Raw genomic sequence first — 144179 nt, forward strand, 5'->3', positions numbered from 1 at the left:
CCACTGGTTGGTAAACGACAGCAAAATATATCTTCCATCAATACAGTAACAACAGTACTTTAATCCAACCAACACTAAGCCTTCAGAAATTTTAAATCATCTCTGGTCACAGCAAAGTTAAAAACACATAAGCAAATATTCTGATTTGATGTCAATTTCATTGATCCCAGAATCCCGTAGTGTGTTGTTCATATGAATTTGGTACAAATGACAATTACAATACGTATAAATATTGCAATACGCAAACCCATGGGGGGGGGGGGGGGGGGGGCAAATTACGCCCGTATAATCTAATAAATCAGCTAATAACTAATTGATTTAAGAAAACATTTACTGATCAATATTCTACAAAGCGAATAAGCGACAATATATAGACGTTCGGTATATTACCTGAACTGTTGATGTGTTTCCATTGTCAAGAGTGACGCACATGTAACCGGTAGATACATTGAATTTTCGACGAATTTTATTTAATCAAATAATAAATAAAAAAATTACGCACAATAACAACGTAGTTGTCATTACTGACAAGATTTGTCAGTTAATATGGACAATAATGATAATATAAACCGTTTTACATCTATCGATTAAAGATAAATCGGTACGTTTTTTGTTTATCGCTTTAAATTGTGCAAATGATTGCAACTCCCCGACATACTCACGGCAGCCAACGTTGTAGACACAATACACACCAAATTCAAGCCACTCATCGGTTGAAACAAAATACGGATGGTAACTTGTTGCAGACATTCTAATGAAATTGTCATGGCAACGGATGGGGTTAGTGCAGGACGGGGTGGCGTGGAGCTGGGATTAAGAGTAGTAAGATGCCGGTTAAAGTATATTTGTTTATGCATTTGTTGGTACTCCGACCACAACACAACGAAATGACAGAGTAGCAGAACGTGTTGTGACCTTCTTCGTATTGTATTGCTTGTAATTTGTGATGTGGCAACGTTTTTGTATACTTTTTCCCCAGTGCATTATGTGAAACCGTATGTGAGGCCGGCTGGTCATTGTAACTGTGATATTCCAAATAGAAGTTTGAATGAGAATTGTACACATAACCCCCAAGCTGTCAAAAATCTTGCTTGTGCGCATCTACGAGGAAGTTTATTGTTAAAGTTGTATTAAGTAGTTGTGGGATTCTCAAAAAGATATTAAAAATGACTTCCAGTATGGGCATAACGATGACGCTAGCCAACAGTATTATTGGCGTTAGTGTCCTAGCAATGCCTTTCTGTTTCAAACAGGTGAGACATTTAGTCAGTTTGTGGAAAACTATTACCGCCCAAAATGAAATAAAATGGCAATTCTTTTCTTTGCAGTGCGGAATAATTTTGTCAATAGTTATGCTCCTGCTAAGTAGTATGCTGTCACGTTACGCTTGTCACTACCTTCTTAAAGCAGCAATAATGGCCAGGAGGAGGAACTTCGAATTTTTAGGTAAGTAGGTCTACATGTTTCGCGCATACCTTAAATTAATATATCGTGTTGGTTGCTAGTTGACAGCTAGTTTCGTGCCTGCTAAGTGAAACACAGTAAATGTAATGATCTCATCATAGACTAGATTGTAAACTGTAATCTTCATCTCTTGCTGTGGCAGCACTTATTCCTCAAGTCATTCCATGTGATCTTATCCATTTGCTTATTTAAGTTTCATGAAATCTGAATTCATGCCTTCCAGAGCAGTGGATTACCCCTGTCAAGAATGGTGGATGCCCCAGTGCTGTTCTGACTTGTACCTTTATCTGATTGAACACCAAGCAATTTCTTTTTGTTAGGAGCTGTCAGTGATATTGTTTGTTTTGCCTTTACTACAAGATATAGATAAATTGAAAAATTGTTTCTCCTGCAAAATGGAGGAGATAACTGATGAAATTGTAAGCCCCATCCCAGAAATGACGTAGTCCTACTGTTTATCAAAAATTACGAGTCGGGTTATTTGTTGGTAGAGAGATCTTACATCCGTTATGGGTAATAATGTCTAACAAAGTATCATGTGCCATAGACAAACAGGATTATGCTTAAAACCCCAGAATAAAACATTGTACTGTATTACTAGAAGACTGTAATGAAAGAAAGCGTGTAAGCTGAATTTGGTTATTCCAGGTGTATTGTACAAAAAACAATTATACATTTTCCCAAAAATGTCACACACTTTGTTTTAAAATGACATCTCTGTCTTCCACATCAGTTTAATCCATTACTGGTAGTATGCAAATGTATCAGTGTAGCTGCTATTTCAGATTAATTGATATGAAATTTGTCATAGTCACAATGTTCTATGCGCAACAACCCGCTTTAATATCATTTGCTACATGTGTTTCAACAAAATGTTAAAATAATTCCAATAAAATGCATCTCCTTTATGCAGTTGCAATACTTTACACTTCACTGTATATTAGTAGGGAATTAAATCTTCACCAAAATGGAAATATTGTGTGACACTTGCTATTCTAGTGATACGAGTATCACATATCTAACACTATACGCACAGTGCTGACTCTCCTCTTACAATGCTGATATGTGCTGAACTCCAAAGCCTGTATTTTCATTCCACGAAACATCAATGTCTAAGACTCGCATCAGCTGAGCGGCTGCCCAAAATATGCTGCCATTGGAGAAAGAAAAGGTACATCACCCTCCTACAGTTAAGTGTGAGTGTATGTGGTGTGCTTACAGTGTGATGGGACACATCCAGTAAGAAGTAAATTACCATGCAGACATCTGCTGTGTGATCCTATGTGGCACCTCTATATCTGTTTGATTGTTCCATCAGTTATTGCACTTTATACATATGACACACTCATGGAGGTCTTCTATCAAGTACACTGTTTTAGGTCATGTACAAATTAAATGAACTTACTTTTGCACTGTCCTTTTTAATAACCCCATATATAAATGAACCAGAGTGAATATGATATGATATGTTCTGTTATCTGCGTTACTTTAATTTTTGCTTGGGGGGGGGAGTCATTGGTAGCTATGGTTTTATCAATCAATAATAAACTAGTTTTACGTATGTTATGACATTATGTTTCTTTGCTATTTTTTTTCAGTGTCACCAAGATATATCTGTTTTTTGGCTCGTTTTTCAGCATTCCACGCATATGGACCCACAGGAAAATTTTTGGTTGAGCTCTGCATTATAGGTTTTCTGATGGGCACATGTATTGCTTTCTTTGTGGTGGTTGGTGACTTGGGACCTGCAATTGTTGCAAAGACACTAGGAGTTGATGACTCATCCAGACTGAGGTCCTCTGTTCTTGTTGGTAAGTAATCACACCTCAAAAGATAAATTAACATTAATTACTTTGTGTGAAAGCATAGCTTACAGCCCACATATTCTGAACAATTCTGCATTATATACGAGAAAATTTCTTTTGTTTATCTGTTCAGATGTCATAACTTTTCTTCAGTGTGATAACTTGCTTCACTTTAAGCACTTAACAATTCTACATCTACGTAGTTACTCCGCAAGCCCCATATGGTGTGGCAGAAGATACTCAGTACCGCTACTTGTCATTTCCTTTCCTGTTCCACACGCAAATAGTTGTTGTTGTCATTGTGGTCTTCGGTCCAGAGACTGGTTTGATGCAGCTCTCCATGCTTCTGTATTCTGTGTAAGCTTCATCATCTCCCAGAACCCACCGCAACTCACATCCTTCTGAATCTGCTTAGTGTAGTCATCTCTTGGTCTCCCTCTACGATTCTTACTCTCTACGCTGCCCTCCAATACTAAATTGGTGATCCCTTGATGCCTCAGAACATGTCCTACCAACCGATCCCTTCTTCTGGTCAAGTTGTGCCACAAACTTCTCTTCTCCCCAATCCTATTCAATACTTCCTCATTGGTTATGTGATCTACCCATCTAATCTTCAGCATTCTTCTGTAGCACCACATTTCAAAAGCTTCTATTCTCTTCTTGTCGAAACTATTTATCATCCATGTTTCACTTCCATACATGGCTACTCTCCATACAAATACTTTCAGAAATGACTTCCTGACACCTATAATCGATGTTAACAAATTCCTCTTCTTCAGAAACGCTTTCCTTGCCATTGCCAGTCTACATTTTATATCCTCTCCACTTCGACCATCATCAGTTATTATGCTCCCCAAATAGCAAAACTCCTTTACTACTTTAAATGTCTCATTTTCTATTATAATTCCCTCAAATTTCTGTACAAATTGTAATTAGCCTTTCGCTCCCTGTGTTTCATCCCTGCCACCTTCAGAATTTGAAAGAGAGTATTCCAGTCAACATTGTCAAAAGCTTTCTATAAGTCTTCAAATGCTAGAAACGTAGGTTTGCCTTTCCTTAATCTTTCTTCTAAGATAAGTCGAAGGGTCAGTATTGCCTCACATGTTCCAACATTTCTGCGGAATGCAAGCTGATCTTCCCTGAAGTCGGCTTCCTACCAGTGTTTCCATTCGTCTGTAAAGAATTTGTGTTAGTATTTTGCAGCTGTGTCTTATTAAACTGATAATTCGGTAATTTTCACATCTGTCAATGCCTGCTTTCTTTGGGATTGGAATTATTATATTCTTCATGAAGTCTGAGGGAATTTTGCCTGTCTCATACATCTTGCTCACCAGATGGTAGAGTTTTGTCAGGACTGGCTCTCCCAAGGCTGTCAGCAGTTCTAATGGAATGTTGTCTACTCCCGGTACCTTGTTTCAACTTAGGTCTTTCAGTGCTTTGTCAAACTCTTCACACAGTATCATATCTCCCATTTCATCTTCATCTACCTCCTCTTCCATTTCCATAATATTGTCCTCAAGAACATCACCCCTTTATAGACGCTCTATATACTCCTTCTACCTTTCTGCTTTCCCTTCTTTGCTTAGAACTGGGTTTCCATCTGAGCTCTTGATATTCATGCAAGTGGTTCTCTTTTCTCCAAAGGTCTCTTTAATTTTCCTGCAGGCAGTATCTATCTTACCCCTCGTTAGATAAGCCTTTACATTTGTCTGCTACTGAAGGTGGCAATGCAAAAGCTGAAATGTTGAACTCTGTTTCAGTGTTCCTTTACGAAGCAAAAGGCAGGATAATTGCCCCAATTTAATCCCCTTACTGCTGAAAAGATGAATGAAATAAGTATTAGTGTCAGCGATGTTGAGAAACAGCTGAAATCATTGAAACTGATAAAAGTTTCAGACCTCAATGTAATCCCTGTTAGATTCTTTACTGAATTTGCAGCTGAGTTAGCCCCTCTTCTAACTATAATCTATCGTAGATCCCTCAAACAAAAAACGATGCCCAGTTCTTGGAAAAGGCACAGGTCACACCTGTCTACAAGAAGAGAGAGAATATATATATATCTATCAAACCGGAGACCTAGAAATGACAGAGAGGCTTCATCCTGCCGTAGCCCTCAGTGGTTCACAATCCCACAGCAGACCCACCCCGCCCCATCCCCACCCCACACAGCGAACCCAGTGTTATTGTGCGGTTCGGCTCCCAGTGGACCCCCGCTGGAATGTCTCATACAGACTAGTGGAACCCCAAATGTTTGCGTGGTAGAGTAATAATGGTGTATGCATATGTTAGACCGTGCGGCTAGCCAGGCGGGCATACAAATAGGGTAGTAGAAGTGATCCACAAAACATCAATTTGTTGTAGACTCTTACAGCATATTATGAGCTCAAACACAATGAGGTATCTTGAACAGAATCACCTCAATGCCGACCAGCTGGGATTTCGAAAACATTGATCATCTGAAACCAAACTCGCAGTTTTCTCTCATGACATTCTGAAAGCTTTGGATCAATGTAATCAGATAGATGCTGTATTCTTGATTTGCAAAAAGCATTTGAAACAGTACCACACCTATACATATTGTCAAAAGTATGATCATATTGGATATCTAGTGAAATTTGTAACTGGATTGAGGACTTTTTGGTAGGGAGGACACAACACATTATCTGGAATGGAGAATCGTCAGATGTAGAAGTAACCTCAGGTGTGCCCCAGGGAAGTGTGTTGGGACCCTTGCTGTTCATTTTGTATGTTAATGAGGTTACATACAATGCATTGTGCATGATGCAGTTATTATCTATAATGAAGTAATATCTGAAAGAAGCCACATAAATATTCAGTCAGATCTTCATAAGATTTCAAAGTGGTGTAAAGATTGGCAACTTGTTTAAATGTTCAGAAATATAACATTTTGCACTTCTCAAAACAAAAAAAATCCTAGTGTCCTATGACTGTAATATCAACGAGTCACTTTTGAAATCGTCCAATTCATACAAATACAAGGGTGTAACACTTTGTAGGGATATGAGATGGAATGTTCACATAGGTTCAGTTGTGGGTGAAGCAAGTGATAGACCTCGGGTTATTGGTAGAATACAGGGGAATTTTAGTCAATATACAAAGGAGATTCTTATAAATCAAGCATTCAACTGGTTCTAGGATATTGTTCAAATGTGTGGGATCCATATCAGATAGGACTAACAGAGATACTGGAGCAATTGAACTGGAAGACTCTTTAAGACAGACATAAACTATCCCAAGAAAGTCTGTTAACAAAGTTTTAAGAATTGGCTTCAAATGATTACTGTAGGAATACATACAACCTCCTTCGTATTGCTCACATAGCGATCGTGAAGGTAAGATTAGAATAATTACCGCGCGCACGCGCGCGCGCACACACACACACACACACACACACACACACACACACACACACACAATCATTCTTCCTGTGCTCCATATGTGAATGTAACAGGAAGAAATCCTAATAACTGGTACAAGGGGATGTACCTTCTGCCATGCCCCTCAAGGTGGTTTGTAGAGTATAGTTGTAGACGTCTCCTAAAATATGAGTATGTTCAATATGTTTCAAAGTCTTTGCATGAAACATCAAGGAGTGATAGATTATGTCATGGGGAACATCTTGTATTAGAGACAAAATATTTGCTGACGATTCCTGGTGAAACTTAGTAGCCCCTGACACAAAGAGATTTCACCAAACTGGCACTAACCAGATGTGCTGTATACTACCTACTCCAGTAAACTGATTGAGTGGTTTACGACAAGAGAACCGTAAGAATGAGTGGTTCCTAAGTGGAGAAATATGTCTTAGAATTGAAACAGGAACTTTAATTTTGGTCACTGCAGCGCCTTTCATGCAGAGCTCTCTCTCTCTCTCTCTCTCTCTCTCTCTCTCTCTCTCGCACACACACACACACACACACACACATTCTTTCTTCGAAATGACATTCATTTAATTCAGTGGATCTCCAAGTCCTGTTCCGTCTCTTGACAGAATTACAAATTTCGTGGCGAACCTTAGTATTTATTTTTTCTCCATGAACTTGAATTTGTTTTTGAAATTTGTTCTTTAATCCCTTTACTTCTTGCTCATGGTATATGTTAGATGGCATTGGTTTGGGCTAAAACTGTCACTCCATACTCAAGCACTACCACTTTTTCATGTCGCTTGACTCGTACAAATACAGTTTGATTTTTGTACAAATTGTAAATAATCTTTTGCTGCCTGTATTTTATCCTTGGTAATATTGTAACCCAAAGAGTGTATTCCAGTCAGCAATGCCAAAATCTTTAACATAATCTACAAATGCTATAATTGTGGGTTTAACTTTTCTCTGCCTATATTTCAATGTAAGTGATATTGCTTCATATATTCTTACAGTTCCCTGGAGCTGAAGCTGATCTTTCCTCATTGTTCTTCTGTAGATAATTCAGTTTACCATTTTACACCCATGAATTACTAAACTAAAAGTTTGTTAATATACCTGCTGTGCCTGTCTTTTTTGGTATTGGGGTTACAACATTCTTCTTGTAATTGGAGGATATTTTGCATTTCATTTCACATATAGCTTGCATACTGGGTGGAAGAGTTGTGCAGTGTTTGATTGTCCAAAGGATCATAATAATTCTGAAGGAATATTGTCTTCTCCAGGTTCAATTTACACCATTTATTGTTTTGGAAGTTCTCCCATCTGTTTCATTTTGTCTTTCCATAATGTTAGGCCTATCGTAAGTGTATTTCCTCTGTTTATCTGTCATATATATTCCCTCCAAGCTTCAGCCTTATCTTGCTTGCTTTGTACTGGCTGTGCTTTAATCTGGAACATGACTTCCATTGAGCCAAGCTTACCTCTTGCTTTGCAGAATGGTGCACTTGATGTACCAAATCTTATAGGAAATTCCAGCATATTGCTGGATCCAGAAGTGGAATGATTATAACATAGCAAAGCTTGAAAACTGTGATAAACTGTGATTGGGACTGTATCAGCACTCCATTTGAGATTATGCAACTCCTTTATAAGCACCAGCTTTGATTCTGTAAGCAGTGGTAATGCAGAGCAGTTTCCTCCATCTATTTGAGGTGTCTAGTAGGTGGCTGAGACTGACTGACAGTCTGACACTAGTTTCTTGAATTCTGCAAAGCCTTTGTCTCGGTTTCTTGTTGTTAACACAACTATTTAAATTTGTGAAGACAGGTGAGCTGACTGTCTTTAGGGAGGAAAAGGTGTCAACTAGGAGCTCAACTTGCAGTCACAGTGAAACAATTTGACTTGCAGTCATATTGAAACAACATGGATTGTGGCCTGCAGGTGTTCTTTTACAGAATAATAATGCATGGCCCCACATGGCTGGTGCAACACTTTCAGACCTGATGTTTGAGGGTCATATATACCCACCATACACACTTTATCTTTACCTTGAGCCGTTTCCATATGTTTGGAACACTCTGAGAAACGTTGAGTGATCAACAAGTTGCCATGTTTTTCATTGAGAAAGTGCATTACATTTGTAAATTAAATGACATGTTCCGCATCATAGCCAGAGGTCAGAGTTGTGGTCCATGAAACTCACAAATAATTATGGTATGCTATTGTAATCCAAGTCACTGGGAAACTATTTCTGGGAAATTACATACAGCTTGTCACTTCATGAATTCTAGAGTGTTTGTAGTATCTTCAGCATGCTTCGAAGCAGCCGTGGTGGTGGTGAGATGAATCAAGGCAAGGGGTTGTTGAAAAGATGCAAGAAGACAAATTAGCAAGAAAACAAACCAGAAACAGAGTCCTGAAATGATACTACCAAACTAACAGCAGTGACTAATTTTACTATATGTTCTTAAAATCTACAGTTTATTTATTGAACATGCTAGACATATTGTTTCGCCAAGTAGCTGTCCATGTTGTTGGTGGAAGCTTATTTGGGTATTAATGTGTTAGTTGGTTAGTTACGAATTATTTAAGACTAAAGAAGGCTTTTGGAATGAACTTCCTGTTTTCATACTTGTAGGAAAAGCATGCGCGCACACACACACACACACACACACACACCACACACACACACACACACACACACACACACTTTTTTGGGGGGGGGGGGGGCTGCGTGTTATCATAGGTTTAGGCCAGGGAGGTTATGGGAGTGAAGGCTGTGCTGTAAGGATAGCTCTCATCTGTGCAGCTCAGAAAAGCTGATGGTGGGGCAAGAAAGAGCTAGCAGTTGACTGAGCACAATGTAGGGAAACAAGTATGTGCATCTAAGTGTGTGCGTGTTTGTGTGCATGTTTTTCCCACAAGCTTGAAAAAGGAAGTTCATTCTGAAGGCTAGCAATTCTCTGTACTTTTTGTTTGTGTACACACTGATGATGCAGCACTAGTGCCTTTCTGTGAGGCGTCTCCTTTATTCTTAAATAATTCATAATTCTCAACCAGAACTTTCTGTACACTATTATACCACCTAATGGCTCACTTCCATCCAAACCCCATGTTGTCCATCCTTCGTTACTGTCCTCTCTATCTAGGTGCCCTCTATTGCCTGCCCATTTCTTTCTCTTACGTTTCTTCGCTCTTGTCATTATGGCACACTTTGTAACAGCCACAATACATGTGGTTGCACATGACTTTCATTACACTGTGCAGTTAAGGTTGCATCCATTATGACAGCCACACACACAACCCATTACGACAGCCATGCACACAACTCCATGTGCCATGTGACTCCCGAAAACAGCATCACACAGTTCTAGCAACACAAAGTCCTTCCCTCCCTCGCATATCGCTCCCAGTCTGCCTGTCCTTGTTTTCTTTTTATCTCTTATGCGTGACGATAAATCACGTACTGTTGAATTTATTTTGCGCACATGACAATATATCATGTGTGGTCAGATATATCTGTCACAGTACTGACCCGTGCCCCCAACATAATTTCTTTCACTCCTTACACACGTCAACGTTATTCAGCTCCCACTGCAATGGCTTAAAACCTTTATCCACCACTTCAGCACTATTTCCGTCCCCAGTGCCATCCCCCCCCTACCCCCACCCCTCTCCTCTCCCCCAACGCAATGGAGCCTTGCTCTATTTATTTCCATCAGCTCTGAAAAGTTTCCCTACCCCTAGACAAAACCCTGTCCCATATCCCGTTCCTTAAATTCTGCCTGAGCCATGCAATCTCCCCCCCCCCCCCCCCCCTGTCAATTGCCTAACCTATTTCTGGATTGCACCTCTCCTTCCACTATGACCTTCAGCTTTTCAGATTCCGCCAGTCCCCTCCCTCACAAACCTGATTCTACAAAAACACATCTCCATAGCACAGCCATCCCTGAACCACGTCCACTCCATCTGCAAAATACTGTTACCATGCAATCCCCTCTACCTATACCTCATCACCCAAATTGAAATCCTGACACTCCAACATCTAGAAGAACATATTAAACACCACCTCCACATATTATTCAGTCTGTTGAAATCGTACTTCCACCTTGGGACACCATCATCCAACCCCAGTCGTGTTCCTCCTCATCAACCCCTCATAGCACCCAGACCCTGCCTAGCTGACCTTTTCAACTTAACACATAATCCAAAACCATCTACCAACACTCCACAAAATCCAGAACCCAAACAATCCCAGAACATTGTTGTTAACCTCTCCACCAAAATCTTCAGCCCCACCATCTACCAACACTCCGCAAAATCCAGAACCCAAACAATCCCAGAATATTGTTGTTAACCTCTCCACCAAAATCTTCAGCCCCACCATCTACCAACATTCCGCAAAATCCAGAACCCAAACAATCCCAGAACATTGTTGTTAACCTCTTCACCAAAATCTTCAGCCCCACGACAGTTTCATTCCCATCCAAAAGCCCCACATTGAGCCTTACTCCCAGATTTAACCATGTTGGACGTAATGAAAGATCTACACCTCTTTGCCACCAACCCCTCCAATTAAAGCCAATCCAATCCTAACACTGAACTCTGCCTGTCCGAACTCTTACTACCATCCACCTGTGACCCTCCCATGATTCTTCAGAGCCACCCCCAGTCACCTTCCAGGAATTCCTGATTTCCAACTTGGCCTCACCATCCTTCACCAGGTCCCTCCCCAACAACAACCACCTTTCAGCAGAAGAAAGGACTGCCTCACACAACGTAAAAATGTATCCTGACCTGATCATCCTCCCGACAGACAAAGGTTCCACCACTCTTGTAATCAACTTGAGGGATTACCCGGCTGAGGGGTTGTTTGACACCTCCACCTACAAGCTCTGCCAAAGTGAATTCCTCCCAGGAGTCCAACATAACCTCCAATACCTGCTGAAATCGTTAGGTCCTTCCCAGAGCCTGAATCTATCTCCCTACTCACCCCAACAACAGCCCACACACCCACCTTCTACATGCTCCCCAAAATCCGCAAACCTAATGATCCTGGGTGCCCCATTGTGGCTGGTTACTGTACCCCCATTGAAAGAATTTCATCCCTTGTTGACCAACATCTGCAACCAATTGTCCAAACCTTGCCTCCGCCATTAAAGATACGAACCACCTCCTGCACTGGCTCCCCATCATCCCCACACTCTTACCTCCTGGGTTCCTACACATCACTCTTTATGCAACCTCCTTATACACCAACATCCCTCATGCCCATGACCTTGCTGTGATTGAACACTCTCCCAATGAATGCCCTGCAGATTCCAAACATACCACTTCATTCCTTGTGCACCTAACCAACTACATCCTAACCCAAAACTACTTCACCTTTGAAGGGAAGATATACAAACAAGTTTGTGGCACAGCCATGGCCACCCACATGGCTCCTTCCTACGCCAACCTCTTCATGGGCTATGTGGAGGAAACATTCCCAGCTTCCCAAAACTCCAAACCCCTAGTATGCTTCATGTTTATTGATGACAGCTTTATAAGCTGGACCCAAGGCCAGAACATCTTATCCTGATTCCTCCACAATGTCAACACTTTCTCTCCCATTCATTTCACCTGGTTCTCATCCACGCATCGTGCCACCTTCCTAGATGTCGATCTCCTCTCATATGGGTGCATCCACATTTCAGTCCACATCAAATCCACCAATCACCAAGAGTACCTGCAGTTTGATAGCTGCCACCACTTCAACACCAAAAAATCCCTCCTGTACAGCCTGGCCACTTGTGGAAGACGCATCTGCAGTGATGAGATCTCTCTCGGCCAGTATGCTGAATGCCTCACAAAGGCCTTTGCAGACAGGCAATACCCTCCAGACCTAATATACAAACAGATCTCCCATGCCATATACCCACACACCTGATCTTCACATCCATCCCAAGAACCAACCACAAAGAAGTGCCTCCCCCTTGTCACCCAATACAACCTGGAAGTGGACAGACTGCACCACATCCTTCATCAGGGTTTTGACTATCTATCACCATGCCCTGAAATGATAGACATCCTACCCAAGTTACTTCTAGCCCCTTGCAGAGTGGTGTTCCACCGCCCACACAATCCCCACAACATCCTAATCCACCCCTTTGCCATTCCCACTCCCAGTCCCATGCCACATAGATCATACCCTTCTGGAAGACCCAGATGCAAGACCTGTCCAATCCACCCATCCAGTACCACCTACTCCAGTTCTGTCACAACCCTATCCTACCCCATCAGACCCCAGGCCACCTGTGAAAGCAGCCATGTTATATACCAGCTCTGCTGCAACTACTGGACAGTGTTTTACATTGGTATGACAACCAACCAGCTGTCAACTAGAATGAATGGCCACTACTAAACTGTTGCCAAAAACTAGGTGGATCATCTGGTGGCCCAACATGCAGCAGAGCACAACATGTGCGATTTCAGTGGCTGCTTCACAACTCATGCCATCTGGATTCTCCCAACCACCACCAGCTTTTCTGGTCTGCGCAGATGGGTGCCATCATCACACCATATCTTTCGCTGCCGTAACCTCCCTAGCCTAAACCTAAGGTAACTTGATGTTCCCCCACCCCTCACCCAGTAATGTGTGTGTGTGTGTGTGTGTGTGTGTGTGTGTGTGTGTGTGTGTGTGTGTGTGTGTGTGTCTGTGTCTGTGTCTGTGTCCAAGAACCCCACCCATTTTGTGTCATCTAGTTGTGTGCTATCTCACATCCCAGTCCGGGAAATCGTGTGCCCAGCTGTCTGCCATCTACCCCCTCTACCTGCAACCCTAGCTAGTCCACAGACGGCTCCCCAATTCCCCCTAGCTGCTAGATACTCCCCCCACCCCCTCCCTGCCTCTCTCCATCCGACACCCCACCCTGATCCTCCACCTCATGCCAGTACACTCCCCATGGGCCACCAAAGAGTTGGCAGCCAACTGAGCACAATGTAGGGAGACAGGTGTGTGTGTGTGTGTGTGTGTGTGTGTGTGTGTGTGTGTGTGTGTGTGTGTGTGTTTTTTCCCTACAAGCTTGAAAAAGGAAGTTCATTCCAAAAGGTAGCAAAGCTCTGTACCTTTTGTTTGTGTACTTATCAACGACACAGCGCTTATACCTTTCGGTGAGTTTTCTCCTTTATTCTTCAATAATTCACAATTCTCAACCAGTACTTTCCATACATTATTAGTTAGTCAGTAATATATAGTATATTGGTGAATGTTATCATATTTATGATTCAGGTACTCCACTTTACAGTCAAGCATGCTGTCATCAGCTCAATCTACTGAAAATAGTTTGTATCTGTTCCCAGGTCTGGCTCTCTTTGTGGTACTGCCTCTTGGACTGCTAAGAAACGTTGACAGTCTTTCAGCTATTTCCATGGCAACAATTGGGTTTTATGTCTGTCTGGTTTTGAAGGTGAGTGCCATGCACAATAAGGTATGTTAATGTTAAAGCAATGATCAAATCACATATGTTTTGCAATCTTAAAATTTCATCCAACTAGTTTATCTTAATGTGTTAACTGAATAGCCTTATTTAATAAACAGTAATGTACATCCTCCTTTTACTATGCTTAATTCAGTAATCCAGGTTGTTGTTGTTGGTGGTGGTGGTGGTGGTGGTGTATTGGTGGCCTTCAGTCCAGACACTGGTTTGATGCAGTTCTCCATGCTACTCTATCCTGTGCAAGCCTCTTTGTCTCCAAGTAACTACTGCAACTTACATCCTTCTGTATTCATCTCTTGCTCTCCCTCTGCGGTTTTTACCCCCTACACGTCCCTCCAATACCAAGTTGGTGATCCCTTGATGCATCCTGTCAACCATCTTTCAGTCCAGTTGTGCCATAAATTTCTTTTCTCCCCAGTTCTCTTCAGTACCTTAACATTTATTGCACATGATCTTCCAATCTAATCTTCAGCATTCTTCTGTAGCACCACACATCAAAAACTTCTGTTCTCTTCTTGTCTAAATGGTTTATCATCCATGTTTCAGATTGCTACACTTCAGACAAATACCTGCAGAAAAAACTTCCTAACAATTAAATCTATACTTGTTAATAAATTTCTTATCTTAGGAAACACTCTTCTTGCCATTGTCAATCTCCAGTTTATATCATCTCTACTTTTTGTATCACCAGTTATTTTGCTGCCCAATAGTAAAACACATATACTACATTATGTGTCTCGTTTGCTAGTCAGAGGTCCTCAGCATCACCTGATTTAATTCAAATGCATTCCATTATCCTCGTTTTGCTTTTGTTGGTGTTCATCTTATATCGTTCTTTCAAGACGCTGCCCATTCCGTTCAGCTGCTCTTCAAAGCCCTTTGCTATTGTCTCTGACAGAATTACAATGTTATCAGCAAACCTCAAGGTTTTTATTCACTACTCCAAATTTTCTTTTATTACCTTCACTGCTTGCTCATTATACAGATTGAATAACAAGGGGGATAGGCTACAACCCTGTCTCAATCCCTTCTCAACTACTACTTCCCTTTCATGTCCATCTGATTTCTGTATAAATTGTAAATAGGCTTTCACTTTCTGTGTTTCGCACCTGCCACCTTCAGAATATGAAAGAAAGTATTCCTGTCAACATTGTCAAAAGACTTCTCTAAGTTAAGAACCCTCAACATCGCAGCGTGTCAGCTATTGTTGGTTACATGCAGACTTGGCCCATCCGTACGCCCATAAGGTGGCCTTTTTTCATTCTAATATTCATCGAGTTACAGCTATCCCTCTTGCACCAGATGCGGTAGAAACTGAACTGGCCACACTTGAGAATATTGTTATAAATAATTGCTATAGGCCTCAGTTGGTATGACAGTTGTATAACAAGAAAATAAATAAAAATAATATTACTTCTTCCACCCTAGGGGATGTGTTAAATGACAAACAGGTGGCAACAATATCTATCCCTTACATAGGCAATATAAGTTACAAATTGGGGCGTTTACTCGGAGCCCATAATTTCAGAGGCACCTATTCTACTAATAATAGTTTGCATAGGAATTTAATTCACTCCTTGCAGAGTAAGAGCGATAAACTTTCCCAATCAGGAGTATATAAAATTACATGCGGGGATTGTCCAAAATTTTACATTGGGCAAACAGGACAAGCTCTGGGTCTCAGGTATAAAGCGCATATTCCTACTAGAAGCGGTGACTGTACTAAGGGCTCTACTTATGCGGAACACCTTGTGCAAATGGCTCATGCGCCGAGCCCTCCAGTTAATATCCAGTAACTTCATGCCGAGGTTAAGGGCTTAAAACTGAAAGAAAGTATTCCTGTCAACATTGTCAAAAGACTTCTCTAAGTTAAGAACCCTCAACATCGCAGCGTGTCAGCTATTGTTGGTTACCTGCAGACTCGGCCCATCCGTAAATGGAAGAAATGCAGATCTTTAAGCATCTGCAACATGTTAAAGACAATATCCTCAATGACCAACTCCTACTAAGAAATAGAAAATTTTTTGAAGGTTTCGCGCCTTTACTTTGTTCTTCATACTTGTAAATCTGATGATCTGGGGATTATCACATGTGCGCGCTGATTAGCGAGCGCGGTTGGTCCAGCTGTTCATCTTCTTTCTTTTTATCCTCATTTTCCTTTTACGATGAAGGTGCTTTTAGCCTGTTGAACACCTCATGTTTTATCCCTATATCTTTACTATCATGATGTCTTTAGATTACGTCCCCTCAGCCCTCCCCCCCTCACATATAGAGCCTTCCTTCACGATTCTTAATCTAAGTGTTAGCTATGATAAAGTTATGCTGTGTGCAAAATACTACCAGGTGGCTCCCTCTTTCATTCCTTGCCTCCAGTCCATATTCAGCTACCTACTACTTTTCCTTCCCTTCCTTTTCCTGCAATTGAATTCCAGTCCCCCATTCCTGTTAAATTTTTGTCTGCCTTAACTAACAGAATAATTTCTTTTATCTCACCATACAGTTCTTCAGTCTCTTCATCATCTGCGGAGCTAAATGGAATACAAACTTGTACTACTGTGGTAGGCATCGGCTTTGTGTCTGCTTTGGCCACAGTAATGCGTTCACCATTCTGTTCGTAGTAGTTTATCTGTGTTCCTATTTTTTTATTCATTATTAAACCTATTCCTGAATTACCCTTATTTGATTTTGTATTTATAACCCTGTATTCATCTGACTGGAAGCCTTGTTCCTCCTGCCACCAACTTCACTAATTCCCACTATATCTAGCTTTCACCTATCCATTTCCCTTTTGAAATTTTCTATCTACATTCTTGATTAAGGGATCTGACATTCCACTCTCCGATCTGTAGAAAGCCAGTTTTGTATCTCCTGATAATGATGCCCTGCTGAGCAGTTGCCACCTGGAGATCCGATTGAGGGACTATTTTACCCAAGAGGATGCTATCATCATTTAACCATACAGTAAAGCTGCATGCCCTCAGGAGAAATTACGGCTGTAGTTTCCCCTTGCTTTGAGCCATTCGCATTTTGGTTGATGTTACAAGGCCAGTTCAATAAGTCATACAGACCGTTGCCCCTGCAACTACTGAAAAAACTGCTACCTCTCTTCAGGAACCACACATTTGTCTGGTCTCTCAACAGATACCTCTCAGTTATGATTGCACCTACAGTACAGCTATTTATATCGCTGAGGCACGCAAGCTTCCCCCACCAATGCCAAGGTCCATAGATCATGGAGTGAGGGTGGGGGCAGTTATCCATACAATGTTCTAATAAGATGCAGGCAGTAATCCTATGCTTTAACGAACCATGCTGTGGGCAGAGCAGCTTTATGTATTGATAGGTGGAGAGGAAAACAGGTTTGTATTGAAAATGACTTGGCATGTGATTTCAGGAAGACCCTTAAATGCTGAGATGAGTCTTGGTGAGCTTTTGAATTACTTGAGATTACAGCACTGTTTATACTATTGCTGCAGAGGATTTCAGCTGTGTGAAGGGAAAAAAAATTGCTTGGCTGTTGAAAGCTGAACTTAGTGTGCTTGTTTTCTGCCTGGAATGGGGTGGAGAGAGGCAACTGTACAGGAAGTCTAGACCACTGTCCATTGCCTGTATCGTATGCCTTGTGGTAGTGTAAACTAATAGTGTGGCAAAATAGAACTATTATTTCCATTATACTGAAGCTCTTCTGGTGAAGTAAGTGATGGATTTTGGATGTTGTATTGCTGCGTCCTTCATGAACCGTGGACGTTGCTGAGAGGTGGGACTTGTGTGCCTCATCTATACAGATAACTATATCGTAGGTGCATCCACAACAAAGGAGTACTTGTGGAGAGGCATGACTAATCCATTTTTCTTGTAGAGGGTCAGCGGCCTGTTCAGCAGTTCTAGAGGCAACAGACTAGACTGATGTGGTGTTGTAACATCAGCTAACAAGGCCTTGCTATGGTATTATGAAGGTCTGAAAGCAAGGGGAAACGGCAGATATTGTTTTTTTTCCTGAGGACATACTGCTGTACTGCATATTTAAAAGATGACGACATTCATGGCATTCGCTGTTGTCATCAGGAAAAACAAAAGTAGGCTTCTGTGTGTAATGGTAGATTTCTTAATTGGGTAGGCTAGCTTGAAGATTCAATAATAAGGGAAGTAGATAAATGGAAGTTAGGTATAGTGAGAATAGTGGTGGCATGGGGACAGTGCTTCTGCTGCTTGATTGCAGGGTTATAAATACAGTATCAAATAGAGGTAACACAGTAGCAGGTATAATAACGAATTAGAGAAAAGGAGTGCAAATAAGCTACTGTGAACAGCATAGTGAACACTTTATTGTAGCCAAGATAGACATGAAGCCAACACCAACCATAGTAGTGCAAGTTTATATGCCAACTAGGTGTGTGGGTGATGAAGAGATTGAAAGAATGTGTGACGAGATGAAGGAAATTATACAGATAGTTAAGGGAGACGAAAATTTAATCATGATGGGGGACTCGAATTCGATAGTAGGAAAAGGAAGAGAAGGAAAAACTTTAGGTGAATATGGACAGGGGAAAGGAATGAAAGTGGAACCCACGGGTTAGAATTTTGCACAGAACAGAATTTAATCATTGATAACACTGGTTTCAAGAATCATGTAAGAAGGTTACACATGCGGAAGAGACCTAAAGACACTGGAAGATTTCAGATTGATTTTACAATTGTAAGGCAGAGATTTTGAAACCAGATTTTAAACTGTAATACATTTCCAGGAACAGATGCGGACTCTGACCATAAATTATTGGTTTTGAAATATAAATTAAAACTTAAGAAATTGCAGAAAGGTAGGAAATTAATGAAATCAAACCTAGATCAGTTGAAAGAGCAGAGGTTATTTAGAGTTTCAGAGGGAGCACTAGGCAACATTTGACTGAAACAGAAGAAAATCTAGCAGAATATGAATGGTTAAAGTTGAGAAATGAAGTATGAAGGCAGCAGAGGATCAAATATGTAACAACACAAGACATAGTAGAAATCGTCGCATAACACAGGAGATAATGAATGTATTTGATGAAAGGAGATGGTATGAAAATGAAGCAAGTGGAGCAGGTGAAAGGGAATACAGATGTCTAAAAAAATGAGACTGATGAAAGAGCAAGGAGGCTAAGTGGGAATGGCTAGAGGAAAATCCAAGGCTGTAAAAGTATTCATAACTAGAGTAAAGGTAGACACCACTTATAGGAACACTGGAGAAGCCTCTGGAGAAAAGAGAAGCAGCTTAAGGAATATCAAGAGCTCAGATGGCAAACCAGTACTGAACAAAGAAGGGAAAGCTGAAATGTGGAAGGAATGTACAGAAGGGCAATACAAGGGAAATGAAGTTGAAGGCAGTATTATAGAATTGGAGAGGAAGTGGGTGAGGATGATATGGAAGATATGATACTGTGAACAGAATTTGATAAGCACTGAAAACTTTTGTCCCCGTGAGTTAAAAATGCCTGCAGGCTTCAGCACTGATGCCTCCCATTCTGTTTCTTAATGAATACTATGGAGGAATTTGTTTCATATGCAATGGAGAGATCCATGTTTCCTCATTTCCACAGAAAGTTTGCAGAGGATGAAAAACCACCAACAGCAGCCCATGAAGGGCACACCAAGTGTTATCTGCTAAGATGAATCACATTCCTGTCTGTATGTTAATGATTCAGGGGCTCACATTCATTGTAAATCTCGATAAAAGATAAACAGTGCAATAAATTTTCTGTTTGCGTAAAATGTCACACAGTGGAACCTTCTTACTACGTAATCATTACCTGAGTGCAGTATACAGATATTTTTCCCTTGCTAAAACTACATACAGGACAGAGCAGAGAATGGCTTCGGTATGATGTACCTTCGTCCATGCAGAGCACAGCAGCTTACTATATAAATCCCTCCCCACTAATGTCATGTATGAAGTTTTGTTTACAGATGCTCATTTTCCCAGGAGGCTTCATTCAAATCTATGTCTTCTGTTTGCTTTACCTACTACTGATTTTACATGTTCTTTCTGCTTCATGCCACTTCATTTAATCATTTCAAAATGTTTAAACAATGTGACAGATTCTTGAAATTTACCACTAATTTAGCAGTTGGTTACTATCAAGTTTGTTCTATTGTTTAAGGACCATAACATGCACTTTTCCACATTAAAAACAGCTGCTGTTTAATATGGAGTAAAAAAGCTGTTTATATTGTTCTGTATAATCATCCAGTGATGACACTCTCCAGTAGAAAGCAGCATCATTACTGAAAAATCTGTGAATACAACTGCCACTGTCTTATAAACCATGTGTGTAGATTCACTGCATTACTGGACTTTTTACATTTAAGTAGTTCTCACTCAGGTTACTGTTGGAGATGATGCAGTAACAACATATAGGACTTGTATTTGAGAGATGGCTGTTAAAATCCCCATCCAGCCAAACTGATTTGGTTTCCTCCAGTTTCCCTAGATTGCTTAAGGCAAATATCGAATGATTCCGTTAAAAGCGCATGGTCAGTTTCCTTTTCTAATCCAAGCTTGTACTTGAACTCAAAAAACGCAATTGTGAACACAATGTTAAATCCCATCCTTGCTTTTTAATTCTATTTTTAGTTCCTTTGATTGTTGGCCATCTACACTGCCTGGCAAAAAAGTGAAGCACCCAGAAACAAAACAAAAGGATAAAACAAAAGGAATTTCACAGTTTAAAAGATTATGTGATATTATTTCAGTGATTACTAAATCGGGTCAAATTAACAAAGAACTTGGCAGTATGAGCCCACTTACTAGTATGATGTTGCAACCCCTCTGGCCTGGATGCATCCACTGATTTGTTTGGGAAGCATGTCGTAAAGCTGTTGTTTCCTCTTCGGAGACATGCTGGACCACAACTGTAACTGGATGTTGACATCCTGGATACTGACGGTGCTGCAGAGTTATGCACAAGCTGGACCCACACATATTCTGATGGGGACAGATATGAGGATTGTGCTGGCCATGGGATTACCTCAACATCATGCAGACAGTTCAAAAAATGGCACCACGAAAGACATCATATTAAGATGTCCATTATTTGCCATTGTACCATCAGAGTTCCCTGTGTCACTACCAGCCATGAAGTTAAATCCAATGACTCCACATACCACGACACCAGGAGTAAAATTGTTGTGTCCCTCCTAAAAGTTGGAAGAGTGAGACATCTCCCCAGGTTGCTGCCACACCTGCTGACGATGGTCATCCAGGATAGTGCAGAACTTCAATTAATTGAAAACAGTGTGATGCCATTAATAAGCAGTCTGTGCTTTCTGGTCACAGCACTGCTCCAAATGCAGCTGGTGTGTTGCAGTGTTAATGGCAGCCTATGCGTGGGACAGTAATTTCTTAGTCCGACTGTTTCTTGTGTCCAACCAATGGTGCAGAATGACACAGAATGTATCAGGGAGTTCAATAGCAGGCACAAATGTGAAGTGGTTACGATGTGCTCAGTGCACAGTGTGGCTATTCTCCCTTTTGGTGGTCACTTGTGGTTGACCGGAACGTAGATGAGAAGTGTGCCTGCCCTCATGCTCCCATTAGCCACTGTTACCTCCAAACACCTTCCAAATCTGAATATTGAATATTGCATGATTCAACCAACTTGCCAAATGGAGACACACAATGAGGCCTCTTTCAAACTTGTGTCAATTGCTAAGAAGTGTTGTCTCACACGAGTATGTGGCATTTCCATATCCTTCACAGTGATCACTGAATATCTGATGCTGTTCGTGACACTTATAAACCCCTTCAGGCCCAGTAACAACACTAAACACAAATAACACTAATGAACTCTTGTGCTTGTCTGCCAGTCCTGGTGGACTGCAATTCATTTACTTACTGGCCGATGGTGCGTATGTGTACGAAGTTACAGTGACATCAGGTAATGTCTTCTCATTGCTTCACTTTCTTTGTCAGGCAGTGTAGCAGAAACCACTGCATTCAGTTAGTTTTAAGATTTTCAAGCTAAGTATGTATCTACTACGTTACTTTAGATGTTCACGGCTTTTTTATCAGCCAACAGAATGGTATTGTGTGAGAGGCCTTTCGGAATTCCCTCGAGGACTGAATAAAGGTGTACACCTAAGTCTGTTGTTTGCTAGATAGGATATGTAAAAGAAGTGGTGTTCAATGGTCTGCCAAATTTGCCCATTCATTATATTATGTATGCAATTACTGTAACTCATGTTCATTGTTTAATACCTGTAGTTACCTATTACTTAGCCACTTAATTGTTACTATAGGTTGTTGTTGAAGCACTGCCTCACTTGTTGGCTGGAGACTGGATGGAGAAAGTCCATCTCTGGCGGCCATCTGGGATCATGCAGTGCATTCCTATATTCTCCATGGCACTGTCCTGTCAAACGTGAGTGAGTTCACTTTGTATCCATATTTAAAAATCTTGCTGTGTTCTGTTTCTTAGATCATTTGCAGTCAAACAGTTATGCATATTTTGTTCTTATAAGTGCTTCGAAACTCTTGTATGAAAAACTTATAGAACTCTTGAAGTCCTGCATTAATTTTGAAATTCCTCAATTGATATTAATCTTTAGTGTTCTTTTGTGGCAAGGATGGAGTGGAGAGGTTGTATACAGTTAAGTTTATACCTCAGCTCTGGAGCATTTTCTGGGATTCCTATCAATATAATGTGCCTACCATTGTAACAGCCGCATCTGCAGTCTATTCTCACAAGGGAAACTCCCTGACGCACCTCCGTGGGATTTAGTGGCAAGAGAGCCCAGTGGACAGCCTGTCAAAAACTGAACTCGGATCAAACATGGAAACAGGAAGAAGGTGTACTGGACTGTGAACATAAAAGCAAAATAGAAACAGTGAACTGTCCAAGAACTAGAAGTGCACTGTAGACCAGCCTGAAACAGCAATGGTGTCTTGGTTAAGTGGTCACGGTGTTGGACTGCTAAGTGGCGATCCATGGTCAAATCTCAATCTTGCCAGTTCGTTCTTCTCCTTTTTTCTCCACTGTTTGCTGTATTCAGATTTTTGGTTAGCTGTGTTCAGACCTCCCTCATGCCAATTATTTTTATTTTTATTTTTTGTTGTATTCAAATTGGTGTCTGTGTCATGGTGCAACATCAGTTTGCAACAGTGAGGCATAAGGTAGGAACCTATAATGACAGTTGATTCCGCACAACTACCTTATCACAGCCGAAAGGAAGTGGCTTTCAAATGGGAACCACAAACGTTTGATGACACAAGGTGACAAGCCAACCAAACCCTTCTCTGGTGTGTCGTACGTGGCATTAGTGACAGTCTGTGTGTCATATGTTAAGTAATCTTGTATCACTGCATCTAATTTGTATGACTGGTAAGTGAGTGAGGTATGACTCCTTGCCTAATTTAGGTGTTCGTATGAATGTGATCACTCCCACATAAGCTGGAACAAATGAATACAACAGTTTCACAATCACACAGTTTCTCTGTCAAAACATATGTTTTTATTGTTTTTGAAGGTGCAGTCCATTTTGGAAGTTTTGACTCTTGATTTCCTTTCTTGTAATGGAGTTCACACCCATGCATTTGTTTTTTTCATTTCTGTGACATGTCTAGGTGGTATGTCACCTGCCCTCCCTATTTATCATATTTACTTGTTACGGTAATCTATTCTTACCATATGGATCATATATCAGTGTACAGTATAACACTGCCAAGACTACAGAAAGGGAACAAATGTTTCAGGGACCAGACAAACAGTTCGTAATGTTATGAGAAAAAAAATAAAATAAATAAATAAAAATTATGAATAAAAGCTACGAGTGAGTTTTGAAAAAAACTCGTCCAGTTTACAATCCAACATCATAACCACTTAAACAAGGCACAACTGATGTTCAATTTCTAAGTGTACAGAGCCATGTTACCACTAAATCTGAGGGGTGCAGTGGGGAGTTCCCCTTGTTAGTAAAACAGGCACAGCTGAAATGGTTAAGGAAATAGGATCTACATTTACATCTCTGTTACGTAGTTCTGTCATTTACTTCCTCTCGTGTTATGTTCACTAATTGTCTGCATGAAGAATAACCGTCAGATAAAAATCCATGTGAACTCAGGCATTTCTTATTGTACCCATCATGACAATATGTGTCTGTAGGGGAAAGTAGCATGTTGCTCGATACTTTTTGTGTGTACATTCTTCAACTTTTAACAATAAATCTATCACTGATGCACAACACCACAACACCAGTCTCATAGCATCTGTCACTAGAGTTTGATGAGCACCTTCTGCAGTGCTGAGACAGTGTAGCTATATCTTTGTTAGTTTTTTAGCTCTTAAGGATGACACTGTCCAAAAACTTAGTGACAATTTAAATCCCCCTGCGGGTTCGGGGGTTAGAATAGGCCCGCAGTATTCCTGCCTGTCGCAAGAGGCGACTAAAAGGAGTCTCAAACTTTTCGGCCTTATATGATGGTCCCCTGTTGGGTTTGACCTCCATCTCTCAAAATTTTCCGAAGAGTGAGCCGATTGGGGAAGGGCGCCTTACTTGGTGCATTGTGTCCATCTTGCGATCAGACCTTTCGCCAGCTTATACACCGTTGAACTGCAGTCCTGTCCGCTCTCCATCTCTTGGGCATGACTCTTTTTCTGCATGCAGATAACATCTTGCACTGTGCAGTGCCTCTTTCTGCACCGACGGCGACCATGGACCACATGTTACCTAACATCCAGCATGGTAGCCAGTCCGTTGTGGTGGGGCCGCCATGTACCCTGTTGGTTGTAGCCCCCTGACAACACAGGGATCGCTCTACTGATGCCTGCGCCGTTAACTCCCCACGTATGCCAAGGAGTAGATGCCTATCCTCCTGGGGTATCGGGACTCCCGGCAACGGCCATCCTGCCAGGATTGCTCTTGCCGTGGCTGGGTGGCGCCCGTGGGGAGGGCCCTTGGTTGGAGTAGGTGGCATCAGGGCGGATGACCAGCAATGAAGCGTGGTACATCGTCTCTCGCTGGTGGCCAGCCGCCAGCAGTCTCTAAGCGTTCTTGGGCTCAGTTTAATGCTCAGAAGTACGATCCGAAAACGTTCCCCTCCCTGGCCACACCGTGGGAGGAATGTAAGTCTCAGGATGGCAGTAGCAGTTATTCGCCCCGCTTCTTAGTTTGTACGAGGGTTGATGGGGAGTCTTTTCTCTCCACAAAGCCTCAGTTCTTCATCGAGCATTTAGAGGACAAGTTTGGGGAGGTGGAGGGCTTGTCAAAAATGCGCTCTGGGTCAGTCCTGATACAAATGGCATCCTCTGCCTAGTCACGACGGTTACTCGCTTGTGACAAGTTGGGGGATGTTGCCGTTTGCAGTCTGATGAAGAGCTGCGCGCCAATTTAGAGCGCCGAGGTGTACATTTCGTCCGGCGCGTTCATCGGGGTCCGAAGGAAAATCAGATTGCTACCGGTGCCTTCATCTTGGTCTTCGAAGGGGATACATTACCGGAAAAAGTCAAGGTGATGGTCTACTGATGTGACGTTCAGCCCTATATCCCTCCCCCGATGCGGTGCTTTAAGTGCTGGAAGTTCGGCCATATGTCTTCTCGCTGCACTTCCAGCCTCACATGCCGAGGTTGCGGACACCCATCACATCCCAATACTCCATGTGCCCCGCCTCCCATCTGTGTCAACTGCGGGGAGCACCATTCACCTTGCTCGCCAGACTGCTGAATTTTCCAGAAAGAGCGTAAAATCATGGAATACAAGACCCTGGACCGACTAACCTATAGTGAGGCCAAGAGGAAATACGACCGACTCCATCCTGTGGGAATGACATCTTCCTACGCTGCTGCTACAACACCTGTGCTAGCCCCGTCTGTTTCTCCAATTGTGGCCGGATCGACGAGTAGCACAACTCCTCCTGCCCCCTCGCCAGTGGGGGGCTCTACCCACCGCGTTGCTCCTGCGCCACCTACCTCAGGAGCAACACCATCCCACCCATCAGGGACATCCGTCCCCACTTCTAAGCCGGAGAAGTGTCCAACTTCTTCGGCTTCTCACGCTCGCAAGGGGTCCCTTGGGTCCCTCCCTTCCCAGGTTTCCGCCAGCGAGAAGCCTGACGACCGACAATGGCGTAAGTGCCCGCAATCAGCTGGTCGTAGGGCTTCACGATCCTCCTCCGTCCCGGAGACTGAATCGATGAAGCCCTCCCAGCCGGTGCGACCCAAGGAACGGCGTGAGAAACCCAAAAAGAGCTCTCAGCTCAAGGAACTCGCGGTGGCAGCCATCCCACCGCAACCTTCCAGCTCTGCGTCTGAGGATGCGGTGGAGATGCTGGCGTCTGCTGAGGATCCCGATCTCGCCGGTCCATCAGACGCCATGGAAAGCACTATCACAGGTGCTAAATCGGAGGCAGCAGGTGACCCAGCGGCGTAATCTCCCTTCCCAGTCCCGTCAAGCCTTTCTCAGCCATGGACAACACCATCCTCCAGTGGAACTGCAGCGGTTTCTTCCACCATCTAGCTGAGCTCCATCAACTTATCAGCCTTCACCCTTTCCTCTGCATTGCTCTGCAGGAAACTTGGTTTCCGGCAATGCGAACCCCCGCCCTCTGTGGCTGTTGGGGTTGTTATAAGAACCGGGCAGCTTATGAAAGGGTGTCTGGTGGCGTCTGCATCTATGTCCTGAACTCTCTTCACAGTGAGTCTGTACCTCTCCACACAGCTTTAGAGGCTGTCGCTGTTCGGGTGTGGACGCCACAGGCTGTTACCGTCTGCAGTCTTTACCTTCCACCGGATGGTGATGTCGCGCAGCATGTCCTGACTGCTCTGATATCTCAATTGCCGCCACCTTTCCTGTTACTGGGCGACTTTAACGCCCATAACTATCTGTCGGGTGGGTCAGTGGCAACAGCTCGAGGCGCCATTGTTGAGCATTTATTGGCGCATCTCGATCTCTTGATCTTAAATGATGGTGCCTTCACACACTTCAGTGTGGCGCATGGCACATACTCCGCCATTGACCTTTCGATCTGTAGCCCTAGCCTCTTACCGTCTGTACAATGGAGAGTGCATGACGACCTTTGTGGCAGTGACCACTTTCCGATCTTTCTGTCACTGCCGCAGCGTCAGTCTTCTGGGCGCCCTAGCAGATGGGCTCTGAATAAGGCTGACTGGGACTTGTTCTCCTCAACAGCCGCTATTGAGCCTCTCTCTACCGATGCCATTGATGCAGTGGTTCAATCGGTCACCACCGGCATCGTTACTGCTGCCGAATCTGCCATTGCCCGTTCTTATGGGTCCCTTCGGCGGCAGACTGTGCCTTGGTGGTCGCCTGAGATCGCTGAAGCGATTAAAGCTCGCCGGGGGGCGCTCCAGTGTCACAAGTGACATCCCTCAGTCAACCACCTTATCGCCTTCAAATGACTGCGTGCGCGAGCCCGCTGCATTATCCGCCAACGCAAGCAGGAGTGCTGGGAGCGGTATGTGTCCACCATTGGCCTCCATGTCACTCCATCGCAGGTCTGAGCCAAGATTCGCTGCCTCTATGGCTATCGGACCCCTGTCAGTGTCCCTGCGCTCTCACTGAATGGAGCAGTTTGTACTGACTCCGACGTCATTGCAAACCGCTTGGCAGAGCACTTTGCTATGAATACCGCTTCTGCCAACTACCCCTTGGGCTTTCGCTCCATTAAGGAGCGGATAGAACGTCGGAGTCTTTCTTTTCGCACTCACCATCCTGAATTGTACAATGTTCCATTCAGTGAGTGGGAATTTCGAAGTGCCCTCGCCGCTTGTCCTGATACTGCTCCTGGGCCAGATAGCATCCACTCTCAGATGCTGAAACGCTTTTCAGTGGACTGCCAGTGACACCTCCTCGATCTTTACAACCGCATTTGGGTCGAGGGTGAGTTTCCATCGCAATGGCGGGAAAGTCTTGTTGTCCCCATTCTGAAACCAGGGAAGAACCCTTTGGAGGTGGAGAGCTACCGTCCCATTAGCCTCAACAACGTTCTTTGCAAGTTGCTTGAACGGATGGTGAGCCGGCAGTTGAATTGGGTACTGGAGTCTCGAGGCCTTCTGGCTCCATCTCAGGGTGGGTTCCGTAAAGGCCGCTCCGCCGCCGACAATCTGGTGAGCCTGGAGTCGGCCATCCGTACTGCCTTTGCCTGCCGTCAGCATCTGGTTGCTGTCTTTTTCGATATGCGGAAGGCGTATGATACGACATGGCGTCATCACATCCTTTCTACGCTTCATGGATGGGGTCTTCGGGGCCATCTGCCGATCTATATCCGCAATTTTCTGTCGTATCGTACCTTCCGCGTGCACGTCGCGGCCTCATATAGTTCCTCCCAAGTCCAGGAGAACGGTGTGCCACAGGGTTCTGTTCTCAGTGTGTGTCTGTTTTTAATAGCTATTAACGGGCTCGCTGCGGCCGTGGGAAATACTGTCTCCGCTTCCCTGTATGCTGACGACTTCTGCCTTTACTACAGCTCTATTGGCATTGCAGCTGCTGAATGTCAGCTACAGGGCGCAATCCGCAAGGCGCAGTCTTGGGCTGTAGCGCATGGTTTTCAGTTTTCCGCAGCCAAGACCTGCGATATGTATTTCTGCCGGCGACGCACTGTTCACCCGGAGCCGCGGCTTTATCTTGACGGCGAGCTTCTTAAAGTGGTGGAGTCACATAGGTTTTTGGGGATGGTTTTTGATGCCCGGTTGACTTGGCTGCCTCATATTCGGCAGCTTAAACAGGCGTGTTAGCGGCATGTAAATGCTATGCGATGCCTGAGCCACACCAGGTGGGGCGCCGACCGATCTACTCTCCTACGGCTTTACCAGTCGTTAATCCAGTCCCGTCTGGACTACGGGAGTCTGGCTTATGGCGCAGCATCCCCATCTGCGTTGCGGGTGCTGGACCCAATCCTCCACAGTGGGATACGCCTTGCCACTGGTGCCTTCCGAACCAGCCCTGTGGACGGCATACTTGTGGAGGCAGGTGTCCCTCCACTGCGGTTACGACCCCAACAATTACTGGCTGCTTATGCTGCCCATGTTTTTAGCTTGCCCGGGCATCTAAATTATCGTGTCCTCTTCCCGCAGTCAGTCGTTCATCTGCCAGAACGTCGGCCCCGGTTGGGTTGTCCGATCGCCGTATGTGTCAGACAGCTTCTTTCCTGGCTTGGGTGTTTCCCTGTTCCACCTCCTTTCCGGGCCCCTCTGCGTACACCCCCATGGTGTGTGCCTCGCCCTTGCCTTCGGCTCGACTTGGCACATGGCTCGAAGGACTCAGTCCCTCCGGAGGTCTTCCGACGCCGCTTTTATTCCATCCTGGCTACGTATCAGGGCTCTGGCGTTGTCTACACCGACGGTTCAATGGATGCTGGTCTCGTCGGTTATGCAGTAACTCTAGGGGACCATTCTGAACAACGTTCGTTGCCGGCTGGCTGCAGTGTTTACACTGCTGAGCTGGTCGCCATCTTTCGTGCCCTAGAGTATATCCGCTCCTGCTCAGGTGAGTCCTTCGTTATCTGTAGCGATTCCCTGAGCGGTTTACGAGCTCTCGACCAGTGTTTCCCTCGTTCTCGTCTGGTGATGGCTATCCAGGAGTCCCTGCATACTCTCGCCCATAGCGGCAGGTCTGTGGTCTTTGTTTGGATCCCAGGCCATGTTGGTATACCCGGCAATGAAACTGTTGACCGCCTGGCGAAAGAGGCCACCAGTGCGCCATCTCTGGAGATTGGCCTCCTGGCAGCTGATTTGTGGGCAGTCTTACACCGCAAAGTTCTCTTGTTTTGGGATGCTGAATGGCACGGTCTGACCACCCCTAACAAACTCCGTGCCGTCAATCACACGACGACTGTGTGGCGGTCATTCATGCGAGCCAACCGCAGGGACTCAGTCGTCCTTTGTCGGCTCCACATTGGCCACACTCGACTCGCGCACAGTTATTTACTGTGTCGTGAGGATCCCCCTCTTTGTCGTTGTGGGGCGTCCTTGACGGTGGTCCATATTTTGTCGGAGTGCGCCCTTTTAACCATGCTCGGGCAGACTTTTGCAATGCCTGACATGCTCTCTGCTCTTTTATCAGATGACTCTGCCATGGTGGACTTGGTTTTGTGTTTTAGTCGTGCAGGGGGTTTTTATCCTTTAATCTGAGTGGTTTTTTTTAAGTGTTGATTCTGGCTTTTAGCCTCTGATTTTAAACTGAGTTTTTAAAGTGTTCTTGGTGGTTGGCTTTTCCTCTTTTTCTCTTCGGTCGGCCAACCACCGTCATACTGTGTGTTTTAATTTGTTTTGTCTGGTCTCTGTCAGAGTATTTCATGTCCTGTTTTGTCTGCTGTCTTTCCTGTTGTTCGTTTTTTATTCTCTTCGCGTGGTTTTAGTTTTTATGGAACAAGGGACCGATGACCATAGTAATCTGGTCCCTTTAATCCCACAAACCATCCAACCAACCAACAATTTAAATCTTGGTTATGGGCGTGTCGACAGCTCGTTGCCTCAACCATATGATGAATGGTTACCATTACTCCTTCCTTTATTTGTATTCCTGTCTGGTTAGTCAACTAATTTTTAATAATTACTTTCTAACTACTTTAATTACTCTTGCTTCATACCTTTATCTGACTTTTAAACAAGTTCTTACTATGAAATAAAAGCTACTTCATGTTCCTGATTTTAAGTCCAGTCTTTCATTGTTGTAGCATAGTTTTGGGAAGTTTTTTTTTTTTTTTTTTTTAATGTTATATGTATTTCTTTCTAAGTTGTCCTCTTTCATGCAGTCAAGTATTGATTAAATAAGAAAAACAACAATAAATATAGCAGACAAGGCAGCATTTGTATCATAATGCTGATGTGGAGGCAGTATATAGGATGCACTTGTAGTGTTTCAAAGTATCACTAAGTATGCTTAATTCCCCTATGTAACATAGCTGAAACATTTTAAGAGCCTTAAATAACATATTCACATGGTTTCTGCAAAATAACTTAAGTTTACCTCAGAGTTGTTTATTTCTTTTGTTATACATCGCTCAACTACTCAGTAAAGAAATATTTGCCTTTCACTTGCAGGCAACTATTTGAAATTTATGAATCTCTTTATAATGCTTCATTGGACCGCATGAATGATGTTATAAAGGCTGCCATCAATATGTGCACTGGAGTCTACATTTGTGTTGGCTTCTTTGGATATGTTGCATTTTGTACCCAGAATTTTACAGGTGAGTTTGTGAGATTATTTTTTTGAACATTTGTAAATTTGTGGTTCCACTGAGTCTTAAAGTCATTGTGAATGTTTATGATGTGGAAAGAGAGTAAGCTACTCACCAAGTGGCAGCTGTTGGAAACTTACAGAAAAGCATAAAATTGCTATCTTTTGGAATCGGGAAATTATTATTTTACCATTAAAGAAGAAGGAGTTTGAGGAAGAAAGACTGGTGAGGCTTAAGGATATAAGAAATGTCACAGGATTAAGTTACGTGTGACCCCGGGTCAAAGGAGGATTACCACAGAGGATAGGAGAGAAACATTTATTTATTGTTCCCTTTCAGCTTGTCCATTAAGTTTAACTTGACCTACCAGCTCTTGGCAACTTTTTTTGTTATAACTTTTGCTATATACTTAAGCCTTACCAGTCTCTTTTCTTCTAACCATTTTCGTCTCTTTGGCCAGATAAAGGAGCTGCTGATCCCAAAAGCTAACACTTTTATGCCTTTCTACATGTTTTAATCTGCTATCAGTTCGTGAATAGGTTTTTCTCTATCCATATTATAAATATTTAGAACCAACAGACTGTTTACAAAGGAATTCTGTGCACTTAATTTCAAAACCTTAAAACTTTTTAAAATGCGCATTTTAACTGAATGAAGGTCCTAGCTTTAATGTTATTTTTCATAACATATGTACATTTAAGAATTTTTTTACCCTTTTCTTACAGGCAACATACTTATGAGTTTTGCACCTACAACTTCAAGTGAGATTTTCAAATTGGGATTTGTCCTGTCTGTGGCTGTAAGCTTCCCACTTGTCATCTTCCCTTGCCGTGCCAGCCTCTACTCTTTACTGTTTCGCAGGGTTAGTATTTGTATAATCAATTAATGAAAATCAGATGTTTTTCAATACTGTGCAGTAACATTGCAGTAGCTTCTCGTAATCTGCAGTATGTGATAACTGTATAGCCTTCCCCACTACCCCTCTTTCTTCCTTCTTCCCTCCCTCCCTCTCTCCCTCCCCCCTTCCTTTTCCTCCCTCTCCTCCTCTCACCACCCTGTATTCCTTTTTTTAAAGTCTAAATATTGAATTGTTTTGAGAAACCTCCTGTGTAATGTATACCACCATTTTGTAGCTACATCTTACATCATATACAGGAATTGATAGTTTGCATATGTATTTATCTGTTAGGAGGTATGGTGTAGAATATATTATCTAAAAAATAGCCAGCTTTTTCTACTGACTGTAATTACACTTTAAAATGTGCCAAACATTGTCTTTGATTAGGATCTAAATTATTGATACATGTTGAAGGAAATTTTTAATATTTGCACAAGGCATTCAGATTTATGTTTTTAATGATTTCTCTTAATCACCTCATAGGAATGTGGGATTGGTTCCCTTAAATGATTTATAGCTGATTTCCATTCCTATCTTTATTCCACTTTTCTAGTGCTGTCACCTGTAAAAGCCATGATATCAATAGGTGGGTGAGCTCTTTAACATTCCTCCCTTTGAAATTCGTATATTTGTTTGCAGCTCACCACAGGTATACAACATTTCTTTAAAAAAAAAAAAATTCTCATGTTTCTCAAGACATTTGTTCATTCCTCTTCTTTTCTTGTATGTGTTGTTTATAGTATTATGAAAGTTATGGAAACAATGGGGCAAGTTTATAGTAGCAGGTTACATCAATATTAATTGTTGATATTGGCTATTTTGAGTGTGGAGGAAACAAAGTAATGTTATTTTCACTTAATAATGTTCTTTCATATTGTGTAATACTCCTGTAATTTCTCTATTTTGTAGGCCATAGTATACCATGAGGGTGCTAGCAGTCATATTCCAGAAAATCGATTCAAATGGATCACAATTTTTCTAGTCGGTGCGTCACTTGGTGTTGGACTTCTTATCCCTAACATAGAGCTTGTGTTGGGCATTGTTGGATCAACAATAGGTGTTCTCATCTGCGTGATCTTTCCTGCTGCTGCCTTCATCAGAGTTTCACCAAAGGCTTCCAGTGAAAGACTTGCAGCACAGGTATGTTAATACCAACGAAATTTGATTATGCACACAAAATGCTGTTACTTCATATTACCACTTGTCTGCAGAATAATAATAATAATAATAATAATAATAATAATAATAATAATGGCAGAAGTGAGGCTGTAAGGGTGGGTTGTGAGCCATGCCTGAATGACTCAGATGTTAAAATGTTTGCTCATGAAAACCAAAAAAATATTTCCATATAGCACTTTACAGTATTTGGAAACCCGTAGTAACTTTCTTCCACTAAAATGTTTCTTCTTTCTTTTTTTTTCCTCATGTGATAGTCATGACTGCTTTATGTCTTGTAGTGATGAATATGTCTATTATGTTATTTTGAAAGAATATTATGAAAAGGAAAGTTGCCACTCACGATCTAGCGGAGATGCTGAGTCGCAGATAGGCACAACACACTGCCACAGTGTGGCAGTCGCGCGCGCGCGTGTGTGTGCGTGTGTGCGTGTGTGCGTGTGCGTGTGTGCGTGTGTGCGTGTGTGCGTGTGTGCGTGTGCGCGTGTGCGTGTGTGCGTGTGTGCGTGTGTGCGTGTGTGCGTGTGTGCGTGTGTGTGTGTGTGTGTGTGTGTGTGTGTGTGTGTTTTAGACGAAGGCATTACTGGCTGAAAGGTTTATTTGTGACCGTCTTTTTGTTATGCATATCTGCAACTCACTTTCTCCGCTATATGGTGCATTATGCTATGTTCTCTTTTATGGTCATAATTATTTTACAAACATGCACAGTGTTCACAGTTATTGAATTATAGCCAGTAAAATAGCCCCTACAGAATTGATATTCACATACAGTGGCAATTACTCTTAACTTCCGTCTTCTGGAGCCCGTATACTGTATCAGCCTAAACTGCAGATGTCCCACTCCAAAACTCAATCCTATGTTGCATGTACGAGTGGATTAATCTGTAGTAATTAGTTGTATGGCAAGAGGAGATATTGTGCTTGTGTGTGTAACTTTGTGAATAGGAAATATTTCTATATACAGTTGTGAAAATCTGTATGGAAACCACATTTAGACTGATCAGTGGTACAGATGTAAAAATTTAATTCTCTAATTGTGAGTCCATTTCCCTAGGGGCACACATTGATTTTTTCATGTTATTTTTTTTTCTTTTCTTTGTCTGTGTTGCTCTTTAATGTTTATGATTAATCTTTTTTTAGATATATCATTTATCATGATTGACTGACTTAACTAGTAATTTGTACCACAGGTTTTTCTGTTGAGTTGCCAGATGTTTTGTGTATTTGGTTCTATTCTTACAAGTAATTAGTAATTTTTTAGCTGATCAGATTAAAAGGTAATCAGTAGGCTTAGTTCAAAGTTATTTGTTCATTGACCTGCAACACATACATCAAAAAAAGTTTTGCATCACCACGGTTCCCAGAACTCTGGAAGATAGACGTTGACTGTGGATATTGTATCAGACACAGTCCCTTTGACTTTTCAGAGATGTCACTAAACCTGCCCTAAGATGTAGACAACCATGCATGAGCAGTACCTATTACCATATTACTTGAATCTAAGCCACACTTTTTTTTCCGGTTTTTGTAATCCAAAAAACCGCCTGCGGCTTAGAATTGAGTGCAAAGTAAGTGTTCTGAAAAATGTTGGTAAGTGCCGCCACAACTAACTTCTGCCGTCGAATATACGTAGCGCTACACAGGCATTCTTTGCAGGCACAAAGAAATACTGGCGCCAAAACCTCTGCGTCCCGCCCCGAGTTTCAACCACTGCATTTTCATACATTATCCAATGAAGTAAATACAAATTCCATATTGTTCCTCTTCGAATGTAGCAGCATTTCAATGTACTACGAAAATCTGACTGGCAAGACTGTTTGGGATGTTTGTCAATATGGCCAACTCTACGTTCTGAATTTTTTCCTACCTGTGAGAAGAAATGGTTGCTAATGGGAACTTTTATGAATTGTAAATCACATGCAGTATTCTCTTCACCATAAGAATAATACGAATATAAACATTTTGGTATGTATTCTTTCGTTTTTGCTGTTATCTCATTTAAATCCTGTCTGCCCAGTAAACTACGAAACTTGGGTGAGACAACAGCAAACGCAGAAGAATATACACATCATGTCATGTTTATATTCTTATGCCTAATAGTGATACAGTCAGAAATGAAGCATGGCAATTGACTAAATTTTTAAATCTAAGATGACTCTAATTCTGTGCAGAATGTAATGTACTAAAGAGGCGTGTGCAAAGATTTTCAAACGGAGAAAATTTTTTGCTAAACTCTCGTTCAGAACATCATCTATCATACACAGTCTATTATTTGGTTCTTGTGATCATTATCAAAGAAAGCAGCAGTACTTTGGCAACTGTGTAGGTAACAACAAATAGCAGTCTCTTGCCATTGTTTCGTTAGTGAGATGATTCTCTCTCTCTCTCTCTCTCTCTCTCTCTCTCTCTCTCTCTCTCTCTCTCTCTCTCTCTCTCTCTCTCTCTTTTCAATTGTAAGTGGTGGTAGCATGCACAAAACCAAGCCATACCGTGAGCGGCAACAGGCCGTAAACACTAATTATCAGAATGCGACAAACAATGCATGACACAGTACAGTAATGCATTTTCAGCTTAGAGTGACGTAAACACCTATAACAAAGAGAACAGCACTTATCAGATCAAAGAAAAATAAGCAATCAATTCAAACCAGATGAAGAACATGAAAAAGGAAGGGTACCCGTATAAATACAGACGGAGCACCTGACGCATAGCAATGGCTACCTGGTAAAGCTTAACTGCTAAGCTTACGACTTGAACCAAACTACTGCAGTAGCTGTATCGTCATTCATTCGACCTAAATTGTGTCTCATATTACAATGGACCAACTTTGTGTTGATTTGGAGGTGCGGCCTAAAACTTTTCTCTCCCCTTGAATTTTGAGTCTCAAATTTCAGGTGCGGCTTAGATTCGGGAAATTTTTTTTTCCTTGATTTCGAGTCTCATTTTTTAGGTGCGGCTTAGATTCGAGTGCGGTTTAGATTCGAGTAAATATGGTAGATGGAGGGGATCTGACAGGCTAGCAGTTGCAGTCATTCCACCAGGAAGGAGGTACACGGCTCGTGATGTCTGCAGTTCAACCATGTCTAGATGGTCAATACTGCAGTTCAATTGCATCCGAATTGTTACTTTGTGCCAGGAAGGGCTCTCAACAAGAGAAGTGTCCAGGTGTCTCGGAGTGAACCAAAGAGATGTTGTTCGGACACGAAGGAGATACAGAGAGGCAGGAACTGTTGATAACATACCTCGCTCAGGCTGCCCAAGGGCTACTACTACACTGGATGACCACTACCTACAGATTATCCCTCAGAGGAACTCTGAGAGCAACACCACCATGTTGAATAATTCTTTTTGTGCAGTCACAGGAACTTTTGTTGCGACTCATACTGTGCGCAATGGGCTGCAATGTGTGCAACTTCACTCCTGACATCCATGGCGAGGTCAGTCTTTGAAACCATGATACCATGCAGTGCGGTACAGATGGGCCCACCAACATGCCAAATGGACCACTCAGGATTGGGATCACGTTCTCATCACTGATGAGTGTCGCACATGCCTTCAACCAGACAATCATCGGAGATGTGTTTGGAGGCAACCCAGTCAGGCTGAATGCTGAAGACACATTGTCCAGCGAGTGCAGGAAGGTGGAGGTTCCCTGCTGTTTTGGGGTTGCATTATGTGGGGCTGACGTACGTCGCTGTGGTCCTGGAAGGTGCTGTAATGGCTGTACAATACATTAATGCCATCCTCCGGCCGATAGTGCAGCTATATCGGCAGCATATTGGTGAGGCATTTGTCTCCATGGATGACAGTTCGCACCCCCATCGTGCACTTCTTGTGAATGACTTCCTTCAGGATAACAACATCGCTCGACTAGAGTGGCCAGCATGTTCTCCAGACATGAACTCTATCAAACATGGCTGGGATAGATTGAAAAGGGCTGTTTATGGACAATGTGACCCACTTACTCCTCTGAGGGATCTACGCCGAATCGCCATTGGTGAGTGGGACAATCTGGACCGACACTGCCTTGATGAACTTGTGGATAATATGCCACGACGAAAACAGGCAGGCATCAGTGCTAGAGGACGTGCTACTTGGTATTAGAGGTATTGGTGTGTACAGCAATCTGGACTACCACCTCTGAAGGTCTCGGTGTATGACTGTACAACATGCAATGTACAGTTTTCATGAGCAATAAAAAGGGCAGAAATTGTGTTTATGTTGATCTCTTTTTCCAATTTTCTGTACAGCTTCCAGAACTCTCAGAACTGAGGTGATGCAAAACTTTTTCTGATGTGTGTACATTGCATGAGCCAAAATGCAGCCTCACAGTGAATGCTGTTCTTGAACATGGGATGAGTTGGTTGACATTTGTAAATAGCTGGAAATCACCTTGAGTACCCTGTACCTGTGATATCAGTACCAAAGGTACCTTGAGTACTATCCTCTTCTGTGGAACCTGTCTCTGCCGCAGGAAGTATAGAATCTGTCATTATTCATCCACTTGACTGTGAGTAGTGGTAGGTTTCAGTGCTAGGCTTAGGTGTCCTGTACAGGGTGGATTGGAAGTAGGAAGGATTTGGGGTATTATTCCGATCCCCTTAATCAATTTTGAGGTGCTCTCTTTAAGTGAAACTGAGACAGTGGGACTCACTTCACCTGTTCTGTCTGATGTTAAGAGGAGACAAATGCAAAAGGGTAAGGATCTGTTAATCATTGGCAGTTCAGACAAACAATGGTATCCCTTATGGAAATGGCAGCAAGAGACGGAAAAGGAAACTTAAGTGCATTCAGTGTGTATATCTGGGGGCTTCATTCAACATGTTGAAAAGGCTGTTCTGGCAGCCATTGAGGGAACAGGGTGCAACCAGCTGCAGATTGTGGCACACATTGGAACAAATGATGCCTGTCATCTGGCCTCAGAGGTCATTCTTGGGTCATTCCAGCATCTGGCAGAGAAGGTTGAGAAGTCCAACTTTCTGCATAGAGATTTAATGAAGCTCACAGTTCGCAGCATTACACCCAGAACTTATCATAGCTTCTTGTTTCTGAGTCGAGGGAAAGGGCTGAACCAGAGACTGCGAAGGTTCTGTGCCAGTCTAGGCTGTGACTTCCTGGAGTTGCACTGTAGGGTTGAGAATGGTAGGGTCACCACAAATGAGTCAGGTGTGCAGTACACATCGGAGGCTGCTACTTAGGTAACTGACTGTGTGTGAGGAGCATACAAGGATTTTTTTAGATTAGGGGACTCTGCATCCAATCTAGATAACAATAGCTGTAGGAAACACAGAAGTGTCAGTGTAAAATAGAAAGAAATGCTTCCAAGATGTGAGAGTATTAAACTCTTAATGGTTAACTGCCACAGCATTCGCAATGAAGTACCAGAGTTCAAAATGCTCCAGAAATGCAGTGAAGCTCACATAACCTGAAGCACAGGAAGCTTGTTGAAACCTGCAATTTATAGCAGTGAGACTTTTGGGGAAAATTTAACTATATTGAAAGGGTATGCTAATGGGAAATGGAAATGTTTCAGTAGACAAGACAGCCAAATCCAATGAGAAAGAAATTGAGGCTGCACGTGAGATTGTTTGGGTAACACCCGGTATCAGGTGTGACGTAAAATGATAACTGGAGCCTTCTATCGCCCATCAGACTCTTCTCCTGATGTGACCAAAAAGAAAACCTCAGTTCACTGCTTGTAAGTTTCCCAATCATACTGTACTCATTGGTGGAGACTTAAATTATCCAGCAATCAATTGTGGAAATTGCAGTTTTATTATCGGTGGGCAGTCAATCCGTAAAAACTGTTAGTGGCGCCAAAGTTAAGTGTCTTGTCCCTAGGAAATGAGACAGGAACTGAAATTGAGGGTAGCAAAGCAAAAGCTGAAATACTTAAATCTCTTTTCAAATTATCCCTTCTAGGGAAAATTGTGGAGAACTGTCCTAATTTAATCCTTGTAGCACTGGAAACATGAGTGAAATAAGAGTTAGTGTAGTTGAAGCTCCAGGACCCAATGCAGGGTGTGTATGGGGACAAGGAAAAAAAATTCCCAGATTTTTCCCAGATATTCCATTTAAAAAATATGCCTTTTCCTGGGTGAGAATACACTTTTTCTGTGCTAAGTGACAATAGGTTTTCCGTAGATTTTCCCTCTGAACTGTAAAACTTATCAATCCCTTGAATGGCTAACGTTTTGTACACTTGCGTACAACTTCCCGGAGGGAAGGGGGGGGGGGGGGGGGAAGACGGGAGAGAAGTTTTGGAAAGACCTTTGATTTGCAGCAACATATATGCTGCATATTTTCGTATTACGAAAGTATAAATTCGAATTGCACCAAATACAGCGGGTTAGTTTCCGGAGCGTTGAAACCGTGATTGCGATGTCCTTTTGTAATTCAATCGTATCTCATGCCATGTGATCTCGCCAGCCTATGACAGCAGATATTCAGAGCATAGGACATGTGTTATAGCCAGCAAATAGCGTTTACATTAATATACGTAGTATAGCTACAAGAAAAGCTAGGCTTTCACATATGATTAACAAGCTGCAACAGAAGCTAAGCTTTCTCATGTAATATTGATCTTTTTTGTGTCTGGTCTTCTGGGCTCAAAATTCTTGTAAGTAGCTGGTCTTCAAAGTGTTCAGTTTTAAACGCTCTGTGATTTAGAAATTCAGCCTACTTTCTCACACGTAACATAATTCATCTTTCATGAAAAGATTCATTTTGAAAGTAATGCTTTTCGAACCATCGTTTGCAATACTGTTCGGAGATGGTTAGAAATAGGTTTGATTTAGTTGTTGCCATAAAGCGCCAGAAAATGGGCATTATTGCGCGTGTGCAGCTGCAGTGGTGTAGGAAACCCTCATTTTCATACGTATAAAGCACTAAGAGAGCTTACATTACTCCATAAAAGAAACAGGGCCTCAGAGGATACTCCCCAGAGCATTGGAATTTTGTAAACCATACTAAAATTCATAATTCAGCTTGAAGTGCACATTGGTTTTTTCCAGATTCACAGTGAAGTAGGTCCCATCTGATATTAAGCTTTTCAGTGTGGTTTTTGGGATGCAAATTTTCTTGGAGTACTAGTACTGTATGATCTCATTTTTGGTTCTTTATTGTGGCATAATGCCATACATAGCAGAAGATAACGCAAACATGGGTTACGTGGAGACCAACCCCTCCTCAATACAACTGAGAAAACTCTGTGCATGCGCGAATTTGGCAGTTAGAGCGGGCGAGAAAATTTTTTCCCATTTGCATATGGCTGCTTGCTGCTACTGCCGATAAAGCTAACAGCCACATTTCATCTAGCAGGAAGCAGGAGAAGGTACTGCTCATATGCGAGTCAACTGCGCATTCGCATGAGCCCACTGGCAACTGGTCAAATGAACCTAATGTGAACAGTTGTGATGTCACGCTCATAGCAAGCAATTTATTGTCTTCGCCCAACAGCCTTTGACATATTTTTGCTATTTGCAGACACTTGTGCGTGCACGGTAATGGCACATTTCCTTTGCTAATAAAGATTTTTTTCCCTCGTTTATATTTTATTGCTGCAGTATCATTCTCCACTAGCAGGATACAGTAACATTCTTTGCCATAGAATCGATTCTTACCAGTCAAAATTACAAAAATTTAACTTAAAGCTAAAACAATGGAAAAATTCCCGGGTTTTTCCCGGATGAAAAAATTCCCAGGGTTTTTCCAGATTTCCTGGTTGTCCCGGGTCGTATACACCCTGTAATGGAATCCCTGTCATATTCTACACTGAATTTGTGGCTGTGTTAGTCCCTATTCAAGCTATAATCTGTCATAGATCCCTCAAACAAGAAACCTTGTCCAGTAGTTAGAAAAAAAGCACAGATCACACTTGTTTGCAAGAAGAGTAGCAGAAATGAGCCACAAAACTACAGTCCTGTATCCTTGACATTGATTTGTTGTAGAATCTAAGAAAAAATTCTGAGCTCAAACATGATGAGGCATCTCAAACAGAATGATCTTTTCCATGACAACTAACAAGAATTCCAAAAACATCTATGTGTAAAACCCAGCTCACACTTTCCTCACATTACGTACTGAAAGTTTTGGATTGAGGCAGTCATATAGATGCAGTAGTTATTTATTTTTGTAAAGCATTTGACTCAGTACCACACCTATGCTTATTGTTAAAAGTGTAAGGGGCATTCAAAAAGAAATGAACTGGACTCTGGAATGTGCAAACCGATGACAGGAGGGTAATATCGTGGCTTGTGTAATGAGGTGTGGTTCCGACTAGAGTGTGGAAGCTCACAGCTCGTCACCAGATGGCACGCTTGCATGTCACGTGACTATGCAGAGCTAGCAGCAGCGTGCATCAATCGTCTAATGCTGCTAGTTGCGTTGCGGACAGTGGCACGGAGGCATCAACAGAAGAGCAAAGAGGTGTTGTTCGTTTTCTGACGGCAGAAGGAGTAGGAAGAACAGACATTCATCGACAAATGTTACAAGTGTACAGTGAACACCGCATGTCCCTTGCAAGGGTCAAGGCGTGGCACAAGTGCTTCAGGGAAGAATGGGTGTCGTTAGTCAATTATGCACGATCTGGAGCACCACACTGCATTACCGATGACATCGTCCACCTGGTGGATGCACTCATTACCCAGGACTGTCGATTGACAGTGAAAACCATAGCCGCTGTGGTTGGATTGAGAATCGGAAGTGTTCACACCATCATGAACGAACGATTGCACATGTGCAAAGTGTGTGCCCAATGGGTGTCCCACAATCTTCAACCACACCAGGAAGCATGTTGAACGGCCCACTTTCTTGCTCATGCTCGAGAAGGGCTGGCTGGAGATGAGTCATGGTGTCATCACTTCGAACCAGAATCAAAACGACAAAGTCTCCAGTGGAAGCATCCAGGATCACCACCACCAACAAAAGCCAAGGCCATCCACACGAATGCGGCAAAGGCTATGCTGATGTTCTTCTTTGACCAAGTTGGCCCCCTTGTGATTCTCTTACTGCAGCACAAAACAGTGAATGCCCAGCATTACTTGCAAACCTTGACCACCCTTCGCCAAGTGATCAAATCAAAATGACTGGGAAATCCCACCTGTGGGGTCATTCTGCTCCATGACAATGCAAAGTCTCATATGGCTAACACAGTCGCGGCACTCCTGCAGAGATTCAAATGGGAGGTTCTCAGCTACCCTCTGTACAGTCCGGACTTCTCCCTGTGATTACCTCATTTTTTGTTCCCTTAAAAAGGTTTTGAGGGGTAAATGATTCACCTCGGACGACTACATCCAGCTGTACGTGCAGAACTGGTTAACATCGCAGCCCTGGGAATTTTATGAGACAGCCATTCACCACCTTGCGTCACAGTGGGACAATTGTCTCAACAGCCAGTGTCAATACTTCTAACATACAGGTACTGGTATCTGTAATTATGCCTCTGTTTTGTTTCTTTTTGAACAGTCCTTATACAATCATATGGTGTATCAAGTGAAAATTGTGACTAGATTGACAGGTGTGTATGCCCCGGCAAATCCGGGAGAAAGCCTGAGAAATTTTTCATCCAGGAGAATTTTTCATTGTTTCAGTTTTCAGTTAAATTTTTTTAATGGTGACTGATAAAAACTGATACTTTAACAAACAATTTTATACAAGCCCACTACTGCAGAATAATATTGTCACAATAAAACATAAACAAGAGAAAACCACCAAAATAAAACTTAAATTGCAAGAAAGTGTGTCATTTACAACAACAAAACACAGTGCACACTCAAGCATCTGCCTACAGCAAAATGTGTCGGAGGCTTTAGGACGAAAACTATGCAGTGCTTCGTAACAACAAACTGCTTTCGATGAGCGTGATGTCACAGCTGTTTACATCAGTTTCGTTTGATCAGTTGTCAACGGGCTCACAGAATGCATAGAGCTGAAGTCATGTGTGAGCAGTGCCTTCTCCCATTTCTGGCTACTTGAAATGTGGCTGTTAACCACAGAGGACTAAAATATGTTGTTAGTTTCAGCCTTAAGATTTTATTTTATTTCCAAATTTTTGGCATCAAGCTAATCATCATGCAGAACAATGCAGTTAGATTTATTGGCTTGCTGAAGAAACGTGGCTTTTATTAATCTTTTCTTCACAGGCTGTCAATTTATTTGAAACGAAGTGTTTCATTCCACCTACTGGCATGTTTCAACTGTTGGTAGAATTTCAAGTGCACATTTTCATCTTGTGGCATGTATGGCATACTGCCATAATAGAAAACTAAGCCTGAAATAACACAGTACTAGTATTCCAAGAAAATGTTTTGTTTCAAATATATTGACAGAATTTTACGAATCTACCTTTCATGAAACACAATGTTTTTTGATCACAAGGCATAATTCAAAACTTGTCTGCTATGTCCTGTAGGCTTGATGTTATTTCTGAATTTGTGTTGTTTAGTCTTAAATTTACAGAGTGTCATTCTTCGTTAAATTATAGACTGGCGGCACACTGTGTTTTATCATTGTAACTCATTTACCCTGGATTAGAATATAAACTGCCAGTTATAGAGTTTCTTGACTTCACAGAAACCTTGTTGATTTTTTATACCATTTGAAACAGTTGTAAAAAAACTTAATGCCCTTAGTTCTGACATATAAAAACAACAGTTTTATTTTTTTGCAAGAAATTTGTATTCGTACTTACTAGCTTTTTGCAGTGCTGTGTGGACGTAAACCTGACAGGAAATGTTAGAAAACAGTATTGCAGAGTATGAATGAAAAAAGATCTATTTTAAAGCCACCACAAGGGAAAATATTAAGGTACCTTGAGGTGTATAGTCTAGTTTCAAAATGAATATTATTCAGGGACTGCTTTCTTATTTTGCATTCTTTATCCAGGTAGGATATGATAAAATAATTGCCCTAAGTGCACTAACTCTGTAAATCCTCTCCGAACAACATGCTGCAGTGCTGCACATGGTCACGTGATGCCCCACTACACACGAAGTTCCGAACAGAAATGCGACGAAAGGCATATGAACAGAGAAAACACCAAGCACGAGCTTCCTGCTTGCACAGTACCACCTGTTTTCTGGCACTCTCTGATAACTGTTCAAATGGACTTGTTTCTAAACTTTCAAAGTAAATTTCCTTTTATACAAGGTGAATTACATTATATGTGAGAAGGTCCAATGATTTTCTTAAATAAAAGATCATTTGCCTCACATTCAAAACTTAACGCTTTGAGGCTCAGCCACTTAGAAAAATTTTGGGCCCAGAGGACCAGCCATTTCTGTCATTATGTAAAATTTTACTAGCATATTTGTGTTTGATATATCCTAAAGGGTACCACATGTAAAAAGGACCAATATTACTTGTGAAATTTTAGCTTTGCTTGTAGCCATACTATTTTGCATATTAATTTAAATCATTAACTTTTCCTATTTGTGTGTTCACATTACTTAACAGTGATATCTACTGTCATTGGCTGGGGAGACCTCATGACATGAGCTATGATTAATCGTCAATATCATTGAAATTCTGCAATAGCCATGTAACTGAGATGTTATTTTATTTTATTTTGACAACTACCAGTTTTGGAATTACACTATGCCATCTTCAGTCCCCATAAGCATCTCTCAAAATAAATGATATTGTCGTGCAGTGCCATATGTCACTGGATGTTGAGAATTCAGTTTCACAAGTGCTTCATTTGAAGACTTGCTATCAAGCCTTCATAATCTTGGATGCCAGAGGATTCAAATGATGTTTTGTGGAGTATTATTTTTGCAAAAGGTATTCTGAAAGGGAAAATTCCACTGGGTCCAAAAAAAAAAAAGAACAAAAAAAAAAAAAACTTCTTGTAGGGCTGTCAACTTGACTCATTGCAGGTGCTCAGTTAGGCTAAATGGGGTAATGCAGCATTGTGTGTGAAGTCCACATACTTATTGTCTTGTTTGCTGACAATAGGCTGAATTCAGTGTTTCTGCCATAGGCATGTAATTCTCAACATTGATTTTGTAACATGAAATATACAGATCTAGGAAAGGAACATCCCAAATACCAAACCACACACTCAGACAGGCTCATTTTTCTCAATTGTAAATACACTATTTGTCTATTAATGACAATTATAAACAGTTGACAGTCTAAAGAGTCTGGAAAACACCACTATCTGACCATGACATTATAGTCTCCTCCTAGCCTGGATTCAGTGACCTCCGTTGTATGTCACAGGCCCTTGGTGACAGTGCTTGAATCAGGCACAGTTATCTGTGATAACTAATTCATCTTGTTCACTGTCTGGTGTGCAGAACAGTAAGTGAAATGTCTGACCTGGTAGTCTAGTGATGAGGTGCTTGTCTGCAAACCAAGAGGTCATGGGATTGAATCCTGATCAGACAACAGATTTTTTGGGCTGTGTTTTAATGTAACCTCCACCTCTCCATGATGTGAAGAGTCTCCCGAAATTGCATATGGTTCAGATTCCACGTTGAACTGTAGATCCCCTTTTCCTGGTTGGATAAAGATAGATTAAGGACACACAAGTCACCAAAGTGGCGTCCAGTAGAAAGATTTGCTCCAGGCCGTAGAGCCACACCAAATTATTATTATTAGTGTCCGTCTCCGTAGCGCAGCAGTAGCGTTTCCGTCTGCCACACAGTGGGCCTGAGTTTGATTCATGGCAGGGGACTGGGTGTTGTGTGCCCTTCGTCATTTTATCGTCATTGACCCGTGAGTTGCCAAAGACTTGCAATACGGTGGCCGAACTCCCCCGCATGGGGCTTCCCGGTCAACAATGCCATATGCCCATTTCATTTCATTATTATTAGTTGTTGTAGTGGTGAAACCTTGATAACAACTGGTATCGCCTATGGGGTGTAGTGGTCTTCCATAACTGCATCTTGATATAGGTCAAGATTGAGCAGCTTTAGGCTGATTTAACTACCAAAGCAGAGTGTAAAGAATGAGAAGGAGAAAGTTTTCTCATCTACTGTTGATGACAAGGTTAGGAAAGACTTAAGAATGAAAATGTAGCGTAACAAAAGCAATTTCATAATTAATCAGAAGGGAGTTGCTATCTGTTCCCTTGCCTGCCATGATTCCTGAATGTATAGATTGCTCTGTTCTGCCTTAGATATACTCTTCTCTGGTTGATTGCTCATAGAATGCACAATTCACGGCTCAGCTAAGAACTGCAATCTATGCATTGCTCTTGCAACTGATTTACAGTTCTGTGATGTCTCTGGAAACAAGTGTCATGGGGTTAACTTTTCCACTTATTCTAATCAAATGGTGATGTTATAGAAGATGTTTGCACCTATGTACTCAGTCCTGTAATTCTAAATAATATTTAGAGGCAAGTGGGAATCTCCATCTCCTTTTGTGGTTAGATGGATATTAAGCAATACCAAGCACTATGGACTGAACTTAATCTGTTGTTACTTGTTAGCAACCAAATCTTCATTTTGCGATGGTGGCAATGGCTTCTGATGATGACTGTTGTTGTTCACTGCTGACGACTAGCTGTTACTACTGCTCTTGTTCTGGTATCCTTATTGGTACTATGCATGAAAGCACTTATTTTATATCCATTTCCTACTTCCTAGTTGAAAACAAACTCAGTTGCTATTTGAAGACAGTCTCACTTTCACATGTGCTGCTGAATCTTAGAGAAGCTTCTAGGATCATCGATAAGAGCCCACAGGTGAAGAATGATACACAGCTGCCAGACTCTTCTGTAAGGAACTCTTATTCGCACAGCTGGCACTTTTTCCAACCCATTGTGCCGAAATGTGAAATTGTACGTACTTTTACATGTTATCACAGACCTGTCAGCTGCTTAGCCTGTTTATGTAGCAACATTGAGTGAGGCCTAAGGTATTTTTACTGCTACGTAGCATTCATTATAGTTGCTGCCCAACATTCACCACAGGAACTTCCTTAGGTGTATTACAAACAAAAAACAAGCAGTAGCGTTTATGCTTTTTTTGAGGCCCTCAATTTGGACATTTCTCTGTTTCTATTGAGAAACTGACCACATTTGATTCTTGTGTAGTTTCTCACTTGTTTTTGCATGTAGTGTCATGTTTCTCCCATTTGTCCTTTCTCTTATAGCCGTACTGTTACTGGTGACTACTAAAGCTGCATCACAGCTGTAATCTAACTTATCTACATCTACATCTACATCTACATCCGTACTCCGCAAGCCACCTGACGGTGTGTGGCGGAGGGTACCCTGAGTACCTCTATCGGTTCTCCCTTCTATTCCAGTCTCGTATTGTACGTGGAAAGAAGGACTGTCGGTATGCTTCTGTGTGCGCTCTAATCTCTCTGATTTTATCCTCATGGTCTCTTCGCGAGATATACGTAGGAGGGAGCAATATACTGCTCGACTCCTCGGTGAAGGCATGTTCTCGAAACTTCAACAAAAGCCCGTACCGAGCTACTGAGCGTCTCTCCTGCAGAGTCTTCCACTGGAGTTTATCTATCATCTCCGTAACGCTTTCGCAATCACCAAACGATCCCATAACGAAGCGCGCTGCTCTCCGTTGGATCTTCTCTATCTCCTCTATCAACCCCACCTGGTGCGGATCCCACACTGCTGAGCAGTATTCAAGCATTGGGCGAACAAGCGTACTGTAACCTACTTCCTTTGTTGTCGGATTGCATTTCCTTAGGATTCTTCCAATGAATCTCAGTCTGGCATCTGCTTTACCGACGATCAACTTTATATGATCATTCCATTTTAAATCACTCCTAATGCGTACTCCCAGATAATTTATGGAATTAACTGCTTCCAGTTGCTGACCTGCTATTTTGTAGCTAAATGATAAGGGACCTATCTTTCTATGTATTCGCATCACATTACACTTCGCTACATTGAGATTCAATTGCCATTCCGTGCACCATGCGTCAATTCGCTGCAGATCCTCCTGCATTTCAGTACAATTTTCCATTGTTGCAACCTCTCGATACACCACAGCATCATCTGCAAAAAGCCTCAGTGAACTTCCGATGTCATCCACCAGGTCATTTATGTATATTGTGAATAGCAACGGTCCTATGACACTCCCCTGCGGCACACCTGAAATCACTCTTACTTCGGAAGACTTCTCTCCATTGAGAATGACGTGCTGCGTTCTGTTATCTAGGAACTCCTCAATCCAATCACACAATTGATCTGATAGTCCGTATGCTCTTACTTTGTTCATTAAACGACTATGGGGAACTGTGTCAAACGCCTTGCGGAAGTCAAGAAACACGGCATCTACCTGTGAACCCGTGTCTAAGGCCCTCTGAGTCTCGTGGACGAATAGCGCGAGCTGGGTTTCACACGATCGTCTTTTTCGAAACCCATGCTGATTCCTACAGAGTAGATTTCTAGTCTCCAGAAAAGACATTATACTCGAACATAATACGTGTTCCAAAATTCTACAACTGATCGACGTTAGAGATATAGGTCTATAGTTCTGCACATCTGTTCGACGTCCCTTCTTGAGAACGGGGATGACCTGTGCCCTTTTCCAATCCTTTGGAACGCTTCGCTCTTCTAGAGACCTACGGTACACCGCTGCAAGAAGGGGGGCAAGTTCCTTCGCGTACTCTGTGTAAAATCGAACTGGTATCCCATCAGGACCAGCGGCCTTTCCTCTTTTGAGCGATTTTAATTGTTTCTCTATCCCTCTGTCGTCTACTTCGATATCTACCATTTTGTCAACTGTGCGACAATCTAGAGAAGGAAGCACAGTGCAGTCTTCCTCTGTGAAACAGCTTTGGAAGAAGACATTTAGTATTTCGGCCTTTAGTCTGTCATCCTCTGTTTCAGTACCATTTTGGTCACAGAGTGTCTGGACATTTTGTTTTGATCCACCTACCGCTTTGACATAGGACCAAAATTTCTTAGGATTTTCTGCCAAGTCAGTACATAGAACGTTACTTTCGAATTCATTGAAAGCCTCTCGCATAGCCCTCCTCACACTACATTTCGCTTCGCGTAATTTTTGTTTGTCTGCAAGGCTTTGGCTATGTTTATGTTTGCTGTGAAGTTCCCTTTGCTTCCGCAGCAGTTTTCTAACTCGGTTGTTGTACCACGGTGGCTCTTTTCCATCTCTTACGATCTTGCTTGGCACATACTCATCTAACGCATATTGTACCATGGTTTTGAACTTTGTCCACTGATCCTCAACACTATCTGCACTTGAGACAAAACTTTTGTGTTGAGCCGTCAGGTACTCTGTAATCTGCTTTTTGTCACTTTTGCTAAACAGAAAAATCTTCCTACCTTTTTTAATATTTCTATTTACGGCTGAAATCATCGACGCAGTAACCGCTTTATGATCGCTGATTCCCTGTTCTGCATTAACTGATTCAAATAGTTCGGGTCTGTTTGTCACCAGAAGGTCTAATATATTATCGCCACGAGTCGGTTTTCTGTTTAACTGCTCAAGGTAGTTTTCAGATAAAGCACTTAAAAATATTTCACTGGATTCTTTGTCCCTGCCACCCGTTATGAACGTTTGAGTCTCCCAGTCTATATCCGGCAAATTAAAATCTCCACCCAGAACTATAACATGGTGGGGAAATCTACTCTACATTACTTATGTTTGTAATGCCACCATGTTTATGTGTCATTCATAAAACAGAAAAAGAAAATCTAAATATATAAAACAGCAATGCTTGAAAAACAGTAAAAGCAGCCATTGAGTACATGTTATGACATAATCATCTTCATAAATGGAGGTATCAATTTTGAATTACTGAGTATAAGAGAAAAGATTTTGCATGCCAATTTCAGGGAGACTAACTATGGTTTCCAAATAGAATACGCAATTATTACTTAGATATATTAAAAACTGAAATGCATGATATTGATGTTATATTTTATTGTGAGGTGTATTTCGGCTTTCTTGGATATCATCAGACAACTTAGACTGACTAGACAGTCCACACATCAGTGAGAGCCTGTAGTTGCACGATGACTATTATTTGTAAAGGTATCGAATGATTTGAAGATTATTTATTCATAAGAGGAACACAAAATTGTGATACTTCAGTGTTGTATGGTTAGAAAAGAAGAAATAGTATGTAATGATGTACTGATGATGTTTTAGACTGCAAACACATGGTCATAACTCCTTAATCACACTGTTTGACTGACCTAAACATATTGTGCTACGCAATATATACAGATATTAGTTAAAGTTTTTCATATTACATTGTATTTAAAGATTAAAAGTACATTAATATAAAAATGCAAGGGTGCATTTAACAGGAATAAGGGATGGAGGCAGAGGGGAGGAAGGTGGGAATGCAGTGTGATGGATGGGGAACAATTAAATAATTTACAACAAGCATGTCATCTTATTATGAGAACAGTGGTAACTGGCTAATGTTACTATGAATGAATGGCATTTTTATCATATTAAAAGTGGTGGTCTCTTTAAATAAAAGCAAAAATATCATTACTGGAAATTCTGCTTATCAGTAAACACCAGTCATTGGGTTTTGACTGAATCCGTAATGATCAAATGTGGTTCTGTTATTCACCCTTCCTATAACAGCAGCTCGTTAGCATTGCTCTCACCATTTTCATGAGTAAGGTCGCTTGAGTTGTAGTAAAAATTTTAACAGAATCCTAAAACTGTGGGTACTTGAAAAATTTCAGCTTTTGTTGGATTTCATATTGTAAAGGGAGATGCAGGTTACTTGATAATGGTACATGTTTGACTGGTTTGCCTTTTACAGACTTTAATTGTGAATGCTGTGGTTTTCAGGCAGTACTGTTTACAGGGGTGCTTATTCTCTTCCTTGGTACCTATGCTACATTGTATTCAGCATCAGAGGCAGCTTCGACCAAGTTGGATGTGCCACTGGAGTCAGGGAAACTTCTTCACGAAGGACAATCTGGAGTTATCAAAAATAAGCTTCATGACAAAAATAGTGAGTTTATTTCTGTGTTTTTATTATTTTGATGCTAATTTACTTGACTTATTTATATTTTTAATCTTTCCTGAAATTCACTAAGATTTTTACTAATAAGGGCTGCTGCTAACCTTGTTGTTGCTGTTGCTGCTGCTGCTGCTGTGATGTTCAGTCTAAAGACTGGTTTGATGCGGCTCTCCTTGCTACTACGTCATGTGCAGATCTCTTACCTTTGAATAACTTATGCATCTTGCATCCATTTGAACCTCTTTACTGTATTTGTTCCTTGATATCTCTGTACAGTTTGCCTTCCTGTGCTCCCCTACTACTACTCCTCCTCTCTCTCTCTCTCTCTCTCTCTCTCTCTCTCTCTCTCTCTCTCTCTCTCTCTCTCTCTCTCTCTCGCTTCCCCCCCCCCCCCCCCCCCATTATTAAATTGACAAGTTTTTGATGTCCCTGAATGTGCGCTATCAACTGATCCCTTCCTTTTGTGAAGTTTCTTCTGGAACTGGGACCTGCATGTTGTCTTTTTTGGGTACATCAGTTACGCAGTGCAGGTTGAAAGTGGTTATAGGTCTGTAGAAATAAATACTCTACTTTGTTAGAAACTTGTATTGTGATCAGAAAAATCAATTTTTCACATATCTTTTCAAGAATTAGGTTTCCTCTCCACTAGCAATTTCTAGTTGTGTGATTTTTCAGTCATAATAATGTAAGTCTTTGTTTCCAATGCAAGTGCACACACTTGTAGCTAATCAATCTTATTGATTAAAAAGTTACAACATGTCCTGTTTTAGCTGCAATGTGACTTTCGCTTTGCTGAATGAAAAAAGTCGCATGATCAGGCATTGACAATCACCCACTTTTGATAACTTAGTTGTGTCTTGAAGATGGCTTGTGCTGTTTTGTTCATCATCTTTCCTAATTTTTCTGCTATTTTTGCTTTTTTAAAATGTCTGACAATGAATCTACTGGATGTGATGAACATATATTAACAGTGACTGCTATGGAATTACTTCTTAAAACTAAGAAGAGACCAGCTCTTTACAACATACAATTAAAAGAATTTAATGATACTAATTTCAAGAATGAACAGTGGGCTGAAAGTTGTACACAAATGATTCAAAACAGAAATGAACTGACAACAAAAGATAAGAAAACTAAAGGTAAGTTTAAATAAATAAACAAATTTGTTGTTATAAAAATATTGCAACCCAAAATAAAGAAGACCTGTATAGTTACAATAATTCGTATGTTGATATTAAGAGCATTGTTATTTTATATTTGTTATCTAATGAAAGAATTCATGTCCCACTGGTTAGAGGTTGTTGTAGTGCCAAGCCGTAGGTGAAATGAAGTAATTGGCAAAATAGTCTCTCACGTCAGCACCTGAAAAGTCAGCCCGTAACCAAGACAAGATACTCCTTCCAGGAGACACTCCCATCTTTTCTTCTGACAAAGTTATGAAATACACAACTTGATTTTGCAGTGTCGTCTGCTAAGTTTGTTTGTATATCCAATGGATGGTGAAAGGTGCGCCAGTTATTGGCCAAAACGCCAAAAGTACATTCCAGCAGCCTTTGAGCATGATTTATTCTGTGGTTGCACACACATTGTTACATAAACGAGTTTCTTTTAGAGTAGATCAGCCCTTTCAACAATCTTTGATTTTTTGTTTTATGAACACAATAATGATGTTTGTGTTCTTTACTTCTCACTCGAAGCAAAAGACTGAACACACAAGAAGTTTCAACGGTTTATGTTGGGAAATTCATTTAATTTAATTTATCACTGTGGGTTTAGCTTCCAGATTTTCTGCAACAAATTTTTTGTTGCCACTACTAGAAATCGCTGGTTGAGTCCGAGCCTTAGGCTGTGTCCTACGTGAGCAACAGAAGTGAGCAACTTCTGGATACGTGACACTCCAGCGACAAGCTGCAGCATAGGGCAAAAAGCTTGGGCATCTTGCGTGTGAGTGACTGTGTCACACTAGAAGATGGCTGCTTAGAGCGAACCAGCTGCTTCTATAAATCGGCATCCCTAACCTGTAGAACACTGTGGCTGGAGAGTAAGGCTACGGAATTAGGTTTACTTTAAGAAAATAAAGTGAAAAGGAATGCTGTGCATGAAATTTACAAAGGGAAGAATCTCCATGGAGAATTTCATAAACATCATGAACTACAAAGATCGTCAGACAAATTCTTTGAACACACATGAATGGGCAGAGGATCATTCAACTATCCCATCAATAAATTAAATACGAATATTTTTTTACATGAACAAGAACTTTTAACAGCCAATAAATGCGGAGGAATGACTACTACATGACTAACTATGCTAAATACAAATATAAGTACACAGATTGTTACCAATGAACGGAAGCTAGCTGTGGTGTAGGGGTAGTATATGCAGTTCATGATAAGTGTTAGGAAAAGCTTCTGGGTTCGATTCCTGGTCATTCTTACATTTTTGCTGACTCAGTTACAATTCTGTATACTAAGTTTTTTGTATACTGTTTACACTGCATCACTAAGTATATTTTTAAGGTCTTGCCAAAGAACTTGATCTTCACACCAATCCCAGTATATCACACACATTTAATTCTTAATAAATTACAATCCACCTTGAAATTTTACAGATATTTGATGTTGTGAACGTAATTCATCAGCAGTCAGTGTTGAGGCCTAGCGTTTCAATTAATCTAAATAGTCTGTAAGTTTGGTGCACCTCATTTTTTGTTCATGATTTCGAGCATCATTCAAGGGCACGTAGAACATTTCTCCGATCTACTTATTCCTTTTGCACAAATCATTTCATAAAATATTTGACTGATTTCTTTCATTTTTTTTATTTCAAGTTTTATTCAGAAAGCATGATCTTACTGACTCCTTGTTTGCCTTCCTAACGTACTTGATTCGAAGGAAGCCTTTTTTACATTTAAATACCGCACCAATATATCTTTTTGTGTGCAAAATAGCTAGGTCCTGAACAGATGAAATTCTTGACACTTCATTTACATAGCTTGGTAGCAGCTTTTTGCAAAATATTTCAATTTTTCCTCAGCTTATTAATTAAGTTTTCATTAATTATGCTGATTACTTTCAAGCAGTTAAATATTTTCATACCAAACTAGACTGCTTGCTGGTCCCTTTGATAACCCGTTTACCTCTTTTTCTCCCTTCGTTTGACTATGAAAATTTGGACAAAACCTCATGGTTTAAGTTATAGGGAGTCTTGTTTTCACTCTGCTCTCATGTTACAAAAACGTGTCTAGTGTTAATCATATGATAAAATACTCCTTTCTGCGTGCTGTCATTACCAAAATTCGTAGTTTTGATATCTTGAACCTTTTATGAGATACGACGATTTTTATGACCCTTGATTCCCGAAGCACAGGAACGGTTCGGATGCGCTGCAAGCGACCCGTCCGCGGATATAACAAACAATATCTCAAGAATTAAGAGATATCATTCCAGTCTCAACTTTAAATACAATTTAGATATATTGGTTACATTTCATATGCAGTAATGTATGGCCTTAAATGAACTATATGGAAATTGTTATTTTACCTCTACAAATTTTTAAAAATTTCGTGCAGCCATGTACTCAATTTTGTGCAACAAAGTAACTATACCGAATAACGTAAAATAAATTCAGACCTTTATCATTTAAAGATATCAAGCTATAGGTTGCAGAAGAATCAAATTTTTTTACCGAATAGTTTACTTAAAGTTGGATGTTAAGTAATTCATAGTTGTCGTCGCTTCCGCTCCACTGCTTTGCCGAGAAGACATGTGGCTGTCGCTCTCTGTCGCACATGCTGCAGCGACAAGATTCAAACACATTTGAATTCAAATGTCGCCAGTTGCAGCGGGAGACAGGCAGTGACACAGATGTTGCTCAAGTAGGACACTTCTGTAACTACATCTGCGGTTGTGTTTTGTCGCCTGAAGCTGTCGCGCGCTGTCACTCGCTTCTGTCGCTCATGTAGGACTGTCGCTCACGTAGGACACATCCTTAATGTTGTGTAACTATGTACACTCCACTGCCAGGTCAAAGATTGATTCTGCTGACAAGCCCGTAGGCCTCAATTGCATTTGGATAGAGGCAGACAGGTCATACTCAGGTGGTGGGGCAGTTGGACCGAAGCCTGCAGATTTATAAGCCTCAGTTGAGTGCCCTTGGGCACACTTCTGACATGGCTATACTGGCTAATGAGTTAACGTTGCAAACAATCCTGTTGGCAGAACATCGGCAACTGAGCATTATAGCAGAACATCCGCAACTGAGCATTATAGCAGGGGTTGAAAATACGACTTCAGATGTAAATTACTTTATTTTCACGCGACCGGTTTCGGACTGTTACAAGCCCATCCTCAGGTGTTGTAGCTGTGCTGTGGTACCCGAGTGCCACGTGTACAAGGTGTGGTGTGCTGCTTATGAGCACAGAACATAGGGTAAATATACAATCATAAAAAAAATTATTGATATTTACAACTGACGTTGCTGCAAGATCCTGAATACTCACCAGTATTGGGTTGTGACGATGGGGCCCCCCTGCAGCTTTTTTCCCTGACCAAGAAACATTGCCCGTAACAAAATGTTGATATAGATATGGATGTCATATCAATAACTTTTTTGTGTAGCTTAGGAAAGTCTTGTAAGTGTACATCACAATACCATTGTAACATATTTGTGCTGCCGTAATACCTGTCCATAAGCAGAATGACATGTACATCTGTCACTTCCTAATTGCGTTTCCAAGTACTGCATACAGCATCTGGTTAACTGAAAATATAGTGCTCAATAATTTCATTTTGTTTTCTAGACCACAGTTCCTGAGCTGTCTCAGACTCTGACAAAGTTGCTATGTTTTGTTGAAAACTGACACAGAATGTCTAGAGATGAAGGTCGTTCGGGAAAGGATTTGTTTCCTGTGCCAAGCTGCCTTTCAGATAGAAGTAATTTCATCTTGAATGCATCAATGTTGTTGCTTACGTCAGTAATCAGTAGCTTTTCCCCATGATCTGTCATTTTTAAATTATTGTCAAATTGTGTGTCTGTGGAGTATTGTGTGACTGGAATCATGATTTCCCATCAGAAAGGACACCATTCATAGTAGTTGATGGGAAGTTATCAAGTAAAACAGAGGTGATATCTGGCATGCTTTAAGAAAGCTTTAAGGCTGTCTGCTGTTTCTAATTTTTATAAATGATTTGAAAGACATTGTAAAAAGCCTTCTTAGATTGTTTTCAGATGTTGCTGTCCATTACTGTGTAGCAAACACATCAGAAGATCAGTACGAATTACAAAATGATGTAGACTAGATATCTGCATGGTGTGAAAACTGGCAATTGATACTAACCAATAAAAAGTGTGAAGTCCTTCATATGAGTACTAAAAAGAATCTATTAAATTTTGGTTACACAATAAATAATACAAATTTAAAGGTTGTCAATTCAACAAAATACCTAGGGATTATAATTATGAATAATTCAGATGCAACCATCAAATAGAAAATGTTGTGGGGAAAAGAGAACCAAAGACTTTTTTTTATTGGCAGTACACTTAGAAGTTGCAACAGATTTACTAAAGAGACTGCTTGCCCTTCCTCTGCTAGCGTATTGCTGCATGGTATGGGATCCTTGCTGTATACAACTGACCAAGAACACTGGAAAAGTTCAAAGAAGGGCAGCCCGTTTTCTATTACTCTGAAGTAGGGAAGAGAATGTCACAGATGTGATATGCTAGTTGAGGTGACAATTATTAAAACAAAGGCATTTTTCACTACAATGAGATCTTTTCACAAAATGAAAATCACCCACTTTACCTTGAGAATTAGATGAAAATCGAGTGCTGATATTTTTATTTTATGTTATATTTTTTTCACAATTTGTGGTAAATATTTGAAGCTGTAATAGAAGATAATTTTACTTTCACTGTGTAAAGAAGTCGTACTACTTTTTGAGCTTTCATCACACCCAATCTTTCTCTTTTGACTGTGAAGTATATGTGTCACATGAGTAGTAAGTCTGATCGGGAGGATGGCATGTGAATAGAATAACAAGATTTCCAGTATGAAGAAATAGCAATCCAGTTGCATTAAAAAAACTGTTTTTAATGTTTCTTCACATTAGCATCTTTCAAAAACAGCTACTGAAAAGATGGACACAAATCTAAATGACAAGACTGGTCTTTACGGTGGGTGAAGATGAGTGAGGCAAAATTCTGACCTAATCGGCGCTCAGCACTACCAACAGAAACTGCAACATTAGCTTAAGTACACAATTTTGACGCTACAACAGCTAGGTCACTGGCATTGGCAGAAATGTAAAAACAAGGAAGTCCACGTGAAGTGTTCTGGACAATTTCAATATGTGACAAAACCTAACGACAGACCCATCTTTTACTGTGCCACGTACATGGAGTTTCCATTGTTAGCCAAGTGGTTATTGCCAAGTGTGGACATGCATTGTTTTCGTTTCAGTTTTTGCTCTGAGAGGGAGACACAGGCTGCTAGCTTGTTGATGTACAGAATATCTAATTATAAATCAGTAATTAAATATACAGCTTTAAAAACCGTAGTATATTTAAATGTGCAGGTGATATTTCTGTAGGCAGTTAGGTTGATATTTTTTCCTTCAGTATATCAATGTATTGATACCTTTTTAGATACATCGGTTGACAATAATAATATTTTTTTACATATTGATATATCGGATTCCTGATATTTTAAAAAATACCAACAGTCCTACAGTGTGAATGGGAAAAGATTTTGTTGTAGGGAGAAATGCCCATTGTAATAAAATAAGAGAAATTGGAATTTGCACAGAAAGATTCAGATGTTTATTTTCTCTGCATATTGTTTGAGAGTGGAATGGTCGAGAAATAGTCTGAAAGTGGTTCTGTAAACCTTCTGCCAACCACATTGCGGAACAATGATAAAGATGTAGGTTTAAGATGTGCCATTATCAGTGAGAAAGGCTGTGTGCATGCTACAGAATGAGGTTTTAATGCAGTAAAATAATGCTTCTTTTCAGGTAGCCGACAACTTGCATATGCCCCAATGAGCGATCTGATGGTCCTCAATGTATTTCTCCAAAATACCATTTCTTGCAGGAACACTAGTTCAGCAAGGAATGCAGGAGAGGTTCTGTGAAGTTTAGAAAGTAGCAGAGATGTACTGATGGAAGTGAAATTGTGAGGACAGTTAGTGAGTTGTGCCTGGATAGATGTGTCATCAGCGCATAGCCCTCGGGGACGTTTCAGTCTAAAACCTTATGGTTTTGTTAGTGTCTCGGTTTTGTTAGTGTCTCTCATGCTTGTTTACTTTCAGTGCAGTATGATTAGATTGCTTATGCCATATAGTTTACACCTGAAGAGTTTCAGTGTGATGTGGTTGTTGGTTTCAGATTAATAAACATCTCACCTGTTTTGCAGGCATTCAGCATTTCTTGATCTATGCTGCTTTGCTACAATACTTCTCTGAAGTTGTTCCTATGTGCGGTGGGCAGCACAGAAATCTATCCTGTGCACTTAATGATCGTGACTAATAATGGGTGTCATAATTTGGTTTAATGTCTGTAAAAAATGAAACTCCAAAATAAAACAGCAATTAAAGTAATTTCGGGAAATACATAAACTTACCAGCAGAGAGTATGCAAGCAGCAAAGTGTGGAACTATGATGTCTGTAATATAAGTCTTTTTCATGTTTTGTAAAATATAATGTAATAAGCTATAGTTTACATCACCAGTAACTCATAAAGTTGCACTGTGCAACAGCACAAATTGATTGTACTTGAAAATGTCATACTGTCAACATTACAATTAATTATAATAAAATGTAGACAACCTTAAGCAGATGTTACTAAGTTAAAATTAAACTATGGAGCAAGTGTTCCTTCATATGGAAGAAGAAAAGGAAATTTTCTTGAAATGGCATGTTGGTTTAAGCTAGGAAGTCATCCAGAGAGGGAAGTTGAGAGAGAAAGAGTGGGACCAGTGAATGAGGATGGAAGGGAAATCCCCCCTCCCCCCTTTTACCCATTAGTCTGCTGTATCTCCTGTGTCAAGTATAATTAATGTCTTCCTCACTTAATCCCTGAACAGTCCTGGTCCTTTCATATTTTCTTATCTTCTGCAAGCATTTGGTGCCATTCTGCTGTGTATGTCCTTATAGAAGTGTAATGCATCTTTTAGCATCCCTTAGGTGTGGGAACAGAAGAACTACAACATGGAATGCAGCATTCTTGGCCGAATGTGTGAACTTAAGGCATAGGGGGACCAGAGGCTTGTGGATTAGGAAAATTAAGTTAGTGATCAGATTCAAGCACAGTGCAGACACACAAGATTGTATATTGTGGTTAACAATCAGATTTATTGGAATCAAATGCTTGCATAAAATAATTCACTGACTTAACTAATTTTGATGCATCAGTAATTTTCAATAACACTGAAAAAATTAAGAAAAAATTGTTTCAATATTTGGTGTAAAAACAAGGTACACTGATTAAAGTACACAGACATGTTTCTAGACTGTGAATAAGGACTAGTACAAGACTATATAAAAATTGATTACTAAACTGTGTATTATTAATTTCAATGTTCAATCATTTTGAAAACTATTGAAAAGAAGATGTGATCAGATGAGATAATCAGGAGGCATGGAAAGGAAATCCTGTAGCAGATACAAAATACTAAGCTACATAATTAGCAACATAAAACACCCCAAAACACCCAAATTTTTTGATAGGAAATCCATTTTACAAAAGAAGAAATCTCACATGAGTAAAAGATTACTGTAGTTTAGCAAATTATTTATCAGCATAATTACAGTGTATGTTTTATTGTAATACATGTTTTCTTAGTGACTGATGTGTTTCAACATGTCTAGCCTCTGAAATATTTTATACAAATATTAGACTGCAATAAAATGACTGATGGTGCCCAAGTTAGGAGGCACAATGGTTAAGACGTAGGACTCTTGTCGGGATGAGTGTTTCAAAGGCTTGTCCAGCCATCCAGATATTGGTTCTCCATGGTTTCTATAAACTGAATATAGCGAATGCCAGGATGGTTCCTGTGAAAGATACACTACTGGTTGCCCTCATCATCATTCCCCAGTCTAATGTTTTGCCCAGTCTGTAATGACATCCTCATTGATGGGACACCAATATTCCATTCTCATTGTAACTGACAATATACTAATAGGTAATAGAAGAGGAAAGGGGGAGGGGGCGATGGAGGCAGATATTGGCAGATTGCATTTAATTGTAAACTGTACTTATGTCTCTAATGCACAAGAGTTCTGCACAAATTTTGTGTTTCTGGCATCTTTCTCCAACATTTTACACATTATCCCTCTCATCTCGCCTCATAGCTCTAGAGGAAGAAATGTTCTATAATGTAAGCTTGAAATTTTGTACATTTCAGTGTCATATTGTCTGCTCTACTCCAGAAAATTGTTTCATTAATTTGCGAGCCAGGTCATGTTTGGAAAGAATACAAAAAATAATGAAGTATGTGTTATACATTTCACAGATTTGGAAATAATGTGCAAAATAATTGATGATGTGTGATGCATTTCAATTCAAGGGCCTGTAATGTGTATATAAAAGAGGGGCCCTTGGTCACTAGCAAAGACAGAAACAGAAAAACAGACAGACAGACAGGTAGGTAGGCAGCCAGTTAAAGTCAACAGATGGGGATGTTCTGGTAGGTCCCACAAGCCCCCTTGTACTTAAGGGACAGGCTGGATGGTCACCCTTGATGTGTTTTTGTCCCCCCCCCCCAGTCAGTTTAATAGTACATTCGAAGAGCCCGTGCAATAACTCTTTGTGGTCTATATTACCTATACCAAAATTCTGTGTCTGCAATGTAGAATTGCTACTTATAGTAAAAAAAGACATTTCAAGTTGCAGACAGGCACAATTATAGGACAGATTGGATCAGAAATCGTAATACTTAGTCACAAACTTTCCTTCCAAGCGTACTCTAATAGCCAGTAAATAAGACAAGATCATAGCATTATGTGTGACCATCAGTCGTTAACACTGTCTTCTGACATTGCATTGAGAGAGAGAGAGAGAGAGAGAGAGAGAGAGAGAGAGAGAGAGCATAAATTTCAATGCTGAGCTTGGTAACTAAGAAACAAAACTAACTGGTACTTGCAATTAAATTTTATTATTTCCTAAAGCTTTGCAATGTATGAAATCCATCACCACAGAGTTAACTTCCAGTGGAGCACTAACAAATTGATCAATATTTAATATAGATTCCTGTATAGTGTTAACAAAATTGTGTACTATTGGCTGTTACATATTTGTTATTTTCAATGACTCTGACCAGTTGCAGGTGAGGTGGCAGACACACTGGCAAAGGCACAGGCTGCTGTGGATCCGGCAGCAGCTGTCAACAATAAGAAACCTCCCGAGGAGCTGGTGGTGCCAGATGCGAAGCAACCGGCTGTCGAGGCGGGACCTCCGGCACCCGAAGTGCGCCGGGAGCCGCCAGTGCCCGCAGCCCGCCAGGAGCCTCCTGTGCCCGTCGAGCCACCTGCTGCACCGGCAGAGGTCCCAGTTGCCGCACCTCTGAAGGCAGTGACAGCTGGAGCACCAAAAGAGGAAGCTGCGCCAGTGGCAGCTGTCCACATGGATGTGGCACCAGCAGCAGCAGTTGAGGAACCACCAAAGGTATTGCGTGCTGGCGGATAAGCCAAATGCCTTAAATTTACACTGAGTGAGGTTATGCGGTGGTAAAACACTGAGTTTACATTTCAGAAAACAAAATTTTAAATGTGATTCTTCAGTTTCTCCCAGCATATTTGCTGATCGAACAGTCCACTAGTGTACTGGCAATTCACAGGGTCTGACAGGCACAATATTTTGGGGATCAGACTGTCGCCATTGCGCCATTGTCAGGTGCACTGACAAACTGAGCTGCTTGAGCTCCTGAGGGCACCGGCCGACTTACCCCCCCCCCCCCCCCCCCCTCCCCTCGCCCTCTCGCGAGCTGTTCTCTCTGCAGTCCGTGCCCACAGTTGTGCATCGGCAGTCGCAGACACAGTAGTGTCTGTGGTAGCTTTGATGCAGGTGCTTTGTCTGCTGTAGTCGCCAGATCATTTTGTTTGTCGACAGTCTTCTTAATTAAACTCATTGCTGGATCCCAAGCCTTGCTAAGATTATAGCCACAATTCCAGTTGATGAGATCAACCCTGGTGGGAATTTCCGTGGCCTCTCTAATGTCGTTGTCCCAGTATTTGGAAGTCTGGGCAGGAGATACATAAGTCATGTGTGCCTCTGGTGTTCTCAACAAAGATCTTCGATGGTGTGCACTTTTTCTCCAATATGTCTTTTCACATTGACGAATAACCTGATATATAGGTCTGCCTTGTGCAAACCAAGGTCATCTTTGATGCCGCCCAATAATACTTTTGTTTTATTGGGCAGGCAAAAGACATTAGTTATCCAGGAAGGTTTTCCATGGTTTCCCTAAATTTCTAGTGCCAAGTTGGTTCCTGTGAGAAGGACATGGCCAATTTTCATTATTCCTTATTAGTATGTGTGTTTGTTTGCAGTTAGCACTTAAATGCCTGGCAGAGGATGTACAAAGCCATTTTTAAACTGTATCTTTACCGTTCCACTTTTGAATAATGCGTAGGTATAAGAAAAACTCAAATCATTCTGTGTGAATACTGATCTGTCTTATTTTATCATGATGATCATTTCCCCATCTGTAAATGGAAGGAAACAAAGTATTTTGATACTTGGATGGGAAAAGTGTGGCTTGAAATTTTATGCAATTGTTTCACCAAAGTGAAAACTAGCTGTCTTTGATAACCTTTTTGGTGTGGCTATTCAGTATATTTAATGTATGCCGTATCTAATGTTCCTGGTACCTACCACAGTTATTGCATGTACTTCTCAACACTTTCTGCTGAAACTGCCATGTTACTTTATTCTTGCCACTTACTGTGTGACATCTGTTTCTTGTTCTGGGACATGTTGCTGTTCTCAAACGACTTTCATGTGTGTCTTTGACTGATAAGCAGGTTTTCTACAATACATAATATATGACTTTTGGTACAAAATATTTTTATTCTGCATTGCATCCTGTTCTGATGCATGATAAATCACAAAATACCCAGAATCGTCATCATCATTGCACTGCTAGAAAGCCATACAAGATGCTACACTGGACTTGTACATGTATTAAAGACCGAACTGTCTGAAGTTAAACATTTCAGTTATTTGATCCAACTCTGAAGTAGGCCATCCTACAAGTCTGTTGTGTCTGATGCTTACGGTGGGGTCCCAGCACAATTGACTCAAAGATCAGTACTGCTATAATTTTGAATTGCTAATTGTTATATCTTTGTAAACTTTTGTGACTAATCTTTTTTAAAATGTGATATCCACTTATTACTGCAAAGTGGTTTTATTACAGACTAGCTGTTACACGCAGCTGTGCTTGCATTCAGTAGTTTTGTTGTGATGAGTGATGGTGATGAAGTAAACATTGGATTTGCACTCGGTGACTTTAGTGGAAGTGTTTATCTTCATCCCACTCATGCATAACCTACCCCATTTAAAGATGTTAATAATACTTTTAAAAAAGACAGGAAGGTTGTTATAGAAATGGAAAAATTTGAAAAAAAAGTAGAAGTTGTTATAGAAACAACTCAGTGCAGACCAACTAGTCAGTTTAACAGATTTTCGTAAGACTCTATGAAAAACATCTATTCTTACTCATACTTTTTTAAAAATCAGTAAAAACATTCATTACAAAAATAATCATGAAAATAACTAAATAAATAAAGAATCAAGTTGGACACTAAAATAAAATGTTGACTTTCTAAAATTATTAAATTGCAGTAAACTGAAGAAGGAAGAAAATAAATAACCTGTGGTTTGGTGATGTGCTTACTTTACAACACATTGCTCAAAAGAATTAGGGGAACATGTCTTTGGGCATCTGCCATACTCCATTGAGCAGTTAATTTTTCGTTTGTCTTTTTTTTTTACAATAATCACAGTACCAAAAACCATGGAATAATACACAGACACCTCTTGTCCTTTTAATACAACTTTCAAGGTGCGACTGGCAAACACTTGTGGGTGCTGCTCGTCTGACGCAGCTCCTGCCTTCCCGCGATAAACGGTAATCCTGCACACACAGACATGTTTTGTGCAGTAAATAGGCTCTCTCTCTCTTCACTTATCTTTAAAGTATTGCGTGTTTGAGGCGGCAGGAGGTCAAGTGGTCCCAGAATTTACGTGTAAATTCTGTATTTGGGTAAGCATAGCTTGTGATATGCACACCATTCCATCTGCAACCTACCCTGAACCCAACTATCCCAACACATGATGCGTCATGTGCAACACTATAGTAGAGTGGTGCACGCAGATAGAAAGGTCACACCATCTCAACATGCTTATCATGTTGTTGTTGTTGTTGTTGTTGTTGTTGTTGTTGTCTAGAGTCCTGAGACTGGTTTGATGCAGCTCTCCATGCTACTCTATCCTGTGCAAGCTTCATCATCTCCCAGTACCTACTGCAACCTACATCCTTCTGAATCTGCTTAGTGTACTCATCTCTCGGTCTCCCTCTACGATTTTTACCCTCCACGCTGCCCTCCAATGCTAAATTTGTGATCCCTTGATGCCTCAAAACATGTCCTACCTACCGATCCCTTCTTCTAGTCAAGTTGTGCCACTAACTTCCCTTCTCCCCAATCCTATTCAATACCTCCTCATTAGTTACGTGATCTATCCACCTTATCTTCAGCATTCTTCTGTAGCACCACATTTCGAAAGCTTCTATTCTCTTCTTGTCCGAACTAGTTATTGTCCATGTTTCACTTCCATACATGGCTACACTCCAAACAAATACTTTCAGAAACGACTTCCCGATACATAAATCTATATTCGATGTTAACAAATTTCTCTTCTTCAGAAACGCTTTCCTTGCCATTGCCAGTCTACATTTTATATTTTCTCTACTTCGACCATCGTCAGTTATTTTACTTCCTAAATAGCAAAACTCCTTTACTGCTTTAAGTGTCTCATTTCCTAATCTAATTCCCTCAGCATCACCTGATTTAATTTGACTACATTCCATTATCCTCGTTTTGCTTTTGTTGATGTTCATCTTATATCCTCCTCTCAAGACACTGTCCATTCTGTTCATCTGCTCTTCAAAGTCCTTTGCCGTCTCTGACAGAATTACAATGTCATCGGCGAACCTCAAAGTTTTTACTTCTTCTCCCTTGATTTTAATAGCTACTCCCTTGATTTTAATAGCTACCCCGAATTTTTCTTTTGTTTCCTTTACTGCTTGCTCAATATACAGATTGAATAACATCGGGGAGAGGCTACAACCCTGTCTTACTCCCTTCCCAACAACTGCTTCCCTTTCATGTCCCTCGACTCGTATAACTGCCATCTGGTTTCTGTACAAATTGTAAATAGCCTTTCGCTCCCTGTATTTTACCCCTGCCACCTTCAGAATGTGAAAGAGAGTATTCCAGTCAACATTGTCAAAAGCTTTCTCTAAGTCTACTAATAACATGTAATGAGCTGAGCTGCTCATTGTTGAGCTTTTTGAATGTCCTCTGTCAGTACTACCTGGTAATGAACTTGTACTACACAGCAACAGTCATAGAAGAGGGCAAACAAGCATAGTGTTAGCAAGAAGTTGTTTAGCTCAGAAAAGCACAAGTGCTCTTAAATTATTTACATTCTGTCTGGGGATTACAGTTAGGTACAATTCGTAATGGAACCGGTCATATAGAAAATGCTGTGCTGAAGTTGAACTGAATACAGTGTTATATTGGCAGAACATGGAGCAGTGTCTTGGCTGGTCATTGGGGCTCAGGTCTAAACAGGGCTCATCACTGAACACAATTGTACTCCAGTCAGTGAGATTCCAGGCTGAAAGTGTGTCTGGAGATATCTTGGACAGCAGAGGGATGCCAGCCCGACAGCCAGGAGTGATGGTCTGGGATGTCATTTCTTTTCATAGCAGGACCAATTTGGCTGTCATCCACGGCACCCTTACTTCACAGCAGAATGTTGACAATATGCTGTGCCCTGTTTTGTTGCCCTTCATAACAAGCCATCCTGGGTTTACATTTCAGCAAATAACACCTGGCCGCACACGGGGAGAGTTTCTGCTGCTTGTCTACATACCTGCCAAACCCTACCTTGGCCAGTAAGGCCAACAGATCTCTCTTCAGTTGAAAGCATTTGCGGCACTATGGGCATGACCTTCCCACCAGCTCCGATTTTGATGATCTAATGAACCAGTCAGACAATTTGGCACGTCGTCTCTCAGGAGGACATCCAAATATGCTGTCAATCAGTCTCAGGTTGATAACTACTTGCATCAGGGCCAGAGGTAGACTAAAGTGTTATTGACTTGCTCAAATTGTCAAACTTTCCTGAAATTGTAATAATTTGCCTGTCTGCACGTACATCACATCTACCAATTTGCATCTCATTGGGATAATTCCTCGATGGTGTGTCCTTCTTTTTTGTCGTAGAGTATATCCAACACACATAAAACAAAGGGAAGAGTCGTGATCCTTTGAAATAACTACACTTCCTCAAAGCTCTAGTGACATGTTTTGGGGGAAAAAAGAAAAGAGAGATAGAAATGGGCAAGTGTAAGTAGGACACTCACTCAGGGTTTCGTTAAAACTTAATTATGTATTAGATAGTTAAAGTATAGTTTTTTATGAGTAGGTTTGCTAGTATCAAGATAATTGACATAAATGGCCGTATCTTTTAATTGCATCGACATAGTGTCCGTGTTCCCACCAGGTTGAATTGAAGGAAGACTTCGAAACAGTTCAGGGAAGTGCTGCTGGATATTTTACTGGCCAATTCAATCTGTGTGAGACTATTATGGAAATACTCTGTGAACTTAGATGGGAAATGTTGGAGAGAAGAAAATGATCTTTTGTGGACTGGTGTTGGGAAAATTGAAAGAGCTAACATCTGTGATGGACTGTAGAATGATTCTGCTGCCACAGAATAAGGTGGATTATGGTTTTGTACAGATGTATATGAGAAATCGATTATCCATTGCTGCAGCCACAAGTGGCTAACATCTAGCATTGATACAAAGTACCCTCTGCCATGCACTGTACAGTGGCTTCCAAAGTATTGTGTAGTCGTAGATATATTCCTCCATCAGATACTCATTGTATGCATTCATGATGAAAATTACTCGGAATCATAATTCAGTTCAAGTGCAGTGTATCTGTCGATGATGCAATGGTTCAGCCTTTCGGGCAGTCATCTCCTTTGTTCCTAAATAATTCATATTTCTTCACCAGAAATTTCCATGCTTTATTATACAGGCACATTTGATTTTCATATGTCTTAAAGGGTAACACATGCTAAAAAAAAAAGACCAATATTATATGTAAAAGCTTAGTTTTTCTTGTAGCTATACTGTTTGTATATTAATTTAAACCATTAACTTTTCCTATTTGTGTGTTCGCGCTACTGAACAGTGATGTTGCTATTGGCTGACTGCACCATCCTATATTCTGAGTATGTGCTGTCCTTGGCTGGGAAGATCACATGTCTTGAGCTACAATTGGCTGACAGAAGTGCATCACACAGTGCAATTTCGATTTCAGTGCTTCTGAAGCTACCATGCTGTATTTGGTGGAATTCGTTTGTATACTTTCTTGATACAAAAATATGTCATGTACATGTTGCTGCACAACAATGATCTTTCCAAAATGCATTGGGTTTTGCGGGGTTTTCATTGTTTTTTGCTGGGTTTAATTTCCTAAAGTGTCAAGAAGTTCTGTGCTGGTGTATCAAACTTTTAGCATTGATAAGTATTACAGCCACAAGGGAAAGTACAATGTCACTTAACATGGAAAAAAAAAATGTACTTTCACACAGCATATAGTGTATTTTTAACCCAGAAGAATCAAGGAATGTTTTTTTCTTCTCCACATGTGCACTCTGTTATAATATGAAACATAACTATGTTAACATCACAGAAAAAGACAAGAGTATACAGAATTTTAAGCAGTGAGAAGGCTGTGTGAAGACCAGGAGAGAAGAAGGAGGAGAGACTGCTTATATGTCAGACTTTTTTTATGCTACATTTGTGGAGCTTAAGTTCTGTGTATTACAGTGCACAAATGCTTCAGCAATGAAAGTGTCAAGTAACAGATAATACGACTGTTTTAATACATGTGTAGGGAAAAACGGAAGAATAAAGACATACGTTAATAACTGTGACACAGCATCATACCAACAGTGGAATCCTTTTTTTTTAATTTCAGTTGGCCAAACTGAACATAGTTAGACAGCCAGCTGTTTCACTTGTGTCCCAATTGTAGGAAAAGGATAAGATTGCTAGCCACAATAGAGGCACTGTGAAAAAGACTATTACACTGTATAGCTTTCGGCCAATGATTTCCTGAGCAAAGAAAACACACACACACACACACACACACACACACACACACACACACACACACATGTTCACATGAACAAGCACATCTCATGTGTCCAAGAAAGCTATAATGTGTTAGTCTTTTTGTTGTGCCTGTCTGGAACTCAATGAGTCATCGTTATGGTGACTAGCAGTCGTATCCTTTTCCTGATATAGTTGATATTCCCAACCTGGAGTTTCCATTGTGTAATCTTAAATGATATGCTCAGTTACTTTGTGTTTGTTATTTTGTTTTGCACCACAGATAGCTTCTCTAATGACAACAAAAAATCATCAGTCTCAGGAAGAAACTGATGAAATAATCTAAAAAGGAGAATGTTACTTCCTCAGAATGTGTACCAAAGTAAGAATCATACACTTCCAGTGTTTTCTGATTACTTCAGCCATTTTATTAAGCTCAACAGAGAGTGCTTATTGTTCAGGTTCTCAAGATAAGTTCACTGACTTACAGATTTGCCCCTCCAAAGCCCAACACTACTATGTGCCACCACCATGTGAATGATGTATTCTCTTCAGTACTATATGATGATGTACTGCGACTTTCAAAATACTCAACATATTGGACAGTTTTCAGCCTCTGGCCAGGTCTGTTTGGAACATAGGCCTCTCCATCGTCTTCTGTCTTGCCACCATATCTCCATCTTCACCTTAGTCCAGCCTTTTCTTTTCTTCTGGATGCATTCCTCCACTCCTTTCAGCCATCTGTCTCTCAGTTTTCCTTTTGGTCTCTTTCCTTCCAGTTTCATCTTGTGTATCCTCCTGGGTATCCTCCTCCATTCACTCAACACATCCATACTGTATCAGCCTTGATTTTTCTATCTCCTCCTGTAATGGTTCCACCTTCATTAACTCTCTGATTCTCTCATTTCTTAACCTGTCCGTCTTTGTCAATCCAATACTGTTCCTCAAGAATTTCATCTCACTAGCTTGTACTTTGCTTTTCTTTCTTCCTTTCATAACCCAGGTTTCCGATGCATATGTCGGGATCGGGACATAGTATGACCAGTATACAACCTTTTTACTGATTTGGGGTATATCCTTGCTCCATATCAGGCTTCTGACACTCTTTCGAAATGCTTCTGTTTTTCTCACCTGCTCGTTTATTTCTCTGTCGTTTTTTCCATCCTCCTGTATCAGGCTTCCAAAGTACATGAAGCTCTCCACTCTCCTCAAATGTTCCCCACCAATTGTTATTCCAGTTGTTCCTCTCTCCTTCATTCTTGTTGCATCCGATATTCTTGTACTGTTCATTCCTATATGTCCAAATACTCTTGTACTTCCTCCTCCTTATTCCCCCAAATCATCAGATCATCTGCAAACAACATAGCTTTCATCTTCCTTTCACCAGCTACTGAACTTATTATACAATCCATCCATCCATCCATCCAAGACTAATGGTGAAAGTGCACTTCCCTGCTGCAACCATTCTTCTGTTCAATCCAAGCTGATCTCTCTCCTACCACTTTCACATAGCTCACACTTCTGTAGTACATTTCCGTATCCTCCAAATAATCTATTTTGCTACTCCTCTGTTCTCCAGGGCTCTCCACACTTTGATCCTAAGTACACTATCATATGCTTTTTCGATGTTGAGGAAGGTCATTAGTAGATCTATTCCATATTCATAGTGCTGTTCCTGCAGTTGTCTTACAGCAAAAATTAGATCCACCTTGGATCTTCCTGTTCTGAAGCCATGTTGCACTTCTCTCATCCCTCCTGATTTTGTTCGAATTCGTGCTTCCAAAATTTTCTCAAAAATCTTTGCACAATGACTCATCAATGTTATGCCCCGATAGTTCTTGCACTCTTTTTCTATTTCCCTTTTTGAAGATCGGGACAATTATTCCCCTCTTCCAGTCTCGTGGGGTCATCTTCTCTCTCCACACAATTTTCATTACTCGATATAGCTGTTGTATCCCCACCTTTCCTGCTGCCCTCACCATCTCTACACTTAGCTCATCCAGACTTTCAAAATACTAAATAATTTTAAGCGATTTGTGGTAAGCAAGAAAAATCATTATTTTCATATTTTTATAAATATGAAAATGTGTTGTTGTTCATGTAATTTGATTTTACCTCTTTGGTTCCTGTATAGGATCGTTTCAGCTAGTTTCCACCATGATTCATATTTATTATAAAAATGCTCAGATAACAACTAAAGGATGTACAATTACTCGCATATCTATGTACTATTGAAACTAAAAGTAGGTTATTGATGTATTAATTTCTGTGACAAATTTATTGGAAATAGACCTAGTACAAAATATATTTGCACGGACTTATGCCCATTTCTCCATAGCGATCTTCATTTAAAAATTAACATAAAGTGTAGGTAGTAAAGTCTTGGCATTTCTTAGCTCTGAAGAGTTGGTATTTGATTCTCATTGTAAATCATTTTTGTTAACAAATTTCAATTTATAGGCAGAAGCAGTAGCGGTAGCTGGAGACCCAGGAGAGGGGCATGCGCGGGCAGAAGCTGCAGTCAAGGTGCAGGATAAACATGAGGAAAGTCCACAACAACAGCGAGTGGCGGAGGACGCCATCCGCAAGGAGGACAGCGAGCTGGCGGAGGCGCAGAGGCAGGCGGACTCGGAGAAGGAGCGGAAGGAGGCGGAGCTGCTGGAGACATTGGCTCGCCACAAACAGGAACAAGAGCAGCTGCTGCGTGAGCAGAAGCACATCCTGCATGAGATGAAGCAGCAGCATGAGAAGCTGCAAGCCGCGGTGCGTACCAGTGGTGTCTGCTGTGTGTGGGGCATGCCAACCAAGTAGAAACACTGGTGTCGATGCGTGATTTATTGCCAGCAAAGTTACAATTAACTCTTTCCCCCTTCAACATATTCTCTTTCCTATCTGTACACTATTTATTGCATGTGAAGTGTGATGATAAAGTATGGGGAATTTTTGTTTCTCTTAAATAATCTTTATTTATGCATCATTGTCAGTTTTGTCCTCTTCAAAATAAACCCCTCAGTTATAATACACTTGTGCCAGTACTTTTTCTAATCTTGGAAGCAGTTCTGGAACTCACTTTTCATTATGGTGTTCAGCTCCTTCAGTGATTCTGTATTTATCTCATCAGTGGTGGCAAAATGATGCCCTTTCACGGTTCTCTTGTTTTGGGAATAGAAAGAAGTGAATGTGGAGACTGAGGCAACATAACAGTTTTGTTTTTTTGCCAAGAAATCATGAAAGAGCATTGATGTGTGAGGAGGAGTGTTTATGTGATGCAATTTCAGTGAGTTGTTTGACACAATTTTAGTAGTTTTCTTCTGACTGCTTTATGCAAACGGCACATAACTTATTGACTGTATGACCATAAGGTAGGGACTCATGATGCACTACTATCCCTTTATAATTGAAGAAAACAGTGGGAATTGTCAATTTTTTATTTTTCCAGTCTTGGCTCTTCAGCAGTTTTCATTTGGATGACTGGGCCTTGGTTTCGATGTCGTACCTGAATAACCATGGTTTGTCACTTCTTATAACCTTCTAAAGGAGTTCTTGGTTTTGTCTTCTTCATTTAGCTATTCCTGAATGATGTCTATTCCATGTCGTTTTTGGTCCAAATTCAACAATTTCAGATCAAACTTTGATGCTACATGTTTCATGCACAGGGAGGGAGGAGGGGGGGGGGGGGGGGCGCTTGGCATGAGCCAGAGGATATGCTGACATCATCAGAAACTTCTCTGATGTTGATTCATTGATTTTCCAGAGCTATTTTCTTTACTTCTTCCACATTGTCATCAGTAATTGATGTGCCAGGGTGTTCAGGGTGGTTGTCATCTTCAGTGTCATTGCAACCCTCTTTAAAACATTTATACCACTCATAAAATCTTGTCTTACTCATAGTAGATTTGCCAAAAGCCACAGTCAGTATTTCGAATTCTATTCTACACTTTATTCCATTTTTCAAGCAAAATTTAATGGAAATTCTTTGGTCCATCTTTTTCGAAAGAAAACATTTGCTAACCAGTGGAACCTCTTCAACTGTTAACAATAAACTAAATATTCAAAACAGCTGAAAATGCAAACTTAAATCAGGAACATGTGTACCACCATAAAAAAATGGGCATCAATTGTATAAAGCATGCAAAATTAAAAAATTCCCTCTACTTTTTGATCACACCTTGTATGCAGAATGAGATTTTCACTCTTCAGCAGTGTGTGCACTGATATGAAACTTCCTGGCAGATTAAAACTGTGTGCCATACCGAGGCTCGAACTTGGGACCTTTGCCTTTCGCGGGCAAGTGCTCTACCACCTGAGCTACCCAAGCATGAGTCACACCCCCTCCTCACAGTTTACTTCTGAAGTACCTTGTCTCCTACTTTCCAAACTTCACAGAAGCTCTCCTGCGAACCTTGCAGAACTAGCACTCCTGGAAGAAAGGATATTGAGGAGACATGGCTTAGCCACAGCCTGGGCGATGTTTCCAGAAATGTTCGCAGGAGAGCTTCTGTGAAGTTTGGAAAGTAGGAGAAGAGGTACTGGCAGAAGTAAAGCTCTGAGGACAGGGCATGTGTCGTACTCGGTAGTTCAAGTGGTAGACCACTTGCTTGCAAAAGGCAAAGGTCCCGAGTTCGAGTCTTGGTCTAGCACACAGTTTTAATCTGCCAGAAAGTTTCACACCTCGTATGTGTCTTCCACTGTTGAAATCAGTTGTCATTCTGCTCAACAGCTCTGCCAGTTTTGCTTCTGTCTGTTCCTCAGGTTGAAAATATGTTTCCTTCAATTCACTTATGGGAACAGGAAGAAGTCAAAAGAGTGAAATCCGGTGAATACTGGAGAAAAAGATGGGCTTTTCTGTTACAAACATCTTCATAGTCAGGGGACTGTGACCTGGAACACTAGCTTCACGCAGAATCTGTCAGGTTTTGGGTACAAATACAGTTGTTTCTTCCTTACTTTTTCCCTTGAGTTAATTAGAACATCTCAGTAGAATGGTTCTCAAGCAATCATTTGCTGAGGTTAACAACATAGACATCAGTAAGAAAAGATCATCATTGCCTTTAGTTTTGATTTACTCATTTGTGCTTTCGTTCTTGGCTATTAGTAGTTTTCCAGCATAACACTTAATTCTTTGTTTCCAGTTTGTACCGAAAAATCCACTTTTCATCAACTGTGGTGACAGTTATGACCAAGTCTGATTGTTCTGTGAATTGTTTCAGAATGTCAGAGCAAATTTGGGAGCACATTTTTGTTGTTGATTGAGGTTTTTGGGGACAATCTTTGCACAAACTTTTGTCATATTGTAATTCATCAAGCAAAATTTGTCTTTACTGTCTCTTTGTTAGTATTTTCCATGTCAGTGATCATCCAGATGCTCACATGTTAGTCATTCTACAAAATTTCATTAATTTTCTGAATGTTTCTTTCAGTTCTTGCAGTCCTGGTTGATTAGGACGTTCGTCACCAGCAACTTGCAAAAAAATGTTTGTACTATTAAAAAGCACCTTCATTAACATTAAAAGAATTGTTAGTTGTTATTTCTTAATTGCTCAAGGAATTTGAGGTTACAATGTGCTGCTTCACTTTTAGGTCATCGAAGATCACAATGCTACAGTGCGATGCAGTTCTGGTGGTATCAAGGTGAACTACATTCCAATTCCAACTTCATTCTGTGGGTGTGCAGTAGGAGGTGCACTGTCTCATAACTTTGTTGCCACATTTCATATTGATGTCACAAACTCTAGATGCTACATTGGAGGTAATAATCAGAATTAACCTAAAGGCATCCAGAACAAACTTTTCACCCAGCTCTGAGCGCACAGTTTTGAATTTTTGTGGTAGAGTCAATTGCAAGATAAAGATTCATTCTAGAAATAACCACTTTGGCTGTAGCTAAACTGTTTCTCTGTGCTCTCATTTCTTCCAGGAGTGCTAGTTCTATTAGCTATACAGAATAATTTCTGAGAAGCTTGGGAAGTAGGAGAGAGAAATAGGCATATTTAAAGTTTGAGCATGGGATATTATGCTGCTGATTGATAGCTCAGCATTATTTGAAAAAGACAAGGTATGGGTATGAATCCAAGTCCAGTGCACTGTTTTAATCTTCCAGGAAATTTCAATCTAAAGCTGATTATGTAATCATCATTTGGTGTATTTGAAAGAAGGATTTTATTTATTCATTTGATCACAAGCAATGTCAGTTAACAGGTTGAAATGAGTCACTCATTGATTGTACAACATTCATAATATGATGCTTGAAATTCTGAAATCTGTGTTCTGATATTGTTGCACTGTATTTCAGTCCCACTTTTGATCCCTACAGGGATGCAAAAATGATGAAGATAGCAATAAGTGAACAAGGAGTTTCTGTGCAGAGGAGGTCATACTAGACCCCACAAATAAAGTTGTGGTAGAACTAAATGAGAAAAAAATATGTCCTGTTGAAATATTCTGTGTCCTTGGCAAAGACTTTGATTGTTTGGATCACAAAATTCTACTTGCCAGACTAAAGTTTTATGGCATAAATGATGTGCTCATGCATGAATTGGGACTTACCTTCATATTGAAAACCACCTTGATAGATAGTATCTGTATCACAGGAATGTAATTATCGTTCTAAGAATGGTGGTATGTAGCATTTAGGGTCTCTCAAGTATCAGTATTTGGGTCCAATCTTGTTCTTAACATACAAATCAACTTCCAGTGACTTTAAATGACAGTTCAAAAACTGTAAAGTTTTCTGATGACGCAAGCATACTAATCATTGCTTCAAACTTGCCCTCACCAGACACATCTCATGGGATAGCTGAATAAACTTATAATTGCATCACAGGGAACACTTTAAGTCTAAACCTCACAAAGTCGAGCTGTTTCAAAGAGGCAAAAACGTTGTGCAAGCTTAGGAAGTAAATGTTAATTATCATAGACTAAATGAGCCACTGTGCCTACAAATACTTGTGGCCCAGCTGGAGTAGAAGTTAAAATAGAATCAACACAGGTAAACTAATCAAGAAGATCATATCAACTTGTTTTGCTGTCAGCAGTTGACTCAAATATGAGGGTATAGGCTCCCTGTTGCTTGATAAAATTATCTTTTTGGGCAGTGTATGTAAAACAAATAAAGTGCCATTTCAGTAGAAGCAGATATTAAGAATGCTTTGTAAATTAGCTAACTGCAAATCATGCAGAAACTTCTTTAAAGATGTTGTGATTCCCAAACATTGCTCATTGATGGATTTTTTTTTATTGATAATAAAAACCAGACTTGTGATTGTTTAATTTTCTGAGTGGACTTCTCTACTGTAGTGCAAACGTACTCATCAGGTTCCTGTCTAACACACAAGAAGAAATTGTTAAACCCTACTGATTCAGAAGGAAATAAAAAAACTTACCTCTTAGGAATTTCTTTTACAAATTATATTATCAGCTAAATGCAAAGATTTATATTAGCTACATGGCAAATAACAGTGTTTGAAGTTCACTGTAGACAGGCCTCACCTGTTACAGGCATAGGTAACTATGTTCTTTAAAGAAATCATCAGTGCAGTCAACTACATAGTAAGCTACCAGCGGGAGATAAAACAATCGCTCTTTACTAGAAATGAGGATGCAGCAGATTTTTTTTTTTTTTTTTTTTTTTTTTTTTTTTTTTTTTTTTTTTTTTCCAGACTAGTGAAGCTCTTTTGAATTTAAATGGGTACAGTTATTATAAACACTACTATAAATCAGTATAGTGGTAATTTGTGTGGACCAGTGGTAAAGTGCCAAAATATAGACCCAAAGCTAGGACAGTGTCATACATTTATACAGGGTGTTATAAGAAAGTATTCCACATTTTGCGACTTGGTAGTATGGACCAGAACAAGACAAAAATGTTTAGTAAACATGAGCTCTAAAAGGCATGCCTTAAGAGCTATGAGCATTTGTTCATCTTTGTTGCTGTGAAACACACCTCTTTTGCAGCAAGCTGTTTGCTTTCTACTTTTTGGGAGGTGGTAGTATGAACCATAACAAGGGGAAAAAGACCAGTAAACATAAACATGAGCTCTAAAGTGCTTTCTGTAAGAGCTGTGTGCACTGGTTTCATAGTAGTGAAGATGAACAAGTGCTCATAGCTCTTAAGGTATGTATGTTAGAACCTTCTCTCTCTCTCTCTCTCTCTCTCTCTGCTTTGTAAAGACTTTGTGTTTGTGCCTATTGGCAATACTGAAATATTGCCTCCTGCAGGTAAATACTAGTCAACGATTATGTCTGATAATTCTGTAGTTTTCTCAAAATAATTTGCTTTTGATGTAGTTTATGGCTAATATCTGATTGTACTTTCTCTTGCAGGGCGAAGGTAACTCTCCAAAAGATCAAACCAAGAATGTTACAGAAAAACTAAGTAAAAAGAGTAAGCCATCCGCAGATGAAACAATTAAAGAATCTAATGCTCAGTCAAATATGGTGAAACCTGTAGATGTTGGTATGAAACGTATATTGCATGAAGTCGAATTGAACGATAAAGCTGCCCAATCCATAGCAAACCCACTGCCAGCAGAATCAGTGAAAAGCCCAAACCAGCAGGCTCTCAATGTTGTTAAGCCCTCGAAGGCCAGTGCTATAAATGCACCAAAACAGATAGCAGCAGAAAGTGGAATTGCACAGGCAGGAGCTTTCAATCAAAACACAGCAAATCAAAAAAGTCTGGAGACTAAATCGAAAGTAGTTGTGGCAAAGGCACAGGGTGAAAGACAGAAACAGGGAAGCGCTGGAACAGTGAAACGTAACGAGGAGGAGAAGTCACCCCAGATTCCAAGTGCACATCCAGGAGGAGTGCAGGTGCCGTCTTTGGCAGACATTGTGTACAGCAGGAAGGCGGTGCGACCTGTGCCTGCCGATAGCGTCGTCCAGAAGAATGCAGCAGGTGAGCAGGTTATAGCTGTCAGCTACTAACTAAACCCATTCACTAGTTCACACGTAAGGTTCGAGTGTTCCAGTTCCATGGCTCTTAACCATGAGGAAATTTTGCGTTCTTAATTTTTTAATATATTCTTAAGTTTTGGCTCGCAGAAACAACTTTAAAATTTTGACTTCTTAAGTAAACACCGGAAAGTACGGGACGGAATAACAACAATACAGAAAGGGTAGGTTGCTACTCATCACATAGAGGCACAGTGAAGGAGAATGCTAGAAATATTTCAGCTTTCGGACAGAGCACTTCATATTCTTGAGGAAAAAATCCTTGTTTCACAAAGCACCTAACATCCAGCGCACGTCGGTCTATCGATTATTCACATGATTTTGAAATGCACCCCTGCTGGTTTTTGAACACGTTCTAAATTGATTTCTGAATGAATTATAAGTTGATTTTTGAATGTGTGCATTTTGTACATGATGCCTCTGCCAGAGGAATCATTGTCACATCTAGAAACAAATTTTCCTGCAGACAAAACGGGACGGGGCTTTACAAGCTGAGCGGAATAAAACTGAACCGGAGAATGCCAACTGCTGCTTGTTTATGTGGTTGATTCGGTTTGCGAATGTTCAGCGTTGTTATAATTACTAGCGAAATCCATAGATTCAGACTACCAGAGAGGAAATAAATGACTAACAGGAATAACAGGTAAGAAAGATTACATATTATCTTCTCGGTGTATCCAAGAAAGTGAAATTTTGACAGAAAATTTTTGGCCAGATCGCCACACTAGACAGGACCATATGCAGTCCCCGGCTAGCAGCCGTTTAATCCCCATTCTTGAAGTAGCACGGGAAACGCATTGTACAAACTCGTAATAATGACTAACCAGAGTTTAATCTCTGGATAACTAAACCGGTGATTGTGGCAAGTGTAGTAAAGTTAACTGGAGAATGAGTTTTGACAGTGGTAGGAGTAGGTGATGATAAGACTGTTTGTTAGAACAAGGAAGGAGAAGAAATGGGGACATCACACCAATTATGGAAGAATACGATGATTCCAAATTTATAAAAAAATTACGTTCTATTTTTCGGTCTCATGCATGAGAAACTGGAGCGCATGAATGAAATGTGAAACTATTTCCTGACGTAAAGCTTTTTGCTTGTGGTAGGCCAAATAGGTATTTCTTATTGGTACTTCATTAATTATTTTGTCGTATTATAAAAATGATCATTATTGCCAAAACAGTGTCGCTTATGTGGTGTGTGTTACAATTGCTGCAATATTAGAAAGGCCTGTTTTGTTTTGTCCAGCACACAGTGACAAAATAGACGTAATCAGATTGAGAAACCACACCAGTCTTGGGTACTAATTGTATTAACAGCTTTTTCAGTATTAGACAAAGACATTTCCATTTTTCACTTAGCAAAATGTTTGATGAACTTTGGTAAGGTAATAGTTCTTTCGCAGAAAGGAAAGAACGCCATGAAAAGCTGTAGCAAGACTAGAGAGAAAAATCGCTAGGACCTAAGGATTGAAAAAATGTGTACTGTCTTGCCTGTCTCCTGTCTACTGGTTTTAGGTATCCTGTATTTAATTTTATGTTACACAGAAGAGCAAGTTATTAGCTAATAGGCAATAAAGAGTCCAGATTTCCTGAAGAGTACTTGTTCTCCTGCTCACAAATAATCCTATTCAGTATTAATTGCGAGGGTTTGGATAAAATGTCAAACCGGTCGACTGGGAGCAGGATAGGCGCTACAGGACATTTTAATTTCCACTGTCCTGGAGTAGTTTGGTGACATTACAAAATATACATGATTGAGTCCCACAGAGTGAAATACAGTGACGTGTGCTATAAGAATGTTAATCAAAATATCCACGGGTGTACTGCCGGTCTATAGTGTCCAACGGGCACAATATTTCGGCGATCAAACATGTCGCCATCATCAGGTGAACTAACGGGCTGAGCTCCTGTGAACGTGCCGGCACGGAGATCCGTACGCTATGGCTGCTCAGGGGGAACTGGGTTCGGTCGCAGCGGCGGCCGATTTAAATACCCCCCGCCCGCGGCGCGCTCCCTCCGCCGTCCACGCCCCGCGCCACGGTAGCGCGGTGGAACAGATTGCGACGGCGTCTGAGATGACGTCGGTGTGATGGCTCTGTCCGCCGTGGTCGTCACAACTATGCGTTTGCTCGATTTACTCTTGATTAACCCAATCGCTGGTTCCCAAGCCTTGCTAAGATTATAGCCACAGTCACGGTTTATGAGGTCGTCATTGGTGCGAATTTCGATAGCCTCTCTAACAACGCTGTCCTAGTATCTCGACGTCTGTACCAGAATCCTCGTGCGGTCATACTCCATAGCGTGATTTTCCGACAAACAATGTTCAGCGACCGCCGACTTGCTCGGATACATCAGTCGAGTGTGCCTCTGGTGTTCACGGCATCGATCCTCGACGGTACGCATCGTCTGACCAATATACGACTTGCCACATTCACACGGAATCTGGTACACGCCGGCCTTCCTCAAACCGAGGTCATCTTTGGCGCTCCCCACCAGTGCACGAGTTTTATTCGGAGGACTAAACACAGTTCCAACCCGGTGTTTCTTCAGAATGCGGGCGATTTTCCCCGAGAGTGCGCCTGTGTATGGAATAAATGCAGTGCCTACCTCCTCCCTCGTGACTTCATCCCTCTCAACAGGTTGTGCTGCAGTGGTTGGGCGGAGAGCACGTTGGATCATCCACTCTGAGTACCCATTCTTTCGAAACACAGTTCTCAGATGTTCCAATTCCTGGGGTAGACTCTCTGTGTCAGAGATAGTGCGCACCCTATGTACTAGAGTTTTAAGTACCCCATTCCTCTGTGAAGGGTGGTGGCAGCTGTCTGCGTGCAGTTACAGATCAGTGTGTGTTGTCTATCGATACACTCCATGATCTAGGGTGCCGTCAGCCCTTCTCCTGACCAAGACGTCAAGGAAAGGTAATTTACCCTCCGTTTCAGTCTCCATAGTGAATTTGATGTTGGGGTGTATGGAGTTTAGATGTGTAAGGAAGTCAAGGAGTTTATCCATACCATGTGGCCAGATGACGAATGTGTTGTCCACGTAACGGAGAAAGCAAGTAGGTTTCCATTCATATGACGACAGGGCTTCCTCCTCGAAGTTCTCCATGTACAAATTCGCTACCACCGGTGAGAGTGGGCTACCCATGGCGACTCCCTCCGTTTGTTCGTAGTATTCTCCATTGAAAAGAAAATACGTGGAAGTCAAGACATGCCTAAAAAGTTCAGTGGTATTCTTGTCAAACCTCTGACCAATCAACTCTAGCGACTCTCGCAGGGGTACCCTCGTAAACAAGGAAACAACGTCAAAACTCACCATGATATCTGACTCATCCAACCTGAAGCTATCAAGGGGTTTAACAAAATCCACAGAATTACGTATGTGATGAGGGCATTTACCCACATAAGACTTAATATTCCCGTCAGGTATTTGGCCAACAAATATGTAGGTGCTCTGATGTTGCTGACAATGGGGCGTAACGGTACCCCCTCTTTGTGAACCTTCGGGAGTCCATATAGTCTAGGCGGTACTGGACCTTGGGGTAACAATTTCTTAGCGTCACCCTCCGGTAAATCTGTGTCCTTGAGAAGAACCCTCATCTTGTTCTCCACCTTTTTTGTAGGGTCAACGCTGATCTTCCTGTAGGAATCGTCATTTAGCAGGCTCTGCATCTTATTAGTGTAGTCCTTATGGGAGACAACAACTGTAGCATTGCCTTTGTCAGCCGGTAAGACAACAATTTCAGAGCGTTCCCTCAGATCATGAATGGCCGCCCTCTCTTTACTGCTGATATTTGACTTCATCGGCTTGGATTTCGTCAACGCACGACAAGTTTCACGACGTATTTCCTCGGCTGATTCTGGCGGAAGTCGAGCTGCAACCTGTTCAACAGCACTAACAATTTCTGCGACCGGAGTGAACTTGGGGGTGGGAGCGAAGTTGAGACCTTTCTGCAAAACCAGCTGATTCTGGCGGAAGTCGAGCTGCAACCTGTTCAACAGCACTAACAATTTCTGCGACCGGAGTGAACTTGGGGGTGGGAGCGAAGTTGAGACCTTTCTACAAAACCAAGACCGCATCATCACTCAACACCATGCCACTCAAATTGATGACAGTCTTGCACGGAACCTGCAGAGATGGTTTGTCAAGGAGACGTGAGAACTTAGCTGTTTAACGTCCCGTAGCTGCCTTATGGGCGGAATCAGCTGACACCCAGGTGACACCATCAGTCCAGTCCCAGGAAAAAGAAGTGAACTTAGTAGCCAGTTGCAAATGTAATTTGAGTAATTCCTGTGAGATAAACTCAAGGCTCAGGTGGGTGAATTGCACTCTCTCACGTACCAATGCGAGGCTGGCTCGTTTCTTGATTCTCCTAGCTGCTGCAGAATTGATGTGATGGATAACCTTAGCAAAATTTGGAACAACATTCTCGGAACGACATCTCTTTAGAAAGGCAAGAGTACTTAGCAAACGACATCTAGGGCGGCACAACTTTTCAAATTTCTTGTTTGAAGAGGCGTGGCACTGCACTGCACACTTAAGACCAAATAACGTGTATTACATTTCCTTGAAGATATATGTTTTATCTATCAGACTCTTCAGAAAGAAGTGTGCTGCAAAATGAACTTATTTTTGTAAAGCCTGTTTTTTTATGATGTACTGATGCCCTGAGTTATAGTGGGAGAGAGAGAGGGGGGGGGGGGAGGGGGGGGGGGTAGTCTCCACGTGATTTTTCTGTTTCCTCTTCGTTCACTGCTCTCATGTCAAATGAAAACAAGACGTATTTCTGCGGCTGGGAGCTATCAAGTGAATTAAAATATATTCACATAATTACGAAAGACTAAAATATGTTACTAGTTTCAGATTTTTTTTATTTCCACCTATCGAACAGTCAAGCATTAATCGCCTTGCAGAACAATAAAGTTATTTTTGTTGGTTTGCTAAAGAAATTTGGCTCTTATTAGGGTTTCCTGCTGAGGCAGTGAATTTTTTTGAAACGAAGTGTTTAATTCCACACTGTTGGCTAGTTTCAACTGTTTGTTGTGTTTCAAGTGCACGTTTTCATCTTCTGGCATGTATGGCATTATGCCATAACAAAGAACTAAACAGGACATAATACAGTACTGGTACTCGAAGAAAATTTACGTCCCAAAAACCACACTGAACAGTTTCATATCAGATCGAGGCCTATGTCATTGCGAATCTGGACATACAAATGTGCACTGTAAGACGAACTATGCATTTTAGTATGGTTCACAAAATTCCAACGCTCTTGGAGTATCTTCCGATGTCTTGCTTCTTTTATGACAAGATGTAAGATCTTTTAATGTTTTACACATACTATCATTAGGGCTTCCTACGTCACTATAGCTGCGCAAGCGCGGTAAGGCCTCGTATCTGGTGCTGTCTGGCAACTGCTGAAATGAATCTATTTCTAACAAGTCATGGGAAAATATTGCGAATTGTTGTTCGAAAAGCATTATTTTTAGAGTAAATTTCCTTTTACGCAAGATAAACTGTGCGAGAATGTACGATGAATTTTCTAAATCTCGTTTAAAAATCAACTCTTTGATGATGAGCCATTTAGAAGAATTTATAGCCCAGAAGATCAGAGATTAATGTCAGTATTAAAAATTTTACTGGTGTATTTGGGTGATGTATCGTAAAGTTTAACATGCGCTAAACAAATCAACATTACATGTGAAAGCTTAGCTTCTCTTGTAGCTTATTAATCTTCGAGCAACATTGTGTATATTAATTTAAACCATTAAATTTTCCTGTCGGTGGAATTCGAATTTATACTTTCGTAATACGAAAATATGCAGCGTACATGTTGCTGCACAGCAAAGATCTTTCCAAAACGTGTTTTCTCCCCCGAGTTTCGTTTTGTAAAGCGCCGGGAAATTCTACGCTGCTTTATAAAACCATATCCATTCAAAGGATACGTTTTACAGTTCTGAGGGAAAGTATACTGTCATTTAACATCGAAAAAGTGTATTTTCACCTGGGAGAAAATAAATTTTTAACAGGGAGATCCAGGAAAAATCTGGGAATTTCTTTTCCTTGTCCGTGTATACACCCTGTAGGTTGTAGTTCTTTCCCTTATGGCGTGTTGCTATGGCGCGCAGATAAGCTATGAATGATTGTAGTAGGGCCATAAGATTCACTTGTTTGTGCAGACCCTTTTAAATTGTTCAATCTCCCCTTATCTGTAACTTCTGGAATCCACTTTTGCTCTCTTTTGTGAGGCTAGAATGCTAGCACGTGCAGTTTCATGAGGTTGTGGGGCAGGGAGATGGGGCAACAAAGGAGAGGAGCAGGGAAAGACGGGCAGGTGCATTGGCAGAGGGCGGCAAACGAAGAGGGTGGTGAGGAGAAAATAGGACAGGGGGGACGGAAGTCACTGCACACACTGCCACACAGCACTCCCCCCCCTCCGCCCCTCTCTCTCTCTCTCTCTCTCTCTCTCTCTCTCTCTCTCTCTCTCTCTCTCTCTCTCTCTCTCTCTCTCACACACACACACACACACACACACACACACACACACACACCGTACACTACTATCCTTGTCCCGCTCCTTTCAGATTGTTGCTTGCATCACATGTAATATTTGCATTCTGGCTCAAGTTTCCAGAGTTGGCAGTCATGTGTATGTGAGGTGTGCTTGCTTGTCTGTATGAATGGATTCTATTTTGGTAATGAAGGCTGTTGCCAAAAGTTGTGTAAGTGTTTTTAAATTGTGCCACTCTGCAACTTAACATGTCTTCATTATGGAAAGTAGCAATCTGTCATTTCCTACACTGATATTTTTTGGATATTTTATGCAGTGTGAATGACATTAGGCTGACAGAAGAATTCTTCAAATGTCTCGGGGGAATATAAATTAACAAGAACTTAAAAATATTTAGAAATAACACAACATAAAAACATTAGACTCAGAAACAAATATTTTTAGAAGGAAGGTATTTAATTTGGTAAGATTCCAAGGGGGACTCAGTAAGAGAGCTTTTGAAGAGTACTGCTACATAAAAGGGGGAGGGAGGAGAGATGGTGAAAAGACCTCAGAATTTAGAGGAAAAGAAAAGAGCAAATTAGAAGGAATTGAATTTGTCAAGTAATCCCCAGTTGGCCAATGGAAAGTGGGTAAAGAAGCCCATTCCATTGTTGTTAGTTCATTACAGCAACACGAAATGATGAATATACAGTACAATAGATGATAAATTCTTCAGAGTTGTTGGACTGTGTCAAATTCCTTTTCAGAATTGTAAATTACTTGACAATCATTCTCTTGGTTTTTCTTCTGTTAGCAATTGTCTGTGTTCAACTACACAGAAATAACAGAAGAATCCTCAAGAAGTTCACAACACACATATTAAAACATGGAAGTTTGCAGAATTATAAAAAGGAATCCAGCTTGGCTAGGGACCAGAAAAATTAGCGTTTAACAATAAAAGTAAAATAGATGCGATTTCTGCCTCAAAATGTGAAAACGTGAAATTACTTAATACTCAATATTTTATGACAAATTGTATCCAGATGAACTATTTTATCAGATGTAGTTTGAAATAGCTTTATTTTCTGCATATAAATATCGAAAATTTGTCCAGTTTGCAGTTCCGGTATTGTACATCATGTGGCGAAGCCCAATTTGGAAAGATAATGTGCATTATAAACAATTTTCAAAATAGAAAGTGTACAAACACAACAACATCTTAATGCACTCAGCGATCTGGTGCAATGCTTCTGCCATGGCTGGTTGAAAGGTCTATTTAAGATACAGACTGCATAATGCAACATAGTATGCCGCTATGTGATTTTTTTGCAACAAAAAAACATGTATGTTTGTCATTAACTAAAACGCAAAAGATGTTACAATGGGAACAATTTTAAAGTTGCAAAGTATGTGGTGGATGTTTTGAACTGTGGTTGGATCGAATACCACTAAAGGTTGGGCTTGAACTACATTGTTCAACAATAATCTGCTAACCTCAACAAGCAGTCGTGCAGCAGTTGTTCCCGAATGCTTTGTGTTGGGCATTGCATGCTCAGTCAAAATTCAAGTTTGCTTACACTCTCAGGCATCTGCCACTATAGCTTATTGTGCCCACTCTCTGCACCATAGTAATTGGAAAACAGAATCTGTAACATTTTTTCACTGTGCCTAGGTTCTTCCTGTAACATTAAAATAGAGTTACCATGCAATCAATTCCTGTCTGTAGCATGGTCAAGCATGGGTTACATGTCTATGAATGACAATGAAATGTTGAAATTAATAGCCTGCAGATTTTATAATCATTGAATTGAGCGGGCAATAACAAATATTGTTCAGAAACACCTTAAATCAGAGATGCATTCAGTTCACTGGCAGGAAAATGGTGCTGCTTTTTAAAAGAACAATCATTTTTAAAAGCTTAAACACAGCCAGATGAAAAAACCAAGGCCGTTTTGGGACGAAAAGGTGTTGAAATTGTTGCAAAGCGAACATTTCAGTCAACAAGTTTCTACTCAGCCCTTTTTAAAGTGCTAATTTAAAAGAACTAAGACTTTGTCTTCACTCATGTAGCATGACAACCTTTTAAATTTCTGTGATTAGTCATTTATAAACAAGTAAATAGTTGCGAATTTTGACAAAAATAGACATTGCTTCCCCCACTTTTGTACAATCTGTGAACAAAAGCAGCATTTTGGTTTCAGCAGTTATTTTGGATATTTTAGGGTATCTACTTTAGAGTAACTAGTTTTGTATTGTGGAGCCATAAAAGCTCACTTTGGGTAATGCACTATGCCAAATGACATGCATGTCATTTTGCAAATAATTTCTTAGAAGAAAATTAGTAACCTGCCTGCCCCTAGTGTGTAGAGTTCTAGAAAATATGAATTGGTAAGCTTGAGCATACTTTACCTGTAGTTTAGTGTTTAGGGTGATGATTATAATGGTATATGCTTGTTAAAACCACGTCCAGTGCAGCACAGATGTGATTTCCACCCACACAGCAATGTTTCTGTCCACAGTGCTACATATTGTGTGAAGTGTATTCCACATGAAAATAGTGTAACTCTTTGAAGATGAACTAATAAGGACTAAGACCGGTAACAGAAAACTGGTAATGTGATACGAAAGGAAGAATTTGTAGACTGATTGAAGTTTTTGTTTCATTTGATAATGTTTTATATTTAATAGTCACATGGCAAAGATTAATGGAAAAAGAGTTTACCATGTCAGCCAGTATTTACTAATTATATCATCACCAGCATGTTTGCTGCAATTCCCAGATACCTTATTATTTATCTGTTTCACATTTATATTGCCATATCAAATTCCTCATGTGTCATTTTGCTTGGGCTACATTCCCAAATTCATGGCGTATGGCTGTAACATCTTTATCAGCCTCACTCATGTTCAGGATGAGTAGCTTGTTTTCCCAAAAGATATTGGGAATGTGTCTTTGAACCTAGTTTAACTGTTTCCACACTACTAATGTTAATAGTTTGGTCTCCACCCATTGATAACATCTTTATAATCTGGATGCATAGTGAAACCACACTTAGAGCATTTTTATGTGGATTGCAACTGTGGTTGAAAGCACACTTGCTTCCACATATTGAGGCAGTGTGTTTTTCCAGTTTTAGTTTGGTCCAGTCTGAATTGATGAACATACTTACTTCCTGCATAACAGTATTGTATTGTAATTTTGGGTGCACATCGTACATCTACATAGCACTATCAATGACATTTTGTATTTGCTTAACTGAAACCCTGTGAATGAGACCAGTTGAAAATAAGAGGAGATAATCAGCTGTGGAGCTAAAAATAAATGTACACAGATGTGACAAAAGTTGTGGGTTACCTCCTAATTGCTTGTCGAATTTGCTTTTGCCTGACATAGCACAGCATCTCAATGTAGCATGGACTCAACAAATTGTTGGAAGTCTCCTGCAGAAATGTTGAGCTATGTTGCCTCAATAGCCATCCATAATTGCGAAAGTGTTGCCATTGCAGTGTAATTTGCACAAACTGACCTCTCGATTAATTACCATAAATGTTTGCTGGGATTCACGTTGCACAATTTTGGTGACCTTACCATTCACTCAAATTGTCCAGAACATTCTTCAAACTAGTGATGAATAGTTGTGGTCCGGGGACATGGCACATTGTTATCCGTAATTACATGATGTCGATGAATGGCTGCAAATGGTTTGTAAGTAGCCAAACGTCCAGAGGACCCAGTCTGTTCCATGTAAACGCAGCCCACTCCATTATGGAGCCACCACCAGATTGCACAGTTGCCTTGTTGACAACTTGGATCTATAGTTTCATGGGTTCTGCACCACACTCGAACCCTTCCCTCAGCTCTTACCAACTGAAATTGGGACTCATATGACAAGACCACAGTTTTTCAGTCATCTAGGGTCAATCAGTATGGTCACGAGCCCAGCAGAGGTACTGCAGGTGGATGTCATGCTGTTAGCAAAGGCACACGTATTGGTCGTCTGCTGCCATAGTCCATTAATGTCAGATTTAACTGCACTATCCTAATGAAAATGTTAGTCTTACATCCCATGTTGATTTCTGTGATTATTTCATGCAATGTTGCTTGTCTGTTAGTGCTTATAACTGTACGTAACACTGATATTCTCAGCCGTTAAGTGAAAGCCGCCAGTCACGGCATTGTCCATGTTGAGAGTTAATGCCCAAAATTTGGTATCTTTGGCACACTCTTGAAACTATGTATCTCCTCGAATTCCTTAGCGATTTCTGAAACGGAATGCCCCATGCATCTAACTCTGCCAGTGTACTGCCCTTTTATACATTGTGTATGGGTTACTACCGCTATGTGTATAGTGCATATTACTATACAATCACTTCTGTTATCTAAATGTATGATGCAGATGAAGTGGTTTTTATGAGTCTCTCTCAATATTGTGTTATCATTTTATGATGCCTTGCCTTCCGCTTTACTCGTGTAAATTTGCCATATTTGGTAAAAGCAGAACATTTGAACAACTCTTAACCTTCATGATATTTATGCTATTTAAATGCATTACCGTTGCTCCACCCCCCAGCCCCTCGTCCCTGGTTCCTTTCTAAGTAGTAAGACAATAACTAATTTGCTGTTTCATTATATTTGTATTAATAGAGCTGCTTTTTTTTATGTTATGTAGTACTAGTTCACTTTTGTTAAAGAGACTCTTAACTTTCAGATGTATTGTATTGTGTGGCATTAAATTTGTGTTGCAGAAGTTTCATCAGGCACTGTACTTTTGGATCGCTTAAAGGGCAATGTTAAATCAGGCAAAAAGGATAATGCAGGAAAACAGACACAAGAAGAAGCTGGCTCACCACAAGAGCTAGTAGCAGAGGCACACGCTAGGGAGAAACGGGAGACGGAGGCAGCCGCTGAAGAAGGGAACTGCGACATTGCAGAGAAAGGAGCCAGCTCTCATCTTCAACAGTCAGGCGGCACAGTGTTGGCAGAAGCTGGTGCAAAGCAGTCAGAAAACAATGGATCTTCAATGTATCTGCCTCACATTGCTCCCAACAAAAGGGACAACTCTTCCACATTACTTAGTGCGACAGAGAACAGTGCAAAGCCTGTACTGGTGGAGGATGTCTCTGTTCCGAAGGATCCGTCCAGAGAATCTGTTGTAAAAGATAACAAGATTTTGAGTATAAAGTCACCAGAAATGGAAGAGGAAGTAGTAAGGAAGGTAGCAGATAACTCTAGTAGTCTTGTATTGTCAAGTGATGTGGTAACAAGAGATTTTAATCTGAGATCTGTCTCAGAGTTGGGAATCAGCAGTGTAACTGGGGCTCCCCAACACGTGAGGAGCTACACAGATGTTGCGGTAGATGCAGAGAAGGCCACGGGTGCTCCTTTTGAGGTAAAGGCCCCACAGCACCTGTCATCTCCTGATGTCAGTCTTCCTCCATCAATTGTCGACTCGGATGACCGTCTATCAGCTGCCGGTGTTAAGCCACTGTCCCGCGATCTGAAGTCTGCTAAAGATGATGAGGCAGAAGACAATACATAAAGGACAATGTTTGCTTGTGTGTTCACGAGTTCTGAGGAAAAAGCAAAATTTGTGTATGTAAATGTGGCAGTGCAACTTGCCCTGTGTTGATGAAATTGGCCACATGGTTTCATGACCGAGAATACGTTGATGCGATGTTCAGACTGCTTTATCCTGTCGAAAAATTGTCCAAATAATGACATATCACACCTGTCGTGTGTGGCCTGTAGGTCCATAAAGACTTTTGTCATTCCAAGCAATGGTGTATGCAATTATTGTTGCAGTTACTGTATAGCAGGTATTTATGATGGTGTAATTAGTTGTATCCCCCCCTCCCCCCAAATGTGTAAATGTGGGCACTTACTTCAGTATCTCTGTTGATAAAAGGAAATCTAGTCAATTACCCTAGCCTAATGCAATTTACTCATTTTGTGTAAGAGGATCTCCATTGTGTATTGAAACACCTGTGGCTGAAACCCATTATGTACTTAGGTATTGTGATGTAATGCACAATTAAAACTGGCCTTTGACCATTTGCCAAGACCGAAACATTTCAGCTGTGAAAACATATGTGCGCAACCTTGTGACAGTTTCTGGGCTTAGTATAATTAGTTATTAGTTTTTGGTATTTTCTGTAAGTAATATACACCTATTTTTTTTCTTTTTAAAAACATAGTAATATGTCACATTCCTTGAATTATTGCATTACATTACAAAATGTCCATCAAAATTTATATGAACATAGAATAACATATCAGGTCACTAGCCTAGACCAGTATGTATATTTTTATAAATGAATTGAAATTGCAGTCCTTTTGGTGTTGTCGTAAAGTTTTGATGCATAAATTCTGTACCAAACAACACTTATAAGATGGCAGGACTTCCAGTACATAAAGTTTTGGTTATTAATTAAAAGGTGGCTTGATAGCTCCTTAGGAAGAGATGTTTATACATGTAACAATCTGTGTTTTTAGCTATGTATTTTTGAGACAAATTCTTTCTATGTGTAATGCTCGCATATTTCTGTTTGTGCAGTGATTAACTGTTTGAAGCAGTTCCATTGCTGCTATAAAATGAAATACTTGAAACCTGTCATTGAATACTAGCCAGAAGTCACAAAAATACTTTGAAAGCTGATGAGTAACTTTAGGTAATGTTGACTCTTTGTGTGGATGCAGAAATGTTGTAACTCATTGTAGAAATGCCTGAAAAGTTTCGCTTGAAATGATTATCCTAGCCACCCTGCAGTTTCAATTTGAGTCATTCAAACAGTGGTGCTTTCAACAGCATAGCTGACCTGTGACAACAGACCTTTCTCTGTTTACCTTAAACTCCTTGGTACTGTACTCATGTTTCAGAGGTGCAATTGTATCAAGAAAATGTGCCACACCCGATTTTGTGATAATGACTTTGTGGAGTGTTCCTTTAAGTAATAACTGCTTACCCACCAGCTGTGGTGGCCGTATGGAATTTACTAACAGAAGTACTGTTTTTATGACTCATGATCAGGTCTTAAATCTGTAGACTGAATCAGCCACAAAATTTAAGGTTGTCATTCAGCTCTCTATATTACACTTCTAAGCTTTTCTTATTTACCTATTTCCTTTACAATTTGTTTATCTTACCATAGTTCTGTCATTACAGCTCATCTCTTGCTCTTGTTATAAAAGTTCCTTTCTTTTGGTTTTTAAAATTCTTGCTAGTGATGTATTGTCACTGCTAGTGATGTATTGTCACTCATATTTTGTGTTTTCTTTTTACATTTTTTTATTGTTTTTTTTTCTGATTTTAAATTAATTTTGTCAGATTTGGTAAATAGAAATATTTATAATGCTATCCCTTTTCATTTTCATGTGTGATCTATACATTCTGGATGTTTCCATTTTTGTTAAACATGGTGGTCAATTTTTTGAAGAAATCCCAGCTTACTACATGTCCAATAATCCAGTGACTACTTGAATAATAAGCCATGACATATTAAATTGGATTTTGATTGTGATAAATTATGAAATAATGGCATTAGTAATGTAGTCTTATATTTGAGGAATTAATGAAAGTAACAATGTTAATAATGTCTGTTTTTAGAATAATTTTATACTTGTCAGCAAATTTTCCATTCTTGTCTCTCCTGTTTCCTTTGTGTACTGCTTCTTTCTCTTTTTTATCTACCTTTGGGCTGGTATAATGTAGCTCAACATGATTTCCTCTCCCGTGTCAGTTTCTCCATCTCAAAACAGCACTTACAAGCCACATTGTCAATTATTTGTTGTGTGTATTCCAATCTCTGCCTTTTCCTACAATTTTTGGCCTCCGCTACTACCTCCAGTACCATGGAAATTATTTCCTGGTGTTTTAATATGTGTCGTATCATTCTATCTATTCTGTTGGTGTTTTCTGCATGGTGCTTTTCCCTCAATTCCATGGAAAACCTACCTCATTTCTGATCACTCCATCCTCAACATCTCAACTGCTTAGATTCTCTTCTCTTCCAGTTTACTGACATTCCATGATTCACATCCATACAGTGGTGTGTTTCTAATGTACTTTCTTGAATATTTCTGTTCAAATTAAGGCCATTGTTTTGTACCAGTAGATGTATTTTGGCAAGGAATGCTCTCTTTGCCTGTGCTAGTTAGCTTCTTATGTCCTCATTGCTTCATCCATCATGCATTACTTGCTCCTAAGACATCAGAAGTCTTTTACTTTTTCTATTCGTGATCCAAAATTTTGATTGAAAGTTTGTTGCCAATCTAATTTGTGCTTCTTCTTAGTACTTTCATCCATCTTTAGTTTCAGTACATATTCTGTACTTAGAAGACTATTCATCCCCTTCAGTAGGTAGTGTAATTCTCCCTTACTTCCTCACTTTAAGTACTGCTCTCTAGGGATTATTATTCATGTCAAACTGTGTGTGATTTCCTCCCCTTCAATATGCAAAAGTTTCTCAAACTGTCAGCATAGAATTATTTAGGAAATTATACTGTGATGATATGTTGTTTTGTTGATAGATGTACCAGTAGATGAAGTTACTGAGAATATATAGCTTGCTTGTTGATGGCTGATTACATTATGGCGGTTTTGGGCCACTCACTAAGTGTATCTGTTCAGTGCAGCTCTCTCTCTCTCTCTCTCTCTCTCTCTCTCTCTCTCTCTCTCTCTCTCTCTCTCTCTCCCTCTCTCTCTCTCTCTCTCTCTCTCTCTCTTTTATTCCTTTCTCATAAGGCACTCAGAATTATGCAGCAGAGGCTGTTTGTTGCATATTTTGAATTGCTGGATTATTTTTAGGTGTGCATATATAATCGTCATTATATAGATTTTTAACATTTGGGTACCTTATCATCTGTGCTATTTAGCTGTCTCTTTGCTGTCATATATTCTCGACTTCTTTTTAATGCAGCTTCATTTGAACAATTTTGTACAGCCCAGTAAATTAACTGCAGTGCTCCCCACCATTATCAAAACTATATGTTGTTTTATGGTGCTAATGGCTAACTGTGTAGATTGTTATTTATTACTCATAATTAACCCAAACTGTTGAAATAAATGGACTGCTCAGACACAGTGTATTAGTCAGCCTCTTAGCTTTTTGCTGCACAAGTTCAGATGTTTATGAGACATACTGTGAAGTATACTGGGAAGAAGTCAGCTTTTAGTAGCTGTTGCTGTGGCAAGGTTGTTTATTTGAGTCATATTTCAGCATAGGGCTTCATAGCTCAATGCAGTGGGAGAGATGTTTATTCTAACCATGTTGCAGTATTATCAGACTTCAATAATAACATGGTAGAGTGTGAAAGGTTTATATGAATATGCATAAAGAAAAAAAAGGTAGATGACTGGTGTTTGTTGACTACAGTTTGCTTATAGTATAAATAAATAATTTCCATACTTCTCACCCAGTGTAATTACTTTATAGGCTGTTATAGATCATGATAACATTTCTGAGGAACTTACTGAATTCTAAATGGATCTCCTTCATCTGTGGAAGTCCCTCTTTTCAGGTTTTAGGTTGCGCACTTTGCCCACAGTTAAAATTTCTAATCTAATTTGCATGATGCGCTAGCAGAGGAATGCAAATTGTTCTTTCATCTGACTTGTTTTCCATTTTTAGGGAGAAAAATTCATGCCCCTGTTCCTTAGCATCTTGTATAAATAAATAGTACTTTGTTAAAGTCAGTGAGGTAAGTGCTGCATCTCATGTCTCTCCTGATGAGGTATTTGGAACAACTTTCTACACATCACATTATGTAGTTTTTCATGTTTTTATCTGCCTGTTCCTTGTGAGAAAGGAACTATTTTGGAAATTTAGAAATCCTTTCTCTCTATAGTCATCTGCTTACCTGGAAGCCCTGCCCTGGTTGATTCTGTATCAGCAGTCCTCAAGGAAGTTAATTCCCTTCTGTAACAGTATGTTGATAACATTTGTTTTTATTTACTTCACTGAATCTGCATGAACCCAAATCTACAAATCAGTATTTAATTTTTAACAATAATATTATAAAATTGCAGGCAGTATCGTCAAATTAACTTCTGCTGTTACACAGTAATTAAACAGAGGTAAACAAATCTAAAACACCTTACCCAACATATGAAAATTATAACAAAACTTCCTGTGGTACATTAAAACAAACTAACATATAAGTAGAGAATCTGAGTATTTGTTTCTACCATTCACTTTGCCTGTTACATGAATGTCTTGACACACAGTCTCATATGCTGGTAGGGGTAAACCTGTTTGGTTAAAGATCTACAGTTATTGTTAGTAAGTGTGAGCCATTACCAGCAGTATGTTTCACCATAAGCTGAGAAATTCCCATGATATCTGGTATTATGAATTAGTGTTGCATCAAATCCTAAAACAATGTGTCTGTGAAGCACATAATCTCCTAGTGGCATTAATGATTCATTCCACATTGGTACTTTGCTATTTAGCTGATGTGATTAATATTAGTTGGCATTGATAATGCAGATGACACTCAACAATGTGACTGGTGCTGTATAGCGCATCAACTTCTAAGACTCATGGGTATACTGTTGCCCCTCACATCACTCTCAATGCTGCTTTTGTTTTCAGCATCACTAGTACTAATCATAAGCATCATGAGTGGTGTATCATGTTTATCCTTAGAGAAAGATTCAAAAGGTCCTTTGAATTAATGTCTTTGTTATCTATGAAACATATGGCTCTAGCTAATTTATACTAAGTGAACATTCTAGTGTTAATTTATGTCTCAAATAAGGATAAAGTTGACATTCAGTAACGTCAGGGGTTTCTTAAAACCACAAACATAATTATGTTCTTCATTCTTGGTACTGGATCCCATGGGCAAAACATAGAGTATTGATTGAATTGTAATTCTTATCGTATCATAGCTTGAGTTAATACTACACTAATAAAATGGGAGACTCTTCTATCTCAGTGCAGAATGATTCAGCAAAAGATGGACTGTTTAACATATTTCCAACGTTAACTTCTCACATCACTTTCTGCAACATTACTCTCCTGCCCTTCCTTCTCATTGTTTCAAAGCGTGTGACATTGTCTTTTGCAAAATATCCTCTTGCATTGCCAATAGCATCAATGTTGTTGACATTAAACAGATCACCAGAAACACTCACATGAGATATCTGCTTACATTCTGTAGTGGTTCAGCCATAATTAAATAGTTAACAGTTAATAGACACAGCAACATTCAAATGATATCACTACCATGTCACCCTTAGCTCTCTATAATGATGAAAATCTTAATAATCAGTGGACAATCTGAGTATTAACATCACAAATTAATCTTTTTTTTTTTTGCCTAGGTCTGTTTACCTTCAGCTGTATAATTTTAAACTGACTCATTTCTGTATGTCTTTTCATGGTATCACTCTCAGCTATATTTGTCTCTTGATTTTATCTGCATATTTTCCTTACTACTTTCCTCTCTTCTGTGTATATTTTCCCCATGTTTTCCCATTCCCTGTCATTTAATTTTTTGGTTTGTTTTAATTATAGTTGCAGCTATTTACCTGCCTAACCATCTTTTACATTGTTTATACATTTTTTCCCTTTTTCCATATTATCTTGTTGAAAGATTGAAAGAAAGGGATAGCTGCAGAATTTAAAATTTTACTTTGTTTTTAAGTGTAAACTAGCTTTTAGTGACTCAAAAAGTAATTTTCTTGACTTTGTTTCTACTCAGTTGTACAAACTGTTTCTTTTGTTTGCAATTTTGTTTACAGTTGTTCAGAAATGGAAACTAACTGTGATTCCAAACCTTTGCACAATTTTTCTTGTGTCTGATAATGTTGACATGTTTAGATTTTAGTGAGAAGTACGAAATAATGTGAACGAGGTGTTAAAAGGAAGAATGAATTAAGGCACTGACAATATCAGTAACTGTCGGTGAGAGTTTTAAAGTATTGTTACAAATACAATCAAACATTCCATCACGTGAAAAGACTCTTTGCTGAAAAGTAGTTTTAAGACTGATTGTTGCTATATATAGTGGACTATTAAGACTGCCACGGAAGTATTTCCTGTATGAGTTTTGAGGACTGACTTACAAAATTAGTTTTTCAAATATATAAGTTATTTAGGGAAGATGGTAATGTGGGAAAATGTGACTAGATTATTTTTTCTGTGTTATCAGTGCCGCCGTTAATTTCACAAGAAACTGGCAGTAATATTACGCAAATTTTAAAATATTCAGATTATATTGAGAGAACATATAATCTCTTAGAAATATTTTGTCGTTTTATGAGGAAATCACTATTTTTCTTTTGTATATAGATGAAAGGTTTAAGGAACAACATTTTTTATGATAGGTAAAGAGAATCCAACTATAAAATTCGTTTTTGGAATCAGAATGCAGATTTTTTAATAACAGATTTGTAATGCTGAATAAGCTCTAAGGATGTTAATCTAGATTTGTAAGATACTTTTTCCAATGTTATGTAGGGTATAAATGGATTATTGTATATGTGTGACGATGATTTAAACTGCGAGAAAAATGAGAGACTGCTTTTTTAAAACGTAAAATTGCCTACTATGTATCATTAAATATATTGTGTAATTGTAATGTTATGTGCGTATTTTCCCTTTTTTCTCGGTTCATGATCTCTTCAGTTAGTCACTTAGCTGCTGGATGTTAGAAGTTTGACTTAGAAAAATTGTGTGTTTTTGATGTTGTTTTCTGTTAGATGTACACATACTTTATCTGTGCCAAAGACTTCTTAAATAAAGTGATAGTATTGCGAAAATAAATGGTGTCATCTTTTACTGCCATACCCTGTGTGCACATGAAGTAGTCTTGATACAATTTAGAATGAGAACATGAAACCATTGAAGATAGTTAGTAAGCTTCAGTTAAATAAATGTTATTCAGTCAGCATAGCTTCTTGAGAGAGCGCACTACAGCTACAGTATCCAGAGACTGTAGTACAACCTAGGTTATTAGAGGTTGTGTGAGGTAGAGTGAGTGAGAGGAGAAAGGTTGAGAGGAAGATGGGGAGATGGAAAGAAGGGTGGATGACGGCTGGGAGGTAGAGGCTTAGTCTGTTGCAGAAGTTACCTGCTAGATGTGATGCTTCACACATGTCAGGTATCTTGCTGAAAGCAAACTGTGATCTTGTTGGGAGGGGGGAGGTAGAGCAAGTTGGTTGCAACAATGGTGCCAACCGCCTCACTGTTATGCTCTTGATCTCCACTGTCACATGGAGAGTTGAGGGAACCTTTAATAAGTCAGGTGTGCACCGCATACAGGAAGTGGATACTAGTGTAGTGGGATACATGTGGTGCACACATCCCCTTGGAATCAGTGCATCCCTTTGGAACTGATGAACTATCTGCCAAAGTTGTAGATAAATGAGGCAGATTATTCTCAAAGAATGTTTTTCCCTGCAGACTGGAACTAGAGAAGATATCAGTAAACTGCAGAAGGATCCATGGTAAATTACATAATTAAAATGACTTACTAGGTAATAATGTCCAGGTAGTATTGGGAACAAAATGTACAGTGAAACTGGAAACAGCAACGAAATCCTAAATTCAGATTGGAATATTTATTGTAATGATAGTTTAGACATCAGTTGTGGTGGCCTATTTATTTCAGTAAAGAATTCAATAAATTCTAGAAGTCTATTAGAGATTCTGAGTGTGAGTGAAATAATCTGTGTGAAACTAAGCATTTTACAGATCACTGTAGTGACAGAGCACTTCAGAGAGTATTTGCAGAATTTCATGAATAAGTTTAATGATCATGCTATTGTAATGGAGGGAGACTTTATCTTGCAAGAGTCATGTGACATTAATCTGAATGTCTTGCCCGAAGATCACTATGAGTCGACAGATAACTTGTGAGAACAATGACTCAGACCTCCTAGCAACAGCAAAACCTGTATTTGTTGAATCAGTTAATGTCGAGAAGGATATCAGTGAACATAGGCTATGGTAGCATCTATGACTGGAGATACTATAAGGACTGTTAAGAAGATAGTAAAATGTTTTTGCTTAGCAACAGTGACTGGATACAAATTTCTTAGTACTCAACAGTCATTATTCAGTGTTGAAGATGATGATGTGGAAGTATGTTCTGAGGAAGGGACAGGAAAGACCCTCTTCAGTTTAATAGCCATGTTAGAAAACTGGGAAGTAAACCAACCTCTATCACATATTTAAGAGAAATCAAAACCTACCTGACAAACAACTGCTGAACAAAACAAAAATGAGTGTTAAGAGTGAGCATTGAGAGAAGCATTCAATGAGTTTGAAATTAAAATTTTTCCAGTCAATCTAAAGACCCTAGAGGTTTTATCTTATGTAAAATCAGTAAGCAGTTTGAAATTATGTATTCAGTCACTTAGTGACCATACTGGCATTGCTACTGAAGATGACAGAGAGAAAGCTGTAATACTGAATTTGGTCTTCCAAAATTGTTTCATCACGAAAGTCCATAATATGATCCCTGCATTCAATCATCCTATGAACACCAAAATGGCAGATATTGAGATAAATGATCATGAAATAGAAAAACAACTACTGTCACTTAGTAGTGACCAGACAAGATACCAGTAAGATCTTACAGATGTTACACGAAGGAACTTTCTCCACTTCTACCAGAGGTTTATCGTAGGTCAGTAGAGCACCGAAGGGTACCTAGCGACTGAAAAAGCACAGGTTATTCCCATTTTCAAGTAGGGTTGTAGGGTAGATGCACATAACTGTAGGGCTATATCACTGATGTCTGTCTGTCAGAATTAGGGAACATTCTTGTAATATGACGTTTTTGGAGAAAGCAGATCTCGTCTGTAAAAATCTGTGTTGTCTCCACACGTAGAGATCTTGTAGAATTTAACTTGCTCTTTTCATCCATGACGTCCACAGTGCTATAGGCACTGCTGCTCAGGTTGATGACATGTCTCTTGACTTCGGGAAGGTATCTGACACATTCCCTGCATTTTAATGGAAAAAAATAGCAGTTTACTGAGTATTGGAACAGATCTGTGATTGGATTCAAGACTTTCTTGCACATAATATAATGAAGTATCTCGAACGGAATGACCTCCTCCACACCAACCAGCATGAGTTCCAAAAACACTGATAATGCAAATCCCTACTCACACTTTTCTCACATGACTTACTGAAAGCTTTGGATCAAGGCAATTAGATTGATGCAGTATTTATTGATTTTCGAAAAATGTTTGACTTAGTACCTCATCTACACTTATTGTCAAAAGTATGATCACATGGGGTAACAATAGAAATTTGTAACTGGTTTGAGGAATTTTTGGTAGGGTCATAGCATATCTTGGATGGAGAGTCATCATCAAAAGTAGAAGTAACTTCAAGTGTGCATCAGGAAGTGTATGGAGACCCTTGCTATTCATGTTTTATGTTACTGACCTTGCAGACAATAGATGAAGGTGGTATTGCAGCACCGGCATTATTCTGATGACGATCCTTTGCGGCGCGATCACAGCCATTACTAAACACATCAGATGAATTCACTACTGCAATAATGACTACCATCAGCTGTAGAATGGAATGAAGACAATGAAAATTTGTGTCGGACTGGGACTCAAAACCAGATTTCCCATTTACCATTTGGCTATCCGTGCACGACTCATGGCCAGACCCAAACTCCGATATGTCATCAACTATACGTCTGTGATCTGTACTTGCACATCCATTATGTGTATTCCTGTTGTAATGTACCCTCTTTCGTCCGGGGTGAAAATCAAATATCAAGCGACAAACTTTCAATTCATTTAAATGCTATTTCAAACCCTGAGATTATGATGATCAATTGACGACACCCCGCCAGCTTGGGTGGTCTGTATCTGTTAAGCTTAGAATGATACATCGCAGAATACTAAAACTAATTAAAATACCTTACCTTTAGATGCTGAATTTGGTCTCATTGTTTTGATTCTCGCCATGGTGCGTTCCATCCATCCAACATTGTTAATATTAGGTCCGGGTCTTTGTGTGCTAATGAAAACTGGTACTCGCTTTTTGTTTTACTATTGATTCTTCATTTTTATTAATTTAACTTTTTCACAATAATTTCCATCTTCATATCACATACTATTTATAGATACTCTCTATATAAGACGACAGACTTCCTCCCGTACTCCCATCAACAGTCCACCTCACAAACAACCATGCTCTCCCCACAACAGTCCAACTAAACTCCCTCCAACAGTCACCTTAACAATGTCCGACTCTCTACCTTTCACACACGAATGTCTTTGGCTCACATTGGTGCCAACATATTCTCCAGAAATAAACAAATAAAGATCACATTATAGAATAATATAATAAAAAAGATTTGGGCAAAATTAAATACTACATACAATAATATTAAATAAAAAAATGATAGAAATGAAATTGGAGCACTGACCCTGCAAGGGCCGATGCGACTATAAGGGTGGTATCGCACTCTTCAGTAGTCCGTTACATTACACCGTGCAGATCAGACATTGTGCTTGAAAGATGCGTGCCTGGTATGGCAGATAAATATAATATTGCAGCGCTGGTGTTATTCTGATGACGATGCACTGTGGTGTCCACAGCTATTACTAAACACATAGGATGAATTCGCAATTGTGAATATTGCATTTATCTGCCGATACTGGGCATGCGACTTTCAAGCGCAATGTCTGATCTGTACAGGAATACACATAATGGACGTGCAAATACAGATCGTAGATGTATGGTTGGTGACATATGGAAGTTTTGGTCTGGCTGTGAGTTGTGCACGGATAGCCAAATGGTTAGGCAACCACTTGCCATAAGTGGGAAATCTGGGTTCAAGTCCAAGTCTGGCACAAATTTTCGTGGTCATCATTCCATTCCACAGCTGATGGTAGTCATTATTTGAAATTGCAAATTCATCTGATGTGTCTAGTAATGGCTGTGGTCAGCGCAGTCACCGTCATCAGCATAACGCCGGTGCTGCAATATTGTATTTATCTGCGGATACCGGGCATGCAGCTTTCAAGCACGTCTAATCTGTATGGGAATTCACATAATGGATGTGTGAGTACAGATCATAGACATATGGTTGACAACATATGGAAGTTTGAGTGTGATCGTGAGTCGTGCACAGATAGCCAAATGGTTTCCGGCACGGTAGTCCAGTGTTCGGTCAGAGACCTAGTTGTCTCTGTAATTAAAAAAAAAAAAAATGGAGTGAAAGGATCAACAATGAACTTCAATGGATGTCATGTGATGTCCGCTACGACCAAGTACAATGAACAACGTGAAAAAAGAAAAAGAAGAAGAAGAAGAAATGTTAAGGTGCTCATCATAAGCGGGAAATTCGGGTTCAATCCTATGCTCAGAGATCATCACCATATTTAATTTTATCTATAAAATACTGTTTCTCAAGATTATACAGATTCAGTGTTTAGAAAAACACTTTATCTACTTACAGAAATCAAACACGCGAGTGTCAGTCTCACAATCAGTGCACTCATTGTAAGCCCAAATTTTACAGAGTATATGCTGCACCCACAGTTCGCCACCAGAGAACTCTGTATATATCGCATCACAAAAGAGGCAAGCATTGTCATCACAGACACCAAATGCAGCCTCAGGACTGGACTCACCCCTATCTATCTGTCTGAATGACATGACTCCTCATTAGAATCTTTGGGGGGACAGCAGTAATTGTCTCTTGCAGGACTCTGTGACAATCTCTTCTCCTTCTTCTTCTTCTTCTGCTTATTATTATTATTATTATTTTTTTTTTATGGGAGACATCCTTTCTCTTACACTCTCCTTCCTACATTCTTTCATGTCACTTTGTTTCCTCTTCTGTGTTTCTTCTTTGAATTTCTTCTTGCATTCTTTCTCTGCTCTCTTCTGTTCTGCATTAACTAACAGCAGTTTATGTAGAGATGATGTTATTAAGGCAGCTTTTACAGACTCAGGACCTTTATTTGTCATTTTTTGTTTGGCCATTGGAATGTCTGCTGGTGAACAGATACTTTACGTTTCACTGATGTAGAGTGTCCAGAGGGATCAATTTCTTCTATGTCCCTAGCACACAACAAAATATTATAGTTGGAATTATATCAGGTGCTGACAGTGGAATTTGTGGATTTCATATCATCAGAAGAATCAATAGTAATTCTGTCATTTGGAGAAAGTATTCCCCCGTTGTGTTGGAAACTTTGTAGATCTAACTGTGCCATGTTGCTCCCAGAGGAAACAAAACTGACTGCACCAAAAACCAGTCAGTTGCAGGGTTAAATTCTTGCCACTCTGGAACCACCGGCAGCAATTGTTCCAGTCTGACACATTAGGTAAGCCTTACAAACAGTTCTGAAATGTCATGTCGCCCAAGTGGCTCCTCATTATGGTGTATACATTGGCTAATATTTTCACTGTAGTGGTGTTTCAATGAGCTCATAAATATCTTGTCTAAGAATTGCATTTTATAGGTTGTATGAGGGGAAGGCTTATGATGGTAATGTGATTATCCCAGGCGAGATCAACAACCTCAATATCTTGTGTGTGTGTGTGTGTGTGTGTTTTATGCCCATCAAGAACGAGGAGGACAGGACCTTCTGCTGTGGGCTTGGACTTCCTAATAAAGTATTTGAATGAGTCTGTAAATAGAGTTCCTTGACTTCATCCAAACAGACAGCATCTTCCAATGGCACCATGTTTTTCCTCAGGGGAAACACCAGTGGTGAGATACATGTTCCTCAGCACTCATAAAACACACAGCAGTAATGAGACTTCATCTTTCAGCAGCACTTAAAGCACCAACCTGCCGTCTGCCTCTAAGGCCAATCGCTTGAGGAACCTTGCTGTGCATGATGGATTGCCTGTTTCATCCACACTGAACATACAATCAGGTGGATACTTGTGTTTATCAAGGTCAGCCTCCAGAATGTTAAAAAATGTGTTTATCATTTCCTTAATGAAACCATTAGCACAAGAAAGTGAAGTTGCTGGAGGTTTTAAGGTAGACAGAACATCTTTATGGCGATTCATAAAATCATTAAACCAGGCCAGTCCTGCAGCTTCATTACTAAATGGATGCGAGATTCCATTTTTCTCACATAACTGGAAAGCTAAATGCTGCACCTCATCTCTTGTGAAGCCATAGAATTTAGATTCTATCATAAATAAATATTTAACAAGTTCATCTTCCACATCAGTAGACAAATTTGGCTTCCTTCCAATTTTTCAACTAACTGCTTCTTTGAAATGCAAGTCAAGATGAAAGAGCCTTTGTAGGGTTGCTCTAGGCACAGAAAACGACTTTTCTCCCTTTTTTAGGCCCAGTCTTTTCTGTGATAGTGCCTGTAAAGCTGTTAGTATGTCTTGTTTATCCCATGTTTCTAATTTTTGTTTTCTCCCACACATTAACTCTTTACAGGGCATGTGCAACAAAAATTGAACAGAAGCTCTGAGTGACTATAGTTGGGACCCCTTCTGTTTTGAGGGCTCTTCTTGCCAGTACAGAAGGGGCTCATAATACCAACACCACAATGTTTGTGTCTAAGTTTAAGCATAAATTACAATATTAATACTGGAACAAAATATTTGACACATGTGCAATAGAAGGAAAATGTCATAATGAGTACTTTCATAGGTATAACTATAGTAATATTGCTACAAATGCCTACCTCACAAAAATTTTATTGGTGGTGAAAAGGCAATAACGTCACTGTTCGCTGGCAAAACTATCTACTGCGTTAGGGCACTCTAAAGGCAAAACTATGAACTAGTGCTAGTAACTGATGCATTCACCAACAGAACGTACCACATTGTTTATTAGATATTTAGGGGGGGGGGGGGGCAAATTAACTGGAGGGGCTCACAATACAACCCTTATCTCTATTAACAGCAACCTCAAACTTACAGAGGCATTTACACAATAATTATTCCACACTTAGTACATGAAAAGAATGGGGAAAAAACCTAATAAATGGATACAATGGGACATATCCTCTGCCATGCACTTTACTGTGATCTCTAGAGCATAGATGTAGGTGCAGATAGACCTCAACACACCACTCTTAATGGAGCAAAATCAACAGATGTAAGTTTAGGAGTACTGTGATGGGACTGTTACTGTTTATGATGCATACATATATAAATGATATAGTAGATAATACTGGAAGCTCCATAAGGCTTTTCCCAGATGATGCAATAGTTCATAAGAAAACTGCATTGATTTACATAGAGACCTGCAGGGGATTGATAAATGGAGCAGGAACCGGCAGTTGATGCAGAACTTCCATAACTGTAACACATTGTGCCTATGCTGATGATAAATTGCTGAAAACAATAACTACAATAAAATATGAAGCAGTTACCAGAGCTAAGTCTCCACTGAGTGTTGGTTCCTTTGTGAGGAGGTCTACATACTCATTTTGTTGGAGGCTTTGCTACAATGGAGTCTATACTGCTGAAATGTGAATATAATTCACATTATGTTCATAAGACAGACATTATTGTCCTTCCATATTGCTGGGTTGCCAAGTGCAAATGATACAATTAATGAGTCAGATATGAGCAGCAACCTGTTTTGTCCAAGAGGCCTGATGACCTGTAGAGTCTGAAAGATGGGCATTGCCTTGGGGGCAGACACTGATGTATTCTAAGGCAAGGAGAACGACCATTCTTCATGGAGATCAGGACAAAAGAACATATTGTTGAGCAGTTATTTTCAATCTGTTACTGTACATTTTAATGGTACGTATCTGGTCAGTACATATATGCAGTTATCCTGAATATTTTGTTAATATTTTGTGTTTCACCCATTGCATAAAGTGAGTAACAGAAAACTAGGTATTTTGAAGTGCTGACTTGTCAGGAAAATGAGTAGTACATAAGTGTTCTATTAAGTAGATGTTACTATTCAGCAGTGCACATTATTATTTTTTTTAAAAAAAATTTTTCCAAGAGAGAAATGGCAATTGGTCCAAGGAAGCTCTTAAAGCTTAGTTAATTTCTAAACAGGCTAGATTCTCTGCAAAGATAATTTTTTGAGCGAGGAGGAGACGCATTTTGCTGCTTCCAAGAGCAGAGCAATGCACAATGTTTGAGGTAGTGTTCCAAACCAGACACCAATGCAACAGTCCTGCATCTTATCTAACTACGTGAGTGCTGATTTGAGTCTATTGAAAAAAGCCTAGCATATCATATTCCAGCTCTGGTCACACCATTGGTCACTGTGGTGGGAGCACTGTCTAATACAGGGAGAACAGTTATGACTTATTTTATTCTTGAAAGCATATCTCTACTGTTAGGAGCCTTAGGTTTGTCCCAATAATTGTGCAGTTAAGGTTACTGATATTTTGTGATCTCCCAGCAGCATCTCCACACGTCTGAGAGTAAACGCCACTACTTGTGACATGAAAGGTGACACGGGTAGTCCATTTTGTATTATGAGTCAGCTGGCAGGCAACTTAATAGTCGGAGGGGGGGTAACTTGATAGCATTCTCTATCATCAATATGACTAAGCACATCAGACAAATCTCTTCGGTACACCAGAAGAGATTTGTCTGATGTGCTTAGTCATATTGATGATAGAGAATTTTCTGTCAGAACATTTAACTGGTATGTGATATTTGGCAGAGGACAGCCCTTTGATGATTGTCTTGCAATGTTCATTGAAGGTCCATGATTAGAAGTTTTCTTAATTAGCAATTGAAATTCTTCTCTTGTTGAAGGGTTGCAAAGACAGTGATTCTTCAATGTGGGATCAAGTGCAGTTGATTGACAGGTAACAGATGGGCTGGACAATTCTGTAAGAAAAACCTGCTATGCAGCTTGTGGCTCTATCTCCTTTATTGTGACTACACTTTTTATGAGCCTCACAGGTTTTTGTATCAGTGGGGGCAAAATATTTTCACCAGAAATGTGGTTTAGAAATTTTGAGGGCAGTGTTATCTGCTCATTACTTTCTGATCTTGGTTTGTACACTGCACTTTTTACATGGTTAATGTTATAAACGAGCTAGCAGTATGATTATGGTAATGCCTGTTTTTACATGTTTCCACCATTTATGATATTTTTTGTTTGCCCATTGTTTATGCTTTTCCTGTCACTAAACATTATGTGTGGATAACGTTTCCTGCATTCTCTACTTTTGAAACACTACAGTACCACAAGGCTTAACATTGATTTTCAAATCGATTCATGTGGAAACTACATATTGTTCCTGGTCATACACAGCTTGTGTATAACACAAAACTATACAGTTTGTTTCAGAATCTAAATTATTTTTGATTCTTTTGTAAACTCTTGTCATCAGTTTTGTAAAGGACTTTCACTACTGCTGTGGAGGCCGTGCTGCCATTGTTGTTACGGAAGTCAGAGTTTGTGAAATGACTTCTGGTGCAGTACACTGCTAAGACAATTTCTCCCTACCACAATTGCACAGCTACGCCCCAGGGTCAGGTAACAGGATAGGAGAACAAAGGTTCTACAATACTCCAACAATTTAGTAAAAAAGTCACACAAATGAGTTAAAATGTTTACTTATCTTTGTGACTTGTTGAATAATCAAGTCTGCAACACTGCTTGTAACATAACACAAAAAAGGCCCTCAATGGCTAAGTGCAAATAATCATAGTTAAAATTCACAGTATGCCACAAATGCCATTTACAACAACTGTCTGTTCCTTCTAAAAGTTCACTAAACGACATTCCCTGTCTAAGTCAGCCCTGGACGATGGTCTATAACCAAGTAGGAGGGAGTTGCTCTTCTTTTTTATTTAATTATTTAGCATCCATTACATCAAACAGATGATAATGGACTTGTCATAAGCAAAAGTAGATTGACAATGCAGTACAAAACTGAATTGCATACAAAAATAAAACACTAAATTTACATTCTGTCAAATGATACATCAGGTTAAATTTAATCACTACCACAAATAAATTCATACAAAATAAACTATAGATAATAGGCTAAAGTCCTATAAACTGCAACATAATAAATACAAAGTATAAAACTTCTCACAGCAGTCAACACATAATTGTACTTCCTCTTTTGTGGTGATTAATTTCCTGGTCTATTACAGGGAGTTTTGCTATTTGGGGAGCAAAATAACTGATGATGGTCGAAGTAGAGAGGATATAAAATGTAGACTGGCAATGGCAAGGAAAGCGTTTCTGAAGAAGAGAAATTTTTTAACATCGAGCATAGCTTTAAGTGTCAGGAAGTCGTTTCTGAAAGTATTTATATGGAGTGTAGCCATGTATGGAAATGAAACATGGACGATAAATAGTTTGGACAAGAAGAGAATAGAAGCTTTCGAAATGTGGTGCTACAGAAGAATGCTGAAGATTAGATCGGTAGATCACATAACTAATGAGGAGGTATTGAATAGAATTGGCGAGAAGAGGAGCTTGTGGCACAACTTGACCAGAAGAAGGGATCGGTTGGTAGGACATGTTCTGAGGCATTAAGGGATCACCAATTTTGCATTGGAGGACAGCGTGGAGGGTAAAAATCGTAGAGGGAGACCAAGAGATGAATACACTAAGCAGATTCAGAAGGATGTAGGTTGCAGTAGGTACTGGGAGATGAAGAAGCTTGCAGAGGATAGAGTAGCATGGAGAGCTGCATCAAACCAGTCTCAGGACTGAAGACCGCAACAACAACAACAACAACAACAACAACAACAACAACATTACAGGAATGAGATTATATAAAATTAACAGTAAATTTACATTCTATTTGAAGATGTTGCAAGTTTTAGTCATCATTAATAATAATATAAAGTGTTGGGGTTTTTAAGGAATGTATAATACATAAACAAAATAAAGGCATCACAAAACTTTTAACAAACAAGTTCATTACATTTATTGTGATGATTAGTTTTCCATTTCTTTACCTTGATCTTCATAAAATTCATTTACTGAATAGTAACATTTTTCAAGTAAATATTTTAAAGTCCTAATATAAATTTTATAATACCTTTTAAATCTTTAATGTGTTGTGGTAGAGAATTATAAAGTTTAACCACAACATAGCTTAAATGCTTCTGAGTTCGTGTTATTTTTGTATATTCTACATGCAGACCATTCTTGTTCATTATGTTAAAATTGCGACAGTCTGCATTTGTGTGGGGATTGCATAGGTTCACTTTGGTTACAAGTACACAACTGAGAATGTATAGTGCTGGCAAAGTGAGAATTCCTATTTTCTGGAACAGTGGTTTGCAGTGAGCTGTGTGTAATTATTCGAACAGACCGTTTTTGTAGGGTAACAATTTCTTTTAAATTAGATTTTGAGATGGCCCAGAACTTGATCCCATATAAAGCAATACAAAGGAAATATCCAAAGTATGCAAAGATTTGCAATAACTCTCAAGGCAAAGCAGGCTGAGTTAAGTCTATGTGAAAGGTATCTAACGAGGTTTTTTTTTCAATTTATTGCTTCATCTATATGGAGACCCAGTACTTTTGCAAATTGTGCTCTCTTTATGTGACTATCATCCAAGCCTAGAGTAATGTCCTCATCCTGAATTATTTTCCCAAACTGCAGGTAATTTGTTTTCTTTGCATTTAGTGAAAGTTTATTAGCACAGAACAAAGTCTCAATACTTTTCAAGGTGTTATTTGAAGTAATATGTAATGAGCTTTTTATGTCACTAACTATTAGGTTTGTATCATCAGCAAACAATACAAGTTTGGCTTTAACCTGTGGTAAATGCAAATCATTCACACAGATAAGAAAGAGTGGGCCTAAGATGCTTCCCTGTGAGACACCTATGGTTACTTCTTTTGCTTCTGAAACTAGCCTCATTTTTTGATTCAGACTAACAGTGGTGAACTCTATGATATGAGATGTGTTCTTGAGATAAGACTGAAACTACATTTTTGCTGTTCCTCTAATACCTAATGCTTCCAACTTATCAAGTAGGATTTCATGACAGACAGTATCAGATGCTTTGATCAGGTCTAAATTCATTCCTATTACACTTTTGTTTTCCAATTTTTTTATAATTTCTTGGATGTAGGCTACAACTATAGTTTCTGTGCTGTGTTTTGCATGAAAACCATGTCGATTGGAGTTTCAAAGTTTATTTTTGTTGAGGTAACTAGTGACTCTTAATTTCATTAGTTTCTCAAATATTTTGGAGAAAGCAGAAAGAAGTGATATGGGATGGTAGTTTTCTGTTTTATTTCTGTTTCCATTTTTAAAGAGTGGTATCACTTTTGAGAGCTTTAGCTGCTGAGGAAACACACCTCCACTAAATGATAGATTTGCAATGTGAGCTATTGGTTTTGCAATCTCCACTGCAGCCATTATTATAATTATAAATATGTACTTCATCTACACCTGCTACCATTTTAGGTTTCAGGCTCCTAATCATCCTAATTACTTATTGTTCATTTGTTGGGGAATGTTCATGTTACAATCAACCTTTAGAGTGTCTATTATTTTTTGTAATTTAAATTTAGAGTGTGTGGCACATTTAAAAAGTGGTCATTAATGTAATCTGCTATTTTATTTTTGTCTATGTAATGTTTTTCACTGTTCTTGAGTGCTATTTCTTCATCTTCACGAGTACTATTAGTTCCATTTTTGACAATTTTCCATATAGTTTAGATTTGTTATCATATTTCTTGATTAGACTGTCATTAAATAGCTGCTTTGCCTTTGCTATTATCTTCTGGTATATTTGTCTATATGTTTTTACATATTCTACAAACTGTGGATCAATGTATGTTTTCGTTTCTTGGTTCAATGTTTTCATGGTTACACTGAAAATCTTAATCCTAAGGGCCTGGCAAACTTTATAAACAACTACATTAGTAATATAGCAACAAAACTGCAAGAAAAGCTTCCTAAAACACAACACACAATTGCAAGGAACTATGTATCTCACACAATGCTACTGCTACCCACCAATGGAGAGGAAATCAGTAGCATTGTACATAAATTCAGGAGTAAATCATCTACAGGTTTAGATGAAGTTCCAATGTGTATACTAAAAGGCTGAATTAGTAGCATAAAAGAACCCTTAGCAGACATTATAAATGAGTCATTCTCATCAGGTTACTTCCCTAATTATCTAAGGCACACAAAAATTCTTCCCATACACAAAAAAGGTGATACATAAAATATAGAGAATTACGGACCAGTTTCACTGCTGTCTTCTTTTTCAAAAATAATGGAAACTATTATGAAAAACAGACTTATGGACTACTTAAATAAATACCAACTCCTATGCAAAAGAACAGTTTGGTTTCAGGACTGGAATGGGAACAGAAGCAGCTATAGAAAAATTTACAAGAGTAGTTCTAGAAGCCCTAGATAAAGGAGAACAAGTAACAGGCATTTTCCTAGATCTCAATAAAGCATTTGGTACAGTTGACCATGAAATACTACTAGGTAAACTTGAAGCACTAGGAATCAGGGGAATTGTAAATAAATGGTTTAGATCTTACCTTGCAGACAGACTGCAGAGGGTGGAGATATCTCAAAATTATTTAGTGAAACATCTTTCAGATGAAGAATATTTGAACATTGGAGTACCTCAAGGGGGTGTGTTAGGCCCAATACTATTTCTTATTTATATTAATGACTTCCCACAGTGGGTAACGCAAGGTGAAACAGTGGTATTTGCTGATGACAGCAGTATAATAATTACAGGCAGGACACCAGAAAGGTTAAATGTAAAAGCTGAAAAGGCACTTACGGCAGTTCACAAATGGTCAAATAACAACAAAGTAACCCTTAATGTGAAAAAGACTAATAACATAAACCTCTATATAAAGAAAGAACTGAATATGACAAAACTTCAAGTTCAAAATGAAACCATAGAGTATGTAGCCAGCACAAAATTTTTGGGTATGTATGTTGATCAATTAAAATGGGATGAACATATTAGGATGCTTGGGAAAAAAAATTAGCACAGCATGTTTTGCCTTACGAATATTAGTCACTGTGTGCAATAGTTCATGCCAGATAATGACATACTTTTCACACATACATTCTATAATGAGTTACGGCATAAAATTCTGGGGTGCAAATGCCCAAAATGTGAAATATGTGTTCAGATTACAAAAACTAGCTATCAGAATAATGAGCAAGAGTCACAAAAGAGCACACTGCAGTGAGCTATTTAAAAAATGGAGTTTTCTGTCAATCCCAAGTGAATATATCTCGCAGACTACAGTTTGTATTCACAAAAATATTGAGCAATATTTAGCAAACAGCTGCATACATGATCACCAAACCAGAACCAGTAATTACTTGTACCTGAACAGAATGAATAAAACTAAAACCCAAGCCACTAATTTTCACCAAGGTGTCAAGATATACAATAAATTGCCAAAAGAAATAAAAAACATAAAGGAACTCTGTAAATTTAAAGCATTCCTTAAAGAATATTTACTAAAAAATAGTTTTTATTCGATTAGAGAATTCATGCAACATAAAATTGGCATAAATAAATAATCTGGTTAATCAATTATAAAGTGGACATTCTAGATTGTAATTACCCATACAAGTGTTACAGGAGTCTTGTGATCTATTTCTTTTGATTGAAGCAGGTTCTTCTGCATTGTGTAATTCAACGATAAATTGTGTGTGTGTGTAAGATATATTATGAATTTATTATATATAGCTTGTATTTCATTATCTTATGTGACAAAATAATGTACATATGTATGTATAATGATGACATCCATACCAAGAAATTTGTTTACGGATGAATAAATAAATAAATGAAATCTATTTTCCTAGTGGGTTTCTGTCAATTATCCAGCCTTCGTGGATAGTACTCGGCCGGCAATTGGCCAAGGCGAAGTCGATATCTTCATCCTCAGCGCTGGCCGTGGCCCTGGTTTAACTGGAGTCTCTATGGCACTGGCACCAGCTTGCGTCTTTGCGCATGTGGTGGTTTTGCCCTGGCTAAGTCTTGTTCGGACGACACAGCAGGTTCTATGAGAAATCTGGATGGTACTTTTAAGGGGCACTCTCAATATGTTTCCGCACTCTTTTTTCGCTCGTCTATACTCGAAACTGAAATAAATAATCAAAAACAGCATTTGAAATAGATTTTTGTGTTAAAAGCAAGTCGTGCAACTGGACAGAGCAATATGAAAGAAACAACTGATTCAACGATGCGCTGTTAGTTTGAACCAGTTTCACAAGATTCTGATCGACGAGTAATTCTTTGCTTATCATAACATTACCAAAATTACTTTATGCCATTCAGCATTCATAAGCATTTTTGCAGATACGTAAAACTTTTTGAAATTTGTAAATGACCAGCTTATGAATGCGCCTTGATGATTGCCTCGCGTAGTAGACACAAAAACCTTAAAAAGTGCATCTTTAACGGTTTTAGAAAAAATGGAAATGAGTGTATGGCATCAATGGATATAATGACAGCAAGTCCGATAAAAATGTTCTATTTATGCTAGCTACATGTCTTGAAACTATAATATTTCTTTGGATGCCATTGATTCAATTAAATCATTAGCGAATTGTTAACATTTTTTTCAACGCAATTTCAGACATCAGAAATATTCACCAGGTGACTACCATCCTTTCCATCAAAGCACCTGAAGGCATCTTAAGTACTAGCTAGGTCTATTTTTTCTCTACGACTTCAATTAGCCGGTTTTAAAAATATATCTTTGAGTCTGTTTCACCCTTTTCTTTGACACATCATTACGGGTAGTTTATTTCTCGAGTCCCTCACTTTCAGTTTTAATCCATTTACGATATACAAAATACTTAACGAATATCATTCATTTTTTCACTCTGTTTACTAGGCACAAAACTCCAAGTAAACCGCATTCTTGTACCACTGCTCGCTTACATATCACTGTTAACTACGAAAAATTTGAGAGATGACGTTATTCAATACCGATAGCACTGTTTCTTGCACCGAACCAGTCAGCAGAGCTTCGTGAAAGCTCGCTGTAGAGAGGTTCATGCTCAAATGTGGTGCTTAGGTGCAATAGTGATTATGAAATCGACTAATTGAAGGCTGCTGTACAACATTACTCAATGTGTGGCTGCCGCCAAGTACTCATCAGTGGCCAAATGGTAAATATGTATACCTCTCCAACAAATGAAAAGGAATCAACACAATCCGCTACTATAAACTGGCGCCTGAAGATTATTAACCAGTATTCGAATTTTGAAGGTGTATTTGTTGAGTGTGATTTGGTACACCAATAGTCATTTGAGGTTTATGAAGATGTGCACAGGTAGTGCTGTGGGAACTGGGAGGGTGATCTTTCCGTCACCTAGGAAAACAACATTTCTGAGATGGAGCTCTTCATCTTCTCATCCTTCTTAATGGGACTGCATATACGTGCAGCAGTTTTATCACTCCGTCGATTGGGAGCTTAATTTTATTTTATCATAGCTTGTTAGTAATTCCTGCAGTTTGCTGACATGTAATCTTTCTTTCCTTGCTGCGCATTTCATACAGGCACTAAAATGCAATGATGGCTCCTGCAAAATTTAAATAATGTGCTATAATGTGGTGACCTACAGCTATTTGAATTATTAGGATAGTTATCCCAACGAAATGGAGTATTTTAATTTTGCTTATATAAATTGGACAGTTTGAATATATTTAAATTGGACAGCTTGAATATATTTAAATTTTGTTAATACTCGTTTAACATTGAGAGGAATAATGAAAAAAAAAAGAAACCGCAATGGTAGTAGCAGGAATTAAACTCAAGCTAATGAATTGGCAGTCCGTGCACTCTACCGCTGGGATTTGTCACTCATACATGAACCACTGCTCGAAGGCCCCTCATACTCTAAAGTGTAAATCTTCAGAGAACTTAAGTACTATTGACGTGTTTACACATCCCATCCTGCAGACACGCTCACTGCTGTGCTTGAGTTAGTATCATATCTCGCTGAATAAAAAATCTTCGACTATTTGCCATGTAGCATACTTGCCTCTTTGTGCGCTATCATTTGCAAAATCTTGAACTGTTTATGAAATATGACGATTGTTGTGACCGTATGATTCGCGGTGGACAGGAATGGAAATGGCGCATCACAACGTAACCGTCTGCCGGATATACACTGAAGCGCCAAAGGAACTGGTATAGGCAAGCGTATTCAAACACAGAGATATGTAAACAGGCATAATACGGCGCTCCGGTCGGCAATGCCTATACTGTACAAGTGTCTGGCGCAGTCGTTAGGTGGGTTAATGCTGCCACAATGGCAGGTTATCAGGATTTAAGTGATTTTGAACATGGTGTCATAGTCGGCGCACGAGCGATGGGACACAGCATCTCCGAGGAAGGGAAGTGGAGATTTTCCCAAACGACCATTTCAGAGATGTACCGTGAATATCAGGAATTCGGTAAAACATCAAATCTCCGACATCGATGCGACCGGAAAAAGATCCTGCAAGAAGGTTACCAACGGCGACTGAAGAGAATCGGTCAACGTAGCGGAAGTGCAACCCTTCCACAAATTGTAGCAGATTTCAATGCTGGGCCATCAAGAAGTGTCAGCGTGAGAAACAATTCAACGAAACATCATCGATATGGGCTTTCGGAGCCGAAGGCCCACTCGTGTACCCTTGATGACTACACGACACAAAGCTTTACTCCTCGCCTGGGCCCTTCAACACCAACGTTGGACTGTTGATGACTGGAAACATGTTGCCTGGTCGGACGAGTCTGGTTTGAAATTGCAACGAGCGAATGGACGTGAACAGGTATAGAGACAACCTCATGAATTCATGGATCCTGCATGCCAGCAGGGGCCTGTTCAAAGTGTTGGAGGCTCTGTCACGGTGTGGGTCCTGTGCAGATGGAGCGATATGGGACCCCTGATACGTGTAGATACGACTCTGACTGGTGACATGCACGTAAGCATCCTGTGTGATTATCTGCATCCATTCATTTCCATTGTGCAATCCGACGGACTCGGTCAATGCCAGCAGGACATGCGACCCCCACACATCCAGGATTACTGCAGAGTGGCTCCAGGAACATTCCTCTGAGTTAAACACTTCCGGTAGGTACTAAACTCACCGGACATGAACATTATTGATTATGTTTGGGATGCCTTGCAATGTGCTGATCAGAAAAGACCTCCATCCTCTCGTACTCTTGTGAATTTATGGACAACCCTGGAGGATTCATGGTGTCAGTTCCCTCCAGCACTACTTCAGACATTACTCAAGTCCATGCCACGTCATGTTGCGGCACTTCTGCGTTCTTGTGGGAGCCCTACACGATATTAGGTAGGAGTACCAGTTTCTTTGGCTCTTCAGTGTAAAAAAACCACTTACTGGACAACGTAATGAGATATTGTTCTGCTTTCAGATTTAAATAACCTTCGATATCTTATCTAAATTTTATACTCTAAAAGTGTGGCTACAACCAGCCGTCCACAAAGTTACCGCAATGCCTTTCCATCTCTACAAATTCTTGAAAATTTCGTTCAATGCTTTACTTAACTTGACGCAGCGCAGTATTTATGAAAGATAATGACACTTTCAGTCCTTTATCGAACAAAGATATCAGACTGTAAGATGTGCAAGAATAATATTTTTTCACTGAATAGTTTTCTTAAAATCGGATAGTAAGTATTTCATAGCCGCTGCAATGCAGCTTCTCAGCGCAAGTGGCAGCATTGGGCGAGCAGTAAAGCGACGGCAAAGTTGCTTTTAGCACAGAATGTAGAGAGCATGTCTGTAGCAGTCAAAGGGTTAAATTTTATAGTTAATAGTTTAGTGTTGCGAAGAATAAAATTTTAAAAATGATGGTTGCAGTAGGAATCAAATCCTACCTGAAGAATTGCCATTTGGTGCACTTGACCACTGGACTATGGCAGCAATATGTCAGCTGTTTCTCTAAAATCCCTCATACTCTACGCTTGCTCAGTACTGCCCTGGTGCTGTGAGCTACGTAGCACCTTCGGTGCCCGCAAAGATGATGTCACATTAGAGCACGCACAGCCGAAAACAGACAGCTGCGTCCCTTCTCCGATTTGATCGCAGTTTGACTTGCCATAATCTCAGAACTTGAAACTAGTTTCTAGTTATCACGGAGACAGCGTTAGCCGGCCGAAGTGGCCGAGCGGTTCTAGGCGCTTCAGTCTGGAACCGCGCGACCGCTACAGTCGCAGGTTCGAATCCTGCCTCGGGCATAGATGTGTGTCACGTCCTTAGGTTAGTTAGGTTTAAGTAGTTCTAAGTTCTACTGGACTGATGACCTCAGATGTTAAGTGCCATAGTGCTCAGAGTCATGTGAACCATTTGAGACACCGTATAAAACACGTTTTCCTCCACGTTATCTGCAGACCAGCACACATCTGAAGAGAACTGTCGTAATTTTAGTGCAATTTCCAGCTCGCATTCGACGAGAAGTGGTGCAATTTTAGTGCCATTTCCAGCTTGCATTGGAAATCATATAATTTTAGTGCAATATATGTAGTATGTTGTAGCGCATTAGCACATGATCACTGGGCACCACTGCTAAAATCATAAATCTTTTGGCTGTAGAAATAGTACTTTTCTATAAACTGAAGGAGAATAGAGAAAGGAATTGAAAGGGAAGGAATTATTGACTTCAGGTGCATCAGGACTTTGTGTGGCATCAGCGGCGACAAGTGAAAATGTGTTGTGATTACGTGGGGGGTTGATCTGCTATTCTGTTATTCTGCGCAATGGATTAAACTGAGATGTACCCTTTACCCTGTGGCTCCTGCAAGATGCAATTTCCGCCCCACACTACTACAGAAGTCAGACAGACGCTCCTAACGTCCTAAAGAGAAATGCCTGAAAAACTTTCAGCAATAAATATCTTCTGGAGTCGTCCGCTGTAAGGAAATGACACAAAAATTCACAAAATTTCTTACATAACCAGTGGAGTACTTGGGTACTCCTAGTTAGTGTAAGAAAAACATGAAACTAACAAAAATTATTATTGATTTTGCAAAAATTCTGAAAAATCACAATGTCACTTTTAGTTATGAATTGAACAAGTTATATCCTGGTTATTTTCGGAATGTGAAGTTACCTCTCAAGGATAGGATTTACTAATGAAATTTCTATACAAAGTTTAAGATTGTTATTGACTTGACCGAAAGGCTGAGAGGCGCGCCTACTCAACTTGAATAATTATCCTTTAGAATGTTGCTAGGTATGGTCGAGGCTGTCACTTGTGAAAAGCAGTGAAGAGTACTGTTGTGGAAGAAATATGGGGCTCGCAATAGCTGTATTGCACAATACCGTGAGCTGCGATGACTGCTGTCTGCGCCGCTCACTGCTGACAAATAAGATAACTCTCACTTTATGTGGATTGACATTCGCCAATCAAACTCTCCCTATGCCTTGATGAAGTCAAGGATACCTATTTGCCCCTAGTCTAACTATTGGCGTGGTGCACCGGTCAAAAAACCAGTCCACCACGATCTCACTAAAAAATTCACTCGCAGGTGTTTAACTATAACTCTGTCCGTTCACACTGCACAATAAGTGTGTCAGCCAACACAGTGAACAACGCTTAATTGCAAGGACTCAGTATAGAGTCGCACTTCGATTCGCTCTTGACAGAGGTGCTCTCCCAGTGAAGTACTGAGAAGAGACTTGTTCCTCTCTCCAAGAGCGACAACAGAATGGCGCCTCTCCACGCCAGATGTGAAGGGGTATATCTTTCAGTCTCTTCCATTACTCCTTCAGCTCAAGGCGTCAGAAATGTCGTCTGCCAATCAGCATTGCTCTTCTAAAACGGGAGAATGACGTTTCGTTTAAGGCGACCAATCTGGAAATCTGTAGTAACAGCATCTGGCGTTTGCTGTCTCCCTGTGAAAATCTCTGAAACTGCGTGGTCTGTGTAAAGAATGCGAAGGTTGGATGCTCCCACACAATGTAGCGGAATTTGCTTTTAAGCCGAACACAGGGTTGTTCCGCCTTTCACTCGGGCACACGCTGTCTGCTCCACAGGCGGCCGAGGTTGACTCGTATACACCAGCCTCGAGTATTTCAACCCCGGTGCACGCTTGTTATTTGCATATCATTTACATGAATTCATACAACATTGACTTTATCTTATCAAGTTTGGGTTCGAATGAAGCGTCTTGATGTGCGGAATATGATTGTGAGGGCAGAATATGTAAGCAATGAAGGTCCGGAGACCACGACGTCTTACAGTGTGCCAGACCGTGATTCGAACAGACGCGTTAACCACTGCACCACCCAGCCACAGTGTTTATCGCAAATGTGTGGACTATCTCGGCCGTCCCACATTCCCACGTAGTGCTACTTATCCGTGGCCCTTGTCCACATCCTCCATGCTCACTAGTCTACTTTGAGATTCCTGCAGGAGGTCGATGTAATTGTGTATTAGCACAATTTTTCCTTACCTTTCTTCCCCATCCTCCTTCAGTTTAAATAATATGTTTCACAGCTGTGGATTCCGCATGGTGTTTGTTCTTTCGGACATGTCTGAAAGAATAGATATCATGCATTCATATAATTAGAACTTTTCGTCATTTAGGTAGCAAACTGTATTTAATTCTTCAAGAATGACGCGATTTTTAAGATTTTATTTAATTTTTTACATGCGTGTTTTTGACGTTTATTTACAAAACAACACTTCATTCTTTTAATGATAATGAATTGAGGACGGGTCCGCTTTTCCGCACGTACACAAATTATTGTTCTGTGTTATCTCCCATATATGTTTCAGCGCAGTTGCGGCATACTTAGTGTTTTTTTAATTATTTTCCTGAGAGACATACGTAGAGATTATGTATATATTTAAGGAAAGTAATAAAAAACCACTGAGTATGCCACAACTGTGGTGAAACATGTTTGGGCGACAAAAAAACCAATAATTTTTGGAAAAAGGTGGATCCATCCATAATTGATTATAATTTTTCTGCAAGCGTTTATAAGAATGAAGAATTTACATGGCTCTAGGAAAAACACAACAATGTTGCTCAAGAATGTAGTTGTATATACTGAAAACGAATTTATGGTTCAACTGCTTACTGTCTTTGTTGTGTCGCTTCTTGTAAACTTGTACCAGGTATGGATACCGACACAAAAATACTGATATTTCGTATCAGTATTGTACCAAACATAATGTCCATTTGTGGAATGTCAAATAACGTGTCTCAAAAATATCAAAGTGCACGGTCCAGTTGTTTCTGGTGGTGAGAAGTAGATGAACTATTTCAGTTTGGTGCCTGGCACTCCCTTGCTTTAGCATGAGAATTGCCGCGAATTGAGAAGATTTCCTGTTGTACGTCATTTGATATAACTGATTTTGGAATTTACAATTTGTACATAAACCAGATGGCAGTTATAAGAGTCGAGGGACATGAAAGGGAAGCAGTGGTTGGGAAGGGAGTGAGACAGGGTTGCAGCCTCTCCCCGATGTTATTCAATCTGTATATTGAGCAAGCAGTGAAGGAAACAAAAGAAAAATTCGGAGTAGGTATTAAAATCCATGGAGAAGAAATAAAAATGTTGAGGTTCGCCGATGACATCGTAATTCTGTCAGAGACAGCAAAGGACTTGGAAGAGCAGTTGAGCGGAATGGATAGTGTCTTGAGAGGAGGATATAAGATGAACATCAACAAAGCAAAACGAGGATAATGGAATGTAGTCGAATAAAGTCGGGTGATGCTGAGGGAATTAGATTAGGAAATGAGACAATTAAAGTAGTAAATGAGTTTTGCTATTTGGGGAGCAAAATAACTGATGATGGTCGAAGTAGAGAGGATATAAAATGCAGACTGGCAATGGCAAGGAAAGCGTTTCTGAAGAAGAGAAATTTGTTAACATCGAGTACAGATTTAAGTGTCAGGAAGTCATTTCTGAAAGTATTTGTATGGAGTGTAGCCATGTATGGAAGTGAAACATGGACGATAACTAGTTTGGACAAGAAGAGAATAGAAGCTTTCGAAATGTGGGGCTACAGAAGAATGCTGAAGATTAGATGGGTAGATCACATAACTAATGAGGAAGTATTGAATAGGATTGGAGAGAAGAGAAGTTTGTGGCACAACTTGACCAGAAGAAGGGATCAGTTGGTAGGACATGTTCTGAGGCATCAAGGGATCACCAATTTAGTATTAGAGGGCAGCGTGGAGGGTAAAAATCGTAGAGGAAGACCAAGAGATGAATACGCTAAGCAGATTCAGAAGGATGTAGGTTGCAGTAGGTACTGGGAGATGAAGAATCTTGCACAAGATAGAGTAGCATGGAGAGCTGCATCAAACCAGTCTCAGGACTGAAGACCACAACAACAGGAAGTCAGTAAAGTGGCACGATTGTAAATGAACCATCTGTTAAGTTTTAGAAGTGTTGCCACAAGCTGGAGGGACAATTGGGGATTATGCAGAACCACTGAATTCCTGGGATGCGTTAGCTTAGCTAATATCACCAAAACTGACATATGAATGGTGCCGTATGTATTGCATGTAGCAAACTTTCTCAGTTAGATCTCACCGATTCTGAGTTACATTCGATATGCTGACTTGAAGATAATTAGGATTCTATCAGAATAAGTGACTTTGCATTTCGATTCGGCCTTTCAAATTGCCATTAAAATTGTAAGGCCAGGAATGCCAGCAACTGATAAAATATCATGTACTGTGGTTATATAGTTTCGATCAAAGGATACGTAATTAAAGTTTTAGGTGATTTAAAGGTAAACAGGGTGTGAAATTCAGAACACAGAGCTCCCACCACTTGCAGCAACAAACGGCTCTAACCCTGTTGGACATCAATTGGAACATAAACTTGGATGACAGATATGGCGACACCATTCCACCATGGTTCAGCTATACGGCCAGAGCTCATCGTTCATAGTGTGTGGTGGGTGGTGGCCAGCTAGTCCCTCAACAACAGCCGACCTGAGACATCTTGAGAACGTGCTGACCAGGGCAACAGCTGAATACCCAAATGGTTCAAATGGCTTTGAACACTATGCGACTTAACTCCTGAGGTCATCAATAGCCTACATCTTACAACTACTTAAACCAAACTAACCTAAGGACATCACACACATCCATGCCCGAGGAAGGATTTGAGCCTACGACCGTAGCGGTCGCCCGGTTCCAGACTGTAGCGCCTAGAACCGCACGGCCACACCGGCTAGCCTGAACACCCACTGTAATGAGGTAAGTCAGCGACGTCACACCTAACACGTGGCCTTGTGTTACGTTGTTGTATGAGAACGTCTCGTAGACACAGGACAGACCCACGGGCTTAGACACATCAGAAATGTAATGATTGCTGTCCAAATTGCAGGCTATATGAACCAGACGTGACTGTGTTGTGATGCTAAAGGGAGGCCTTCCCGTCATGCCTGATGGTGGGTCCATATGAAGATGACGAATACAGTTCGATCATGAAGCACGATTACTGGAAATAACTCCGTTCTGCTCTGGCCTCTGCTATATTGCAATATTTATTGATTAATAATGTATTTCACACTCTTAGCACATCATCAGATTAACTGCAAAATGTGACAAAGAAGTTACATTGAAGTTTTGACTCACAAACCTATCTATACCACTACGTGGCGGAAGAAGTTAATGGTGTGAGGACACAAACATACCTTAAAAAGGCAGTTGAGGCTGCATTAGTCAGAATTAAAAGCCTTGGTGGTAATCACATTAGTCAATATTAAAACCACGCAAAAACCGGTTGAAGCGGGAACGCTATAGTCAAACTGAAGAAAAAATTCCTGAAATGATAAAAAAATGACCATGCAGGAACGAAAAACCACGAAATACACTTCTGGATCAGGGAAACAAACGACTCACCAAGCACCAGTAACGAACTGTGTAGATATGTTGGCGTTCACAGGCATGCGTGTCACTAATAAACAAATGCTGTAGCCCATGAAATATGTGAAGGACGCGGAGTAATGTAAAGTAAAAGAGGAAGTTGAAGAGAAGGACTGAGTGGCGGCGCAAGTAGTGAGAATAAGATGAGTTAAACAATGCACTGGGTACTTATAATTAAAGTGCAACTACTCACAGAGCTCTAGGTTAAAGTGCAAGTACTCACAGAGGTCTAGGTTATCAAATGGCATCGAATTTGGTAGATATTCTAATGCATTAAAATAGAAGCTATTAAAGCTCAAAAAATAGTTCTGAATTTCGCCACCAGGTGCAAATATGGCGCTGTGAATGTAAGAACGTGGTACAGAAATGTTTCTAGATATAATGGATTAGCAACAGGACGTGGGCAGAAAAAATCAAACAAGCGAGAAAAGCATAATGCTGACTTATTATTAACCGCCCCTTACACGATTTGTTCAATATGAGCACCAAAGATGTCAGCGAGATACTATACAGCACAAGATCTGGTCGTTGTGGCCAAAATTGGAACTAATTTTCTTCCAGCTTAAATCGGTTCCGTATTAACGCATTACCTTAATTACCAAGTTTCGCTGTCATACAATAATCACAGCCCGCACTGGACGTCCATGAGTAGCTTCACTTTAGTTATAACCGCCCGGTACTCGCAGAACAGCTCACTTAATTCTACAAATGATGGAAAGTAAAGCAATATTGTCAGTGTATCAATATTCTACTACAAAAACGCACTTTAACGCCCTTTCAATAAATTTGGGAAAGGAAGTAACAATGTTTCTGGTGGCAGTATAATTTCAACCCGACTGGAGCTTTTAATAAACGAACAAGAATATCCAGTCACGAACTATATTACAGTATCTTTCAGTCCACTTGAAGAAAGCAAAGTCCAGATCTAGGCATAGAATATTTTTTTATTTGCACTATGGGACTTAACATCTATGGTCATCAGTCCCCTAGAACTTAGAACTACTTAAACCTAAGTAACCTAAGGACATCACACAACACCCAGTCATCAAGAGTCACAGAAAATCCCTGACCCCGCCGGGAATCGAACCCGAGAGAATATTTTTAATATTTCGCCTTACACTACTGGCCTTTAAAATTGCTACACCAAGAAGAAATGCAGATGATAAACGGGTATTCATTGGAAAAATATATATTACTAGAACTGACATGTGGTTACATTTTCACGCAGTTTGGGTGCATAGATCCTGAGAAATCAGTACCCAGAACAGCCACCTCTGGCCGTAATAACGGCCTTGATACGCCTGGGCATTGAGTCAAACAGAGCTTGGATGCCGTGTACAGGCACAGCTGCCCATGCAGCTTCAACACGATACCACAGTTCATCAAGAGTAGTGACGGGCGTATTGTGACGAGCCAGTTGCTCGGCCACCATTGACCAGACGTTTTAAATTGGTGAGAGATCTGGAGAAAGTGCTGACCAGGACAGTAGTCGAGCATTTTCTGTATCCAGAAAGTCCCGTACAGGACCTGCAACATGCGGTCGTGCATTATCCTGCCGAAATGTAGGGCTTCGCAGGGATCGAATGAAGGGTAGAGCCATTGGTCGTAACACATCTGAAATGTAACGTCCACTGTTCAAAGTGCTGTCAATGCGAACAAGAGGTGACCGAGACGTGTAACTAATGGCACCTCATCCCATCACGCCGGGTGATACGCCAGTATGGAGATGACGAATACACGCTTCCAATGTGCGTTCACCGCGATGTCGCCAAACACGGATGCGACCATCATGATGCTGAAAACAGAACCTGGATTCATCCGAAAAATGAAGTTTTGCCATTCGTGCACCCAGGTTCGTCGTTGAGTACACAATCGCAGGCGCTCCTGTCAGTGGTGCAGTTCAAGGGAAACCGCAGCCATAGTCTCCGAGCTGATAGTCCTTGCTGCTGCAAACGTCGTCGAACTGTTCGTGCAGATGGTTGCTGTCTTGCAAACTTCCCCATCTGTTGACTCAGGGATCGAGACGTGGCTGCACGATTAGTTACAGCCATGTGGATAACATGGCTGTCATATCGACTGCTAGTGGTACGAGGCCATTGGGATCCAGCACGGCGTGAAAATATTAGCTTTCAAATGAGCGTTCATGGTTTAGCATCCAACACATCACACAAGAACAGTGAGACTGTGCTTTTGGAAACGTGGTATAAATATTGGAAACATCTACATCTACATCTACATCTACATGACTACTCTGCAATTCACATTTAAGTGCTTGGCAGAGGGTTCATCGAACCACAGTCATACTATCTCTCTACTATTCCACTCTCGAACAGCGAGCGGGAAAAACGAACACCTAAACCTTTCTGTTCGAGCTCTGATTTCTCTTATTTTATTTTGATGATCATTCCTACCTATGTAGGTTGGGCTCAACAAAATATTTTCGCATTCGGAAGAGAAAGTTGGTGACTGAAATTTCGTAAAAAGGTCTCGCCGCGACGAAAAACGTCTATGCTGTAATGACTTCCATCCCAACTCGTGTATCATATCTGCCACACTCTCTCCCCTATAACGCGATAATACAAAACGAGCTGCCCTTCTTTGCACCCTCTCGATGTCCTCCGTCAATCCCACCTGGTAAGGATCCCACATCGCGCAGCAATATTCTAACAGAGGACGAACGAGTGTAGTGTAAGCTGTCTCTTTAGTGGACTTGTTGCATCTTCTAAGTGTCCTGCCAATGAAACGCAACCTTTGGCTCGCCTTCCCGACAATATTATCTATGTGGTCCTTCCAACTGAAGTTGTTTGTAATTTTAACACCCAGGTACTTAGTTGAATTGACAGCCTTGAGAATTGTACTATTTATCGAGTAATCGAATTCCAACGGATTTCTTTTGGAACTCATGTGGATCATCTCACACTTTTCGTTATTTAGCGTCAACTGCCACCTGACACACCATACAGCAATCTTTTCTAAATCGCTTTGCAGCTGATACTGGTCTTCGGATGACCTTACTAGACGGTAAATTACAGCATCATCTGCGAACAACCTAAGAGAACTGCTCAGATTGTCACCCAGGTCATTTATATAGATCAGGAACAGTAGAGGTCCCAGGACGCTTCCCTGGGGAACACCTGATATCACTTCAGTTTTACTCGATGATTTGCCGTCTATTACTACGAACTGCGACCTTCCTGACAGGAAATCACGAATCCAGTCGCACAACTGAGACGATACCCCATAGCTCCGCAGCTTGATTAGAAGTCGCTTGTGAGGAACGGTGTCAAAAGCTTTCCGGAAATCTAGAAATACGGAATCAACTTGAGATCCTCTGTCGATAGCGGCCATTACTTCGTGCGAATAAAGAGCTAGCTGCGTTGCACAAGAGCGATGTTTTCTGAAGCCATGCTGATTATGTGTCAATAGATCGTTCCCTTCGAGGTGATTCATAATGTTTGAATACAGTATATGCTCCAAAACCCTACTGCAAACCGACGTAAATGATATAGGTCTGTAGTTAAATGGATTACTCCTACTACCCTTCTTGAACACTGGTGCGACCTGCGCAATTTTCCAATCTGTAGGTACAGATCTATCGGTGAGCGAGCGGTTGTATATGAGTGCTAAGTAGGGAGCTATAGTATCAGCGTAATCTGAAAGGAACCTAATCGGTATACAATCTGGACCTGAAGACTTGCCCGTATCAAGCGATTTGAGTTGCTTCGCAACCCCTAAGGTATCTACTTCTAAGAAACTCATGCTAGCAGATGTTCGTGTTTCAAATTCTGGAATATTCCATTCGTCTTCCCTGGTGAAGGAATTTCGGAAAACTGCGTTCAATAACTCCGCTTTAGCGGCGCAGTCGTCGATAACAGTACCATCGGCACTGCGCAGCGAAGGTATTGACTGCGTCTTGCCGCTTGTGTACTTTACATACGACCAGAATTTCTTCGGATTTTCTACCAAATTTCGAGACAATGTTTCGTTGTGGAACCTATTAAAGGCATCTCGCATCGAAGTACGTGCCAAATTTCGCGCGTCTGTAAATTTTAGCCCATCTTCAGGATTTCGCGTTCTTCTGAACTTCGCATGCTTTTTCCGTTGCCTCTGCAACAGCGTTCGGACCTTTTTTGTGTACCACGGGGGATCCGTTCCATCTCTTACCAATTTATGAGGTATGAATATCTCAATTGCTGTTGCTACTATATCTTTGAATTTGAGCCACATCTCGTCTACATTCGCATAGTCAGTTCGGAAGGAATGGAAATTGTCTTTTAGGAAGGCTTCTAGTGGCACTTTATCCGCTTTTTTAAATAAAATTATTTTGCGTTTGTTTCTGATGGATTTGGAAGAAATGGTATTGAGCCTAGCTACAATGACCTTGTGATCACTAATCCTTGTATCAGTCATGATGCTCTCTATCAGCTCTGGATTGTTTGTGGCCAAGAGGTCAAGTGTGTTTTCGCAACCATTTACAATTCGCGTGGGTTCGTGGACTAACTGCTCTAAATAATTTTCGGAGAATGCATTTAGGACAATCTCGGAAGACGTTTTGTGCCTACCACCGGTTTTGAACAAGTATTTTTGCCAACATACCGAGGGTAGGTTGAAGTCCCCACCAACTATAACCGTATGAGTGGGGTATTTATTTGTTACGAGACTCAAACTTTCCCTGAACTGTTCCGCAACTGTATCATCGGAGTCTGGGGGTCGGTAAAAGGAGCCAATTATTAACTTAATTCGGCTGTTAAGTATAACCTCCACCCACACCAATTCGCACAGAGTATCTACTTCGACTTCACTAGAAGATAAACCGCTACTGACAGACACCAACACTCCACCACCAATTCTGCCTAATCTATCTTTCCTGAACACCGTCTGAGACTTCGTAAAAATTTCTGCAGAACTTATTTCAGGCTTTAGCCAGCTTTCTGTACCTATAACGATATCAGCTTCTGTGCTTTCTATTAGCGCTTGAAGCTCAGGGACTTTTCCAGCGCAACTACAACAGTTTACAACTATAATTCCGACTGTTCCTTGATCCAAGCACGTCCTGTAATTGCCAAGCACCCTTTGACATTGCAGCCCATCCCGCACTTTCCCGAGGCCTTCTAACCTAAAAAACCGCCCAGTCCACGCCACACAGCCTCCGCTACCCGTGTAGCCGCCAGCTGAGTGTAGTGAACTCCTGACCTATTCAGCGGAACCCGAAACCCCACCACCCTATGGCGCAAGTCAAGGAATCTGCAGCCAATAAGGTCGCAAAACCGTCTGAGCCTCTGATTCAGACCCTCCACCCGGCTCTGCACCAAAGGTCCGCAGTCGGTTCTGTCAACGATGCTGCAGATGGTGAGCTCTGCCTTCATCTCGTAAGCAAGACCGGCAGCCTTCACCAAATCAGATAGCCGCTGGAATCCAGAGAGAATTTCCTCAGATCCAAAGCGACACACGTCATTAGTGCCGACATGTGCCACCACCTGCAGCTGGCTGCACCCTGTGCTCTTCATGGCATCCGGAAGGACCCTTTCCACATCAGGAATGACTCCTCCCGGAATGCACACGGAGTGCACACTGGATTTCTTCCCCTCCTTAGCCGCCATATCCCTAAGGGGCCCCATTACGCGCCTAACATTGGAGCTCCCAACTACCAGTAAGCCCAACCTCTGCGATTGCCCGGACCTTGAAGGCTGAGAATGATCCTCTGAAACAGGGCAGGCAGCTGCATCTGGCTCAGCCAGAGACAGTGCCTGAAACCGGTTTGCCAGACGCACCGGGGAGGCTTTCTGATCAGCTTCCGGGGACGCCTTTCGCTGCCTGCCACGCCTTGGAACGACCTCCCAATCAACCACAGGCGAGGGCTCAGCCCCACTGCGGGCAGCAACCGGGGTAACCACAGCGGCAGACCGATCTGGGGACAGACGGGATGAGGTTGACATCCCCGTGATACCCGAGTCCGGCTCCCCACAGTGGTGCCCATTGGCAACAGCCTCAAGCTGCGCGACCGAAGTCAGCGCCGATTGCAGCTGTGAGCGAAGGGATGCCAAGTCAGCCCTCATCCGAACACAGCAATCGCAGTCCCTGTCCATTCTAATCGATGTTTAACAACAGTTACTGAAACACGAGTCGGTGCCTAGATAACGCAAGCGGAACACGCAAAGAATGTATCAACTAACCTGTACAAATGCCTAACGACTGCGCTACAATCTGCTGAATTTACGATTACAGTAACTAAAACTCGAAATTGCACCTCCTATACGAAACTCACACGCAATTTAAATAAGAATCTACGTAGTAAACACTAAAGCGCGATGCTACAACTGTCAAATACTATAATACGCCCGAAATATATGAATTAAACAATGCAAGTACCCAAAAACACGCAAAGAAATTAATTAAACTATGTAACAAATAAGTAAGCTAGGGTTATACGACTTGCTGCTGCAGCTGCTTATCCAACGGCGGCAGGGAGCACACTGACTGGCCAACCGACACTGGCCGTTCACAACAAAAACAGAAGACAGACGACTACGCGAATTTGCACTATTCAGGTACTAAGGCGCGATGCTACAACTCTCAAATACTATAATACGCCCGAAATATACGAATTAAACAATGCAAGTACCCAAAGACACGCAAAGAAATTAATTAAACTATGTAACAAATAAGTAAGCTAGGGTTATACGACTTGCTGCTGCAGCTGCTTATCCGACGGCGGCAGGGAGCACACAGGCAAATGCCAGACGGCAAATATCGGAGCGTCACTTTTAGTTGAAGGGTAGAGCCATTGGTCGTAACACATCTGAAATGTAACGTCCACTGTTCAAAGTGCTGTCAATGCGAACAAGAGGTGACCGAGACGTGTAACTAATGGCACCTCATCCCATCACGCCGGGTGATACGCCAGTATGGCGATGACGAATACACGCTTCCAATGTGCGTTCACCGCGATGTCGCCAAACACGGATGCGACCATCATGATGCTGAAAACAGAACCTGGATTCATCCGAAAAATGAAGTTTTGCCATTCGTGCACCCAGGTTCGTCGTTGAGTACACAATCGCAGGCGCTCCTGTCAGTGGTGCAGTTCAAGGGAAACCGCAGCCATAGTCTCCGAGCTGATAGTCCTTGCTGCTGCAAACGTCGTCGAACTGTTCGTGCAGATGGTTGCTGTCTTGCAAACTTCCCCATCTGTTGACTCAGGGATCGAGACGTGGCTGCACGATTAGTTACAGCCATGTGGATAAGATGCCTGTCATATCGACTGCTAGTGGTACGAGGCCATTGGGATCCAGTACGGCGTGAAAATATTAGCTTTCAAATGAGCGTTCATGGTTTAGCATCCAACACATCACACAAGAACAGTGAGACTGTGCTTTTGGAAACGTGGTATAAATATTGGAAACATGACAGGCAAATGCCAGACGGCAAATATCGGAGCGTCACTTTTAGTTTCACTAAGGCAGGTACTGCATCTCTCATGTATGTATCACATTTTTTAATAAAGCACGACATGCAACTACAACCAGTACTTGAAATATACCTTTGTTATTCGAAAGTGGCTCAAATGTGTTCGATGCCCTTATGTTATGTCTTCCAAAATCCCACATTTATGCTATGCATTCTTCTTATTGGCTTCTTGATCCCTTTCTAATCCCATAAACTGAATGACAGCACTAAAGAGTGTCCGAATAAACTCAGTTCAGGCCATACTGGAAATAGTGGTACAACAATTTCTACAGATGCGTGTCGAAGCAGCAGCGCGCGACTCCAAAATATTATGGATGACAATGCACGGCCAAACCGATAGGCGCAGGTGCAAAGCTAGCTCTTTTTACTGATGATACATGTATAGTAATCACACCCAATAAACAAGAATTAACTGGGGAAATTGTAAATAAAGTATTTCAGAAAATTATTTAGTGGTTCTATGCAAATCAAATCTCACTAAATTTGGAGAAAACTCACTATATACAATTGTGTACAGTACATGGCATAACACCATTGATAAATATAGACTACAAACAGAAGTTTGTTGCTAAGGCTGGATATTCAATATTTCTCGGTGTGTGCAGTGATGAGAAATTAAATTGGAAGAAACAAATTATGATTTGCTGAAACGGTTAGTTTCAGTTACTTATGCTATTAGCGTAATTGCAAATTTTCGTGATAAACATATGAATAAATTAGCCCACTATGACTTATTTTCATTCGCTGCTTTCGTATGAGGCCATATTTTGGGGTGGTTCATCATCAAGAGAAAAAGTATTCATTGCACAAAAGCGTGTAATCAAAATAATAGCTGTAGCCCACCCAAGATCACCCTGCATACATTTATCTAAGGAACTCGGGATAGTCACAGTACCTTCGCGATACATATATTCACTCATGAGATTTGTTATTAATGACCCATCCCAACTGAAAAATAATAGCGAAGTGCATAGCTACAACACTAGAAGAAAGGATTACCTTCACTATTCTGGGTTACGACACAGAAATGGTTAAATTATGCTGTCCGCAAAAATCTTTGGTCACCTACAAATAGCATTAAAAGTCTGACAGATAGCCAACTGGCATTTAAAAGCAAATGAAAATAATTACTGAATGACAACGCCTTCTACTCAATAGATGAATTTTTAGGTATGAAGTAGTTCTGTAAAATAATAATAATAATAATAATAATAATAATAACAATAAATACTAGCAAATACAGAATACACCAGAAGGCATGACAATGTAGCAAAAATAATATATCATCAACTTGCCATACAACATAAACTAACAAAACAACGCGTTCCCACATACAAGTATGCACCACAAAATGTACTGGAGAATGATGAATACAAATTATACTGGAACAGAACCATTATAACAGATAAAACAACACCACATAACAAACCTGACATCATACTCACCAATAAAAAGAAGAAATTAACACAACTAATCGAAATATCCATACCCAATACAACATATACACAGAAGATAACAAGAGAAAAAACTGAAAAATACATCCAACTGGCTGAGGAAGTCAAGGACATGTGGCATCAGGATGAAGTTGACATTATACCAATTATACTATCAACTACAGGAGTCATGCCACACAATCTCCACCAGTACATCAACGCAATACAGCTACATCCAAACGCATACATACAATTACAGAAATATGTAATTATTGATACATGTTCAATTACCCGAAAGTTCTTAAATGCAATGTAACATATACCGTACAGTTAAAAGGAAGTCACGCTAGATCAAGGTCCGCGTCACTTTCCATTTCTAACCAGACATAACGTCTGAGAAAGGAAAGAAATAATAATAATAATGTATGATGAAAATTTATTTTAAACTGATATGTTCCACGAAAGGTTGTATTCATTATCTGTGGTACAAGTATTAATGTAATGTAATGTATGTGGAGCTCTTCGAACGAATTTCGGCGAATGGACTGTCTTCCCGTTCCGCTGACTTAAATCCCATCGAGCCCATGTGGGATGCGTTGGGCAAACATGCGAGGGGCGTTTGAAAAGTCCGTGCAAAAATAAAAACTACTTACATGTTTGGGGTAAACCTTTTTTATTCTTCGACACAGTCTCCTTTTAGACTTACACACTTCGTCCAACGCTGTTCTAATTTGTTGATCCCTTCCGAATAATAGGAATTGTCCAAGTCTGCAAAATAGCTATTAGTTGCTGCAATCACCTCCTTGTCTGAATAAAATCGTTGTCCCGCCAACAGTGTCTTCAAATTGGGGAACAAATAGTAGTCCGAGGGAGCCAAGTTTGGAGAATAGGGGGGGATGTGAAACGAGTTGGAATCCTATTTTCCATTAACTTTGCGACCACTACTGCTGAGGTGTGTGCTGGTGCATTGGCGTGATGGCAAAGGACTTTTTTGCGGTCTAATCGCCGACCTTTTTTATTGGAGCTCGGTTTTCAAACGGTCCTCAGGAGTATAGTAATGTATGCATGTTTCATCCCCAGTGATGAAACGACATTTGAAGTCCTGCGGATTCTTCCTGAACCGCTGAAAACCATCCTTGCAACACTTCACACGATTCCGTTTCTTGTCAAGCGTGAGAAATCGCGGAACCCATCTTTCGGATAGCTTTCCCATGTCCAAATGTTTAAGCAAATTATTATGTACCCATTCATTCGAGATGCCCACAGCATTAGCAATCTCACGCACCTTAACTCTTCCGTCGCTCATCACCATATCATGGATTTTATCAATGCTTTCTGGAATTGTAACCTCCACAGTGCGTCCAGAATGTTCATCATCACTTGTGCCCATATGGCCACTTCGAAATTTTTGAAACCACTATAAACTGTTCTAATCGAAGGTGCAGAGTCACCATAATGTTTATCAAGCTTCTCTTTAGACTTCTGAGGACTTTTACCGTTTCTAAAGTAATGTTTAATCATCACATGAAATTCTTTTTCATCCATTTTTTGACAGTCACTCGACTTCCTTGATTCACACGAAAGACAAACACAAAGAAATGACCAATATGGCTGACCTTGGCGTGCGTTCTTTCCAAAGATGCTACTAACTAAACATGACCTCGATATGCACCAATGGTGGCATCTCTCGGACTTTTCACGGACTTTTCAAACGCAGCATTTTCAGATGCACCATCGACTAACCAGCAGTTATCAACCGCGCTGCTGGAGAAATGGAACGCTTACTACAAGAACTCCTTCACAGCCTTGTGTTCAACACTGGAGCACATTTCAGAGCATGCATTGCCGTACATGGTGGTCACAAACCCTATCAACAGGAATGTCCCGCCTTTTATAATGTCCAGGTGGCTACCACAAATCCCGATGACTTCAGTGTAATTATTATCTTTCAATAAAAGTGACATTTCTCTTCCTCTCATTACGCACTGCTTTCTGTTTCCTTCTGTACTGTACTGCAGCAATTCTTTCTATGTATGGTGAAAGTTTCATCGAGCTGTATTACTTGACAGTGACTCGTCATGCGAACGTTATTTTCGTCCTTGAGTTTTGGACACCAATGTATTTTTTGTGACAGAAGAGTGGATACACAATGGCGTACAAATTGTATTCACTTTTCACTGAAATGAAACGCAGCATCGAACAATGACGACTACTGCGTCAAGCACAGTATCATTTGATCGGCAAAGCTTGAACCGAGATAAATCAACATACACTACTGGCCTTTAAAATTACTACACCAAGAAGAAATGCAGATGATAAACGGGTATTCATTGGACAAATATATTATACTAGGACTGACATGTGATTACATTTTCAGCTATTTGGGTGCATAGATCCTCATAAATCAGTACCCAGAACAACCACCTCTGGCCGTAATAACGGCCTTGATACGCCTGGGCATTGAGTCAAACAGAGCTTGGATGCCGTGTATAGGCACAGCAGCCCATGCAGCTTCAACACGATACCACAGTTCATCAAGAGTAGGGACTGGCGTATTGTGACGAGCCAGTTGCACGGCCACCATTGACCAGAAGTTTCCAGTTGGTGAGAGATCTGGAGAAGGTGCCGTGCAGGACAGCAGTCGAACATTTTTTGTATCCAGAAGGGCCCGTACAGGACCTGCAACATGCGGTCGTGCATTATCCTGCTGAAATGTAGGGTTTCGTATGGATCGAATGAAGGGTAGAGCAACGGGTCGTAAAGCATCTGAAATGTAACGTCCACTGTTCAAAGTGCTGCCAATGAAAACAAGAGGCGACCGAGACGTGTAACCAATGGCACCCCATACCATCACGACGAAAACATACACGCTTCCAATGTGCGTCCACCGCGATGTCGCCAAACACGGATGCGACCATCATGATGCTGTAAACAGAACCTCGACTCATCCGAAAAAATGACGTTTTGCCATTCGCGCATCCAGGTTGGTCGTTGAGTACACCATCGCAGACGCTCCTGTCGGTGATGTAGCGTCAAGGGTAACCGCAGCCATGGTCTCCGAGCTGATCGTCCATGCTGCTGCAAACGTCGTCGAACTGTTCGCGCAGACGGTTGTTGTCTTGCAAGCGTCCCCATCTGTTGACTCAGGGATCGAGACGTGTCTGCACGATCCGTTACAGCCATGCGGATAATATGCCTATCATCTCGACTGCTAGTGATACGAGGGCGTTGGAATCCAGCACGGCGTTCCGTATTACCCTCCTGAACCCACCGATTCCAAATTCTGCTAACAGTCATTGAATCTCGACCAATGCGAGCAGCAATGTCACGATACGATAAAACGCAGTCGCGATAGGCTACAATCCGACCTTTATCAAAGTCGGAAACGTGATGGTACGTATTTCTCCTCCTTACACGAGGCATCGCAACAACGTTTCGCCAGGCAACGCCGGTCAACTGCTGTTTGTGTATGAGAAATCGGTTGGAATCTTTCCTCGTGTCAGCACGTTGTAGGTGTCGCCACCGGCGCCAATTTTGTGTGAGTGCTCTGAAAAGCTATTCATTTGCATATCACAGCATCTTCTTCCTGTCGGTTAAATTTCGCGTCTGTAGTACGTCATCTACGTGGTGTAGCCATATTAATGGCCATTAGTGTATTAGCAGCTCGTATTCCAGCGACCTCTACTGATTTGGTACTAGGAAGGTAAGAAGCCAAGAATATGTGGGCGCACCAGTGGCTGTAGCTCATCATATGCTAATGTGTTACAGTACATTGTATGAATCGCACTAAAATTATACCATTTCGCTTCGATTGCGAACTGGAAATTGCACTAAAATTCTCTTGGTAAGCGAGCCGAAATTCGTAGTAAAACAAAAAAAAAAATTTCAAATATCTCTGAGCACTATGGGACTTAACATCTGAGGTCATCAGACCCCTAGAACTTAGGATCACTTAAACCTAACTAACCTAAGGACATCACACACATCCATGCCCGAGGCAGGATTCGAACCTGCGACCGTAGCGGTCACGCGGTTCCAGACTGAAGCGCCTAGAACCGGTTAGCCACAGCGGCCGGCTTCGAAGTACAATTACGTCATTTCTTTTCCATTGCATGTTGGTATGCGGACAAAAAGGACGAAAACATGTTTCACAGCGCTCTCAGTGATAACTAGAAATTAATGTCAAGTTCTAAAATTACGGTCAGCCGCGCTACGGTTAACTTTTGAGAGAAGCGGCACAGCTGTCCATTTTCTGCTGCGCATGCTCTTGTGTGACATCGTCCCTTCCAGCTCTAAATGGGGTTACAGCACCAAAACAGTATTTTTCTTTGTAATTTCGTGTAGTGTATTGTGCAAGGATAGAATATGAAGGATTTTTAAAGCACCTACGTCGTAACTCCTGTCGATATGAATACTGATAGGTATTCCATTATTTTATTATTTATTTAATTTTTACAAAATTAATTCTTTGATTAATGTAGCAGTTTGAGGGCTGCTTCGATAGTGATTGAGTTTGTATCAACTTTTGTATAAGACTGCAATTAAATGCGTCCAGTGCAATAAAAGATTATGAAATAAGAAAGAAAAAAATGGGTGCGTTGTCTAAAGCATCTACATCTACATCTACATGGATACTCTGCAAATCATATTTAAGTGCCTGGCAGAGGATTCATCGAACCACCTTCACAATTCCCTATTATTCCAATCTCGTATAGCACGCGGGAAGAATGAACACGTATATCTTTCCGTGCGAGATCTGATTTCCCTTATTTTATCTTGGTGATCGTTCCTCCCTATGTAAGTAGTTGTCAACAAAATATTTTCGCATTCGGAGGAGAAAGTTGGTGATTGGAATTTCGTGAGAAGATTCCGTCGCAACGAAAAACGCCTGTCTTTTAATGATGTCCATCCCAAATCCTGTACCGATTCTGTGACACTCTCTCCCATATTTCGCGATAAAGCAAAACGTGCTGCCTTTCTTTGAACTTTTTCGAGGTACTCAGTCAGTCCTATTTGGTAAGGATCCCACAGCGCGCAGCAGTATTCTAAAAGAGGACGGTCAAGCGTAGTGTAGGCAGTCTCCTTAGTAGGTCTGTTACATTTTCTAAGTGTCCTGTTGGATAGCCTTCCCTACAACATTTTCTGTGGGTTCCTTCCAGTTTAAATTGTTCATAATTGTAATATCTAGGCATTTAGTTGAATTTAAGGCTTTTAGATTAGACTGATTTATCGTGTAACCGAAGTTTAACGAGTTCCATTTAGCACTCATGTGGATGACCTCACGCTTTTCTCTATTTAAGGTCAACTGCCACTTTTCGCACCATTCCGATATTCCTTCTAAATTGTTCTGCAGTTTATTTTGATCTTTTGATGACTTTATTAGTCTATAAACGACAGCGTCATTTGCAAACAACCGAAGACAGCTGCTCAGATTGTCTCCCAAATCGTTTATACAGATAAGGAACAGCAAAGGGCCTATAAAACTACCGTGGGGAATGCCAGAAATCACTTCTGGTTTACTGGATGACTTTCTGTCAATTACAACGAACTGTGACCTCTCTGAGAGGAAATCACAGATCCAGTCACATAACCGAGACGATATTCCATAAGCACGCAATTCACTACAAGCCGCTTGTGTGGTACAGCGTCAAAAGCCTTCGGGAAATCCAGAAATACGGAATCGATCTGAAATCCCTTATCAATAGCACTCAGCACTTCATGTGAATAAATAGCTAGTTGTGTTTCACAGCAACGATGTTTTCTAAACCCATGTTGGCTGTGTGTCAATAGACCGTTTTCTTCGAGGTTAATTCGTGTACCCAGTTTCGAGGCCCGCCGATACCAACTTATTTTTCATTTTATTTTATTACTTGCAATGTTAAATAGTTAACTGCAAAATTTAAATATAGCAGTTCAATTTATTTGCGTAAAATTAATACGAGGGCTATTTTGACGCCGTTAGGCGCACGCTGATCGCATATATTTTGATATGTGCGTGCTCGGCAGCTCAGTTGGCATCCATCCATGACAGCAGGAACGTCTCTTTTTTCGATATTCGAATTTGAAATGTGCGCTGCATTCGAAAATCATAACTGGTGACGAAACGTAGGTAAAACACGTCAACTGCAAGACAAAATTACAGTCCATGGAGTGGGGGTACACAAGCCCCCCCCCCCCCCCCAACCAAGAAAATGCTTGCAAACCTTGTCAGCAAGGAAGTTGATGGCGACAATGTTTTGGGATAGGAAAGGTGTACTTCTTATTGATTTTTTCGAACGTGGAGAAACCATCATTTTTGCCTGGTACTGTCAAACTTCGCACAGCCTCAGAAGAGCAGTTGAAAATAAATGCCGAGGGAAGCTGACGTCCAAAATTTTGTTTTTGCACGACAATGACAGACCTCACACGGCAAACTGCACTAAATAACTCCTTAATTCATTCAAATGGGAAATTTTCCCTCATCCACTCTACAGCCCCTATCATGCACTAAGCGACTTTCACTTGTTTCTCGAGATGAAGAGCTGGCTTGCAACGCAGCGCTATGATGACGACGCGGAACTCCAGGAGGGAGTGACTCACTGGCTGAAGCTTCGGCGGCAGAATTTTATGACTAAGATATTTCAAACCTTGTCCAACGCTATGATAAGTGCCTGAATGAGTTTGGTGGCTATGAAAAGTAGCATGTCAGTCGCTCTTTCAGATGGATATAACAAAATGTATTTCTTGTACATAGTTTTTTTTTTAAAAATGCCCAAACGTTCCCTATTTTCTGAATAGCCCTCGTAAATTAGATTGAATTACTATTACTAGGCTTACTAGTCAAAACGCTATAGTCTAGATAGTGGTAAAACAAGCAAGTACATGAGAATATTTAGTATGACAGTGTTTTCTGCAGATGATATGCTAAGGAGGCCCTTTTCCAGTAGAATCTTTCGAGAAGAAAGTGAGATTTAAAGAGACGAGTAGATGTACTTCAAATATAAATATTACAACGCAGGGTTGTGGGACAAGGCCAACCGATCTGAAAATTTCGAAACATTTGCAACATGTTTCGACCAGCTCCCTCATTGTCCAGAAAAAAATCCATAAGTTTGAATACTTAAATGCTCTTAAAATCTAGAATAAGATTTACCTCCAACTATCAAAGAAATTGAAGTAGTTATTAAAACCTCATAAAGTTAGTGGAGAAGACTCTATTATAGCAGAAAGTTTGAATAGATCTTTACTAATGTTAAAAAAGAGCTAAAATTAATCTCTGAGAAAGTTTGAATACAGAAAAACGTCCAGGAGAGTGGAAGGTGGTCTTGATACGTCCACTACATAAGAAAGACAGGAAACAAGATTTCATCAATAACAGGAATTTCATTGCAACCAGTGGCATATAACATATTTTCCAAGATTATACTAAATAACACTGGAGAGTAATTTAGGTGAATGTCAAGGACGTCTTAGGTAGGACAGACCATGTTCTCAACAAATATTTAATCTGAACTCAATTATTTGGCACAGATTTATGAATTCAAAAGCTCAGTATTTTTCTTTGAAATTGCGTGTCGGTTATTGTGTAAAGGCAGGATGTGAGGGGCTTTTAAAGAGCCGGTATCATGACACCACCATAGCCAAGTGGTGTGAAGCAGTCAGATAATTCACGGACCAGGGTCGATTCCCCCAATTATTAACATTCTTTACATTTTTTCCATTTCATTTCATTCCTCCAAATATTAAATTATTGATTATAAAATTTAAATGTATTTAAACAGTTCAATTTATATACGAAAAATTAATACATTCAATTTAGTTACGATTACTGCCACTGTAAGTCTAAAGGCTATAGGGCACCACATTCTACCACAGTAGTGTAATTTTGCACGAGCCCCCCACTGGGACGCTCTGTTGTGAAACTGAGGATAAAAACTGCACTAGCACAAATACGTAAACTGACGCACCTTACTTAATTGTACGTAAGCAGAAACATCAACATTAAATCACATTTCATTCCGTTTACAAGGCATCAACGATTTAAAAAGCAAATTAGTTTTGTGAGGAATATATAGCTTACAGTTTGAAATTCGTCCGTAGTTGTTAGAAATTGTTATAAAAATGTATTCATAAATATATGTGCATGGAAAATACCTGTTTCAAGACACAGTGTAGTGACACACCCCACCTGTCGAACAAAGTCGTATACAAGGGAATACAGAGATCACGTGGCACAGAAACGACGAAGGACAATGTATAATTTGTAGCCTTCCGATTTTGCTGTAATTACAAGATGTACGAAACTCATTTCTGTCGAACATAAATCGCCTCAGGCAAACTTCACTGAACAGTTTGGACGAGTGGTTTGAAAAATCAAATCACCGTTGAATATAAATGGAGTGTCGGAGGGCTCCATATTTATTAGCTGTACATACATGCGAGAATTTATGTTACGCAGCCGCAGAACTGTGCAATCGATTTGATGTTTGTGCTTTTAGTGCAACGAATTGGCGGAACTCAGATGTTTGTTGCTGACTTACCTTCTCATTCCTATTGTTGCTCCATGCTGTTACTGCAGTCCATGGTTCTCCTAAGGGTTTGCTAACTAGTGATTGACACATTCACATTAATCCCATCACATGCTCACCCGTCGCTTCACCTCAGTCTGATGCTAAGCAACGGCGTGGGAGCTGCAAAGAGCCCTGTATTGTTGTATTATTGACAACTGCGTCACGCCGCGATGTGTTGTTGTTTGCTCTAAGAGGATACGCGGAAAATAGAAACCGCAAAATTAAGGAAACTCTCCAGCGATAATAGCAGGGGCGTAACTAGACTGCGACGACGAGGGCAAAGCCCTTGAGGATAAAGTGCCTCTGGGAAAAGAAAGGAAAAAATGAAAAATTAAAATGAGTAAGAAAAGTGGAAAACTTGGTAGAACTCATAAGTCCAGAGAAATGTTTCGCTAAGATAAAATAATTGAAGATAGTTTTGGAGATCATTATGACGTAAAGATGTGCAAACCGTTTACCACCTTTCGTCAAGTGAAGGATCAGTTTGCGTTAGGACTCTTAACATTTGTTAACTGAATCTATAGAACTTAGGGCACCAAATGAGCATTTATTGGATTGGTGCACAAGTTCGAAGCCTTTTTTGTAATTTTAACAAACACAACAGATACATGTAATACAGATATTAGTCGTCAATGATATAATCTCCTTCACCATTTACAACGGTCTGCCAACGCAGCGGTCACTTTTCGATTTCGCGACTGCAGAAATCACGCGGTTTTTAGGCGAAGAACTCGTGGAGCCATGTTCGGAGCGCATTTTCATCCGAAAAGGAAGCTCTTGAAGTTCCTTTTCATTCTTGAACTTCCTTTCCGGACAAAAATGCGCTCCGAACATGGCTAGACGAGTCATTCGTCTTTCTTGAAGGCTGCTCAATAGGGAGCGTAAAAAGTGAAAATCTGGGGGCGTAAGATCACGTGAATATGGTGGGTGCGGAATGACTTCCCAACCAACTCCTGTATAGCGTTTTTTGCCAGTCTAGCAGAATGCGGGCAGGCGTTATTATGGATTAGCATCACTTTACGCAGTCTTCCTGGTCGTTGTTCTTGGATTGCATCTGGAGGAAGTCTCAGGTGTCGACAGCAAATGTCAGCAGTGATGGTTACACCTCAAGAAAGTACTGTATTTCGTAGTACACCACACTGTCGCTGTTCTTCCAGATGCACAAGATTATCTTTTGCGGATGGGCACAGGTCTTTGTATGAGGAATGGCTGCTTTGTTTGGGCTCAACCATTCCTTTCTTTTCCTTATGTCAGCATATGTAACCAGTAACGATGCGGGATAGGAATGGTCGATGTTGTTCACGAGCCAATTGATAATGAGCGAGCAGAGATGCTCAGGTTTGTGATTTTGGCTTAGAGCATGCGGTACGCATACGCGGGATTTTTGAACCTTCTCCGATTGAATGCAAATGTTCATAATGGTGTCATGATAATAGTTCATCATATTTTTCAGTTCTCTAGTACGCTGACATGGATCATTGTTAATTAATACGTTTAAACCATCTTCATCGAACTCCGAAAGTCTTCGTGTAGAGCCACTAATGTCAAAACGATCCTCCTTCTAACGAGAAAACCTAGGGTATTATCCCCATACACAGCACAAATGTTTGTGGCTGCCTCCGCTGCTATCAAACAGAAGAATATGTTGGAAATGTTCCGATTTCTACACTTGGCACTCCATTGTCTACTGACCACATCTCCACTTGTAGCATCACGTCGAGAGAATTTGACATTTCATTGTATTCTCTGTCTTACGACGCGGGTGCTAAAGTGGTAAAAGTGTCAACGCGGTGGACATGGCTTTTAGTATTTTCTTAAAAGTTGGTAGTGACTAAACGTTTACTTCGCATATGTTTTGATAAGTAATGCCTAATCGTTTTCTTTGCGTCCGATGTGGACAGATTAAGAAAGCTAAACATTGATTTAAATGTTAAAAACTACGACGGTAATATTGACACTCAAAGATTTAGTGATTGTGAGTGGCAGCAGCGATGATGAAAAGAGTTATACATTGTATCTCTGGCTTTGTTTGGCGACTGGTATGTCATTTCTAATTTTGTTTTGTTTTGTGTTGTCTTCCTAGCGAGGGTAGAGAGAAGTATATATTGTTGTATGAAAGGGATAGTCCGCCATTGCAATGAGAACTATGACTTTAATGTTTGGTGTCTATATAGAAAAGGTGGAAGGATTAAAAACCATTGTAATTCGGAAGAGCTCATCTTGATCAATAAAGGGCGAATACAATCATCGTCAAAGACAACAAAACAGGAAAAGGTCTACATCTACATCTACATGACTACTCTGCAATTCACATTTAAGTGCTTGGCAGAGGGTTCATCGAACCACAATCATACTATCTCTCTACTATTCCACTCCCGAACAGCGAGCGGGAAAAACGAACACCTAAACCTTTCTGTTCGAGCTCTGATTTCTCTTATTTTATTTTGATGATCATTCCTACCTATGTAGGTTGGGCTCAACAAAATATTTTCGCATTCGGAAGAGAAAGTTGGTGACTGAAATTTCGTAAAAAGGTCTTGCCGCGACGAAAAACGTCTATGCTGTAATGACTTCCATCCCAACTCACGTATCATATCTGCCACACTCTCTCCCCTATAACGTGATAATACAAAACGAGCTGCCCTTTTTTGCACCCTTTCGATGTCCTCCGTCAATCCCACCTGGTAAGGATCCCACACCGCGCAGCAATATTCTAACAGAGGACGAACGAGTGTAGTGTAAGCCGTCTCTTTAGTGGACTTTTTGCATCTTCTAAGTGTCCTGCCAATGAAACGTAACCTTTGGCTCGCCTTCCCGACAATATTATCTATGTGGTCCTTCCAACTGAAGTTGTTCGTAATTTTAACACCCAAGTACCTAGTTGAATTGACAGCCTTGAGAATTGTACTATTTATCGAGTAATCGAATTCCAACGGATTTCTTTTGGAACTCATGTGGATCATCTCACACTTTTCGTTATTTAGCGTCAACTGCCACCTGACACACCATGCAGCAATCTTTTCTAAATCGCTTTGCAGCTGATACTGGTCTTCGGATGACCTTACTAGACGGTAAATTACAGCATCATCTGCGAACAGTCTAAGAGAACTGCTCAGATTGTCACCCAGGTCATTTATATAGATCAGGAACAGTAGAGGTCCCAGGACGCTTCCCTGGGGAACACCTGATATCACTTCAGTTTTACTCGATGAACGAACTGCGACCTTCCTGACAGGAAATCACGAATCCAGTCGCACAACTGGGACGATACCCCATAGCTCCGCAGCTTGATTAGAAGTCGCTTGTGAGGAACGGTGTCAAAAGCTTTCCGGAAATCTAGAAATACGGAATCAACTTGAGATCCCCTGTCGATAGCGGCCATTACTTCGTGCGAATAAAGAGCTAGCTGCGTTGCACAAGAGCGATGTTTTCTGAAGCCATGCTGATTATGTGTCAATAGATCGTTCCCTTCGAGGTGATTCATAATGTTTGAATACAGTATATGCTCCAAAACCCTACCGCAAACCGACGTAAATGATATAGGTCTGTAGTTAAATGGATTACTCCTACTACCCTTCTTGAACACTGGTGCGACCTGCGCAATTTTCCAATCTGTAGGTACAGATCTATCGGTGAGCGAGCGGTTGTATATGAGTGCTAAGTAGGGAGCTATAGTATCAGCGTAATCTGAAAGGAACCTAATCGGTATACAATCTGGACCTGAAGACTTGGCCGTATCAAGCGATTTGAGTTGCTTCGCAGCCCCTAAGGTATCTACTTCTAAGAAACTCATGGTGGCAGATGTTCGTGTTTCAAATTCTGGAATATTCCATTCGTCTTCCCTGGTGAAGGAATTTCGGAAAACTGCGTTCAATAACTCCGCTTTAGCGGCACAGTCGTCGATAACAGTACCATCGGCACTGCGCAGCGAAGGTATTGACTGCGTCTTGCCGCTTGTGTACTTTACATACGACCAGAATTTCACCGGATTTTCTACCAAATTTCGAGACAATGTTTCGTTGTGGAACCTATTAAAGGCATCTCGCATCGAAGTACGTGCCAAATTTCGCGCGTCTGTAAATTTTAGTCCATCTTCAGGATTTCGCGTTCTTCTGAACTTCGCATGCTTTTTCCGTTGCCTCTGCAACAGAGTTCGGACCTTTTTTGTGTACCACGGGGGATCCGTTCCATCTCTTACCAATTTATGAGGTATGAATATCTCAATTGCCGTTGCTACTATATCTTTGAATTTGAGCCACATGCCGTCTACATTCGCATAGTCAGTTCGGAATGAATCGAAATTGTCTTTTAGGAAGGCTTCTAGTGGCACTTTATCCGCTTTTTTAAATAAAATTATTTTGCGTTTGTTTCTGATGGATTTGGAAGAAATGGTATTGAGCCTAGCTACAATGACCTTGTGATCACTAATCCCTGTATCAGTCATGATGCTCTCTATCAGCTCTGGATTGTTTGTGGCCAAGAGGTCAAGTGTGTTTTCGCAACCATTTACGATTCGCGTGGGTTCGTGGACTAACTGCTCGAAATAATTTTCGGAGAATGCATTTAGGACAATCTCGGAAGACGTTTTCTGCCTACCACCGGTTTTGAACAAGTATTTTTGCCAACATACCGATGGTAGGTTGAAGTCCCCACCAACTATAACCATTGAGTGGGGTATTTATTTGTTACGAGACTCAAACTTTCTCTGAACTGTTCCGCAACTGTATTATCGGAGTCTGGGGGTCGGTAGA

At 40.5% G+C, this 144179-nt stretch overlaps 1 protein-coding gene across 1 annotated transcript; it reads left to right on the forward strand.

The window, feature by feature from the left end:
• The first annotated feature begins 651 nt into the window (after positions 1–651).
• Positions 652–96948, forward strand: LOC126354748 (putative sodium-coupled neutral amino acid transporter 10). The gene is made up of 13 exons (XM_050004626.1): positions 652–1253; positions 1329–1446; positions 3102–3275; positions 13997–14103; positions 22408–22529; positions 31164–31312; positions 32029–32165; positions 33111–33341; positions 51140–51305; positions 61636–61979; positions 71194–71496; positions 77056–77629; positions 88927–96948. The coding sequence occupies exons 1-13, from the start codon at positions 1167–1169 to the stop codon at positions 89718–89720; spliced, it is 3306 nt and encodes a 1101-aa protein (XP_049860583.1). The 5' UTR covers positions 652–1166; the 3' UTR covers positions 89721–96948.
• The last annotated feature ends 47231 nt before the right edge of the window (positions 96949–144179 follow it).

This window comes from Schistocerca gregaria, chromosome 3 (genome assembly GCF_023897955.1).
Source record: "Schistocerca gregaria isolate iqSchGreg1 chromosome 3, iqSchGreg1.2, whole genome shotgun sequence".
Taxonomy (NCBI): domain Eukaryota; kingdom Metazoa; phylum Arthropoda; class Insecta; order Orthoptera; family Acrididae; genus Schistocerca; species Schistocerca gregaria.

Excerpts from the sequence above, each read along its gene's own strand:
- LOC126354748 (XM_050004626.1), top strand. The coding sequence starts at position 1,167 with ATGACTTCCAGTATGGGCATAACGATGACGCTAGCCAACAGTATTATT. Across the intron at positions 14,104-22,407 it reads ATGTCTGTCTGGTTTTGAAG|GTTGTTGTTGAAGCACTGCC; the intron begins GTGAGTGCCATG and ends TTGTTACTATAG. Across the intron at positions 77,630-88,926 it reads CGTCCAGAAGAATGCAGCAG|AAGTTTCATCAGGCACTGTA; the intron begins GTGAGCAGGTTA and ends TTTGTGTTGCAG.